We start from the raw sequence: 141,226 nt of genomic DNA, 5'->3' as shown, positions 1-141,226 counted from the left end.
ATGCAATATGAAACACCCATTTCAATTTTACACCCGAAGTGTGTGTATTTTTTTTCTCCCTGTTTTCTTTTATAAAAATACTTACATTTTATCATTATGCTTGCTTTTGTCTACACCTTACTGTTTTTAAAGGCAATTTAATGGCAATAGTAGAACTTACATTTTTTTTGGAGTTTTCTGGGTTTAGCAAATATACGTGTCATGTTTTTGAAATATAGTAAGAAATCTTGTAAAAAAAAAAAAACAAACAAAACAAAACAAAACTCTTTTACAACATTTCCACCCAAAACATTTTGAAAAACAATTGTTTTGAATTTGTGGGAAATTATTTTTTAGCATCCCAGATGGAGGTGTAAATAATAAATTGACACCATGCAGAATCCTGTGTTTTAATTTCAAAGATGTGTGTCCACAAATCCACTTGTGATAGATATTTAGTCTTAACTCTGCTTTCTTTAAAAAAAAACAAATGGTTTGATTATTTGTTTTATTGCCGTGATTATTCTGATTGTAACTCCTCTTTGTTTCATAGACACGATGTGTGTAATTGAATCAAACTTAATATACAGACACACACATACGGAGTACACAGTTCAGCCAAGTGGAGCAGACATGAGTGGTCCATAATGTGAGTGTGAGCGTTATATAAGCGCATGACATCTAAAAATAGAAATGCAGCAACTGTAAACATGGATCTGAACTGTTGGCTTTAAGCTTTCAAAGGAGTCTGAATGAAAGTTAGATTAACCCAGCATCCCGCATGTAAAGTGCCTAAAGTGGTGACCGTGAGTCTGATGGTGAGTACGGCTGGCATGATAGTGAGTGGGTAAAAAGTGAAACTCAAACCTACAGCGCTGATAAATAATCGAGAAATATATCTGACTTTTTTCTTTCATTATTTTTTTTAAGCTCCTGATGAGTAAAATATGTTTATAAGAAGCACACAGACTTCTTTTAATAACGCAATGTGCTGGACCGTAGTAATTTAACACCACATGTTTAGAGACATGTCATTGTGTTTGTTATTTTTGATACAGAAAAGTGTGACAAGATGATGAGATTTGTGTCCGTGCACTCTAAGACACTGACTAGTTTTTGTACAACACACAAACATCGCATTCTTTCATCAACTTTTATATTTTCCTTTTTTTCTTTACAAGGATTTTACAGGAGATCAGTATAGATTTTATTCTGAATCTTTACGTCTGTCAGATTCAGCTTACACATGCACACACACACACACACACACACACACACACTGCAATACGTCATATCTACCGGCTTTTATTATTGTGTAGTTCCATGTGCGTCTTTACAGCAAAGAATCACATTGATGTGTGAATACCTAATTCTTTACAACACGTATCTCCTCAAATCAAACATGCAAACTTAATGAAGACACACGATGCAGGATTTTTCAAGGCTTTTATTAATCATCCATGTTGTTGCATAGAGACTTGAAATAACTTTATTTAAAGACAATAATAATGATAATAATACACACAGTTAATGATGTACCACAAAATTGAAATTCGGTGTATATTAAGGGGAAAGGAGAAAATGAAATCACAGTTGGGAAATCTGTTTAAGTTTTACATATCATTGACTTTTTAAACACCTGAAAGAGAAAACAAGAAAGAAAGAGACTGAGCTGAAATGTAATATTAATTTTGAAAGAAATGAATTACATAGCAAAGCAAAGAATCTTGAAGAAGAAAACAGGATTGTATAGCAAAACACACACACGCACACACCTCAGTAATAACTGGATACAGTTTGTTCACATGCTATGTGTGTCTTATCTTACCTGTTGTTACATTAAGGGAAACAGAAGTCTGTTATCATGGAGAAAATCTACACCTGAGTTAAATGTTATATGTTCAAGGTAACTCGTATTTGAATGCATTTATTAGGGCACCCTTTACAAGGGAGTGTATCTATTTATTGACATATTTTTTGGAAAAGTTCACTTCTCTTATTTTTATTTTAACTTACTCCATGCTAAGTGAGTTTCTCTGCAAACTGTAAAATTGTATAGTTTCTATGTAATTCTTGTTGTGCTTATCTGAAGACTTTCTGCCTGATACACAAACGTAGGTGCAGAACACGTGCATGTAGCTTTCAAGTATTTAGTGACATTTGCATAACAGTGTATATGCAAAATCTCAACAAAGTAATCATATAAATCTCAGGATGCTGTGGGAAACTTTGCACGTTTTCTTCACTGCACGTTTGCACATAATGGCAGTGTCTCGAATCCAGGCATGCAGACATCCACTCTTACGTCTGAAAAGCCAGCACTACAGCACAGACGCACATTAACTCGTAACGAAAATTTCATTCTGCCCGCTGTCGTGAATTAACAGTGATTTTACGTCTAAGCAGGAAAAGCACTGCAAAACAAAAAAGCTGGCATCACTTAATACGTTTACAAACATTATTTCCATGGGATATCTCCTGTGGAGCTTGACGCAGACGTGTTTAACACATTTAAAACTACAAATCAGCTTCTCATTTGCGGTCCCATATGTCAGCAATGACGCATGCAGTACAGCCCTGTAGAAAAAGAGAGGAACACACATACACCACATCGTTAATCTACATTTTTGTATATTTTCCAGTATAAAATTTCAGAATCCCTCTGTTTTCCTTAAATTATTTATTTGTTTGTGAAAGGCTTTTTTTTTTTAGTATAGTGTCCTTCACTGTTGAAAAGACCCTTTTAAGTATTTCTACCTTGTCCCTGTCCTTTCCCCAAACCTCCATCAACACACAATGACAAAAGACTGCCTTCTAACCAGTGTGTGTATATTTCGGAGCTATGATGATTTAAGAGATGTCCTGGAGAGGAGGTGCTGATAGGGAGAGTTGGACATATTCTTCTAAACCAGGAGCTCATGACTTCATGAGATGCTGGAGCTAAGGGAGAGGGGTTTAGGGCATGGTGGTGGGGGCGTGGGGGGTCACTTCCTGCTTCTTTCAGCCTGTGTGTGACCTCAGAATTCGATCCTGATTAAGGCAGATTTAAAAAGTTTACCAAAAATCATGGAACAATCACACAATCATCATAACATTGTGCAATAATCTGAACACTCATATGTGTGGAGATCTGACTGTGTATGCACGGCAGTGTGGGTTGGAAAAAACAGGCACCCTACACAGGACTGTGTATTGGCATGTCATAAACACATTATGAATATTTGATTGTCAACACGTTAAATGTGCCCCTTGTGCCTTTGTTAAATAGTCCAGTATTTAACAAAAAAGAGTAAAAGAAAATTTGCTTAAGCCGAATCAGTTTCCTTCTTGGAATGATCGTAATGCGTTTTGATCCACAATAACAGACGGAGAACAAAAGAAGAAGATGAATGAAAAAGAAGGGCATGCAAGATAAACGCAGCGAGTGTGTCTGTGTACGTGTCGAAGGTGAGGATTACATCCTCACACCATGAGAACATTACCAGCTGATTTTGCAAAATAAAAAATAAAAAATAAATAAAATGAAAGACTTTACTCTTTACTTCCCTTTTACAGATTCCCTCACGTGCTTCCACCTTCTGACCTCATTGTGCTTTGGTCACTGCTGCTGTGTCTCATTGTCCAATGTGTGATGTGACAAACCTGCGAGTACAAAAGGCAAAAAAAAAACCCAAGAACAATGACAAAAAGCGAATTAATGATAATAATAATAATAATAATAATAATAATAATAATAGTATGCCGAGGCAACATTATTGCCATAATAAAGACATTTTCTTTCATTCTTTGTGCCAGAATTGACACAATGGCGTACAGGTGCTTGTGAAGAGTAACGGGGTAAATGTACAGATATATACAGATATAAAGGAGTAGAAGCACACAGGGTGATACTAGTATGAATATCCACGCCCAGTAAGCTGTAATTTTAACAATGAAAATGCATCAGAAGTCAAAACAGGGGAGTGGAAAAAGAAATGGTCAGGAAGTGCCCTGTGATGCAGTTTACAGCAGCCAGTTTATTTCACAGAACCATAAGCAAGGAATAGAGAAAAGATGTTTTAAACAAGCAAACTATTCAACAAAGAAATAAAATGAGAAACAAAGCACACACTGGACATCTTCGCTTTGACATCTATGCGCACACCTCACAACCCTAGACACTTTATTTAAGTTGGCAGATTTACGTGTCTTTTTCCAGCTGCAGAAATGTTGAAAATTTTCTTTCATATATTCATTACTCACAGAATTTTGAGCTCATTTTTACCTCCTTCATCTGGACATGTGTCTGTCCAGTTTTCAGTTTATATACCAGATGCTTATTTGTGGGGGGTTTCTCTTTATGTCTTTATGGAACCCACCGAGTAATACCTCACAGCGCAGGCTGCAATTTTTGAATTTGAATTTAATTTAGTAACTCATATAAGGTTGGATGAGGTTTTACTGCTTTGTGTGCTGTGACCTTTTTTCCCCTCCTGTACATTCATGTCGTGGAACATCCAAACTTAAGGTGCAGGTGTTTTAATGACACTGAGGGTTCATTTGAGGTCCTACAGAGAGCAGCACCAATACTGAATGTGCTTGATCTTATCTTATTTTCTGTAGTCTTTAGAACTGCTTTTCTAGCCTTCGTGTTTATTTACAATTCTATTTCTAATGACATGTGAATGTATTTCACACCAGCACGTTCTTTTTGAGAAGATAGTTCTTTTATAAATAAGCAGAATGCATGTGTTCTTAATAGGAAGGGGTGCCTCTGTAACTCACACTGTAAATCTCATCTTGCTATCTTAAACACAGGACTCCAAGTAAGTTTTGGCAAAGCTGCACACGTTAACCAAAACTCAGAGTGTTTAAAGGAGACACAAAAATGTGTGTGTCTGTGTGTTGTTAGATTAGACCACTTTTGTTTGTCTGGAACTGTCTTTTAAACGAGCGTCAGACATGGCTTTGGAAAACATCAAGATAGAGATTTTGAGCTCACTGGAATTGCTCCAAACTTTTCCAAATATAAGAAGAAAGAAAGAAAGAAAGAAAGAAAGAAAGAAAGAAAGAAAGAAAGAAAGAAAGAAAGAAATGCATTCAGATGGAGATGTAATGTTTATGGAGAATAACTAAATCATTAATTTAAAAAAAAATATTAGTAGAGGATAAATTGTTTATTTATAGCACAACAGAAAAAAAACTGCATAATTATGCTGTGTGAGAGTTTAGATAGGGGTTCTGAGGTGCAAGACAGCACTCCTGATTGTTTTGTTTTCCTTCCCTCTGTTCACTCAGTGCTGCATCAAAGCAAGAGGTGCAAGAGATTCGTGTGTTTAAAAATTAAATCTAAATGAAATGTGTAAAGACACCTTGTTACAACTGATCACTGTGTGTGTGTGTGTGTGTGTGTGTGTGTGTGTGTGTGTGTGTGTGTGTGTGTGTGTGTGTGTGTGTGTGTGTGTGTGTGTGTTGAAAGCATGGGTCACACTTGTACACTTTGTGATCCCAAATCTCATTCTTCCAACACACCACAGAGACTTCTCAGTCTCAACAACACGAACGATGTTTGGATCCTCCACAAATGCTTTTTGGGGTAAGGGCTTCCCAGGTTCATGTATGCACAGCAAGCCCAGACCGCAAAAAGATTCGTGACGGACAACTGCAACAGCTTCAGAAAAAAGAAGAAAGAAAGAAAAAGAAAAAAAAAACTCGAGTCATCGATTCCTCGGGGTCTTCATCCTCAAAGTGTTTTCAGATTTTAGAAAGAAAGAAAAAAATGGAGAAGAAAAGAAACGTTGCTCATTAGGGCGATTTTTGCACATGATCACGAGCTTAGATGACTTCCCAGCGAAGACGTATCTAGCAAAATTGAGCTCGAATCCGCTGGATCGGCATAGCTTCGCAACAGCGCGAATCCTTGTTATTAAAAAAGAGCGGCGACGAAGAGAGGCGGCATCTCATTGCCGTTATAGACTTTAACACGCAGCAGAGGATGGCAGCGAGCTGATTGGACAGGACGAGTCGCCATCGACCAATAGCGACGTAAAGGAAAGGAGCACCTAAGCAGGAGGCCGAAGCACCTGACAGTTTTTCATGACCACCCCCCACCCCACCGCCTCCGAAACACCCCCTCCCAAACAACGTTCACTACGGACATTAGTGTGACACCCAGTCCAAAAATATATATATATATATATATATATATATATATATATATATATATATATATATATATTTTTTTTTTTTTAATCCATCACATCAGCTGAAAGCGCGCGAGAAAACGTCGTGATGTGATTGCACCACTTGTGGATCCCTTTCAGTGATGCTGCAAAAGAAAAAAAAAAAACCACTATCATACCCCCTCCCATTCAGTCCCATTAATAATAAAGTTTTCTTTATTTGCAAACGCTTAATTTGGCTCCAGACCTCCAGCTGCCGAACCAAGGGGCCCTACCCTCGCTTCGTTTTCATTGGGCCGTCCAGCCGTTCATTCGTGGACGCCTCTCCCAGCCGGTCACGATTCCCCCCATCTGTCTCGAGCGCACCGAAGCCAGACGCCACTGACGCAGCACGCGCCTTACTCACTTTCAGCAGTCACGACTCGAGACTCATCGTGCACGGAAGAGGGGGGGAATCTGCAAAGAAGGATCAAATTGTAAAGGTTGCGCTATATTTGAGTATCTGAGGCGGATTGCTGCTTGAGCTGCTCACCCTGCAGCGTAAGCAATGGGAATGGGGGGTTGGAGAAAGAATAGCGAAAATATAATAGAGCTTTCCACTACCAATTAAAGACAAAAAAGAGGAAAAAGCAAGCAGAGAGAAGTAATCACCCTAAAAGCCCACTGTGAAAAACGTAGTGCACCAAGCTACAACTAGAGTGTAAAAAGAAGCAAAAGCCAGTCTTAAAACACTCCAGCACCACCAACACGGGGACAGCTCCCCACTCGCTCTAACAGCCTTCGTCTACCGCGAAAGGCTTGAGATTAACGTCACGAAGTGCCGCTAATAAGAGCAACAATGGCAACATTATTTCGAGCAGACCGACAAAAAGACACATCCACCCCCTTTTTTAAGCATAGCTGAGGGTGATCCCCGCGTAGCTGCAAACGCGGACTGCTTTGATATCCCTTCAAGCATGCGGCAAAAATAGCAGAAATCCACACAAAACACTCGTGACACGGCGTTTTTTGTTTGTTTGTTTTTTCAAACATTTGTGGTTCCCTCGTCTTTTACAGCACTGTGAATAGAAACATTGTAGCAAACGGCTTTCTTTTTTTTGCAAAGCATTTAAAACAGAGAAAAAAAAGATCAGGCAGGTACAGAAAGGTATATAGCCTACAACTCACCATTGTAGCAGCGGAGCCTCCTTTAAAAATACGAAAAGTGGCGTAAAAAGAGGCCCCCCAAATAAAACGCCTCTTTTCTTCTTCTTCTTCTTTTTATTAACCATAAAATGTGCTCCGGCTTTCCGCTTCTTCACTGTACTCTTGAATGGTGTGCCTTTTATAGGAGTGATGCCCCCTATCTATTTCTGGATCACGATCCAACCCCGTTTCTATTTTTAGCTCGCGCGTGATGAAAAAAGAAAAGCTCGCAGAGGTTCCTTGGAGGAATTTCGAGCGCGTGCGGGCTGTTTGAGAACTGGCGCGAGCTCCCGCTTCTCCCTCCTTGTTGCACTGCCACGCGCGCGAGCACGCCCGCATGTCTTCCCTAATATACACTGTGGAGAAAAAAGGAAAGAAAAGAAAAAGAAGACACTGGGGGGATGCGATTTGATTTAAACCGAATGGCGAAAGAAGGCAGAAATAGGCTTTTGATTTTATTTTTTATTAATTCATGGTGTTGCCGCTGGAAGCACGGTTCCTGTAACCCCCCGCGCGCCCCGCCATCCACAACACACACGCGCGGACGCCCCACAGCCTATCAAATGTGACTATAAAATAATGTGGTTAAAAACGCGCTAACCAGGCTTTAGCTTTAGCACAAGAGGTCATTTTTTTATGCAGCCCGCTTTATGTTTAACGCCAATAACAAATTTAGTTATAAAGCAGACTTCCTTCTCCTGTGGGCTGCGTCAGTCACTCGGCATTGACGTCAGGTGGAGAATCTCCTACTTTGAAGGTGGAAGCAGGAGCCTCCATTGCCTACGTTGAGCCTAAAGACCAGCGAAGCTCTGCAAATGTAAAATACCAGCGGGTGATACGGAAAGGCCACGGTCTAATGTAATGTCAGAGCTCTGTGTAGTGTCACTGGGAGTAAAAGCCTGCTGCACGACAATAAAAATGGTGAGTTGCCTAAAACATGAGCTCGGTTGGTCAACTTGAGACAACACCAGCCGTCAGATGTGTCTTGTCGGCTCTTATTTTACAGCACAAGGCCCGTGAAGGTGGTAAAGGTCCTTAAAACGACTGTGGGTTGGTTTTACCCTTTCAGCACAACTACAAGTGGCCCTCGGTGTGATCATGCGGAGCTGGACTACACACACACACACACGGTGCAAGCCTGCTGCCGCGGTCTGAGTCCTGCAGATTCTCACTGCACAGGGCAGAATGCTGAAACGCGTAGTAACGGAGCGGCGCTTGGCCGACCGATGATGCTATTTTTAACTCCCATACTCAACATGCCTGGCGCTGCGGGTTTCTCTGCTCAAGGTAGCTTACTATACTGTATGAGAGGCAAAATATAAACACGGGAAAGAAAAGCGGGCGAGATCTGGTTTCTCTAGTTTGGGGGGGGGGGGGCACTCCTAAGCAAATTATAGGGTTTTTTTTGGATTATCAATTTATCCCTTTATGAATGAAGCACCTTGTTATTCATTAAAGCTGCAACCTGTAGGATTTTATTATATGCAAACTTGATGCATCAGAACAAAAATGCTTTTCTTTTTTGCATAACTAAGGCATCTACAGTTATGTCCATAAATATTTGGACAGAGACAACTTTTTTTTCTAATTTTGGTTCTGTACATTACCACATTGAATTTTAAATGCAACAACTCAGATGCAGTTGACATACAGACTTTCAGCTTTAATTCAGTGGCTTGAACAAAAAGACTGTATAAAAATGTGAGGAATTGAAGCATTTTTTAAACACTATCTTCATTTCAGAGGCTCAAAAGTAATTGGACAAATTAAATAAGTGAAAATGTTAATTTCTAATACTTAGTTGAAAACCCTTTGCTGCCAATGACAGCCTGAAGTCCTTAAGTCATGGACATCACCAGATACTGGGTTTCCTTCTTTTCAATGCTCTGTCAGACCTTTACTGCAGCGACTTTCAGTTGCTGTTTGTTTGTGGGCCTTTCTGTCCGAAGTTTAGTCTTCACCAAGTAAAATGCAAACTCAGCTGCTAAGACCAGGTGGCCAGTAAAGAATATTCCACTTCTTTGCTTTAATAAACTCCTGGGTTACTTTGGCTGTATGTTCTGGATCATTGTCCAGCTGTATTATGAAACACCACCCAATCAATTTGACTGCGTTTAGCTGGATTTGAGCAGACAGTATGCACTGAAAAAAATATGTTGTTGGATTTACTTAATTCAATGGTGGACATTTGTTGCACACAGATGTTTTGCTTTGGCAGCAACTTAAACAATTGAGTTAAATTAACACAATTTATTCATGTTCAATAAACCTGTGCAATTTGTGTTGATAAAATGTGACTTAAACATGTTTTGATGAAGTAATTTGAGCTCTTGGAATATTTTAATCCTTCACAATTTTTTCACTTTATCCCAACACCATTCGATAACTTTTACCCAATACTACTTGGTCACTTAAATACTACATGTTATCTTCAAATTACATTTTGCTATTATATTCTAGTATCAAATACACAATTTTCAAATGGAGGCCTTATAACAGATTGTATTGTTCTCTTCCAAGATGGTTGCTGGCATCCACCAGTAACCTTTAAAAACAAAATGTCTAATTTCACTGCATTGACAGTAGGTAAAGAATTAAACTGACATTACTCCTCCACTGAATCTATATAAATCAACAGTTAAATAATGTCAGTTCTTCCGTGTTCTCTGGAATCAATCACAGCAAAGAAATTAGACTGTTTCTTTTGAAAAATGTTACAGGACAATACAAAACATTCTATTTAAGGCCTCTGACGTCAAGATTCAGTTAAACAACAATTATAACTAAACAATTTGAGGAAATGTTAGTTTCCATTAACATTAAATTAGGTTACTGAATTGGCAAACACCTTCCTATTAACATTACCCATTTTACCCCAATAACTAAAGAAATTAGCACTTGCAGGTCAAAACCTTTATTCAAGAGACGCAAAAATAACATTGATACAGTGACTGTCAAAAATTACAGCACTGATCATACTGTGACATCTTGGTTCAAAACAGCATACTTAGAAATATTCAACGTTCTTTACTTCAACTGAATGAAACTGAAAATACCATTTCACACGACCCATATGGGATATTTAGACTGTATAACTGTTCACGCTACATCTCTTCACTAGTAAAAGAAAGAAAAAATACAAACAGAAATTGAAAAATGCTGCCAAACAGACAAACAGAGAACTTGTACAGAGCAAAAGGAAAAACAAACAACAACAACAAAAACAGCTTGTCCTCATGGCAGTTGCAGAGTATATAAAAATGAACCCTGCGATCTGCTCCTGGAATTGAGCTTCAAAAATGCAGCAGAACAAGTGTGAGATTTAAATGTCCTCTCACCTAGAGCTGATCACCTTGCATGCATAACAGTGAGCTTTCCTTGCAGGAGCAGTTTTGTCTTAGTTGTGAGCTTTTCTTGAGAGCTGAGTTGCATCCAACTCCATTACCACCCATTGAATCACCTCAAAAGTGTAGCAGAGCTGTGATGGGTAACTCATGTTGAAGGAATAAAAAAGGTCCATTCCATTCCATTCCATTTTTATTTATTTCACACTTGGTACTACAATCAAACAAAACAACCACATCTTCTGTCAACAAAACACAACAACCATGTGTGAAAAGGAGCAGGAAGAAGAAAATATTCTTATTAAACCCTGCCCCCTATCTACCATCGAACTTATATCACCGGTGGGCACCAAAAATCAGGAACAAACTAATATTGACATTTCTCTCCGGTCGAATCCCAAACCAACATCACATTCATTCGCATTCTTCATACTGAGTTATCGTTTTAAACATATAACACTTTTTAAAACATTGTAAATTTATACAATTCTTTAAATCATAATGAAGTGAATTCCACAGTCTTATACCCCTAACCGTTGTGCTCATTAATCTTTGTGTAGTCCTGGCTAACTGATGTTTAAAATAAAATTTCCTTCTATTCTCTTCTCCCCTTGAACACATCAAAAATACTCTTTGTAACTTAAAAGGCAAAATATTATTTTTAGCCTTAAACATAATTAATAATGTCCGTAATTTCACTAAATCTCCTAATTTTAATAATTTTGATTCTATAAATAATTTATTTGTATGTTCTCTATATTTAACATTATGAATTATTCGTATAACTTTCTTCTGTAATAGGTTTAAAGGTTTTATGGTATTCTCATATGTATTCCCCCAAACTTCAACACAATAGTTGATATATGAAAAAAACAAAGAAAAATATAAAATACGCATTGTTTTATAATTTAATAAATCTCTTATACTACCCAAAATATAAATACTTTTGACCATTTTCTTTCTAATATGTTCAATATGAGATTTCCATGTCAAATTCTCATCCACTATTACACCCAAAAAACGAAATTCAGTAACTCTTTCAATCAATTCTTCCTCTATAAACATAATGACTTTATCCTCCTTTACACGATTGCCAAATATCATATATTTCGTTTTTGTCAGATTCAAAGATAATTTATTTACATCAAACCATTTTTTTATTCTTAACATCTCAGAAGTCATAATTTCAACCAAGTCTTTCAAATTCTCTCCAGAGCAATAAAAATTTGTGTCATCTGCAAATAAAATCGAATTTAACCTTTTAGATACGTCACAAATATCATTAATATATAAATTAAAGAGTTTAGGTCCCAAAATAGAACCTTGAGGAACACCACATACAATCTTCAGTCTTTCAGAAGTATTGCCAAAATAATAAACATATTGCAACCTATTCTCTAAATAACTCATTAACCAATTCAATGCTACTCCTCTCACTCCATAGTTATACAATTTAGAAATCAAAATAGAATGTTGTATCGTATCAAAAGCTTTTTTTAAATCAACAAATACTCCCACTGTGTATTTATTATTATGTGTTGCAGATGAAATATCTTCAATAAAAGTCAACAACGCTAATGCCGTTGACCTATTTTTACGAAATCCAAATTGGTTTTCATGTATTAGTTGATATTTTTCAATAAAACTATCAAGTCTTTGTGCAAAGAGTTTTTCTAGCAATTTTGAAAACTGTGATAAAAGAGGTCCAAACAGCATGGCTACTGCAAAGGTCACGTTATCCAGATCTTGAAGAACTACTATACCCTCGATGATGATGCCAACATCAGAAAAGTCATTGCCTGGCGCATCTCTGGAGACAGATGTTCATTGTGGTTTTCTCAATCTGTGCAGTGGCCTCAGTCAAGTCCTGGTTAAACACAAAACATTTTTTTAAGATTCCCTTTTAAACTCATCTCTTTTGAATCTACCAGTTCTAATGTTAGAGTAATTTAAACCATAGTAAATAGCTATAGCCAAAGAGTTGCCTGCCATGCTGCCATTCATGGTCTAACAGAGTTTCTAAGAGAGAGTGAAAAACATAATAATTTCAAATGCTTTACATTAGTTTTTGTTAGAAAGATACCGGCCCATCAGAAATCCAGGTTATGTCACTCAGAAGATGTTAGAATTTAGACTTTCAGCCCCACAATTTGGTTAGCTGTTGGTCAGTTGGTCTTTTTTTTTTTTTTTCCAAACAAAAGCTAATGTAAATATTGGGGGGATTTTTCTTTGTTCACTAGAATGACAAATTTAAAGTTTTTTCACACTGATGTGACCCCTAATACAGGGGTAGGGGTGGGGCCTCAAGGGCCGGCGGCCGAGTTCACTACTAGGCCTCATGTGAACTTCAAATTATTAAAGAGGACTACTGGTCCTAACCAGTCCAATGAGGATCAAGTGGATAACTAAATGCATTTTTAAATGTTGCAAAGCCACAATCTACTCATAAAACACTCACCATGAACTCCTGCACCAAGATGTTGCAATTGTCTTTCACACAGATGCGGAGCACTTTGATGAGACTCCCTTTGAGCATTAATGTCATCCTAAAGTATTATAACAAAGAAAACAGAGATTTGTGAACTTTTCAGTAGCACAGAAGAAAATGATCCCAGACAAAAACTTGACTTTTTAAACCAGTCAACATGCAACACCAGCATCTACAAAGCAATATCAAAAATTCCTGTTTGACATCAACTTTATGGATATATAGTTTCCAGAACATATATTTTTAAAAAAAGATAATTTTTTCTCAGTGGGCCAGTAAATGCATGACAAAAAAGAATGGCATCCTTTCAGTGGAATCAGTACTCACAGGTAATAGTTGACTGTTTCAATGGATGCAGCATAAAAATCTTTTACTGACCTAATGCAATACATATACACTTTGTAGTTAAAGAATTTTAAAGTTCTTACTGTCATCATGGCAGCTACATCCTTTAGCTTTGTGCACTGTTCCCCCGATCACTTTGCAAACACTTTCAGCAGACTGTCAGAGAGAAACTCAGCTCCGTCAGAAACCTTGACTGTAAAGGCATGGTTGGGATGCACTGGAATGCTGCATTTTATCTGAAATAACATTTTGAAATTTTGAAATAACAGCAGGCACTGTGCTTGGTTAATCAGTAATGTTTTGTTGAATAAAAACTGTGTTTCCAGATCTTATGGGATTAAAAAAATCCAAAGATGTTTGTTTCTGATTTGCAACCCAAGAACCCACAAGTTACAACCTCATTTTAGTTCAAGTGTGCATTAATGTGAGTCCAGTAATCACCTTTCTGACAATACATACAGGTATAAGTTAAACCTATGGCAGATTTTGGATTTCTCAGTTGTTTTAATAGGGTGGTCTATTTGTGTATGCATGCACCTAATAATTATACAAAACCTATTATAATTAAGTTACAGAAACCTTAAGCGAAAATAGAATATACTTTCTTACCATAACACCTTGAACCCACAATCCATCAGCTGACTCCTGGTGAAATGCAGAATAGATGTGGTCTCTCAATGTGCAGCAAAAAAAACAAAAAGAAAAGGACAGCAGGTGAGGGCAGGAGGGGTAGGGATGTAAGCTAGCATAATGCCGCTAATGATATTAGCTAAAGCTGTTCAATGTCCAAAATCTCACTAACACCACGGTGCAGTAAATACACAATGTAACTGAAGAGTCAGTTGGCAAATCTATTCACACAGAAAACCAAATTATGTTATGAGTGCCTCATAATTAGGTTTAATGTGATATTACGGCTCTTGTGCCAAAGACAAATTCAAATGAAAAAGCGCCAATTCTTTGACAACAGATAAAACAGCAAATAAGCTAATGGCTCTTTTTTAGCATGTTACATGGCAACACTCTAGACGTTTAACTACATTTGGCTGAAATATGGTAAATATTAATTCAAAAAATCAAGACATACCAAAAACGTAGAGTTGGCTGCTCGACTTGACTGAGATGGATGCCTTTTTTGAACCACGATCCAAAGCCCGCGAGATGAAATCACGCGTGGTTTCACGAGATTTAACGTTGCTATCTTATTGACTTACTTCACCTGAACATGATATGAACAATTTAATACACCCTTTCTGCATATCATGTAGTTTTTACACTATATAGTTACATTTATCTTTAAAACATGAGGTAATTGTGTTAAATACATGCAAGATGCTTACATAAATCCAAGAGATGGCCAGTCCCTTTTTTTCAGTGTGTCTCTGAACACCTCAGAATTCATTCAGCTGCTTCCGTCCTGTGTCACATCATTTTTTTAAGTAAAGTCTAGACTAGACTTTCTATTCTTGAGGCTTATGAGTGGTTTGTACCTTGCATTGAACTCAACCAGTCTTCTCTTTATGGTACACTTGGATATTTATGGGCCTACCTCCGTGAGAGTGTTGTTCACTTGGTTGGCTGTTGTGAAAGGGGTTCTCTTCACCATGGAAATGATTCTACAATTATCCACCACTGTTGTCTTCCATGGACATTCAGGTCTTTTTGCATTGATGAGTTCACCACACCTCAGATAAACTCCACGCCTTTAACTGCTTAACTGATAATGACATAACGAAGGAATTGCTCACACCTGCCCATAAAATAGCCTTTGAGTCAACTGTCCAATTACTTTGGCTCCCTTTAAAAAGAGGGTGGCACACGTTAAGAAGCAGGAACTCCTAAACACTTCATCAAATTTGAATGTGGATACCTTCAAATGATAGCTGATCTTACACATTCTGTCCATGTTCACTATATAACTATAATTGGAATATGTTTCAGTAAACAGGTAAAAAAAAAAAAATAAATAAAAAAAAAAAAAAAAATCTCATACCTTTCCAGATAGTTGCCCAACCTAGATATAGTTTTGTTAAAAAAAATGTAACACAATAAAGTTGCTTAACACAGTCCAAATTCAGTTATATTCAGTTCTCACATCACAAAATACACAGAGCTAGCTCTGGCACAGTGGCAATGGGACTAAGCTATTAGTGTAACAGAACAGACAAAAAGTTCAGGATGTTAAATCCAAAACCTAAAGTATAATCTGAAAAACAGTTGCAGAAATCTCTTCTGAGAGAGAAGACAGAAAATAGCTCAGTGTAAATTATTTTGCGTTAATTGTGATTTAAATAAAACACTTGTTTTCTGCTCCTTTTTTGACTACCTCGACGAATAGATCTGTAGGGGAACAGCATGCCAAGGAAAGACTGTGACAAGGTTTCTCAGGAGCTGTCCATGGTATCAAAACAAACAGGGGTGGGAGGTTCAGCTTACAGTCTCTGGTGATGTCAGGTAGTTTTTTTAGGAGTTGGGCTCGGCCTCTTAGGTCCAGTCAAATAATGTCTTTTTTAAAAACATTTTTATCATTTTTTATTAAAAACATTATCCTTTTTCATCTTTATTCGATAGTCACAGTGGAGAGAGGACAGCAAAGTGGGGACAGAGAGGGAGGGAAAACATGAGGCAAAGGGCTGCGGGTGCGACTCAAACCCGGGTGGGCTGCTCTCAGCCGTATGGCATGTGGTCGCCCACTCAACGCACTGAGCTTAACCAGCGCCCATGAAGGATGTCTTGGTATTTGTAATGCTTCAACATGCCAGGACATTTTGTCAATTTTATGCTCCAAACTTTGTGGTAACAATTTTGGGATGGCCCCTTCCAGTTCCAACAAGACTGCGCAAAACAAGGTCCATAAAGACATGGATGAGCGAGTTTCATGCCGAAGAACTTCACTGGCCTGACTTCAACCCGATCAGAGACTAGCAGAGACTCTGACCCATGCCTTCTCCATCCAACATCTGTGTGTGACTTCACAAATACATTTCTGAAGTAATGGTGTTACGGACCTAGCAGGGCCTTCTCCTGAAGTTGCCTATGTGGGCGTGTCCTACCATCTCTCCTGCCCTAGGTGCCACCTTTTTCTTTTGGACAGCTGACTCCCATCAGCAAGCCATGTTGGTGGGTGCAGCTAGTGAGCTGTGTTCGGTGATTGTTTACTCCCACTCTGTGGAGAGGAGTGATTGGTGACTAAACTTTTTTTTACTTACTTTTCAGTTTACTGACCGATGCCTGAGTTTTTGTTTGTTTCTTTAAATGGTGATAGCGGCTTGTCCGTCTCTATTAGTTGAGTTATTAATAAAAACGTTAATAAAACTCCTTAATTTAACCCTTTTGCTTCCCTGTCTCCTTTTTCTGACCCGGACACTTTTTGTTACTTTCCCTCATCGCCTGCCCGCTCATATTAAACCTTATAGACTAAGAATGGGATGTCACTGAAGTTCATATTCATGTGAGGGCAGATGAGTAAATACTTTTGGTTATATTATGTAAACAAATGGAGAAGATCTGCTCAATTCATCATGGAAAGTGCCCTATGATGCAATTTAATTCAATTCAGATTTATTTGTATGGCACTAGAACAGTTGCCTCAAGGTGCTTTATTTTGTAAAGTAAAGACCATACAACTATACAAAGAAAGCAAGGAAAGCCCCAACTATCATATGACAACCCTTCCCAAAGTGCTCTGGCAACAATGGGGAAAAAACTCCCTTTTAACAAGAAGAAATCTCCAGAAGAACCAGGTTCATGGAGGGGCAGCCATCTGCTGCGATCAATTGAGGGTGCACACAGGATTACCTGATCTGGCCCTAATTATAACCTTTATTAAGAAGGAAAATTTTAAGCTCAATCTAAAAATAGCGGAGGTTTTCTCATCTTGAAACCAAACTGAGAGTTGGTTGCACAAGAGAGGGGCCTGATAGATGGATGGATGGTTGTCCCCCTATTCTACTTTCAAAATCTCTGAAAACCTCGAGTAAGCTTGCAGTCTGAGAATAAAGTGCTCTACTGGGATAATATGATTCTATGAAGTTTTTATATATGATGTGGCCTGATATTTCAGGAATTGTATGTGGGAAGAAGGATTTTACAATCAATTAGGATTTTACAGAAAGCTCGTGAAGAGAAGCTAATACAGGAAATATGAGCTCTTTTTCTGGTCTTTGTCAGGACTCTTGCTGCTGCATTTTAGATGAATGCTTTTCAGGGAATTATCTGACAATAGCAAAGACGTACAGTTAGTGGGGATAGGTTAACTGGAAACACTAAATTGCCTGTGGATGTGAGTGCGATTGGTTGTCTCTGTCTATGTGTTAACCCTGCGAGAGACTGGCGACCTGTCCAGGGTCATCTGGTTCATGGATAAATATAGCTGTTTGTCATCTGCATAGCAAAGGAAATGTATGCATCCATCCATGCATTTTATTAACCACTTATTCACATCAGGTTCATGGCGAGGGCTTGAACCAGGTATCATTCAGCAAAGGGCATGGTACACCCTGGAATAATGGCCATTCCAATAAAAGGGATAATGGAAATGTATGCATATCGAATGAGGGAAGCAGTTGACAGCGTTTTAGTAGATACAGGTGAATGGCTTAGAAATGAATTGAGCTGCGGTTTGGGGAAGGCCTCGAAGGGGACTGAAAGCAGCTCCTGGGCCTGGCAGATCCCCATGTACTAAATAGAAGTGAAGAAGTGAAAGAATTGAAAAGGGGAGGGAGGGTGGGGGACGTAAACAAGAATGAACAGCTTGTAGAACTGAGGGAACATATATAGATAAGAACCGGAAGTAACGTGTTTAGAGGCGGGGTCCCGTTCCTGAAATTCAGATACTTTATCTCTAATTGTGTTAGAGACATTCCTCATTTTCAAGGACAAATTGAAATATATAAGATAAATACAACTCAAACCAATGAAGGACATTTTAATACATTTTAATAGTCTTTGCAGTCTCTGGAGAAAAATTCTGCTATTCCCTGTATTAAATCCTGCACAGGTCTAGAAGGAGAAGCACAAAGATGAGTCCATCATCAAGAGGCCATAAGAAGTGTCATGATGCACTCTAAATCCTGGCTGAAACTCTTCAAATAAACCATTCCTCTGTCTGTAAGCAGACTCACAACTGATGTTTGGAGTTTTTTGTGAAATAAAAGGTCAATGGTGTGTACTATGATGTGTGGACTCTATGTGCATAGTGTACCAAAGCAAACTTTGCCCATTCACTTTTATGTGAATGTAATGTACGTATTTATTGGTATTTTTATAATCCAGTTGTGTGGTTCTATTATATTTTTTAAAAACTATTTTAAATGTTGAATATATGAAATAAAAATGACCGTATCTACAGACTTTGTTGGAAATCAGTTCACACACTGGACAACAGCTACAGAGAAGACGTTCAAATAAAACAGCATTCTTCCTCGCGTGTTGAAATCTCCTTCCTCTCGTTATCACTGTGCCTTTAAAACAGTCATCTCCTTTCATGTTCATGTAGGAAACTCACTATTATTATGTAATATCTTACAGCAACATCCATTCACTGTTACTATATTCAGCAGTAGCGAGCTAAATATAACTACATACCATCAGCTGTGATAACAAATTTCAGCGTGGCATCAAAAAGTTTTGCATGAGAACAAATTAGAATCTTAGAACATTGGCCATTTGTTCCACTGTTTCTCAACCTCAAGTGTCTTTTTACATCTATATAGCAGACAATTTTGGCAGAATATAAACAGAGAGTTGCAAAAATTATTCTGAATGTTAATTTTCAAATTTGCATCAGTAGAAATGCAACACAGTGTTGCACAAAATATATATCTCCGTCCCCACTATTAAAAAAACAACAGCAGCTGCATGTTATTACACTTACAAGGTCAGTGTCGATACTGTGAAAAGGCCAAATCAATACCTAACATGGATAAGTGAGCTACAGCTGATTTATAATGCATAAACGTATGCATCAAACAAAGTGCATTATTTAAAGGCCATGGTGCATACAAGTTCATGTTTACCAATCGCAGTAACAAAATTAGCTGCCTCAGCTGCAGCAAACTTGACAAAGGACTCCCAGTGAGTATACTATCACTCTGAAAACACTCAATGGGAACAGAGCATCACACACACCCATTCAATGCAGCGTCTCTGTGGTGTGCCAACTCACATGCCTATTACATAACAGGGCTCCTACTCCCAGGCCTGACGCCCCTGATAAATACACGCACGCTTTGCTGCACATAAACTATTTATATACAGCACCCAAGACAGGGATGGTCAAAAATACCACTCCAGTCAATTATTCATTGAGAAACATTCCAAAACACAGAGGAGAATGAGTTCGTCTGCACAGGCTGGGGGGTGGGTGAGGGGGCTAACAATAAACAACATCCATTAGCAATGCAGCAGCTCATTTGTCCTCAGTGGTGCTGAATCCAAAGGGCAGCAAATGTGCAGCTGCAAATCCCCCCATGTGTTGTGCTTGTATTTATAGGAGTCTGTGCATACACTTCAGCTTCTCTGCAACCATCTTGTTCCTTTCCAGGGTTCTAAAAATAGCAGGCTGCATTGTGTGTGTGTGTGTGTGTGTGTGTGTGTGTGTGTGTGTGTGTGTGTGTGTGTGTGTGTGTGTGTGCCATTTTTAGATCCTGGAAATGAAATGGAAAAAAAAAGAACAAGGCGGCAGAAAAAGATACTGTTGTTTATGTGAATGAACACACCGTTCCATATTTGTTCTAAGGCACTCCATGCTGCACTGGCAACATTGTGTACAAGTAAACAATGCTTAACACAGCCAGGTTTCAATTCATGAGGCCTATATGAATTGTTTCACACGTGTAAAGCTTTAGAAATCCAGTTATTTTCTAGCGTTTCTCACAGTGCATCATCTGTTTCTTCTTTCACTGGAGAAGAAGAAAACTGCATCCAGTGTCACATCTGTGCCCAGAGCGTTCTAGCGCCACCATGGGTCAAGCTAGAGCTGCGTTTTTGCACAAAAAACTTTTGAACCACATACATGACATTTGGCTTCTTGGATTAAGACACATTCAAAGTGAACTGTGATGTCTGCTGCTGCTCTAAAAAGTTTAAGCATTTTCACAGGTCGCCTTTTCCCCTCTCAATCTCAATTAGAATTGGGACAGATGATTGTCAGACCTAGTCTCATGTTATCAGATGGATCATTAGCCAATCGGAGCAAAGCCACCAAACAGGAAGTGAGATCATAGCTACGATGCCTAACAAATGTATTAGAGCATTATAAGGTTTCTGCCACAGCTGACCTAAATTAACAGTATTGGTAATTACCAGAATTATCATTTTTTTAGGTTTCTGTAATGGTTAATCTGTCAGTATGTGCAAGCTCTTTATATTTTTAATGCTAAAATAATATTGTTGTTGTTAGCCATAAATGTTCAAATGTATTGTTTTACAAAAAAGCAGAAAATAATATTCAAACACTTTATTTTGATTAAGGTGAGAGAAAAGTTATTTGCTCTGCAGAAAAATCAGTTTATATATCCTATGCTTGATTCATTGCCGACTTCTCAGAAAAGTCCAGATGAATTTATTTATGGACAGATTTCTGTCCAGACTATTTCCGTTTTCATGACATGTGGTCTAATGAATTTGCTAAGCACCGTACACCAGCAATCCTTGATTGTATTTGCACCAAATGTGGCGTATGGACTCCACTGGGTCAGGCTGAAAATCTGTTGCTTGACCACAGGGGTGCTGTAAGCAGAAGCAGGGTTTTCCTGTCAGTGCATAGAGTACATACAACCACGCTTCTAATGTGACAGCTGTGCTCTGCTGACCTGCTTGGCGTCCTTATCACTGCTGGCAGCTTTAGTCATTTAAGTACTGTTAAAGCCCATATTCACAATCACATCACATAAACAATTGGTGCTTTTCAGTGGGAGCAAACTCAGTTTTGTTTTTGCACTTGTTATACACACACAAAATAATTAAAACACATATATTATTTAAAAAATAACTTATGGTAATATTGATGTGATGTTGTGGCAATCTTAGTTTTGCTATAACACACTCATTGTACAGCTCTGCTGTCCTAATGTGTGAAAATCTGTTATTATCTTCAACTCACACAATGCCAATACAACATCCTTTGAAAGAGGTTCATTCTTCATAGTAGTAGTAAAACAGGTGAATGCTGCATAAAAACCACATTATCTGAACAAGCTGAGGGTGGGTGGGAAGTCTTTGTCAGTCTCTGCTGATAACAGCCTTTGGAATACAAGAGGCATTTAACTTTAACTTATCATTTTTCATGTATTTTCATGTTTTGGTACGATAACCAAGGAACAGGTTTGGGTATTTGAGTAGCAGATCTGGCAATATAGAATAAATGACTGCTAATACAACTTCTTTTTGACTGCAAAATACACTTTTAACTTTGTCTCTCTCTTTGCGAATCCCATTAGGACAATGTTGGGAAATAAAGTTGGTTAAAAAAAAATTCAAACAGCGCCACCACTTGGCAATTTTTTAAGATTACATGAGTGGAAAAAAAAAAAAAAGAATGCTGAGCTTGTCTTTATGATCATAGTTTTCAATCGTGAAATCTCCCCAATGCTTTTATTTTCCAGTGAAACAAAGAAATGACACAGAAACAAAGTGAAATCCACACACTGCCTTTAATACTGTACATTTAATACAGATTCCAGTTTTTTTTATCATTATTTTTTCTTTTTATAGATGGGCAATGAGATATCATTTTTCTGCCAGATGATTTCCATAAGTTAAGAAGCAAATGTAATAGCATAGTTTATTTTCTGTCTTTTGTAGCTTGGCGCAAAAATCTAATCGTTTAGGTCCCATATAAATAGGAATGCTTTAAGAAAAGAAAAAAAAAGTGCAAAAGAACTGAATGTCCCCATCCATTTTAAGAAGCAGAAATAGTGAGGGAATATATTAATCGAGTCAACCTCATTTAAACTCGAGTTGAAAAGCACATTCCATACCGTGTCAGCAAAAGCAAATACTGTATCATCCCCAATTACTTTAGATTAAAATGTACCATTTTCAGGCGGTAGTATCTCATTATCCTTCAGCGTAATAGAGCAATATACTTTTTTTTGTTATAGATCCCACTTCCTCATATTAAACAGCAGTAAAATGTCTTCAAGAAAGACAGTTTAAGCTTTTCTTCAATTTAAATAAAATAATGTAAGAGAATTAGGTGGGTTCTGTGGTCATTAGTTTTGTCCAACTTTTATTGCAAATCATGCAAAAATTGATTTGCAAAAATGAGTCTGAGCCTTTTGATTTTGAGACATAACAAAAATCCTGCAAGTAGTGGGCCATGATTATCTACAGTTTTACTGTATGACAGTTCAAACTTAATTCTTGGTATTGGTTAGACCTTTTAAAAAAAAAAAAATTAAATAAAAACAATCCCCACCCCCACAAAAACAAACAAACCAAAAAACAAAAACAAACAAGGACTCAAGATTCAGCCGATTATAAAGCTCGACACCTCATGTTTGACTTAGTTCATTTTTCCTACACTTTTACTTTGTGCAAGTTTGTTGCAATCTTCTGATGTGTATTCTGTCTGCATGTATGTGTGTGAGTGTTTATCTGATGTGTGCATGGCCAGTGGGTACTACTGGGATTAAACTGGCTGAGTGGTTTAGGGCTGACGACGTTCCCTCTTGGTGAGCAGGTAACACTGAATGGTTCTCAGTCGATCTTTGGCAGGAGCGAACTCTGGCTGCAGCTTCAAAGTAGACTCGTACCAGCGCATGGCTTTCTCAAACTCCTCCTGGTGACGAGGAAAACAAAGACACTTGATGTGGTATGATGCACCTATGATGCTGGTGAGCAGCTCTCAGTAAATATTGATGGATTATTAGAAAAAAGTGTGACTGTGGCTGTTACCATTGCTATATAGACATTGGCAAGGGTAAAGTGGTTCACGACGAAGTGCGGAGCAATTTCTACAGCCATGCGAGCCACTGTAAGCGCGTCCTCCCATAGCCGGGCGTTCTGGAAGATGTTGGCCAGGCTGATAAGTGGCACATCCTGGTTTAAAAGTCACGAGAGGGAGAAAAAAACAAAAAAAACAAAACAACATATAAAGAGATTTATTTTTCATTTTCACAAGAAAACCACTGTTGGGAACAACTTTTGCCTAACTTGCCTTCATATGATGGGGAGCGTAGTTGAGTGCTTGTCGTAGACAGTCGATGGCTCTCTTGCCTTGACCTTTCACTCTCCAGTATAGTGCAGCCATGCTGGATAAAACCCAGGAAGTCTGATTCTGCCGTTTTAGGGATTAGAGAAGAGAAAAACTCAATGAACCGTGTTAGTCGCACTGGAGTTGCATGGTACAGCTATCAAAAGAAGTACAATAATATTCAGAGAAAAACTTTGGAGAGTTTAATCATAAAGCCCGACTGGACAAACAAACCACCAGAAGTGAATAAACCACAGTACCGACTTTCACAGTGGGGTGTTTATATTTGCTAGATTCAGTTTTGACTTAAAGCGAAGGATATTCTGAATAACATGCTGTAGCGCCAAGGAGACGACCAGTGATCAGATGTTTATACAGCTGAATATATTTTTAGACATCTTTCCTTTATTAAAATACTAGTCTAATGGTAATCACAGTAAAACAGTATTCTCCTGATATATGAACATGACTTGCTGTACATTCAAGTCATAACAGGTGGAAAAATCTATTATTCTAAAGCAAAAACTTATTTTTAAATTGCCTTGGAGCATCAGAGAGCCCTTACCTTCTCCAGGACTTTAGCAATGCGGGTGCCCACCTGCTCAAAGGACTGTGGGGAAAACTTATCTTTGCCGAGGTTCTGCAGGACCTTTGGGTTTGGAAAAGAAGAGACATAAATCACACTATGAGCTACTGTAAGAAAGATGGGTTTAAAAAAATCCTGTCAATCAAGTTAAACACAACAAAATTGTGTTTTTATTTCTTAAGAAGGTTCTGAGATTGTTTTTAAATGTTGTGTGTTTTCCCCCACTTAAGGGTAATTTGAAACTTTTAAGTTTAAAAAGAGTGATATACAAGCTTATCAACAATTTGGATGAGAAGACTAGAATGTAGTGACATTAGTTTTGATGTGATTAAGTTCATCTTATTTGCTCTTAGAAAAATCCTTCTGTAAAGGAAACCTTAACATGGAACTTTTTTCCAGTCTTGTGCTGTTTGCATTTATTTTATATGTTGCCTCTTGTTATCTCCGGCTTCTGCCTCAGCATACCTCACGCAGTTGGCTCTCCCCAGTGTAATGGATGGCGGCACGATTGGCTACCCCTGCCAGGTGGTCGAGGGTGTGCATACTAGCAGCTAGGTTGGCGTTGCATAAAGGTTCAACAGCTGGCTCCTGGAGTGGAGTGGCAAAGTCTATGTGCTCTGTGATGCTGATGGGAGGGAGTGGAGAGAAAATAAAAAGAAATTATCCAGCTGTCTATTTCTTATAAATACATTTCTAAGTTCTGTTAAAAATGAAATTGCCACCTGCTTTCACAGTGATATGGTAATAAAACAAATCCTCTTTGAATCTGTTTAGAACTTCATAAATACAGGATAAAAACGTATTCAGGACAGTGAGAGCCTTACTCAATGTTCTTGGCAGAAACAGCCAACCAAGTGCTAGCTACAGTGGTGAGGTCCACCCTCCGTATCCGCTGGCACTCCTCTGGCCCTGGCCAGCCAAGACTTGTGTAGTCTCTCCAACGGCCTGTCCAAAGAATAAAGAAAAAGAAAAATACAGTGACACCTCTCTGAGAGGCTTTTTCTCTGTGCGTGATGTTGTCAGTTAATACTAAAGGTTTATGTGTTACCTGAAGGACCGGGCGATGGGATAGTTGGACCGCTGATCTCCAAAACAGAGTGACCCCCAGGCAGTGAGTCCCCATTCTGGCTGTCATCAGAGGTGGAAACACTTTCTGACCCATCCACTTTAGCCTTTCTGACCCGCTTTACTTGGAAAGTGATCTGAAGTAGTAGTAATACTCAATTAAGGTACTCACAAATATCTGACAGATGTTGGCAAGGATTACTCAAACTCAGTTCTGCCATTTAAAAACCAGTGAACTTCCACACTTACCCACTCTGCTCCCTCGTCATCCTCACAGTTTCCAAAACAGGGCCCACTACCAGGACGAGCACCCATGACGCGGTCGTTCTTTAGCACCCGGATACCTCGCAGGTCACCTCGCTTCCCACCGACATCCAGTGCACCCTCAAAGGCTCCCATCAGATCCTCCTTCAGCTGCCAGTCCTCCTCCTCCTTTTCTCCATCATCTCCAAAAGAAGCGCTCATTTTTGCCGCTGCCGATGCAGAAGGAGAAGCCTGCTGCTGTCCGGCTGCCTCATCTGAGCCGTTACTGTCCACGATGACCTCTGCATGGTGCGGAGAAAGGAATGAATAGGATTACGAAACATTAGCTCAACAGGAAAGAAAGAGCATGTAAACCCCAAAACAAACAAACAAGAAAAAACGATAGGACACCCCAAAGTAGACCATGGGAACCTGAAAGCCAGTAAAATGTAGTAAAGTATTCCACTGCTGTTAAATCTCGCTTGTCTGTGACACTTACACTACACATTTTTGCCACATGCCAAACTGCACAAGACGGAATCTCAAGTTCTGAATTATTTAGACCAAATACATCCTTGCTGAAGTGCCACAGACATAATATCTTGACTGCTTCATTGTGCCAGTGAAGACGCCACATATCAAATTCTTACTCTCAAAGAGCAGAGTGTCTTCCATGGCTGAAATGGCCGGTGCGTCCTGCTTCTCTTCACTGCCCTCCCAGTCTTCCAGTTGCAGGCCGAGGTCCTCCTCAGCCATGCAGGCAGTGCCCTCCGGATCAACTATAAATTACCACAAAAAGCATGCAATTAAAATGAAACTACAAAATGTTTGACAAAAATGGACACAAATGCACAAAAACAAAAAAAAGACTAATTAAACAATGATGAATGGATTATTATGTAAGGGTTTTGCATATTTGCAACTATTTTTTTTATCAATTTAGACATTATACTTTAGTAATTTTAGCTAATACAACTTTTTAAAAAGTATTTTCCCCCACTTAGGTGGAGAACTATGAAATAATTTTGGTTATTTTTTGCTATTCTTTTAACATTTATCCAGAATATCATGTGATAATTGTTCAACCTTAGCTCACAGCCTTACAGATTTTACACTGCAGCTCACTGGAAACAATTTCCTGTTGTACTTACTTCAAACGGTGAAAACACAGCTACTGTGTTTGTTTTTGGGTTTAAAAAAAATAAAATAAAAAAATAATCAGTTCAAAATCTACATATCGACTCCATTTACTGTCGCACTGTCCCCTGAAGAAGCCTACATGTTTCCCCCCACGTTATATGGTTCTCTTTCTTGTACTAGTAGGTCTTTGGCAGCCGTTCGGTAACTACTGTAAACTGACTGATATAATGTTTGGCTATGACTTTTACCTCAAATCTTTCACATAATTCAAATGTTATTTTTTCATTGGGTGCTTAAGTGCATACATGTACACATTGTGCTGGCCTTGCATGGACAACAGCCAGAACAGGGAGCCAGAAGAACCGATGGATCTTATCTATCAGGGACACCAGTTTGAGACCTCAGCTGTTTCTGCACCACTATTTTCTAGCTCACTGTAGTTCTTCCCCTGAAAAGATCTAAATCACAAGGACAGCAGTCATCACCAAACTTTTACTATAAGTCTATTTTTTTTAGTACATTTGATTTTTATTGAAAAATCTAAATGGTAGATATGTGCTTTGTAAGGGCTCAAGCAACCTCAGACATTTGGTGTGCGCTTTATGGACGCAACCTTCAACTTTAGAGCTCAAAATATAGTCCCTTCTAAATTTGGCATCAGCTATTTTCTGCAGCTTAAATTATTGAGTGGAAAAATTTCTTCACTTCAAAGCACTGTTCTCTCCACTCCCACTGATATGAATACAGGAAAGAAACCCAACATACAAGCAGTTTTTCACAGCAACTCTTGCAGCTTCAGGCAGAGCAACACGAGGTGGTTTGTGAGTGTAAGGCCCAAAGCAGATGAGTCCGAGGCTAAATTTCACTTCAGCTCATAGAGATAGAAAAATAAATATTTGTAAAGCTCTAATAAATGCATTTAGACTCACCAACTCTTAATAAATGCTATTACATTTGCTGATTAATTCAAACATTCCCGCATTAAACATTACTGGGAATGTTTAATCCTGTATTCAACCGAATAAAACTAAAACCCTTAAATTAGATGTGACAGATTCTGCTCAAGTGGCTGTTACAGCATTTCAGCGTGCTGTGAACCAACACAGGAAAAAAACAAAAAAAACAAAACAAAAACACAGCCAGTGGGCAGAGAATGAGTTTCTCTGGTCGCCCAATAAAGCTCTGCTTTTAAAAGAGATTACCCAACAGTTCTTCATTTTACAAAACTTCAGATATTTAAGGGTTTCAGCAACTTAAGAACATTATCATTTTGCAACTATTAGTTTCGATTAAATATTTATCTTGTTTTTAGTATGCAAAGATTTCTTTAAAATACTCCCACTTGAATTTTGTCATGCAAAACTTTCAACTAGGTCACTGCTGATCATCTGAATCTGTACTGTAATCCATCATTTTAGACATACTCCGTAACTAAATAGCAAAACAGAAAATTATACTAAAAAACAAAAAAAAAAAACGACCCACAAATAAACAACAAAACCAGGTATTTTTTCCCCACCCCCCAAGTTACTCACTTGAGCAGGACTGTCGGTTTGATAGATTGTAAAGGGAGGGGTAGAACTGAAGACAACGCAGCAGAGGTAGACTGTTGCGGCACTGCTCACAGCCAGAAAAGGACGTGAAGGAAGAGGAGGAAAGGGCCGTGACCAGGATGTGGCGGAACAGGGCCAGGGCACCTGTCACATTGCCCTGGGCCAAGTGTACGCTCACCAGGCTGAGCAGGGTATGAGGCTGAGGGAGGAAAAAAAACAAAAACAAGACAAGACGGGTGAAATTAGATGGTGGATGATGTGCATGATAATGAACATTGTTCCTGTCATCTGTGGAGGATCTGCTTTTCTTATTTTTATTTTTTAAATCATGCATGTAAAACAGCACTTCTGCAGTTTCCAGCTTACATATAACACAATTGACCTGCGGTTCCTGAATTATTATAACATGAGAATTCTCTACACGCATAAACCAGCTTTTACCCGCAAAGCTTGATTTAGAATGATATTGGAAATTTTCCCTATCAAATTTAGTCTGTGGTTTCTCTATGGCATTTTCTTGATTGGGTGTGTCAAAACATAACGCCCAAGGGCCAAAATCAGCTCTGCCAAAGACAAAGACTCCATTCTGGCCCACTGGCAGTTTTGGAAAATACGAATAAGGGCACAAAATATCTGACTTTTAACTGTATTTTCACATTTTTACAGCTTTTCCTTCTAATAAACACCTCCACTGTAACCATTCATACTACACTAAAACAACTAATAGATAAACCATTAAATTACACAAAATTTGTTTTTTCACCATGTGCTAAAAATGCAAGATTTTTGTATTCTTTACTATAAAACCCATCAATTAACAAAAAACTTCAGTTTTTAATTAAATAAGTCTGCGCAATGACCTAACTGAGCTTCTTCTGTTTTTTCATACTGATTTCTTGCAATTTAAGAAATTTAAAGCAGCATTTATTTATCACATATAAAACTCGAGATATATTTTTGAAACTGCATTTTCTTCTTATATATTAAAATATTTTAAGGATTAAATGTGTGATTAAACTTCTTTAGACTATCAGAAAGGAGAGTTTTGCTGGTCCGGCCCACTTAACATCAAAGCGTGCTATATGTGGCCCAGAATGTAAAATGAGTCTAACATCTAGATGCTGCGCATTTTTAGGCAAACACTCAGGTTTTAAATTTTCCTAGGTTCCTCTGCCATGTTGAAATGTGTTGTCCAGTGGTTGGGACATTTGTTCCTGGAACCACCTTGATGAGTGCTCAGACATGGCACAATGACACTACTGATCCCAGTAATTGAAAAGTGGTGCTCTGTGAAGCCATCAAAAATGCAGTTCATCAGAAGTTTGTTGGCTAAGTCGCATTCAGCACAGGCAATAAAAAACAAAAAAACAAAACCAAAAAAACCACTACTGCTGATTTGGGATTTTCAGTCCAGTACAACGCAGCGTGCTGCAAAGACGATAACAGGCGTGTTTTTGTTTCCTTTGACGCAAGGCGATGTGATGAATACCGTTTGTGTTAGCAAATACGTTTCTCCAACACGAAACAAAATATAAAGCACACCTAAACAAACTACTTGTACAGCATACTGAAATAGCATAACCCAGCAGGTTATTTACCTCTGACGCATTAAGTGCCAATGCATACTCCAGCAGTGTTTGTGCGTGGGTGCTTAGGCCGTGGTGTAGCAGCAGGTTTGCAGCATTGGCGAGAGGGAGGTGGCGATGGGAAGGCGAAGTTGAGCTCAAGGCTTGGCGCAGGCACTGCAGGGCACGGCTACCATTGCCTTTGGCTCGCCAAAATAGAGCTGCCTCATTGTGGACCTGCCAGCGGGGTATAGTGGCCTATACATACAAAACAACTTAGGTTAGCTTAAGGTGGCCTCAAACAATTTGAGCTGGGAGCTATTTGGAGTGACTAGAGTTATTCATAATCAGACTTCAGATATAATGGAAACGTCTTGTGAACTCAACAACTTAAGTTGGACTGCAGGAACACTGAGTCAGAAAAGGGTTCATCTAAACTATATTTAAAGAAAAATAAACATACTCTGTAGCACTCTATACAGATTTAGGCTTATACACCAGATGGTAAGATACATAGCAACGATCAGAACCTGTGTGGGTGTGAGGAGCTCCCTTACTTGTTTCATGGCTTGAGCAATTCTATGGCCAATTTGGTCCAGCATCAATCCTCCACTACGTAACTGCAGTATCTATATACACAGACAGAAATATGTGTATATGGATAGTCTTTGCCACAAAAAAAAAAGAATACAAACACACACACAAGAGGACTGTAGTGGTTGTTTTCATATGCAAATGTCCCGCACGTGTACAAATAGACAGACGGATACCTCAGAGGCAAAAGGATCTGGCAGCTCCTTTTCTTCCAGGGGCCACTCTAGTGAGGCAGGCAGAAGGGCTGGGTATGGTTGGGGGACAGGACCACAGTCTGGCAGACCTACTGTCCCAGAAAGACTGCTGGTCCCATAAAGAAGAGTTGCCACTGGGCTGAATAAACATAAGCAGACATATTTCACTCATTATTCTTTTTTTTGCAAAGCTCTTTGAACACATGTGTTTCTTTTGCATTCCTGTAGATCCGTCTGAGAAATGTGAAACTAATACATCTATGCTGCTACCACTAGAAATGTGTCCATCCAGGAATCTGTACTGACCTGATGCCCTGTGATTCAGGTGAAAGGTAGTAGGTTGGCAGCAGGTGAGCTGGGGGGACACTTGGATACTCATGGGCACAGTCAGACCTCTGAGGCCACAACATCCTCTGCAAGTCCTACATCACAAACACACTTCCTGTAACTCTAATTATTCAAAACATGATCACGCTCTAGTTATCCAGTTTATCCAGGCTATATGTGACTATTTTACAAGTCTAATATTTTCTCTTCAGTATTTAAATTTGTCTGCCAAATGTAAACCACCAGTTCCCACACAGTGCTGTAAGTACTATGGTGAGTTTAAGTTCATTTCGAGCAATTTGTTTAAAGTTTGTTTAAGCACTGCAAGAGTTTTATTTAGTTTTATTTATTTATTTTGTTTTTAATTTACAGTCACAGATTTCACCTGTGAAAAACAAGAAAATTAAAAGAAAACAAAAAACAAAAACAAAAAACATGTAATTGGTTTAGCCTGCCTTTGTGTAATCCTGATGGCTGCCCCAGAGGGCGGCAGCGGGATCCTGGCCCCCAGACACGGTGGGGTGGAGCTGGAGGCTGGCTTCCGTCTGGTTTGAGTTGCGCTCTGACACAAGTGCCACACTGGATGCCACTGACACCTCTTCTCCAAACTACGAACAAAGACAGAAACACAAAGCAAAACAAGGTTCTTCATAAATAATGACTCAATAAATAAATGTTTGTTTTATTCTTGTAGAAAGAACACAGCAGTGTCGTTGCATTTAAATTGTTTGTCTATAAAAACACAAACAAAAACCCTGGGCTAAGAAACACTGTCCTTCTGTTTGAACACACATGCTCATTCGTGGATTGTTCATTGGTTTTGATATGCTCTACACTGTAGAAAAATACTGATGACATTCAAACTGTGACATATTTTATGTAGTAAGTGAAAAAATGTTTTAAATGCAAATTATGTTTTGAGTTTTACATGCATTTGCCAGTGTTAGAGTGTTCACATCTACCTGTACGCAAGAGCTCTCTACAGAGTGACTGAAGTAAATTTATCATCGGGGGATGTAGTCGTGTGCAGCTATTACAGTGTGCCGTTAATTTCTGAGACTGAGAACATCTCCTGTACAGCAGAGGTAATTCTTAGTCTTTCCTTTCAGGGGAAATGAGAACCTGAGAGCCAGTTTCATTACTGTTTGATGGTTTTTGTGCCTTAACTTGAAAGAAAAGAAAAACTTTAAAAAAAGGCAGACTGACTGATCCACCAGTTCTTAACATATTAACAGACCATCTTCTCTCTTTGTCACATCTAACAGTCACTTTGGCAAGGACACCAACTACAACTGAATAGAACAATTTTTGTACACTAGAACTGATTTTTCATAGCAAAAAAGCGATATCCCTAAAGTCATTCAGAAAAGAAGAGATTATGCCATTGCTTTTAGACTAGAATAACCTCTCGTGATGAACTTGTTAAACATACTTTCAATAGTGTGCGCATCTGCCAAGAAGGCGGTCAGCGTTTATCATTTTGATGTCTACATTTTCTTATAAACAGTTTTTCCAAAGACTCACTTGGACATACTGAACATGTTCAAACAGATCACCCCGGTGGTAGCGGACAGGCAGGTCAAACGGGCAGTAGAGGCTGTGCTGCTGCTGACCCAGCCGACACATCTGATGGTTCCCTGAAACACACATGATGGAAAAGTCTCAGATGCTATTCTAAACACTCGGAGACTATAAAAGAGGGACTGAGCCACTGGGAAGTGAGTTAGCGTAGTCCCATCTTAGAACCTAAAGCTAAGCATTTTAGTGTGTTGAAGCCAACAATGTCAATAACTGACTCGTAACTAGCAATTTAGAAAATGAACTTATCAGAAAACTATTTATTTGAAGTCACTGTTCAGAGGAGCCTAAGGACTGTTTTAGGGCTGGATGACTATGACCAAAATGCTGTTAAAAATTGAGATCACAATTATTTGTCATGATTATTCATTGATTTTAGAGACAGAAATCTTTTTTGCTGTCAGGTAAACAAAATCCTATTTTCATATTCGTATTGTGTGACACTCTTGCTAATGTACAGACTAAAATAAAACCGGTCTTTCTAATTTGCCAGAATTAAGCGCATCTCTTTGAAGAAAAATAAACATAAAAATTAAACAAACATGGCACTGCTTTCACTTTATACACTGCGTTATATTCCTGTTAATTAGAATATCTGGCTTTTATTCACCTGACCTAACACCTAACCTAGCAAAATCTTTCACTCCATTCATTGTACCTGCATGGTGGGTGTGAATAACACGTAAAATAACTCCAGTAAAACTCGAGTAAAATACTCGACAGCTGTGAGATTCCTCTGTGACATTCTACATAGAACACAGGTTTTGTCACTGTAGAAAGACAACTGTCTGCCTTTATTAATCACCGTGTTTATTGGAAATATACTTTTTGACCAAATGTCTTTATGATCTGGTTGGATACGCTGATGCGCTGCAAGGCTCGCTTTTATTGACATCGGAGTTGATTTTGGAAGATTCACAATTACACAATTTTTTTTGGTCTACATGCATTAATTATACTGCAGGTGGCCGGATAACTCAACATACAGCAAATGACTATGTTGCTTTGTGGTTCACAGACAACTCTAGTGCTCTCTTGGCAAATCGTTTGTTCAGACTGGCACCAATTCCAAAGTATTTCCGAGCAGTGGGATGATGATCAGCTTTAAGGCACAAGCTCTTCAGCTTCTGCAGTGTCAGACATTTTCATGGTGCTTTAAATCTATATTTTAATGTTGTTTAATCTTCTCCTGAATAATCCAGGAAACTTCAAGCCGTCAGCTGCAGTAAACAGCTGTGGCACATGCAGGTAAATGGCAAGACACTGATTTAGCAAGTGTCCAAAGGTTGATTCTGTTCATCTGGACGTAGCGTTTTCAGTGGGAGAAACATTTTGTCACTCATCCAAGTGACTTCTTCAGTCTCAGCTGACTGCAGGTTTTCCCAATCTTATAAACAGTACCTTTGAATAATAGCTGAAACCAGCCCACTGAAAGAACAATGGGCTGGGAGGTCAGTTCCTTCATCATGATTATGCAAATTCTCATGACCATTTATCAAAGACCACTGATCAATGGCCATGAGTACCCTTCACAGAGAGTTGGGGAATGGCTGCAATCACAGCATTGTAGGATGGTGAAAGATGTACCCTTAGGCCCCCTCCTCGATTCAGAGATGGTCTTTCCCTTTTCACGTAAATGGCCTCCTTGACTCCAGTCGACTGAAGTAGTCACTTGGATGAGTGACGAAACGTTTCTCCCACTGAAAACGCTACGTCCAGATGAACAGAATCAACCTTTGGAGATTTACTTACCTGGATGATGGAGAATGCATCAAGACAATTTAGCAAGTGCTTAATTTACTTTTTCTTGGTGTTGTACTGACAGAGAACACACTTTTAATATCGTTCGATCGCATTCAAATGATTGTGTGGAGCCAAAATTGTGATCGAGATAAAGTTTTGTTTAATTTGTTTTCTCGTAGTCTACGTTACAGCCAAACCTGTTTTTGCACCTAACCCCAACTAAACCCTACTTTTGTTTTTTTAAAGGGACCATGTGTAAACCTAGATTAATGTGACTTGACATCTTGCTGAGTTGCTCATATTGTGAATTTGCTTATTCATGCTTGAGTTCATTTATGAGTTTCACAACTTTACAATCATCTCTACTGCACCTTGACAGCTTTACCACTTCTGCTATGTGAAACCAAGTAATAAACTTTGCCCTCCTCAGAACTGATACACATCAGTTTGCAGTAAAACAACTGGCTGAACAAGTCGCTTCTTTTTCACAATTATAAAAAATGCACATTAATTTAGTATGTAACAAGCTAAACCACAGCCAGCCCAGGCTCCTCATATTATCTTTTGACCTGGTAAAGCAATTAGCTTTCTCCAAAGTAGAACGTAATTTGCTGCAAAACTCATTAACTGAACTGTGCGATTACACTACTTTGCAATAATCTCATGACTATCCTAAATGTTCTCTTTCCTGTTCTGTTCTCGTTTAATTCCTGTATGTGGCATCTCACCAAGTTGGGCTTCTTTGGCCATCTGGGTTTCATGGATAATGTTGCGCAGGATTTGTTCTTCCTGCAGCAGCTTGTGTTTGTCCAGCGCCTCCTGCTGGCGAAGGTAGTGATCATGCTGCTTTTGGTACTCCTTCAGCTCATTCAGTGTCCGCTGTAGGGACCTACAAATATGGAAAACAAAGAGGGGAAAAACAGGACAGTTGGTAGACATGGATAAGTGTAAAAATAGTCCATTGGCTGCCAGCTCTGCACTTATTTTAATCACATATTTTGACTTCCCTACAGGTACGTCTATGTGTATTTCTTGTAATCACTGAACAACCTCGACATACAGCAAATGACAATATATTTTCATTGCAAGGCTTTTCTTTGGCATTATCAGTAACAGAAATGTACAGTAAAAACAAAAACACAACCAAAATCACTTAGAGAGTGTGTTAAAATGCTTGTGTACCTGTGCTGGGCTTCCAGGCGTTGCTCCAGTTTTTGCTGACACAACACAGCATGCTTCCTCCTTAGGGCCTGTTCATAGCCTGGCTGGGCCTGCAGTGCCTGCTCGTAACACAGCACCGAGTGGTTGTATTCCCCAAGCATCTAGTCAGACAGCAACATAAAGCACGACAGATACAGCAGAGGTCAGACTTACCTGTTTCATGTAGCGACGCTTTGCGAGCACAACAGAACGATAAACAGACTAAAAATATGTACAGACTAGTACACTGATAGAAAGCCTGGTGGACACAAAGAGAAGTGTTATATAAAAATACATTTTGTAAAATACTGGTACTCCCCGTAAATATGAAAACTGTTTTACAGGCCTTGCTTGTAAATCCACTGATAGTCAGAAATTTTCTAAAATACTAGTCCGTAAGAAAACAGGATTTTGATAGCTGGATTTTGATTCTCTCTGAAACCTAACTACAGTGAAATTCAGGAAATGCTGTGATAAAACATTCACTGTGGCTTGAAGGTTTCCCTTTAACTTACAGCATAAATGTTGCCTAAAGTGTAGTGACTGGTGAAGAGGTCTGAGGTAAGGTCGAGGGCAGCGTGGGCGAGGATAGCAGCATCTGCTGAAAAATGGGCACGATGTAGGATGTTGGCCATGTTAACCAGGGCTATATCCTTGTGCTGCCTACAGGAACAACAAACACACAGATACACCTGTAACCACTCGCACGCAATAAACTAAATATTACCGCAAAACTCATCTGACGAGCCTCACAGTACCTTGGGGAGAAATGCAGAGCGCGCACAACACAGTCCACGGCCTTCTGAGGCTCATTCTTCATACGCCAATAAAATGACGCCATGTTGTACAGCACCCAGGACGACGAATTCTGAAACACACAATCCTAAAGTTATGTGTCTTTTTATGCCTTATGAAATACACAAACTGCCAACTTTTAAGGTTCTACAGAATTTTAGCTTTTCCTCCTCCTTCATATTGTTGCGTTGGACAGTAGAGCTCAGTAACCTTAAGACTCACTGATAATCTGTGCTTCAGAACGTGTCTGACGTTGCACTCAGAATGACTATTGCTTCAATATTTGGGTGTCATAAACCAATCATCTGAACAGAACAAATTTAGATAAGCAGACATGCAAAAATTATATTTGGACCATTTGCCAGTACTTATATCATACTCCTACACCAACTCCAAAGGAAAAAAACAAAAACAGTCACTTTTTTTGTTTTTAAGTATACTGAGTAAATGTTTCACAGAGACCCTTACCCTCAGTAAGCCTTCATGGATGCGATGACCCACCTCATCAGCACTCCGACCCAGCTTAGGAGACAATGAACTAAAAATAGGATCCTCCTTAGAAAGAAGTGGGGAGGTCAGGTTTGCCCTCTCCTGTACACCCTAGAGGAGAGAGAAGGGGAAGACAATTAGATCATATTTTAGCAGGTGATCAAACAAGCAAAAAGGCTGAAGTCTCCTTGGTGCTGTACACCTAGGACTGGGCGATATATCGATTTTTTTTAAAATATTGATATATTTTTATACGAGATATGAGATGTGACTAGGGCTGCACGATTTTGCATAAAATGAGAATCACGATTTTTTTGCTTAGAATTGAGATCACGATTCTCTCACGATTTTCTTTTCCAGTATAAATATTTATTGCACTTATTAACTGCACATCAACTTCGTAACAGTTGAGACTGAACATAAAAACAATAAATAAACATAAAAACAACAAATGTCTTACATTTTGTCGTTGCCGCAAAATGTTGTACTGCTTGAAATTCCGTCTCCACCGTTGCTCGACGCTGCGTGTACAGAGCAGGTAGTGCAACAATAGAAAAATAGTTGCGGGACGGCACTGTGTAGCGTTTGTCTAGGGTGTTCATCATTTTCCTAAATCCCTCGTTTTGCACAGTGTTGATGGGAGCCATATCTTTGGTCAGGTGATAAGTGATAGCCTCCGTAATTTCTTTGTGCCTGCGGGAGTTCGACGTGTATAGGGAAGCGCTGTATATGGTTCCCGTTATTGATGTTTGGGTGGTTGACCGGGACGGATTTTCTCCTGTCACTTTCTCCTCATCCCTGATGTGCTCTCCGTTGTTTTTTCCCTGCCAATTTTAGCAGCCAGCTTCTGTATCACGTGGTATAAGGCTCCGCACTCGTCATTTGTTGAGCAGGAAGAGTGAGCGCTTGTTTTCATGCAGATTACGTCCCGGATCAAAATGCGGTACAATCGTCGTCGTCTTTTCTCTCTCTCTTTTTTTAAAAAATCGTTGTCATTTGGAAATGAGATCGCACATAAGTATGAATTGAGATTGCGATTTTCTAACGATTAATCGTGCAGCCCTAGATGTGACAATATCGTTTATATCGATATAGTCTATGTTACGCTATAATTTTACTTGTGGAGCCGCAAGTTTGCCTCTCTTTCGTCCACTTTTGTCTCTACGCAACGTTACTCGGCCTCTCCTTCACTGAACAAAACTCCCCCTCCCCCATCGCTTCACCTGCAGGCAAAGACAGGATGGACACGGCAGCTATCAAAGAGGAGCTGGTCGGTAAAAAGAAAACATTTGGAGATCACTATTTCAGTGCTGGCACGGTGGTTAGCACTGTTGCCGCACAGCAAGAAGGTCCTGAGTTCAATTCCAACACCAGGCCGAGGTCTTTCTGTGTGGAGTTTGCGTGTTCTCCCCGTGTTTGCGTGGGTTCTCTCCGGGTACTCCGGCTTCCTCCCACCGTCCAAAGACATGCAGCTTGTGGGGATAGGTTAATTGGATAATCCAAATTGTCACTAGGTGTGAATGTGCGAATGAATGTGAGTGTGAATGGTTGTTTGTCCCTGTGTGTTGGCCCTGCGACAGACTGGCGACCTGTCCAGGGTGTACCCTGCCTCTCACCCTATGACAGCTGGGATAGGCTCCAGCGCCCCCCGCGACCCTGAAAAGGATAAACGGAAGCGAATGGATGGATGGGATGGATATTTCAGTGCTGTCAGCGTAATGTTAACGCCATAACTGCAGTAACGTTAACATAAATCTCTGTTAACGAGTTACCGCGGATCGCCCTGTGGGTGGGGCGGGATGGCATTAACGAGCTAACTGGGCTAACGCGTTGACGCCTAAAATCCTTTCATTTTCTCAAAAATTGACAGTGCGCCTTATGTATGAATTCTGGTTGTGCTTACTGACCGCGAACCGATTTTATGTGGTACACAGCGCTCAGAAACCTTTCAAAAAAATGTTTTGGTACGACTTCGGTAAGCTACAAAAGCTGCACTGCTAAGGCTATCGAGGAGCCTCGCAGAGTAGTACGTACTCTGCTTCAACGTAATATTACCGTACTGTGTGTGTATAAGGACCACAAATGGCACCTGTTAAGAGACACGGTTACAAAGAGGATTTCAAACTCAAGGCTGTCAGTCAGTAGAACTTGGGAACAGAGCAGCTGTAAAATCTGTCTTTGTTATTCTGCTCAGCATCTTTTAGTTTACATTTTGACTGCACAATTGTGAGCTTTTTGTTATGCACAAAAACAACATTGTTTTATTTTATTTATGGAGCATTATTATTTAATAAATGCTGATAATTTATTTCTGAGTAATTTTTTCTTGTACATAAGATTAGATAAAACTTTATTAATCCCTTGGGTGGGTTCCTCTGGGAAATCCGGTTTCCAGTACAGAGAAATATATAAATAAAATATACGAAAGGGATAAATGTCCTCCTGTTTCCCCTCCACAGAGGAGTTAAACAGTTTGATGGGAGTTTTTAAGTCTGTTCGTTGTCGTCTTTGGGAGAAGCAACCTGTCACTGAACAGACTCCTCTGGTTGTTTATGGCCATGTGCAGAGGATGCCCAGCATTGCCCATAATGTCCAGCAATTTTTTCTACACAGTATGTTAATAAAAGTGCCCATGTGAGATTTGGGACAAGCTTTGACTAAGAACTCTCTTTTTGTTCTTACTTTATGGATTTAAAAAAAATATCGAGATATATATCGTATATCGCCATCCAGCTAAAGAATATCGAGATATGAATTTTGGGTCATATCGCCCAGTCCTACGTACACCAAACATCAGAGCAGATGAAGTAGAAAATATTGCGTAGGGGTGGGCGGTATAAACGGTATACGGTACAAACTATATAAATTTGGCCAACGGTAGAGATTTTGACTATACCGCTCTACCGCGATAGCGCATGTTGATGGTGTCATCAAGCGGCGCCGGTTTTGGTCGAAAGCATTGCAGCGGCTGCAAACAATATCATCTGCAAATGATGCCGGGTGACAGTAATAGCAAAGAGACGAAGCACTTTTGGAATATGGGGTGTCACTACCCGATCCGTACCAGAAACCCGATCGGTACCACGCATGCGCAAATCTTACGTCACTTCCCCTATTTGCCAACATTGCGATAGTTAATGTATTTTTTTTTTTCATTCAAACCTTTGTTTAAACCTCAGTGCAATACAAAATAGAATTAAACAGTACCATATTAATGGTGTTGTACTTACAAAAAAAATTGCATACCATAGACAAACAAAAGAACAATTTTCAGAACCTACAATATAAATATGCAAGGGGGAAAGTACCTGATCAAGCCAAAGAATAAAGTGATTGAAAGATCTTGATTTTTTTTTCACAAACACCAATAGTTTTTATAGCTTTTGGGTTAGTGGAGTTCTTAATTGAATTAAGATACTGTACAAGTTCAAAGGAGAATACATAAAAAGAGGGATGTCTTCCTAAACATTTGGACTTGTGAATATGAAATTTAGCCATTAAAATTAACAAGTTAATCATATATCTGTTATCAAAGTTGAATTGTCTTTGTTTTTTGTGTAGACCAAATAAAACACATTTCCAAAACAGTACAAATCCTTTAAATAACCGTGGTTATGCTACTGTGAAATAAAGATCTGACAGATTTATTGTTGTTCTTAAAATTGCTTAGAAAAGCAAATCTTGCCAACAAAAGTTTGTATAGGAGATGCCAACAGCCTGTGGAATGAAGTGATATTAGGTTGATTCTTAAACAGCATACAAACCCCTGATGGTATTGAGCCAAATACTTTTGTATAATCATGACGATTTATAGCTAAATTGAAATGTAAACAAAATTCTTCACAGGAGAAAAGCATACCATTTGAATCAAATAATTGGTTGACTAAAACAATGTTATTCCTAAACCAACTATCTAAGAAGAGAGATTTTCTTTTAAATAAAACATCCTTGTTATTCCAGATAATAACTGTGTGGACTAAAGTTATGCTAGTAAATAAGTGTCCATGCTAAAAAGCTTGACAATGAAAAGCAGAGATTTTTATAGGTATTTTATCAATATCAAAATTACAGGTAAGGAAAAATTCAGTGCCACCTAACTTAGAAAACATGAACACAGGTATAGTATTCCAAATGGAAGTAGGATTAGTAATTAGATTCTTTAATCAATTTATTTTGAATGTGTTATTTAAAGTGTTAAAACCTAACACATTAAGTCCTCCATTGACATATGAGTTCATAAGAACTGTTTTTTTAAATGTAGTGTGTCCTATTTTTCCAGATAAAGTTGAAAAGTAACTTATCAACCTCTTTTATGAGTTTATTATCAAGGTGCAATGCCAATGCAGCGTATGTAAGACGAGAGATACCTTCTGCTTTAGTTATTAATACTCTGCCTTTTAACGACAAATCTCTTAGGAGCCACTGATTAAATCTGTGTTTGAGTTTCTCTAGAATAGGATAGAAATTTAGAGTGATTCTATTTTCCTGGTTTTTGGTTATTATGATACCTAAATAACGAACTTATTGTTTTATTGGAATGTTACACAAAGCTGTTTTCGAACATTCTTTTATCGCCATAAGTTCACATTTAGGAATATTCAAGTACAATCCAGAAGCTTTGGAAAATATGGAGATTGTTTCAATAGCAAGAGAGATTTGATATTCATCTTTTAGGAATAATGTAGTGTCATCCGCTAACTGTGTTATGAGTAAATCTTTGCCAATTAGCAATATACCTTTTACATTGCTTGATTTTATATGGTTAGACAATAGTTGGGCAATTAATAAAAACAGGTATGGAGAAATGGGACAGCCTTGTCTTATCCCTCTTTGTATGTTAAATCTGGGTGAAGTGCTGTTTGTTAATTTAATACTGCTGTTACTGTTGTGGTATAATGTTTTAATCGCTGTAGAGAAGTACCAAAACCATACTTATCTAGAGCTTGAAATAAAAATTCATGCGCCACCGTATCGAAGGCCTTGTGGAAGTCTAAAAATAATATGAAACCATTGCAATTTATGAGGTCAGAATAATCAAGAATATCTGAAACCAATCTAATATTGTTAGTTATATGTCTTTTGGGCATAAAGCCAGATTGTGTTTCATCAATAACAGAGTCAAGAACCATCTTAAGTCTGTTAGCTACAATTAGAGCAAATACTTTATAATCATTATTTAGTAAGCTAATTGGTCTCCAATTATCAATCATTAATAGGTCCTTATTAGGCTTCGGAATCAACGTGGTCAAACCTTGATTCATCATAGTGGGAAGTTGTTGGTTTCCTATGCTTTCTGCAAATACCTCAAGAAGAAAGGGAGACAACTCTTCAGAAAAAGTTTTATATAATTCTGCAGTAAGACCATCCGTACCTGGAGATTTATTATTTTTTAATAGCCCAATTGCATTTTTGACTTCTTCTAATGAAATGGGTTGATCACATAATATAGAATCTTCTTGGCTGATAGATTTAACATTCAGCGATTCTAAGAGGTGATCTACAGCTTCCTGAGAAAATGTAGAGCTATAAAGTTCATTATAGAAATGACTACAATGTTTAGAGATTAATCTGTAATCCTCTGTTATAATCCCATTTATCATTAATTTGCTAATATTATTTATGCTTGAGTGTTTCTTTTCTAAACTGAAGAAATAATGGAAATTACGCTCACCTTCTTCAAGCCATTTAGATCTTGATCTGATAAAGGCTCCTTTTGCTTTGGCTGAGTGTAAACAATCTAATTTATCTTGTAATTTAGCAAGGTTCAATTTATCCTCTTCAGTTAAAGTGTCAATTTGTTTATTAGATAACTGTAATTTGAGAGATTATATTTTCTTCCTCTAACCTTTTGGATTTCACATTAAGGCTGCCAACCTTCCTTAAATATTTGCCAATTACAAATTTTAATAATTCCCTAAATTTTCTTGAGCTATAGACCAAAAGTTTGAGATCAGATCTTTAAGATCCTTTTTCACATTGTCTTTCTGTAATAATGAGCTGTTGAGTTTCCAATATGTAAATTTAATAACAGAAGAATTAGAAGGGAAGTTAAACAGAGGGAAGGGCATTAGGGAAGTTAAATTTATTTTATTATATATGGCTTTATGATCTGTTTCTGGAGAAGGCCATGCACCTACATCTATGCTATTGATGTCAAAATTCTCTGAAACTAACCAACAGTCTATCCTTGAATGTCTCGAGTTAGAATTGTTGCACCAAGTAAACATTTTGGACTGAGAATATTTGAATCTCCAAATGTCTGTGTGTTTTAGGTGTACCATAACAGCTTTCAATGTAGTATTAATTCTGTTCGAATGTCCTGGAAGAAATTTATCTAATTCAGCATCCATAATACAGTTAAAGTCTCCACCTAGTAATAATTTTGCATTTGGAAATTTATTTAACCAGCTAGATTTTTTTTTTTTTCCAATCGTCAAAAATAAATGATCATTTTCTAGCTTCGTGTTAAACCCATATATGTTAGTTACAATTAAAACTAAATCATTATATTTTATGACTTGACATATGTAATGACCTGCAGAAGAAATGAGGGTCAGGGAATATTGAAGAGTTTGTGTGAATTTCAGCACCATTTACAAAGCCTCGACCTCCAACAAAGTAAGCAGATTTCCCTTCTTCACATGCTTTCTTTATAATGGGCCACAGCTTCAGTCTGTTTTCTTTGTCCTCTCTCGTCAGGTCTTCAGTGAACCGCAGATGATTATATTGAAGGAAAGTATTGTTCTTGGCAGCTTTCCACACAGCATCACGAATTCTCCTTGAGATGAACTGGATGATGATCCCTCTGGGTCTTGGGTCATTTTGTTTTGGTTTCCCCACTCGATGAGCGATGTCTAAGACCTCTGGAAGCTTTTCCTTTTCTGCTGGCAGAACCGTTTGGCATATCTCAATCACTTTTGCGCACACATCTTCTTTCTCCAACTCCGGTACCCAATACAGTCTCAGGTTCCAACGGCGGTTGTAGCGTTCAATTTCAGAGATGCATTCGTCACATTTCTGTGTAAGCCACTCGTTTTTCTCAATGACCATAATCTTATCACTTGTGTCCTTTCATTCCGTACGAACTGTTCCTACCATTTCTTCAATGGCGTCACTTCTGGTGTTGATCAGATTGATCAAAGTGTTGACCGCATCAGCTTTCAGGGAGTCGCCATCAGAGTGACTGGTAGACAATGTTGGTTTTTTTAGCCACTGGAGGCTTGGAAGGCGTAACTGGTAGTGGTGGAAATTCTTCTTCAACCATCTGCTGACAATCCATTTCTTTCATGTAGCTATGGTCACTAGCTAGCATGCTAGTTGCATGTGGTTTGCCCGAGTTACTCAGCCTTTTCTGAACAGATTTCGACATGTTGTTGTTATTAAATTTGGATTCAGATTTAGCAGGTTTTATTGCGCTGATCTTCAAAAAAGTCTTGGAAGCTAGAAAGACGTCAAATAGGTGCTATAAAACTGCTTTATAACATTCTAGTGCTGAGAGCTCGAAAAAAATACTCCTCTTCACGTCGCCATCTTGCTCAGCCCCCCAGTTAATGTGTTTGAGTGACACGGTTAGCGCCCAGTTAGCTCCTAGCATTTCTCAACAGCTCTGCCTCCTTTTCAACTGCCCGAGACATTTAAACAATGGATAATCCGTTTACAAACAAATTCATGCTTTTCTCCTCAACAGAGAGCGTCCCCCATTTTAACAACAGCGCCGTAAAATAAGAAGAATGGCGCAGAATGTGTCACGTGAAGATTCATCAGCCAGATTAAGTGTTTACTGACAATTGACATCATCATGACTATTCCAACAATCCTCTCCGCACAGAGAAGCATAAACACACTTGACTATCACTAAATCAAATTAAACATGCATTTGTAATGGCGCTACTTCAGTTTACAATACAGTTCATTCACTTAGTCAGCAGGTGGCGGTATCCTCGTACACTGGGGAGTAAACTGCCATTAAATGAAACAGAAGAAGAAGAAAAAGAAAAATCTGCACATGCGCAGTACAGATCGGGTAGACTTTGCACATGTGCAGTAAGGATCGGGGAGTACTGATCCGTAACTATCTTTTTATTTTTCATTTTTGTCTACATTATATTGAAATGTTTCATTATTGCAACCATTTTAAGAGATAATTATTATTGTTAACATCTTAACAGATACTCTGACCCGTAACGGCCGGAAGTAGACACCTTTCGCATATGCGTGGTACCGATCGGGTTTCCGGTACAGATCGGGTAGTGACATGGGGAAAGCCCAAAACTGCACTACCTCCACTTCCGTACCATTGATTCATTAATGCTGAATTCTCTCGCAGCTGCTCTTCACTAGCTTCCGGCGCCCCCCGTGTGCGGCAGCCTGTTACAGCAGCTCTGCTCATTCTGAGTTTCTTTCTTTCTTATCTTTTCTTCTCGTAATTTTTTATAACTAACGTATCAGTAATTAGACTCTGCAACCATGTTCTACCGTTTTGTGCTAGTTCTGGTCGTTTTTCTTAGTTTATTTCTACTTTTTTCACGCGTGTCTGGGGACCCAGAGCAGGGATCCTTTGTTTACAGTAAGGATCAGCTGTTAGCGCTGCGTCCCGCAGCGGTACTGCCGGCGGACAGACCCGACATTCCCAGCGAGCTGAGGAGGAAAAGACGGGGGTGTCGTGCTGGGAAGGAGCGCCGTCGCCCGAGAAGGAGACGTTATCGACCATCTCTTCCTTCTGTAATCATTGGAAACGTAAGATCTTTGCCCAATAAGATGGATGAACTCACGTCGCTAACCTGGTCACAGAGGGAGTACCGGCAATGTAGCATCATGATGCTAACGGAGTCGTGGCTAACACCGCTAACTCCGGACACAAGCGTGACACTACCGGGATTTCAGATGCTGCGAGAGGACAGGACGAGAGACAGCGGTAAGAGGAAAGGAGGGGGACTGGCAGTTTTTGTGAACGACAGATGGTGTAACCCTGGGCACATCACTGTGAAAGAACAACTCTGCAGCAGAGACATTGAGCTGTTAGCCGTTAGCATGCGTCCGTACTATCTGCCCCGGGAATTCTCGCATGTTATCGCAATAACAGCGTATGTCCCCCCCCCCTCGGCCAACGCGGATGCAGCCTGTGACACTCTCCACTCAGTGGTCAGCAGACTGCAAACACAATCTCCGAGAGCCCTTCTCATAATATCAGGGGACTTCAATCATGCCTCTTTGGACTCCACACTGCCCACCTTCACCCAGTATGTGACCTGCTCAACCAGAGACAATAAAACACTGGACTTACTGTATGCCAATGCTGAAGAGGCATACAGTTCATCACCTCTCCCTCCACTGGGCAAATCTGACCACAACCTGGTGCACCTTGTCCCTGTGTATGAGCCCTTAGTGCGCAGGGTGCCACCAGCCACCCGCACAGTGCAGAGATGGTCAGAGGAGAGCGAGGAGGCTCTTAAGGACTGTTTTGAGTCGACTGTGTGGAAGGTGATCTGTGACGACCATGGAGAGGACATCGACAGCCTTACTACATGCATTACTGACTATATAAACTTCTGTGTGGATAACACCGTACCTACCAGGACTGTACGGTGTTTCTCCAACAACAAACCTTGGATTACCCCAGAAATTAAAGCTGTCCTCAAGCAGAAGAGGAGGGCCTTCAAATCCAAAGACAAAGAGGAGTTGAAAAGGGTGCAGAGAGAGTTGAGGGGACTGATAAGGAATGGGAAGGACAGCTACAGGCAGAAGATGGAGAACCAGCTTCAGCAAAACAACGTTGGTGAAGTCTGGAGAGGCCTCAGAACCATCTCAGGCCACAAACAGCAGAACTCTCTGCCTGGGAGGGATGTGAGATGGGCAAATGAACTGAATCATTTCTTCAACAGATTTGATTCAGCCATGAGGCAGTCTGCAACATCGGCTGCAGACTCACCCACCCCCACTGCTGCTGTTCCACCTCAGACACTTCACACCTCCTCTATTCACCCTGCTCACTCCTCCCCACCCCCAACAACAGCATCCAATACACACTCAACACAAGGCTCCAGCCTGTCTCTCTCAACCACCCAGGTTAGGAGGGAACTGAGGAGGATTAATGGCAAGAAGGCAGCGGGCCCAGATGGCATCAGCTCGAGGGTCGTCAGGTCCTGCGCGGACCAACTGTGTGGGGTGATGGAGCACCTCTTCAACCTGAGCCTGAGGTTGGGAAGAGTCCCACAGCTCTGGAAAACCTCCTGTGTTGTACCAGTGCCAAAGACTTCACGCCCCAAGGACCTCAACAGCTACAGGCCGGTGGCTCTGACATCCCACCTGATGAAGACCCTGGAGCTGTTGGTCCTGGCTCAGCTTCGGCGCCTAACAAGCTCATCACTGGACCCACTTCAGTTTGCCTACCAGCCTGGCATTGGAGCGGATGATGCCGTCATTCACCTCCTACATCGTTCCCTCGCTCACCTGGAGACCGCTGGAAGCACTGTGAGAATCATGTTCTTTGATTTCTCCAGTGCCTTCAACACTATTCTTCCCTCGGTTCTGAAGGACAAGCTGGTGAACTCTGGAGTGGACCATCACCTCACTACCTGGATCCTGGACTACCTCACCGACCGACCACAGTATGTGAGGACTCAGGGCTGTGTGTCGGACAGGGTCGTCTGCAGTACGGGGGCCCCACAGGGAACGGTTCTGGCTCCGTTCCTCTTCACCATCTACACTGCAGACACAATTCCACCCAGTGCTTCCTGCAGAAGTTCTCTGATGACTCTGCAATAGTCGGCCTCATCACTGATGGGGACGACAAGGAGTACAGAGGTCTGACCCAAGACTTTGTGGACTGGTGCCAGCTGAACTACCTCCAGATCAACGCCAGTAAAACCAAGGAGCTGGTGGTAGACTTCCGCAGGCACAAGCATTCTCCACTGCAACCACTGAACATCCAGGGTATGGACATTGAGGCTGTGGACAGCTACAGGTACCTTGGTGTTCATCTGAACAACAGACTGGACTGGACTCATAACTCAGACGCCCTCTACAGGAAAGGGCAGAGCAGGTTGTACCTGCTGCGGAGACTCAGGTCGTTTGGGGTGGAGGGCCCACTCCTGAAGACCTTCTATGACTCTGTGGTGGCTTCTGCTATCTTTTATGGTGTGGTCTGCTGGGGCGGCAGCATCTCTGCTGGGGACAGGAAGAGACTGAACAGGGTGATCCGAAGGGCCAGCTCTGTTCTAGGATGCCCTCTGGACCCAGTGGAGGTGGTGAGTGACAGGAGAATGGCGGCTAAGCTGTCATCCCTGTTGGACAACGTCTCCCACCCCATGCAGCAGACTGTGACAGCACTGAGCAGCTCCTTCAGTGGGAGACTGCGGCACCCACGGTGTGGGACGGAGAGATTTCGCAGGTCTTTCCTCCCCACTGCTGTCAGACTCCACAACAAAGACTTTAACTGAACAAACACACACATCCACACATGTGCAATAACACTAAGTGCAATAATCCTTTCTGGCATCGTTGTATTTTTACTCAGTTGTATATAGCATTCGTATTCTATTTTTATCTTATTGTATATTTTTATTCTATTTTATTCTACTGTATATAGTATATTATTTTATTCTATTCTGTACAGCTGTGTACTGTATTTATTCTTATTGTATTCTAATTTTTGCGTCATAACTTTTGCACTGTCCACTTCCTGCTGTGACAAAACAAATTTCCCACGTGTGGGACTAATAAAGGTTATCTTATCTTATCTTCCCACGTTGTTGCAGTATATTAATGACTAACCTCATATTATGGATGGATTATCTCAGTTGTTCTCCTGAGTGAAGTTTGGTCCGTTTACAGCATCCTGCCATGCAATTGCATTTGTCTCTAACCACCAGAAACCCTCACGTTAACTTTTATCGAGTGGAAAAAAGTTAGCGTTCGTCCTTTAGCTTCACTGTGCTAATGTTATGCTAACTTTTGCTAGCAATCACGTAGCACATCATTATATACCAGCTAGTCCGACTTCAGTAACCCTACAAAACGTCACTGCTGTTTAGTTTTCTGTCTTCATTTATGTTGGAAGTGATAGCAGAGCTGTACGTTTTAATTTTTTGAGAAGTCTCTCAGTCAGAACATGCTATATCAACACTGATCATTTTATTAAAGATAAAATAATTTAGACAGTTTTTAACGCTCAGTGATGCCGCAGTGTTTGTTTGACTTTGGGACCTGAAGAGAGGGAGTTTTGGACCCAGATTACTCCGCAGGGCTCCTGAGTATGGCAGCTGTAATGCTCCGGCAATCCATCAAGCAGTGCGCCTTCATAGTCTACCAAAGTCGTACTAAAACATTTTTGAACAGATTTCTGCGCGCCGTGTACCACATAAAATTGATTCGAGGTGAGTAAGCACAACCAGAATTCATACATAAGTAGGGATGGGTATCGTTTAGGTTTTATCCGATACCGGTGCCAAATCGGTACTTTTGAAACTGTGCCAGTGCTCAAACGGTGCTCAAACCGGTGCTTAAAGAATGGAGAACACAAACTTTGTCCAAAAACCTCTCATGTTCAGCTGTTTTTTTTTTGTAAAAAGATAACAATGTTAGCCTTTTCTGCAGCTATGGGGCATATATGGTATCACTCATGGCTGGAAGCAGTGCTTAATCAATGGAAAAAACACAAACTTTGTCCAAAAACCTCTCATGTTTAACTGTTTTCCACTTCTTCTTTGGTCATTTTAGCCTTTTTGGCCAGGGTGAAGAGAGTATCTGCCATCAAACAAGAAGACAGCCGCATGTAGCTATGATGATGTTTGCTAGTTCACCTTACATGCATTAATGTAATAACGTGGTTAGCCTACTCAACGTAAATTACACACGAACAACATTAAGCTACTCACGCAGAGAAGAACGGCTGCTGCTGCCATCAAATACGGCGCATTTCTCGGCTTTTAAAAAAACGCTATGCGTCGCCAGGTGTTTCATGAGATTCGAGGTGTTACCTCCTTTGACAGTATCACAGTATCAGCTTAAAGCACTTGTTGCTGCTGAGTTTGCATATTTTGCTGTGAAGTACAGCCAGACTTTTAACCGCTTCGCCTTGGACATTTTTAATCTGTAGCTCTGCGCTAACAGAACGTACATACCTGGCCCCACCTACTATCCTTGGAAACGTAAAACAATTGGCTAAAAGTGTATCACAGCTCAGGGAAAAAAAGCACCGAAATGTGCGCTGCTTTTCGGTCTGGTTACTACCGTTTATGTCAGAACGACACCAGTACCCATCCCTATACATAAGGCACACTGTCGATTTTTGAGAAAATTAAAGGATTTTATGTGTGCCTTATAGTGTGTAAAATACATGATACAGAAGAAAAGAATTTATCGCGATATATATCGTTACTGCACATGCTTCAAATTATACCGTGATATGGATTTTAGGCCATATCGCCCAGCCCTACTATTGTGACCCCATTTGACAGCAGTCTGCAGTAAAGACTCTCACAATTACCTAAAATGAGACTTGTAAAAACAAATAAAGTGAATAACATAAATACAAGCTTGACACAGTGCAGTGGTTATGACCTTCACATTACAGCAAGAGGGCCCGAATCCGCCAGCCGGATGAGGCCTTTCTGTGTGAAGTTTTCATATTCGGGTACAGGACAGTGGTGATTAACGTGATGTGAATGATTATCAGTCTCCCTGTGATGGACTGGCCAAGCTGTACCCTGTCTTTTGCTCTCTCACAAATGGGATAACCTACATCCACTCCACGACAATGAATTGGAAAAGTAGTTAAGAAAATAGACAGATTGAATATAAATACATGTTTTCCATGTCATTTAAATTGGTCCTGTTGTTTCTTATTCATTTACTACCGTCTCCTTACGCATAAAAAAGGACTCCTAGTCTACTCTTTGCAGTGTGGAATACAGCTTATTAATTTAACACTGGTATCAGTACAAATCCTCTTTTCCAATGTATGGGAATAGTATTGGAACTAGAAAAACGTGGATCGGTGTGTACCTAATTAATGATAAATTTCTTGACATTGGATTCAAAGAGAAATTTAAATTCAAACATCATACAAGTAAGTTTGTAGATAAACTGCAACAAGGGGTTGGTTTAAAACAAACAAACAACAGTGGCATCAGCACCTCCTATAACATAAAAATAAATAATCACCGTTTTCATATTAACAAAATCCAAAACTGTAGGTATGTTATGTTATACTGAACTGTATTAGATGGCACAGTAGTAATTAACAGAAATGCACTTGATGCAATTTTCTTGGCCAATACCAATTTTATTCTAAGCGTGGCCTGCCGAAAACGATTGTTGCTGATTTTGATTTTCTTTCTAAGAACTAAAAGTGGCAGCATATATGAGCAAAAATCAATTATTCTTCAGAAAAATGTTATTATCATAAAAGACATGATTAAACTTTACAATTTCCCCCAAACCAAGTTACAGGATCTTCTCTCAATGACACGAATGAAAGTTGCTCAGTTATTGTAAAGAGGCATAAATGATGAACTTAAACGAGCTGCTATACATCCACTTATACCTGGCAAGCTTGACCTACCCAAACAAAAGCAGCTGCAATAAATATATATAACAAATCTAATGCCATTTAGTTACATTGTTTTCTACTGTGCTTAGAAAATCACCAGGACCTTGAACCTTTTTACTCATCAGCATAGTTTCCCTCATAGCTCCTATGATCTTTTGCTCATACTGAGGCTGCTGCCTTGTGGCTGGCTGGCTCTGAGCTCTCGATGGCTTTAACTTTAGCCTCTTTGCCTTTGTTAGCTTCTTTAAAATGTTTAAGTACAGCTGGGCGAGGGTGTTTTAAGTGTCTAATAAGGTCTGTTGTTTATTTTAGCAAACTCTGCGTCTTCACTCACAGTAAATAAATTCTAGTTAAAGACATGTTAGCACAAGGCTGCAAGTGTGGGCATGACTACCTGCTCACGTTACCCATCTGTGTAACAGACCGGCTCATAATCAGACCCACATGAGACAGACTGGCTGATCTGGGATGAGCATGTCGGAAAACAGCAGATTCCAGTCCCTGGCTGGTCAGTTGGTCCATTTCTAGTAATTAAGTGTAAAATTGGCTTAAAGCCTAATTAAACAAGAACTGCCATGTAATTCCATGCAACTCTGCAATTCAGTTCCAGAGGTTAGGTTCAGGATAACATTTCAAAATATTTGTTGGGAAATAAAAAAGCCATGCAGATAATACTTGTCATCAAGCGGCCCTATATCCTCACAACAGATGATGAGCCTGGTGTCTACTCACCCTGAGGTGCTGGAAAGCATGGATACTATAAGGTAGTTCAAACACTTTTCCACAGTCTGGCTTCTCTAGATCTGGGGGTAGAGCAGACCTGGAATCAATGTAGTCTTCAGGGCTAGAAAGAAAAGAGGAGAAGAAAAGATGACAATTTCATCATAATCACACAGAGGCCGTGAAGTTATTTAGGAGCAGAAACCATAAATGCATATTTAAAAGCAAAATAATGGCACAGACCTGATGTCTTTGCTTTCCAATGAGACATAAGTGCCATCATACAGATCCAGGTCTCCCAGGGGTACCTTAGCCATTACACAGTCTGCATCCTCCTTGTAATGCCTCTGCTCCAAACCCGTATCTCGGTCCTCATTCTCCTCAATATGAATCTTCTGTGCCACTAGCTGCTTCTGCTCAACAATCAGAAAAGAAGGCAGCAGTGAGGCATGACAAACTGGAATTGGATCTTAAATTAAACGACTGAATTTAATTTAATAATGTAGTGACACAAACTACGGCGAATGACCAGCATGAATGAAAGAATAAATGGGTAAACCCACCTCCAGCTTCTTGAGGTAGTTAACGCGGGTTTCTTGCCTCATGAAGATTACAACATCGTGCGGGTGTTTCAGATTTAAAGGGGAGTCCACCTGAAAAGCAAACAGCGCGATCGTGACCGACGTGCTTAGCTTCGCTTACTTAGGCCGAAAAAGACTTGGGCAGTTGATTAATCTCTGATATGACAACATTCAGATAGTGTGGAGTCATTGATTTAACTAGTGCGCCCGATTGTTAATTTCACACACGCACACTCGTCTTGTCAGACGCTCCTAATACACATAAATACGTAATGTCCCTGTCTATAGTCGGCACCAAACACCACTGACGTTCTGGCATATCTGCAAGCGCCTTCCAATTGAGGCATACACACTGTCATAAAAATATAAGTGTTTATCTTGACCCGGTTAACCAAAAGATAAAGGAACTAGTCTGATAAAGCTAAACCACTTGGTCAAACAAGCGGGATTTTAATATCCACGGAACTTTCTTTCTAAATCCACAGTTGCTCAAGCTGACAAATGAGTCGCACCGAGTTAAATTATTATAAGTACTACAGTTACGTTACAGTCGGTGCTATGAAAAATAGTTAGCTTCATAAGCTAGCAGCCAAACGTAAGCGTTAGCAGGTCAATGAGCTGTCATACTTGCTGCTGAATTTTTCCGTCCTCTGTGACAACCCAGTGGGTCGTAGCCCCTCCGGAGTCCACTGCAAGTATACACAGGAGGATGAAAAGCTTTCCATGTAGCGACGTTTTCCGCGAATAGTTGACACGGCAGGGCAAAGACTCCGGGCAGATTTTCCTGAGGTCCGCCATTTTTCTATCTCCCTTTTTCTTTTTCTATTTTTTTCCTGCGGCAACAATAGACTCCCACCAGGAGATGGCGCTCGCGTCTGCAAAGCGCGAAAAAAAATGTAATGACGTTTGGAAAAAGAAAAAAACAGGAAATTCTGTAGATACCAAAAGTTCGAGACGTTTTCAAGGCAAAGGTGGGTGTGCTACGAGAATAAAAACCTGCGTTCACGGACACATTCGGAGCTTATAACGCTTTTGTCACCGATGTGAGGGACGTGATTTCGCTGCCCGTTGTTTTGGTCAGTGGTTTTCTTTTAATACTTTACTTTTGACTGCAACCAGATTCGCATTTGTAGTTCCGTATCCAGGGGCATGGCTGGTTCGTCAAGTGCCAACACTTCCAGTCGTTGTATGCAGACTGTTAGCTAGCTGTAACGTGTTTTATGTAAAAAAGATTTGATACCGAATGTTGGAGTTTAGGCAGAACCTTATCGACTGACTGATGCTGACTAATGAAAAGTAAAAGTTACGCCCCATGTAGAGGAATAGTAGATTCAAGGAGGAGGTTTACGACGCCCATAGCTTGTACATGACTCACTGTACAGGTTGACAGTCTGGTTGGCATGTTTTTATGTACAAAGCTGCATATAGTCAAGGATGATTAGCTTATTTGGTTTGTTAAGCTAGGTGGGATATAAGGAGTAACGATAAATGGTACTAATCTTACAATCTAAATTCAAGACTGAGTCTTTAAGATTAATTCCAGTTGTCACAAAATGTGTTGTTCAGTATTATAGTTTAATAACCAACCAAAGACTACACTGCATATTTCATTAGTTCATACTCGGGTTTGTGAAGATTTCTCTATTTATTTTGGTTTGTTGCAAGAATCCAAGAATCTTCTCTGAAGTGAATTCCCACGTGTGTGTGTGTGTGTGTGTCTGTCTTTGGAGCGGTGTGTTAACTCTTCTGGTATAGGATTTGCTTACAAACCCACAGATTAGATGGGGAAGAGTAAGGGAAGGCCAAATAATGAATTGGTAATGCGATTATGTGAAAAATAAATTGTCTGATTGCTCATTAAGGAAAAAGATCATTAGAAATAACCCTAAAACCTTCCCATAGGGATCCTGTTTTCATGATAAATGAGCTGATTTGCTTTAGGTTTTTTCTAAAAGAAGGGAGGGAGTTGATTGGAGGAAATTATAAAGATGGTTGTAGGAGGATATTTCTTGAACATCATATCATTGTGTAACTCTACAAAACCTTTTTAGCAGCTTCATACAAAAAGAAAATCTCTTTTGTGCGGCTGAAGTAAAAATATCCCCATTTTAAAAGCAGAAAAATGCACGTCTATTTTAAAGTTAATAGAGTTAGAATTTATTTCATGCTTCCTTACCTCTTTCAGACTTTGCCACCTGCTACAAATGGCCTGCTGTGAAAGCAATAAGGGGGGTTTAGAGGAGGACAGCTATGATGGAGCTGTTGGTGGAGTGCTGTCTGACTGTGCTCTGGCTATGCTGGAAAAAGAACAGGAGTCCATTCTTAGCCCTTCAGAGAACCCTAGTGCCTTCATGAGCAGCAGCAGCTTTCAGGCTGCCCCCCTGCAGGGCTACGATGTGGAGTTTGATCCACCGCTGGAGAGTAAATACGAGTGCCCCATTTGTCTCATGGCTTTGAGGAACGCCATTCAAACACGCTGTGGTCACCGCTTCTGCAAGAGCTGCATTGAGAAATCCATCCGGTATGCTATTGTGCATCTTTTTAATCAGCAATGAGCACTTAGGTTTCTATTTCATTTATCATCACAAGTTTCACAGGCCAGTTTTGAATCCTTGTTAGTTCTTTATTAGCATCAAGGCAATCTGGCAAATTACGGAGTAATGATTTAGAAATGAAAGGCTTCCGAATGATCCAAAAATTCACTGGTACTTGTTTTAATAGTGAAGTAGACAAAAGGGACCAACGATTTCTGTTCTTCTTCTTGCAAATCAGTGATACGGGACAGAGGTGCCCAGTGGACAACGAAATGTTGTCAGAAGACCAACTGTTCCCTGATAACTTTGCCAAAAGGGAAATTCTGTCGCTAACTGTTCGCTGTCCAAACTTGGGCTGTGCCGACAAGATGGAGCTCCGGCATTTGGAGGTAAAAAAAACTGTGACAGACATGTTTGATCCAAACACAGAACACTAAGTCAGGGATGTTAACAGGCTGGTGTTTGAAGATGCAGTTGCTTTGCACGTGAACATTTCAAAGACATATTTATGATTGTGATCACTTTGTTTTGGGTTTTTTTTTTTTTTTTTTAAAGCTTTTTGCTTGTCAGTGTGATTATAAACCTCTCACTACTGCTGACTGCCAACTTCATAAAATGGACAGGTGTCAGCGGCTTGTAGACATTTTTGAGATTGCTGTAGAACACGTTTGTCAACACAATAAAATGACTTCAGAGAACACCACCACAACTACACTTTTTTTTTTTTCTTGGCACATAAATAACAGTTCATCCCCCAGTTTGTGTCTTTCTCTGGTGTGGACAGAGGACTTGTTACAGCTTTCCTGACACCACTTTTATTCTGTTTTAGCTATTCTGGTCTTTTATCTCATTGGATGATGTTTGCATGTGTATACGTATACATGTATTTTATGTTCATGTATGTGTGCTGAATGTACATTTTTGTATATGTATGTGCATATTTGCATGTACACATATCTTTACAAACATATGGATGTCTCACAATGTTTTCTGTTTTCATCTTATCTATTTTAATTCTTTTTATTTGATTATATTATCCCTTTGTTTAGCACTTTGGCCGACACTTGATGTCTTTTAAATGTGCTATATGATTAAAGATGAAGACTTTCCTGCTCCAGAAGCAAATTAAATGTTTTTTGTATTTATTTTTTCATTTTATTGTTTTAACTTCCAGGATCATTTGGTGCATTGTGAGTTTGCCACTGTGCCTTGTCCACAGTGCCAGCAGTCTGTGAAAAAGAGCCACCTAGAAGAGCACATAACTGTTCAGTGCCAAAAAAGACCCATGTCATGTCCAGACTGTGTGGCATGCTTTCTTTATGAGGAGAGAGAGGTACCATTGAATCACTTTTCAAGAACAGATCTCATGGCAGAGTTACAGTGATGTTTTGTGTGTCTGTGAGGAAATTTTCCTAATAGTCTCCTTTCATTTGCTCCTTCAGCTTCATCAGCAACAGTGTCCCTTTGCCAGTGTGAAGTGTCAGTACTGTGAGCTGGAGCTCGTCAGAGACCAGGTGAGTCTCTTAAGAGTCTGCCATGAAGAAGAGGCCTCAGGTGAATGAAGGGTTAGGAAGTGGTGATCAAAACAGGAACTACTCTCTTGTTTAAGCAATGGGGAACCATTCCAAACTCGGTCACATCACATGTTACAGTGCAGAAGGACAGTCACCATTTCAGCAGTAGAAAGTGGAACCACTTCTGTTTTAATTGTTGTCTGTTATTCCTGTTCCCTTGTTCCCTTTGTCTGTCATTTTCAGCAATAAGCAATCTCTTTGAAATGCTTAAAAAAACCCAATCTGAATATGACTGAAGCTAATTTACTAATGAATTTTTTTTTCTTTTTCTTTTTTCCCCCCCAGATGGAGTCTCACTGTGACACAGATTGCCCAAAAGCACCTATTGCCTGTAACTTTAGCATCTTTGGATGTAAAGAAAGGGTAGGTGATCAATTTCTAGATTTCCATTCTTTCAGCTCTCATACAGCACATTCTTAATAGGTTAATACAGTGGTTCCCAAACTTTTTTTGCTGGCCCCCCCTTTGTTTTACAAGAAAAATGCCCCCCGCGCGCGCGCACAGGGAGGCATAAACACATCCTCCAACCACACACACCCATATTTTGCTCCGTTGCGGTTTATTTCACACCTCAAACATTTAGTAAACAATTAAGCAAATACAAGTAATCTGCAATAAATTACAGGTAGTAAGGAAATAAACTACTAACTCTTTTACGCTATGCTGCACCTACACCGGTATTTTTTTAAAAAACGCAGCTGTTTGGTCCACACGTAAACGGCGTTTCGAATCACCGAAAACGGAGATTTTTAAAACTCCTTTTTTGCGTTTACGTGTGGACAAGGAATACAGAGTTCATCACGTCAAAGGTATGTGCCTTTTTTCACGTCAGCTGTGCGCCACGTTATTGTTTACATGTGATGAATTGCAGAATGGCAGATAAACAGTATTTTGTCTCTATCTTCAGGTTTTACACGCTTACATATAAACACACAGTTACTGTCCCTCTATTTAGAAAGGCAGAGGCGTCACAGTGTACAGGGAGTGCAGAATTATTAGGCAAGTTGTATTTTTGAGGAATAATTTTATTATTGAACAACAACCATGTTCTCAATGAACCCAAAAAACTCATTAATATCAAAGCTGAATGTTTTTGGAAGTAGTTTTTAGTTTGTTTTTAGTTTTAGCTATTTTAGGGGGATATCTGTGTGTGCAGGTGACTATTACTGTGCATAATTATTAGGCAACTTAACAAAATACAAATATATACCCATTCAATTATTTATTTTTACCAGTGAAACCAATATAACATCTCCACATTCACAAATATACATTTCTGACGTTCAAAAACAAAACAAAAACAAATCGGCGACCAATATAGCCACCTTTCTTTGCAAGGACACTCAAAAGCCTGCCATCCATGGATTCTGTCAGTGTTTTGATCTGTTCACCATCAACATTGCGTGCAGCAGCAACCACAGCCTCCCAGACACTGTTCAGAGAGGTGTACGGTTTTCCCTCCTTGTAAATCTCACATTTGATGATGGAAACTGTGGCAGGATCAGCCTGATATTATTTGTATCCCACTGTAACTTTACTGTATAAAGAGCTAACATCTCCAAAATGTCAGGAGTAGTTAGTCATTACAAGAAGTGTTTGTGAACTAAAAATCAAAAATGTGGGATACTGTTTGTCCGTGATTTAAACAGCCCAGCGCTGCTCCCAACAAGGGAAAACCAATTCTGCAGGGGAGACCTACCTTGGCACTTGTGCAGGTGAAGCCAAAGGGATATTTTCTAGTCTCTGGCTTAGAATGAAGTTGGTTTGGAAACATATTCAGCGATGCTTCATCTCCTGCTTTGCGTTTGTGTGGGTGCCCCGTGCTAGCAGTGTACAAGCGTTTTGTTTTTTTTCCCCCTTTTCATACCGCGCCCCCCCTGCAATGGCACACTTTGGGAAGGTCTGGGTTAATAGGTTTTGTAGTTTGCGACACAAGTTTTAAAGCTGGTTTGACTCTGCAGATGCAGCGCCACAACCTGGCTCAGCACATGCAGGAGTTCACACAGATGCATATGCGCTACATGGCTGAATTTCTGCGTGGCCTTAGCCTCAATGGTACTACACCCAAACCCCTGAGGACTTTAGGACCTTCACTTTCCTCTGAGGATCAAGGAGCTGCACCATCAGTACCGGCCTGTAGTGGGCCCAGAGGGGCTGCAGCTCTGAGCTGCAGTAGCAGTTGTGCTCCAGGTCCGTCTAGTGAAGAGATGCAGCAGAGGCTCCGTGAGATGGATGGACGATTGGTGAAGCAGGATCACCAGCTCCGTGAACTCATCATCTTAAAAGACACCCAAGTAAGTGATATCCAAGTGTATTTTGACCTTTTGGGGTTTTGGTTTGTTTTTGTTCTTTTAGATTAGTTTCTTTTAGATTAGTCTCAAAGCCTCTATTCTTTCATTTTCTCTCAAATATTTTCCCATTTCATTTTCACAGGCAGGCCAGCTAGCAGAGCTCAGGCGTAGAGTGTCCATGCTGGAGGATACAGTAAAAGAGCTGGAGGCCCAACATTGCAATGGTATCTTCATCTGGCGCCTCAAAGGTTTTTCAGTCCACCTGCGGAACCAAGAAGCGGGCCAGCCAGTGGTTGAGCACAGCCCCGGCTTTTACACAGGCCGCCCAGGCTACAAGCTGTGCCTGCGCTTACACCTGCAGACCCCCAATGCCCCTCGCTGCTCCAACTACATCTCCCTATTTGTGCACACCATGCAAGGAGCTTTTGATGGGCAGCTTACCTGGCCATTTCAAGGAACCATCCGGCTCGCCATCCTAGACCAGGGCCCCGAGGGTCAGCATCACATGGAGGCAATGGAGACTAAACCAGATCTACAGGCCTTCCAGAAGCCGACAATTCAGCGCAATCCCAAAGGATTTGGCTATGTCACCTTTATGCACCTGTCTCAGCTGAGTCAGAGAGCTTATGTTAAAGACGACACTCTGCTCATCCGCTGCGAGGTGACGCCGCGTTTTGACAATATCCTTCACCGTGAGGGACCAGCTGTACAGCCAAGAGGACCTGAGGCATTTGCTTCAAGAGACTAAAGTCGCACTCCTTCGTGTGGGATCTTCCACAAGCTGACATTTATGGTACCTCTACCAGTGTTTTAGTAATTCAGTAAAGTTCATTTTTAATTGATGGTGATCAAGTGGAAGAAAAATTGACATTAACAACCTTTTAAAATAGCTAGTATTTATTTTTTTTCAAGATCTCAATGTTTGTTGTAATACATGTACAGCAGAATTCATTTAGATCATTATGAGAGATATGTACTTTAAATCTACGCTGTTAAGACCATGTGAACTGTATCTAATCAGCTCAGCACCACAGGCTCTCTTGCTATTGTTGTAGAACACAGCATGAGGACTTTTTGGTTTTGGGTTTTTATTTTTTACCTCTAGTGTCATTTTTCAATCATTGTTTAAAGAGCAGATGCCTTTTTTGGGGTTTTTTTCCCTTGTCATCTGCAAGTGTGTACAGGATATGTGGATAATGTATTACATATTCTTAACAGCAGAGGATGAAAATGACAGGTTTTTATAAAATGCTCAATTAAGTGAACAGGCTTAAATCCCTAGAATCAGTTGTGGGAATTTGTTGTAACCACAGTCGATCATATGTTATCTAATATTGAATCATGAACCAAAAAAAAGGGTCACTAGGTAACAATGGAAAGTTAAACGCTTATAATTATTAGCATAGACACAATCTTATTTTCATTCCCCTTATGTGTGCTTAGTCTACTGACTCACCTTGGCAAGCCAAACCAATGGAAGCCTAGAGGCCCCCCCCCCCCTCCCCCTCCCTCTCCTCCTCCATCCTTGTATATTCTGGGTAAACAGCATATATTGGAAACACTGGAGGTGCTATTTATCTTAGAATAGATGCAAATGAACCTGAACAGGTGAAACTGAATTCCAAGCAGTGAACTAACCCTGGCCATTTTTCCTTTTAATCAGGAACAATCTCTCTGTTCCACTGTAGGACAAAGGGCATTTGGGGGTGGTAACGTTCAAAATTCCCTTTCAGATGTTTTACAAAGAAAGTGATGCATTTGCCACATTTGGGCACGCCAGGATCTCACACAGAGAATTTTGATGAGAAACACAGCAGTAACACAAAAGCTCCACGGGGGTATCTTGTGAGAAAGGTCATTGTGTGGAACAGAATCAGCAAAAACTTATTGTCCATTCCAAATGCCGCATTTCAAGCGTCACTGCTTCTGCCCATCCTGATTTTTGAGGCATCACTGTGGCACAAACAGCAGAAATGATGGACGGATTACTCAAAGTGCCTTTTACTCAAGCTCCTAACTAATGTAACCTTAAATAATTGAAGTGTAAATGTGAATGCAACTTTGTCACGCTCCATGAAATGCTAATAATTGATTGGATTAATGTTTTAGCTAATGAAAGCTGTCCTCCTAAACACAGTTACCACAGTGGAACATTTAATGTTTTCCTCTAAAGGACCCAATATTTTTATAAATAAAACACCATTTCACTCATTTAAAGTCCATTTTCCCCTTATTGGATTTAAAAAAATATTTTTCATCTCTCTCAATATTCTTCAGCTGTCTGTATGCAGCCATTATCACTTTTATTCATCAATGTAAGGAAATTTTTTGTTGGCCCCATATCCTGGATGTCCCGGTTTTGTTTTTTCTTCTTGCTTCGCTTCATTCGCTGTTTGACTTTGAGATGCATCTGCAGCGGCGCCATCTGTCTTGTCGCCTGCAAGAGACGCTAGAGAATGACATATTATTGCTTGGACTACATCGAAAAGGCACAAAGCACTGTGTTTGAATCTTTTTGCATAATTACTTTTTGACTCACTCGGAACTCTCGGCGCGTCCTTCCCACATTTGAGTGTGCTCTGAGCAAAGCACTCAGCCATCCAGGACAGCACCTCTCCGCAATATCTGACCTGGAGAAAAAAAAGGTCAGAGGTCACTATTTTTAACTTATAAACTACTTCTGCACTAGACTTTAAACTTGAAATAGATTTGGGAAAATGCATCCCTGGATGGTGCTATTGAGCTCAGTATACCGTTTACCTGACTTTCCATGGATGCCAGTCGTCTCTCTTGGTCCTTAAATCCACCGACAGTCTTCAGCAAGCTTTGAACCCTTGATCCCAAACAAAGTCATTTAGAACATTTTAACCTTAAGAGACACAGATTGGTGCTGTGCAGGTACTACAAGAGTTTCTAACTTAATTGCTTTGAGAATAGCATGCAAACTTTTGCAAAAGAATTATGAAGTGACCGTTACTTTGAGGAGGTGCTCTTGAGTCTCTCCTCGCTGCTTTCCCAGTGCTGACGCTCTACTTTGGCCAGGTAATTCTCTTTCTGCACAGTCTCCCATGTTATCAGCCTCTGGTCCAGCCCCGCCGGCAACTCCCTCTCTGGCAACACACAAAAGCAAGGAAGTGAGTAACCAATTAACCTAAAAAAGTTCCACTTGGTGGGTGAGAGACAAAGATAAGCCCGCCATGTGTTTGCCTGTGTTTGATTTGGTTTTTGTTTAGCCACCTAAGCCGCAGAGGACTCTTTCAATGTCTGTTTCAAATAACGGCTTAATAGCCCCTAATGGAAAAGTGTATATAGAGCCTTCATACCAAGACGTTCCTGCTTGGACTCAGGCTGCTTAATTAGGCTGAGGAAGAGCTGAGAGAGGTGGCTGATGATGATGAAGGGTGGGGCCAGTGCTGGACGGCTGTGGTATTCCACGATCAGGTTATATCTTTGGAACTTCCAGAAGATATCTGTGTTGCCTTGCACTACCTGGAATGTGTAGCTGCAAATGGGGGAAGAAGCAAGTAAACCAGTTTGTGTATGTGTGTTTTTCTTTTTAATTTTATAATTTCAATAAGCCACTGGCTCATCTCATGTGATCAGACGGGCAAATGTATGCACGTTTTCCTGGATTCTCATCCCCTGACCTGAACATGGCAATGAGGAGGTTCATCAGCAGGACATTGGTGACGAGGAGGTAGATAACCAGCAGCAGGATGACCAGCCAGTTGGCATAGACGTTGGGACATGGTGGCCGCAGGCCCTCGATAATCTCGTCTGAGTCATCGGTGCAGTTCATTTCAGGCATGCGAGCAGCTGCGCTCCATTAGATGTAAGAACAAGATACGATAAGATTAGAAGGGGGGGAACAAAAAAATCTAGGGCAAACAGATTACAACCCCAATGGCAAGCATAAGCAAAACATTAATTACACATCTTGGCAAAGTATTTTGCATTTTTTCACAAACAGATAAACAGTTAAAGGATGTATCGTACTGTCTATCTCCTCCAAAGGGATCTGGCCAAAAATGTGCAGGTAGGGACGATACAGCGCTCTGCGAAACACCCAGTCAATCCTTTGGTCATTGGGGTGGAGGAGAGCCTGGGTGGCAACTCCGTATGCAATGAGCCAGACACACAAGAAAAACAGGAAGAAGAAGACATCCTTCATCTGTTTAAAAAAAAAAGAGAGAGAGAGCAAAAGATCTCCGTCTTAATCTTCTTTTTAGGCGTCTTCTTCTATTAGCAAGAGCACAACTTAAAGTCATGATTTTGTTTTGGTCACCATTCTTTCCACAATGATGATCTTGGGTCCCAGCTGCTTGTGAATGGCAAAGATATGGATGAGACGCAGAGTAAACACCATGAAATCAATGGCCAGAACTGTCCTTCCCGCCTCGTAGGTGTCATTCACCATCCTGAGAGAAAAAAAATAAATCACACCCTGTAGCAACACTTTTCTTTTTTTGCATTCAGCCATTCATTCATTTAACCACTTGCTTACTTATTTTGATGCTTTAGCCACAATCATCACCACGACACATACTAAAGCCTAAGTGCTCACATTAGATTTAGATTTACCTGCAGGAGACCCCAACAACAAAGAGTGAGATGGCAACCATGTCACACTTGTTCCAGTTGTCCTCCACGTAGAGTTTAAACTTCTTTAAGATGCTCATCTCTTCATCAGTGAAGAAGCTCTGTTGTCATAAAGATTAATAAAGAGATATATCTTTTTTTTTTACATGTGAATATTTTTGTAAAACTGTTCAACAGAAAATCTGAGCCTGTCTTGACTTCTTTCAGATCAAATACTAGAACGACATTCAAACACACCTCCAGGGCCCACAGCTAAAGGTCGATCCCAAAATCAATAGCACTGATACCAACGCTGGTATTGGTATCAGATCGATATTTCACTCTGAAAAGCTGAAAGGTGTGTTTTGTTGTGTTAGCTAATTATTGTGGAAAATACTAATCACAGTGATTTAGTGCTCATTAAAATGTGTTCAGAATTTTCAAATTGATGATGATTCATGTCATAAATCATGATAGACTGCTGTCCCCTACACAGGCTGCCTTTGTAGTTTAAAAGCATTGGTATTTGTATCATTAATAGTGGTCTTTTACCTGGCATCAGCTTGATGCCTAAATGTGTGGCATTGCACAGCAGTCCCCACAGCTCTGCTGCTTTAGAGGGGACCTTCAGTGCAACCAAATGGTGAGTCCTGTCAAATGTCTTTTATACTTAGAGTGTGAGGTTGACTTTTCTCCTGTGACTTGAACAGGTTACCTGAACGTGCCTTAAGAACCACTGCTTGGTCCCTTGATGGCGCAGTTGGTTTGTCAATAAGCTGAGGGCAGCATGTGTGCTTTCACAAAGTCACAGTCTGCTGTGCGAAAGCTTTGAGTGCCATTCGACAGATGTCTACATGACATCCAAATACTTTCAACTGTCCCCAGGTACAAGCTGTAGATTTAAACACTTAAGGTAAACCTAGCTTACACTCAGCAATTAATTATTTTAATAAATCTGCAGTAAAAGATGGTAAAATGAGCAAAATGCACTACTGGCATAACTCTATGAGAGGGAGCAGACTGGGACTACTCGTTTATTAAAAAGCTGGTAGAACTAGGCTGTTGAAGTTTTTTTTTTTTTTTTGTAAAAAAGTATGATAACAAGGCCCCTGTGGCGTTATCTTCATTTAGGAAAAGGCATGCACCTTAGAGCCATCCTTTTGAATGCACAGGGGCCCTGCTGGGCATGGTAGCATGCCAGAGTTGCCTGCAGCAGTGTGGTTCTTATTTTGGAAATCTCTACCATAATTCTGTCTGAATTACACATTGAAAAATAGAGTGGTGAAGGACTTTGTCATCTGGGCATTTTTGTGCCCAAGGGAAGAGAGCTCAGTGGGATCGGTGCAATAAGGGATCATGCTTGTCTGACCTGGCTCACTAAAGAGGCGAAAGGCTTAAAACCCCTGAGACAATGAGCTCACTGTAGCGATTCACATCACCTCCTACTCAGATGTGTCAGAGCCTAACACGTCTAATAGAAATGCCACTGCTTCGAAAAAGGTGTCACGCTGCCTAGAGAGAAAGATGCTGATTCTTGGCATTATATAGGTGCCAGCATGATTAGATGATCACCTGTCGAAGTTCCTCCAGCACCATTGTGAAGACCCAGAAGTAGAGCATTATCTCTGGCGCTCCAGGGCCAAGAGGCGGCGGCGGGCGGAAGTCTAGCAGCAGCACGTAAGTGAAGAGGCAGAGGAAAGCAAAATACATGATGACATTGCCGAGGAACACCGTTACAGGAGCGCTCCAAAAGCGACGCCAGCGACGCAGTAAGAAACGCCACCAAACAGAGGCGCAGCTCTGATCTGCTTGACCTCCAGGTGAAGAGTCCCTGGAAAAAAAAGACACCACATTAATATGTAAAGACAAATCTATATCTAACTATAGATATAATCATGTAAATGGAGATTAACAGCCAGGATTCTAAAATTCAAACATGTTTACTGATGTTATAAGTCTGAGATGGTATGACGGGCATCAGGAAGTGTTTTATTTGCATTATTATTCACACTGCAGCTCATTTGTGTTTATAGGGTTTTAGCACCAAGGTTATTATAGATAACTAAAACTAAACTAAAAACAAAACCACAATTAGATGTGAAAAAACAAACAAACATTGTGAAGCATTGATGGATCTGTGTATCGACACTCTGGATGTCTACAAGTCTGTAAGTCAACAGCATTCAAATAGTTAAGTGCTTTTAATGCAATACCTGTACTGACTTTCCTTAAATTTTGCCTCTGACAAATTACCCTTCATATAGTAAAAATTAAAAAGTGTAGACCTAACGCTTGAAGTAATAAAGATTTTTAAAACAGTAAAAACCAACTGAAACAAGAAAATCCACTCTGGAAACGAACTCAAAGTAAATCGAATTAAAAGCAAATAATCAAAAATGGAAAGAAAACATTAAGTAGCTAATTTGTTGTCACAAAAAACAGTCTTGCTGAATAGAAAATATAAACAACAACTGAAATTACATTTTTAGCTTAATCATTTTGGCAAAAAGCAGATCAGTGTGCACTCACGCTGAAGTCTATGAACTCTAAATTAAACAAGAGAGCAAACTCACAGAGGGTCATCATCATCATCGCTTAGAAGTAAAGCCTTTTCTGTGTCCAGACTGTCCAGCTCCACAAACTGCTTGCCAGCATTACGATTGTCAAGTTCTTCATCACTGAAAAGAAAACCCCAAAACCCAGATAATGCACACAACCGAGTGACACAGAGCTCATCAGCATGGCAAAGACAAAAGGTGGAGTTCATCAACAGACTGATCACCTGAACTTTATGAGGTTGGTCCATATGAGCGGTGCACAGAAGAAAGACGCCACGAGTTTGGAGATGGCTGTGTCTGTTTTCATAGACCCCCACCAAATCTTTGTGAGCAGAGCCTGCAGAACAGAATCAGTTTCTCATACAACATTGGCAAACTAGCAGAGTGTGTAAATTCAGGTTACCACAAGGGGGCACCAGAGGCCTTACAAAATTTCTACTTTGCAGCTTGGAGCCCATATTCACAGAAGAAACATATGTGGAGTTATCTCAGATAGACAGAGAGAAAAAAAAATCAAAATCAAAATGCTTCTCCCCCAGTCGAACCATTTCATTAACCAGCAGCTACTTTGCCTGAGACCAGGGAAACCCACTTTCTCTTGAAACATTACACATGTACTGGATTGTAATTAACGGCATCCCATTAAAAAGGTAATTCCGACTGTGTGCTATGAATAAAATATATCATTCCCATGTGCTAACCTTCCCTACTGACACTGAATACCAATTAACTCTCACTGATGACTTTCTAATAGCAAGGGCATCTGTTGGAGGCATATTTAGACAAAACTGTGCATAAAGTGGCTTCTAAGTATCTAATGGCATACAGTGCAGAGGGAAATGTTTAATAACTGCTATGGAAACCCAGTATATCAGCAGAGATGGTGGCAAAGAACCAGACTTATCTGTCGGCTTCCCAATACTTAATCTGTAGGATGAAACGTATAAATTTTAAAACGGAGCACCGCATGTGTCTTCTTGTCACCTGAACTCCGTCGTGGGCAAAGAAGGATTTGGCATCTGCCTCAGTTGCCAAGTTAAGGACTGTAGATTTGCTCCAGCAGTGTGTTCTCCTCACTAACAAAGCATAAGCCCTGTCTTCACTGTTGGAGTAACACTCTCCAAAGACATCTGCCACAATAAGAACAGTAGTTACACAGTGTCAACCGCTCAGTTAGATTACATCCAGATTTATATTTTAGTCCCTCAAGTGGAATCTGTTTGTGCTTGTGGATAACAAAAAAAAAGCAAAGCAAAACACTGCTGGCTTGAAGTTAGAGGTTTTACCTCTTGCTATGTTTGACCATTGCATTATCAGCTCCTGTCATTAAACAGTTTATGTACTCACCAAGGGCAAACTGCTCATACTTGGCCTCCTTCATGCTACGTGCGGACTCAGCCTCAGATTCCAGTCGTGCCATCTCTTTCAGAATCTTACAACCCGCCAGGGCTGCCGCAACCGCCTCAGGGCCCTGAAAGATTACAAGAGAGCTGTATCCAAGAAATGGGTCTGAAAGGGGCATTTTCAATTTTTGAGAGCTGCATCTTTTGCATCTAAATGCTTCTATTGTGTGCATGGGGCTACTACAGATACAACTTGTAGGTTTTTTCCCCCATGTGATTTCTAAAGCCTGCATTCAAAGGCACTTCCTTACATGTCGTGCGACACCGTCGTTATCGGCCAAAATAACTAGTCAGCCAGTTTGGGTATGATAGCAGGCTCTTGAAGGGCTTTAACCATCTGACCTTGAATGTAAGGCATATTTGAATGGTTGTTTTATTTTCAGTCTCTGTAGTTTGATCTATTGAATAACCCAGAAGTAAGCTGCTTGCTTTAGGTTGTATATGAACTGCATGGATTGTGTAAAGTATAAATAAAGAATGACTGTTTTCACAGTGTGGCTAGATAGTTCCCCTGAATGTTTCATGAACTGAAAGATTCTTTACAACATATCTATATATAGCTGACATTATAAACCTGTCTGTTATACATATAAAAATGGACATTTTCTAACTTCTTACAGGTCTTGGGAAGACAAGGAAAGCAAGTATTACATATAGATAACAGCCAGATTCACTCTTTTCTTAACCACTTATCCAACTAGGGCTCTGATAGCTTGGAGTATAATGGTTGGAAGGCTGGGTAGATGCTGGATGGAACATCAGTCCAGGGTTAACGAAAAAACATATTTATGAGATGTTCAAGAGATATTCATGCTTACAAGCAGATCTATGGTCCGTTTAAAGTCACCAGTAATGCTAATACTCATGCACTGGACTGTGAGGAAGAGCAGCATATTGCAGCAGAGGGCTCTTCCCATTTTTGTTTAAAGGATCAATGATTTGTGTTGATTATGCTGCATTTTCTTCACGCTCCTGGGTCGACATACTGTATATGCACATAATAAATATGTGAGATTTTGCTAGCCTGCAAGAATAATTGTCGCCTTCAACGTGGGAAATACTTCAAACAATCAAATTACGAATGCCAGAGTCCAGGCCAGAGCCTGAGTGCTGAGGCGCTAGAGGTGGGGGATGGGCACACACTGAACGCAATTACCATAATTTCAGATAATGTTTGAAATATAAGACGTTGGAAAAGAGCACATAATGATGACTGCGTGTGAGATTACAACAATTGGTTGCCTCAGTTCAGGGAATGGCAATAAAGAAATGAAAGGTGCTTTGAAAAGACGTTGAAAACAAAGAGCAATTATCATTGATGAGTGTCATTTAAACTATTCGTGGGACATCAATCCCTTGTCGGCCTATATGTCTCATTACCTTCATCAGGACGTTAGACACGCATGCGCTGGCTCACCGCTGGTTGGCTGCCTCAGCAAGCAGCCTGACCTTCATTTGAATAATGTTCTTGGAGATAAGATAGCTTTTTAGTTCACCTCAGTTCTTGATAAATACGCCGTTTGCCGGGCTCTTTTTTTTTTTTTTTTTTAATCTCGAGTGACATTTTCATATGGCAGGACTGACCTACACCTGCACTGGGCTGGCCCGCATCGCTCATCACACCCAAAGCAGAACGCAAACTATCACAGCATAATTCTGCTCACTTCACTTTGCTTTGAGTAGAATTTTCCAAAGCCAGGCACATTTAGTTATTTATCGAGCCGCACAGTGCTGAGATAGTACGAGCTGTAGCTCAACCGACTAAAGAAGCTGACAAGACTGACCATGGCCCAAAAGTAGTTAGCCATCTGCTGCCGGTTCTGAAGGGCCGCCCAGAGGAAGAGATCTCGCCAAGGATGCTCGCAGCGCTCCTCTAACTCAGCCAGATTCTTCTGGGTGTGGAACAGTCGACCCTTTGCTGGCTTCTCCTGGAGCACACAGAGAGAACGCTTAATGTATTTAATATGTATAGTAGATGAGGCAGCCGCACACAGTTTACAGAACAGGCAGTGCTTACATAAGTCAATCTACAACAGTCCTTTTACCGCAAAACCAATTTCCCTCGCTCCGCTGTAAAGAAGTCATAGCTGCTTGGTTGTCAACTGGAATATGTAATGAATTTAGCCAAGCAGACCTTCAGCCAAGAAAACATTTGACTGTGGCTGTGTTTTTCTTTGAGACAACCAGCCTTACAACAGTGAGTAGCACAAAACCTGACAGCATAATTAGAGAAAATATAGGGATTTTTAGAGTGCAGCAGCAGGTGTGATTTTCCACGATGATCCATCTCTTTTTTGCTGCAGTTAGAGAGAAAAAAATGATGATGTGATAGGAGTAACAAAAGGGCTGGCTGCCCTGAAAAGAGCACTTTGGCTTTATTGGGTAGATTTGATGTTTTTTTCTGCTATTAGTGTAGGTAGGATGAGTTGCTATTAAAGTCGCCATTAAAGATTCACTGTCTTCCGGGAAGTCAGTTTACCACAAAGTCTATATATTTTCTGGTTCATTGCATCTTTCAGGCGCTTAAATGTTGCGAATATAGCTGCCTGAGTAGGTTAGAGGTAAACTCTCTCACTCGCTGCTCACATCTCATAGATGAATGCAAACCTTTATGTGGTTTCACAGAGACACTGCTTCATTTTAAGTTGGCAGACCAAAAGGGATGAGAAACCTAACACAGACAACATATTGCTTGTTTGGAACTTTCAAAGAAGAGTACATCACCTACCGTGGGAGTCTTCTGGTAAAAGCCTTTACAAGAGTCGTGGAGAAAGTCTTTCAGCACTTTGGCGACCTCATAGAGGGTGAAGCGGGGTTTTCGGTCTCCTTGCTCGGAAGGATGGTGCCCGGGTGGACCATGTGTCCTGGCAGCTCCGAGCAGAAGCTGCTTCTCCTCGTACTTTTTGAGGAGCAGGTTGTGAAGAAGGCTTTTCTCTGAGACAGACCAGTAAAGCTCCTGAAGACGGCCATAGGTAAGGAACTCTCCCAGGTTCACGCCATTGTCCACGAAAAGGCGTACAAAGTCTGGCTTGTCATTGATCAGTGCATCCATCATCACCTCTTCAAGATCGCAAGCCTGCAAAGATCAGTAGACTTATTACAGTGACTCACTCATGACCTCTCTTCTTCACAGCTGTAAAAATATTCTTTTCTGTTATTATGAAGAGCCTTACCAGTCTTGATTGGTACTCTTATTGTTATTACTATAATACTATTCAATAAATCCCTTTCTTGCAGATTTAATCCAAATGTGAATATTGCAAATTGCACATGCTAAACAGCTTTAAAAACATGCTCTGTAGAGGTCTAAGAGGGTAGCTATTAGGTGGTCTGCTGTGTAATTTTGCACACACATCCATGATCCTCTGAAGGTGAATCCTACTGGCACAGCTGGTGCTTTGAGGTTGGTGTTAATTGCTAACATCTATTAATTAGGCTATGTTAGCAGGCTAATATATCAAAATGATAACAGCCTCTACAAAAAAGGTGGACATAGCCTCTAGGTTTGAATTCCAGCATAGAAGTGTGTCAAAACTTTTTTCTTTGGTTCTTAAATTCTTTCAAATCCTGCCTTCTTCCTAACGGCCAGTAGAGGGCGTGGGCTGGTTGCAAAAAGAGGTCAGATTGTATAAAGATGTATAAAAAACAACCCAACTTTCCACTTTATTTATGATCTCAGTGAACACTATAATGATGATTTCATGGTGTCATTCACTACTTTTAAATCATATCTAGCAGAGAATGGTGCGCAGTTTGTACATTTTGCTTTTATTTAGACAAAAATAGATGACAAAGCAGGGTATAATTCGGACTGTTGCTGCCTGTCTATGTGCAGTTATCATGGGTTTCTCACTCAGTCTCCACTTTTCAGTCATGACATCTCATGTCAGCAAAACATGGCAACTGCCAAAATGTCAGGCTTCAGCCTTCAAAATAGAAGTCCACAAATCAGTGGGCAATGTCACGCTAGCTGCATCCATCTTTTATATACAGACTATGAAACCAGCACATTTGGCTATAATAGTGATAATGAAAAATATTATATCTGATGAAATATATTATTGATATCATTGTGAGCATATTAGAATACTAGCATATTCACAACTGGGCTAGCTTTTGTTTTAATTACCTTAAATAGCCCAGACTCTCACTGATTGTACTCGAAAAATTCCCACTCCCTTTTAATGTTGCTTTAGCAGGCACGCCAGGTTTAACCTCCTAAGACCCGAACTCTTCCACGACATGCATTTTTAATTTCTCTTTGATATTTGGGCATATTGGGGCCCGATGAATGTAAAAACAAAGAATTACCAGATTTTTATTTTTTTTTTACCTCATTTTTGTTTTTAAGAAAAGTGAGAGCCACAAATGAGGATATTCATTTTAAATTTTGATAGAACAGTAGCAGTATAATGTCCTCATAAGTGGATATCAGGCCCATGTAGAGCAGAATTGAGTATTTTGGTCTAAATAACCCAAAATGTGATGTCCACATATGTGGACGGCCGGTCCTAGGAGGTTAATTACCAAAATTTGTCAAACCTTGATCAGATCCTTTTGTCTCACCTTCCACTCCACATCTCCATTAAAAATGTCACTCTTTGCAATGTCCACTCTGTTCCAGGCCACTGCCAGCTTCAGCTCATCCAGAAAGTCTTGGGCTTCTTGACTTTGGCTCTTGCAAGCTGATAAACACACACACACACACACACACGCACGCACGCACGCACGCACGCACGCACGCACGCACGCACGCACACACACACACACACACACACACACACACACACACACACACACACACAAAATGTCAACAGATTTACAATCTATCAAGCGCTCAAAATGTCAAAGCTCTTTCTTATTGCAACTGTCATGTCAGGAAACCTGTAATTGTGCAGCCTTAGGAAATTGCAAGTTTCTTAAACATATCTCTCACAAGAAAAATATTTTACCTTTGACTAGAGCTTTGAGAATGACTGTATCCAGCTCAGAGCTCTCTTGTTCCGGGTCATGGACAGTGAGAAGATGCTCGTGATCAAGTATCTTCTGAATCTGATTGTCAGGGCGACAGTCAGTAATTATGGAAATATCATTTGAGTGATGCAATTTATTAAAGAGAATTTAATGTGTTGTATACAAAGTACCTTTATTATGTGTATCAGCTCAGAAAAAAATATGTTACGAAATTGTTGTCTTGCCTTCCCTCCTTGTGTTCTTAATTAGGTCATCACATACAAATGTTGACGATAATGATGAAAATCCTACATTAGCTTCCTTCACAATCTTCCCCAGTGTGCCCTATTTTTCTGCCAATGTTCAAGTCTTGTGATGTGCATATCTGTATATGTGCCTGCTCCACGCTGTGCACATCGCTCTTACCAGCTTGACCCAGTTACTGATGTCTGTGCTGTGGTGGGCATTTGGAAAGGTGTCCAGCAGCAGCTCATGAACACTGTCCGTATCCCAGCAGCCCCTATTCATCAGTGTGACAAGGATGTCAGCCACACCTCCAGAGCCTGCCAGGATCAGCCATGGTGTCGAATTGCCAATGCCTTTATACATTCTCTGCAAGAAGGGACACAGTGTTCTGATGAATTTTCAGTTGATATGATTTTTTTTTAAAGATGATAACTTCCCAACTAAACATCAACAAGAATTATATTTCTCAGTGTAAGCTGTAGTCTATAATCTCCTCAGTAATGGCTCTATTTATGCAAATGCATTGGTGACTTTGATGGGCTTTTTGGTTGAAGAGATTAGTTTTGTGAAAACAGAAAGAATTTGTTTCTCAGTCTGGCTTTGGCCTGCTGCCTCAGGAGATGGCACCACCAAAATTTGACTCAGGGCCTAATTTTCAAGCCTTAGCCAGCGTTCAAACTGAGAATGTGCACATTTGAATGACAAAACAAATCTGCCTTTCAGAGGGTCTCTTCGTGGTTTCGCCTTTAAAGTTCTTGAGAAGCTAATGTAGCACAATGAAAAAAAAAGCTTACTTTTAGGATCCTGGGTTCTCCGTGGACCAAGAGACACAGAACAGGGATCTCAAAACTTCCTGCACCTAGAAGAATATTCACAGAATGAAATGCAGAAAAAGGAGAAGCTGGGGTGATGGTGGGTTGCAAAGAAGCTTACAGGGGTAGCATTAGTAGCTCTGGGCAGGCTAAAGCAAGTTAAATATAAGAGGTTCACTAACAGGAAGTGTTACCTACATTGGTTGTGCATGCTCTGTGTGTAAAAATATCTCTGTGATGTGTTCCCTTTGTCTCTAAGTTGTGGATAGTTGAACCAAATGTTGTTTTTATTTTTGCTCTGATATTAAATGTGAACAGCTTTGGAAACCCGAAAAGGAAAATGACCTGAAAATGACTGAAACACTATTTATGGAAACAGGCTACTTTTGAATATGCAGTAAAAGTAGTAAGTAAGCAATTAAGTAAAGCTTATTTATATAGTTCTTTTCAAGAACAAAAGTCACAAAATGCTTTACAATTTACAATTACAATGAAATTTTTAATTTACAATTAAAATGGTAAAAATAGACTCCATTAGATTCACTGCTATTGTGCTTGTGAAGTAATTCAAGAATTCATAAACATCATAAAATATGAATATGCTTTTTTTTTCCTTTTTTGTTTTAAAAAAAAAGAAGCTATTTATATATGAAGCAGCCACATGTACTATGTGCAACACCACAATGAAACAATGCCAAAATGCATCCATAATTGAAATCCATAAAAGCTACCATTTGTCACAATGAATTCTCGTAAGTACATTCCAGTGTCATTTTTACATAGGTACATGTAAAGGAACGATATAAACTTTTAATGAAGCAACGTTAACATACGGCATACTGCTTAAGTCAAAGATTGGTTCCCAGCAATGACCTAAAAGATTTTTACCTCCGTAACCTGTGCGCTGAAGAGAGATATGCTTGAGCAGCTTCACCCTCATTTCACTGGTGGCTCCAGGTCTGTTGGGATCTTCCTCAACCAGAACAAAGTGAGAGTGGTGACTGTCCAGGGAATACACTGATCCATGGGGCAGGTCTTGAGGCTTGTATAGTGCGGGTTCATCAACCTTAAGAAAATATGAAGGGATACCCAGCAGGAAAGAGGACAGCGACAACACATTAACACGAGAGATGTAAATATTAGTTCATGGAGGATACTAATATTGGCCTTGTGCTCCCTTTGTGTGAACAGGAACCTTGGCTGTGAGTAGTGCCTCTCGGTTGTGGATCATGTTCCAGGGAGCAATGCCAATGGCCACAACACGAACTTTAGAAGAGGTGCTGGCCAAGGAGTGATCTCGTACCGCCTGGCCTAAGTGCTTGGTGATGCCAAAGCGAAGGCCATTAGTCAAAATCCATGCCCCTAGAGAACAGCAATGCAGTTGTATATGTACATATGAGGTTTTGAACGTTTGATGTCTAATTTTACATGATCTCTCTGCAAAGTTGTAATTCTGATGAGTATCAAACTGGAAAGTTGGATCCAAGATTGCATATTAAACTATTGTAGCTGCCAATATAATCATAAAGCTAGTTATTCTGAAATTAATCATATCATTTATTAATGAAAACCACATAATATCACAGAAAAAAACAACACTTTATATATCAAATAAAAGGCACTCTCTTGCCAGTATAGCAGCCTAAAAAGATTCCATTTCTTTGATTTCAAAAGCCAGGGCCAGTTTGTACCCTTGATTATAACCTGTGCTTTGTGCAGCCTTCACAAGTCCCTTTCTCAGTGTGTCCCTAAGCCAGGGCCTCATCTGAGCCACCTCATCGCCTCCCACTACTGCAACCACCAGGTGTGGAGGAGCAAGACCCCACTCTTCTGTCAGCATCTGGTAGATCAGCACTGGGTCTGTGTTGCTGCACACCCTCACAAACTGATTGAAGGCAAGGGGGAAAGTGATGCGTCAGTATACCGGTTGAACTGCACACTCTTGTTATGTTACTTTCCTTACTCGTTATGACATCCAGTCTCACCTTTCCTCTCGTTTTAGTCGGACCGAGAAAGTCAATGTCACCAACTCTGCCAGCTGCCCAGTGGCTCTTCTCTTTCTTCATTCTGCTGCCGAGTCTTCTGGCTACATTCTCTAGAGTCTCATCTACTGTAGAGCAGCAGGAACAGCCCAGCAGGACACTGACAGCAAAAAAGTGTGAAATTGTTATATGCATCAGTCTTCTGCAGCACAGAAAAGGTATGAAAAAGAATCAGATTCAATTTTTATCTAGACTATCCTGCCCACAAAGCTCCTCATAAACATGCAGCAACACTTTTCTGTGCTGTTGCAATTACAAAAGGACAGTTAATTTCACCTGCCAAGGCTGTTACACTGTTCTCTTTGCTGATTTGGTTTGCTTCTTATTACCGTGTGTGTTTATGTATTTTTTTAATATAAAAAAAAGCTTGTCAAAGTTCAACAAAAACACCTTAACGTTGACATTAAAGCACTATTAAAATTCATATCTAAGATTCATCCAGGTTGCACTGTGTTCAGCCTATTTATATTTATCATTGCTGCCCATTTGTAGTTTGCTGCATTTTGTATAGTTTCTAAAGACTTTCTGCAACTTGTGGTTTTCTTGTGTATATTTGCATATTTATATATATTGCCTATTTCTTTCTTTCTTTTTGTATGCATTCCATGTTTGTATGCACAAACTTTGCCAAATAACAATGATTCCGATTCTGATCAGACATAATATTATATTATGGAAATTCTCCATATGTACCACACTCATTTCTATTTTTTTGTACATTGAATTGATTATTAACGATATTTTAAATATCCCTAACATACACTCTTTTTGTTTTCTTTCCCATATGGTAAATGGACTGGTTCTTATATAGTGCTTTTCTACTCTTCTGAGCACTCAAAGCGCTTTATACAACTTGTGCATTCACCCATTTACACAAGCACATTTGTCTAAGTGCTTTTTTTTTTCTTTAGCTAACATTCACACACATTCATACTCCGATGGATGCATCGGAGAGCAATTTGGGGTTAGTATCTTGCCCAAGGATATTTGGCATGCAGACTAGGGGAAGCCAGGAATCGAACCACCAACCTTCCGAGGTGACCTGCTCTACCACCTGAGCTACAGCCACCCCATAGCATTTTTCCTTTTTTTTTTTTTTTTAACATAAGTGGACTGAAATCAGTAATTAATGCTATTCCATTAACTCTCACTTTAATTTTCACTTGAGTAGAAGCCTAATATTTCCAGACAGGGTTGAAGCTTCCTGCAGTACCATTTTTTTTTAATTTGATCAAGATGCATAGATGGAATAAAAAATTGGGAGGTTATTTCATTAAATGAACTCATTTAGATGATTTAAATGCTTTATGGTTTATCTGCTTCGTCCAGTATTAGCTAAATGAAAAATGTAGCTCTGTGCTTTTCTTCTTATTTAATATCGGAGAAAGCATTCATTTCTCCACAGCCAGGAATGGACCGGCTCTCATGAATAATTTAAAAAGAAAACTGTACTTGGATTTAGTTAATGTTTGTTAGTCCAGTGCAAATGGTTTCATCCTGTGGCACTCTTGCCCGTGAGGCCTCTTAAGCGTTGGCCTTTTCAGCTGCTCTGATGATGACGTCCTCATCACGAATGCTTCTGAACACTCGTTTGAGAAAAAAGCTTCTGTCAGAGCCGATAATTCTACTGTAGAAGAAAAAAAAAGTTTCTCTTGTTTCAGAGTGCTGCACACACAAACACACACACCCATGTTCCTCTGACCACTCCAGCGTGTCCCCACATTGCAGGCATCGCGTCTGTGGTTGCAGCGTCCCCTGTAAACAAATGAATACCCAGATATTAGGTCGCTTTAACGATAAATCCATTATGACTCACTCACCGCTGGCTCTACAGACGGAAAGCTTCTTAGAAGTACATGTGGTCAATGCAAAGCTGGCAGAATTTTCATTCTCGCTTCATATGCAAAGTGCTTCGTGCCCCATGTTTGAACTACAAATGCACAAAACCCTCTTTTTTGCTGGTATGCACGAAGCAGGGAAACAGACATGCATCTGAACCTCTAAATGTAAGCCCCCTTATAAGTTGTGAAATGAGGACATTTGCTAGCCCTGTGCAAAATTTTAGGTGCTTTAGATATTTAGGACTGTGTACATCAGTCAATGCATCAGATCAGACCAGCATTTATTGTGCAGCATTACAACAGCACCAAACATACTTAAAGCCTCATAACAGACTGTTTTGAGCTAGAAGAACAAGGAGTCTTGCGACAGATGGCATGGTAGACACAGAGCCCTGATCTTAGCATCATGGAGTCAGTCTGGGATTATATGAAGAGGAATATGCAACTAAGACAGCATAAATCAGCAGAAAAAATTGTGGCAAATTCTTTAAGGCACCTGGAACAACCTAACCTGGAAAGAACCTTGAGAAAAATGGGGAGGGGATCTGCTTTTGACATCGTGACCTTCTTTATACGGAGCTATTGTTTTACAGTTCAGTTTATCTCGGGATGAGTCTTTTCATAGGAACCAAAATACACTGAGCTCAGAAAGAAGGCTCATTTAATATTGATAAGATTACCCATTTGCCTCAGTAAACAGACACTTTTATCAGCCAGCCTTATTTGCATGGGCGCTTGAGCAGCTTTGTGAAAGACGATTAAAACAAACAAAAAAATAATAGTAGTGCAAATTCCTGTGACCGACAGCAGTAGCCTCCCCATTTACTTTGAGTAAAGAACATGCATTTTAAAGCAACTGTGGTTCAATGGTTAATATACAGGCGGCGAGTCAATTTGTGTTCAGCCATCTGTTTTAATGGGAGAGAGCAGCTTGTTGTGGAGGCTTTTATTTGACTACAGGTCTGGGTCTGGGAGGGAGAAGACTACTGGGCATGCAAACAGGACGATTTACATGCAAAGGTAGAGGAAAGGACAAGCAGCTGTGTGTATGTGTGCTGGAGTGGGTATCTCAAGGACACACACACTCTTCCATGCACACACACACACACACACACACACACACACACACACACACACACACACACACACACACACACACACACACACGCACTTCTAGCTTGAAGTCTAGTATTTAAATGAACTTTGTTAGGGCTCATATGTGGGGCCTCTTTTAAATGCTTATGCATTTGTTGTCATTTAAACTAACAATAATGTTCCATAAGCAATATTTTTAGCACCTTTTTTCCTCACACTTTGCCATTTCACCAAGTTTAGTGATTTGGTGAATGGCTAATAAATATATTCTGTTTTTAAAAAAAAACCTAAAATGTAAAATCTGAAGATTCAAATTTGAGCTATTTTAACTTTTTGTTCTCTGATCTGTTGTTTGACTTTAAAACCTTAATTATCTACTTTATTATTAACTAGTGTATCTTAATGTAGCTTGAGACACACACACAGACACACAATGGTGATCCAGTGGTCATCATTACATGTCTTAACGTGTGTGAGATGATGCTTTTCAGACAAAAAAAGACAACAAAAGGAAGAAGAAGAGAAAAGAAATGAGCTGCAATTTAGATACTCACCAGAGGTGTGTCTTGTCCCTCCTGCATGGCTGAAATAGATGTTCCCCTCTTGTTCCCCTGCAGAACCACACCTGTGAGAGCTCAGCGGGTGTCCTTCCACAAGCCTCAGGTGAACCTCCTGGGCTATTAGGAAGTAGCGCAAAGGTGGGGCCCTCCCTCCAGCCAATCCCAGACACTGGCGTGCACCATCACTTTGCATGTTGGTCAGCCGTTGCACATCACCCTCATCTGGACCACACCTTTACTTGCAAAATGGAACAGCCTTGTGTCTAGTTTCTCTACACTGCAGGGCAATGTTCTTGGACAGCTTAAGAATTATAGGCTTAACATTTCCATATGGAAACTTTCCACATGTTTGACATGGTCAGTGAATGGTGTGTGTTGTATATAAAACGAATGGACACGAAGGTTCAGTGTATTTCCTTCATTTTGGTGCTCTGTATTGTGCTCACTTGCTTCAGTTTATCAGAGGTGTAACTCAAAATGCCTACCGGTCAGTGGCAGACTCAAGTTTAGAGAAGAGGGGCTCAAAGGTCACCAGACTGATCGGGAAAAGTCATATGAGGAGTGCGAATCGTTCCTTCTTTATCATTACTATTCTGATCTTGCAGTGCAAGGTCCATTACCCACAGTTTCTCTAGCAGAGTTCCTGAGTGAACAGGAAATTACATGTGTGGTCCTCTCTTACTGGTCCACTTGAAGTGTATTTGTGAAGATTTCTCACCAAAATACAACTAATGCAATACAACTAACTCAAGTACAGGTTGCATATTAAAAATGAGCATGGGCTCCATTTTCTGAAAAGTAAAGCCAAAACAGAAGTGCCTCCTCAGGCTTCTGAAAGAGGTTCAATGAGGAGAGATCATTCGGAAGAACTGGACATGATTTATTGAGAAAAAGAAATAAATTAACACATTTAGTGATCAGACTCTGATAATCCATCATGGAAGAACAGAATCCCAGTGGTGATAGGATTTAGGACAGGACTCTTCCGAGTCTAGACACTGGTGGTGGTGAAGATGAAGCTGGAAGCTGAAGATTGATGTAGCTCTGACCAACTCGGATGAGGCGGAGACGGGGAGGAGGCAGGCAGTGATGTCAGTACTGGGAAAGTGAAAGTGATGTAAAGAACAGACTAGCTGAACACCCAGGAAAGCAGAATAGATAATGTCCATGAGAAAAGCAGAGCCCCAGGCAGGGGGGTCAAATACAAGGCCTGGGAGCCAGAATGCTGCCCCCAGTTTAGCAAAGACTCTAATCCAGTCCCCTGGACAGCTTCAGAAAATGTGAAGGAGTGCATAGTTTTCAGAAATGTAACTGTATTTGTATAAGTTTTCCAACGTTTCCAATTGATAAAGACTGCCCCTCACTACCCCCCCCCCCCCCCCCCCCAGCCATTCATACTACACTAAAGTAATTAACTATTAGATAAACAATTACATGAGAGAAAAGTTCCTGTTTTTCTAATGTCAGCTAAAGAAATAACAAGATAATGTTCTCTTTTTTGACGAAGGATGGCAGGGTGTAATTCACGGTAGGCCAAGCTTGTTACTAACATGAGGTTTCACTGTCAGATCAACCCCCAACTCATCAGTTCTGCTTTCAAGACATCAAGATACCGACAATAAAACACTCAGCTTGAGGCTGAGTGTTTTATTGTTTTATTGTGTGCTCCTTGTCACCAAACATGTGGCTACCGCCATCTTTTTACATTCAGTCTTAGAATAGGCCTGCAAAAAAGCAAAACCGTACCTGATTTAAATTTAAAATCTCCTTCAAGCTAGTCTCCCAACTTAGCTTCACAGACCACTTAATCACAGCTCGTGGGGACTGAACTGCATTTTGCCATCTGGTGTGACAAACAAAAACATTTTATAAACAGAAATAATTGCAAACAATTTAGTGTTGGTTTGTACTTCTTGACAGTTTGCAGCCATGCATGGGTTATAAATGTGCTTGTGTGCATTCATGCTGGGGCATCCTAGGGTATTTAAAAGTAGAACTTGAGGCAGAGACTTCAGCTTGCCCCCCCTCATTGGAGCCAGCTCCCAGTTTGGATTTGGGAGACAGACACCCTCTCTACTTTTAAGATTAAGCTCTAAGCTTTTCTTCTTTTAATTTTTAATATTTTTTATTTATAAAGCTTATAGATCAGACTGGCTAAGGTGATCCTCAATGTCTTAGTTACACTAAAATAGGTGTAGGCTGCTGGAGACTTCCTGTGATTCACTGAGTGTTTTTCTTCAGTCTCTATGTGTTTATACACCAGTTTGCATTTAATCACTAGTTATTATTAATTTTAAAAAATTTTATTTCACATGTATAAAGGTAGGTAAATCTCACTGAGGCAAGAGGTCTCATATTTTAATAAATTTATTGTTGTTCTCTTCCACAGTATGATCGGTTTCCTGAGCCTGGATCTGCTGCAGGTTTCTTGCTGTTAAAAGGGAGTTTTTCCTGTCACCAAGTGCTTTTTCATAGGGGGTCATCTGATGGTTAGGCTTTTCTCTGTTTTATTGTGAGGTCTTTACCTTAAAATTTAAAGTGCGTTGAGGTAACTTTTGTTGTGATTCAAAATAAATAAAACATAACTGAACTGGATTATGCTGAGTAAGAAGAAATTCTTCTGTGACCACTAGACAGGACAGACTAACAAACACAATCAGGAGCTTTTATCCAGTGTTTCAGCTGAGTTCGTCACACAATGATTGGATCACCACCAGCAACCCCCACACCACAGCTGTCCCTCTCCAACAGCCAATCAGAGGTCTTGTCATTGTGTACAAACAAAAAAGTTTTGCGCCCTGCAGCCTTTAAATCAACCTGCAGTCAAGTATCGAGCAGAGCAGAGTGCACCACCACTATCTCCACCAAAAACTTAACCATTTGAAGGATGGAGCCCACCAGGCGCAGGGAGTCTGTTTGCAGGAGCTTGTTTGGCCCGGTGGACCACAGCCAGCTGCGCCGGGACTTGAAGCTGAAGCTTAAGGAGATCATTGAGCAGGACAGGCGGCGCTGGAATTTTAACTTCGAGTGTGAAACCCCGCTGCCCGGCCGGTTTCAGTGGGAGGAAGCCGCACGGCCGAAGGACGCTGCCCACCGTTCAGGTGGGGACAGGCCGAGCGACGGCGAAGACGGCGCAGGGACCGACCAGGAGAACTGCTCCAACATCACCAACAAGCGCAAGAGTCCCACTGAAGAGATGCTCCACAGGCTCTCCAAACCGGCAGCCAGTCTCAAAGACAATGCACGGATCACAGGTACAGGAAAATGAGTCCCGTTGGCTTTTGTTTGTTGGCTTATCGACAAATGTAATGCCAAGATATTGACCAATCTCGCGCTCCGATTTTCAGATTATTTCGCAAAGAGAAGGAGGACAACAACAAGAGCCAAGAGCATCCCGAATCATTTTCACGTCGGTTCTAATGAAGCAGCTCTGCGCAAGACTTTAAGATGAACATGCAGCTGAAAATGACTATTTGTTTTCATGGACTTGATCCCCACAACAAATTATTTTATTTTATTTTATTGTATGTTGGTGGATTTTATTTATTCTTTTTTTTTCTTTAGCAGTTTTTTTGTTTGTTTTTTTAGATTGCATCTCTTATTAGAATATTTATTCTATTTATGGATGTTATGAATGTTCTTCACTGGCATTTAAAAAAATCTGTTATACACTCGTGCTGCTAATCTAACTTGTTCTAAAAAAAGCACTATTTTGTTAGGTCATTATTGTTATATAAAATGAATATGTAGCACATTTCTGTGCATATTACAGTTTTAATAAACTGTGATTATTGATCATTACATTTTATGCCTGTTGACTTTTTTTTAACACCAGGAAACTTTTCGTGTAAAGTAACAAATTTGTGATAGTTTCATTTTCATCTCCTATATCAAACCTTTTTAATGTGAATTTTATCTCTAAAAACTCTTTCTTTGATAAAATCAGACATAGCCATTCAGAAGCTCATGCATGATTGCCAGTCAATACTTTACAGATCTATACTTGTCTAAGACATACATTGAGAACTGCAGCACATCAATAATACACAATGTAAAAACTACAGATTGGTAATATCCAAAACAATGTCCACCACATTTTGCACTGTGACAGTTTGCTGACACTGAATAGAGCTTAATCTTTTTATCCTCCGGCTGTCAAACGTGTTGTCAGTCTTGTCTTTATATGCAAGACACCGAGACTGCTTTTTCTTACACTAAAATGTTCATCTATTTATAGCCGTGCCCTTTGGTGAACAGATTTCTAAATTATTGGTTTTTCAATATGACTGCAGTCTTATGAGAGAGTACATCTTTAGTGTTTTTTTGCTGTCTTTGCAGCAGACACAGATGAGTAGGTTAATAAGTCTCTCTCTTTCGCTCTCTCTCTGAAGTCATAGAAGAAAAAAAAACTATTCGGGTTGTAAGTTTAGCAATTCAAAGAAGAAAATTGTTTCAGAGTAATTGCATTTTCTGGGTTCTATTATGAGATATTTCATAATCACAATTGTAAGAAATGTGCCGTCAGGCTTTAAATTATATCCATTAATATAAACTGTAATTGCCAAATTAGCCCATTAGAAAAGCCAAATCCCGCATAAGTATGTGCACTCCTGCAGTGTTGGGGTTTCAGCTCTAAAGAACTTCAAGAGGCCATCTGGCCTGAGAGCAGGATAATAGCAACAAAGCAGAGTGTGCCATCTATTTCACCTGCAAATCAGCCTTTGGCACTCCTCGACCCCCCCACCCCCAGGTCTTCCCTCGGCTTTTCTATTTTCACTTAGTCCCTGTTCATAGTCAAAGTTGCTATCATCCTTGACAAGTGCCTGAAGCAATACCACTTACGCTTATTCTTACTTTGCCTTACGATTGCTCAAATGTCACTTTCCCAAAGGCCACCTGTTCATACTTGCTACACAAGAAAGAAAAAAGAAAGACAATAACACTTTTAAAAGGCTCGGTGACGTTGCTAACTGTGTTATTTCTGAATGGGAGACAAATGATCATTCACTTTGTTCCAGTGGATTTATTTTTCAAATAAACGTGTCAAAAATAAATAGCAAACTGTCCCATGGGTCCATAGGTTCCCATAGGATAGAGGATTCCCAGGTTTCCAACTCCAGCAGTAATTACATTCCTGAAAGAGAAGCATTACAAGCATCAGTACATTATCTGTGAATTTAACTGTCACTAACAAGCCTGCAATGATTGTTTCATGCAATTCTAGAGTGATTTTGCTGAGAGAATAAGAACTGTTCCTTCATAATGACCCATAGGTTGATTAAAAAACAAACAAACAAAAAACAAAAAGCATCCTGCAAAGAGTACTGCTTTGTTTTTGGCTGATTGGGATTTCATTAAATTGTCCAAAGTAGAAGAAATTGCAGAAAAGACACGCATTAGGACTTCCACTTGTGTTTGATCACTCAACAAATACAATCTGAGGAAATTGTATCCTTTGATGCGAAGCAAACTGCTGGCAAAATTAGCATGTTAGTGTTTTATTTCTTTTTTCTTTCTGTATGAAATGTGCCTTACAAATTGCCTCACCTAAGCAGATGCTAAAGAAACATGAAAAAAAATCAGTTCATTGTAGCTTTAGGACATAATGACTTTCTGTATTGTTTGATTGTTTATAACGCAGATTACTCCAATATCCCAAACAATCCACGCCCTCCCTGTAATGAAACTCTCCCCTCACCCTCTTCCTGATCGCCACAAAGGCCAAGCACCCTCAGCACACTTTAGGAGGGTGCAGCCCATTGTTGTCCACACCAGAGGCAGATGGTCATTTGGGCCCTTTCTCCACATGGGTACTTGTATGAAGGAATGCCTGGACACCCCACGGATGGTCAGCAGGGAAAAGGTCACCATCTGCCGCTCAAAGGTCAGCTGTCTAAAGAGCATGGTATTAGCCATGCTTTTGACTGTTTCAATAAGCTGGCGAGGACACGACACACAGCTCCACCTCATTGTGTTAAAACATGAGTGATGCAAAATACTTGTGGAAGCAGTGACTTGAACGGTGCTCCAGACATTCAAGACAAGGACTCTTAGTTGGATTATTTGCTTTCATTTTTAGTGTGAAATACTGACTTTTTTTGTTTGCTTTTCCTTCAAAATACCTATTACAAAAGAAAAATGTCTTTCTGTAACTCAAATATTTATCTCACTGGTTTTAGTGAGAGATTGCTCGAGGCCAGCAGACTCAATACATAGACACTCAGTAATAATTAGTTCAATCTTTTATTGCTACGTAAAAGTTGTGCTAAACAACAAATAGTAACTGAAACTGTATAGTAAATAATGGCATATATTTAAGTAAAACCTATTAATGTATAAGAACAATCTCAAAGATGAATGCAGTTTAATGTATTATTTCAAAGAAGGCTTGGTAGTGATGACTTTAAGATATTTTATTTATTCCAGATTTGGGAAGTTTATTTGCATTTTTCTTTCTCAATAATTCGATCTTGCTTTGAAATTTCAGTAATCAATATAGTAATTAAAATAATATAATAATTGATTCTAAAGCAATATATGCACCTTAAGCTTTTACGGATTAAAAAACTAATGCAGATTAAAAAGTCTGTAAAAAGGTCAGCTACAATGTAAATCAGCACTTCCTAAATTTAAGACTCCCATGATCAGTTCAGAAACCTGGATGTTTTCTGTGGCTCACCCAAACCTCTCATTAGAGCTTTGGTCATAATATAAGCCAAAGGTCATGTTTTTCCTTAGTTGCAATTTAGCTCATTGCTTATGACACGTCATAGCCCCTTTCTTTCTACATACTTTCCCCCATTATTATGGATATATAAGGCAAATTCAGGATCAGAAATCAGCCAGAAAAGTAATCATATCATATCATAGCATACAAATTCACTTTCAACAACAGCCCACCTGAAGTACCATTACCATCCACTGGGGGGAAGAGAGACTACTGACATAGTCTAAAGAGCTTGGAAAGAAAAGCGTCTGGACTTCTTCAAGTTGCTTGAAGATGTTTGACCTCTCATTCAAGAAGCTTCTTCAGTTATAAGGTCAAAGGGTGGAGAGCCCCATATTTAAGTCCTAGGGGTGTGTCCCCCAAGGGGGTGAGAACCCCCTGTTGATCCTCTACCTAATCAAATGATTTACTGAAATAAATCATATGCTATTGCAGGATAATGCTTGAGAAAAAAAGTAACTCAGACTGTAACAGGATTGGCTCATAAAAACATGAACCATTGAAAGTTTTTTGCTTCACATCACACAGGCATGATTATGATTACTGCATTATTTTATTGTCAAAAGAGAAAGGAAATCTTCACATTAACAAAAAAGTGAAAAAGTGGAAAACAGTGAAAACAGCCTTTCATTTGGGATTTTCAAGTGATATATAGAAATGTAAGGCCCCTAAGAGTAATAAAGTTACTGCAAATTATTATAATTTCTACATATGCATATGCTAAACAGGAAGAATGGAGGTTGAAGTTGCAGGGTTTTTGGCATTAACCTGAATAAATGTTAAGTACAATACTCAAACCTGGCAATTACAAAGATCTAATAGCAATCTTTAAGAGATATTGCAGTGTTGAATTATTGTTTTTCTCTCACAGATGTCCATATTCCCCATGGTCTGCTGGGACATTCATCATAAATATCTTATATTATACTAAAAGAAGAAAAACTTGGTGTTTGCTTATTGGTTTCATCAGCTCTCATCCTGACTGCCAGTGGTGCTCGGGGGCGGGTTGGGGCAGACCACTGTGCTGGCGGTGTTGGAGGAGGCATACAAAGAGGGTGAAGATAGCTGGTCATAGCTTGGCAGGCTGTCCTGGCTGGGGAGGACTTTACAGGTCGGTCCGAGCCTTGACCCGCCCCCACCGTCGCCACCAGCATCCTTCTGTTCCAGCAGATATGCGAGGGACTCCACAATGCGATTCAAAGTCTGGTCCATGTGTGTTATCTGTAAGAGTTCAATCAAATATTCATTTAAGTGACAGCTATGACACCAACAGTGCCTCTTAGTAATTAAAATTAAATTAGGTTTGTTTACTTGTTAAACGAAGGAGCTACGGTTACGTTGTTCATAAAGTTTTAATTAACCCGTGTGGCACAAACAGCATCTTTAGTTTGGGCCAATTATTTTAATGATTGTAGTTTTCATGGTCAGTTATGAAACACAAACTAAAGTGATGTTTATTACAGGATTATGAGATGAAAATTCTTTAAAAGCTTTAGACGCAGTTTGATCTTTTTTTCATCCAATCACAAATAACAAAGAGAAAAAAATCACAGATGTATATAAAAACTCAGGGAGGGAATTGCACTTTGTGTTCCTTTTTCTTTTCTTTTTTTTTGATGCATCTTTGAAATACATGAAAGCAAACAGTTCCTCTTTTTATGCCACAGAACTGGAACAGGCTCTTAAAGTTTTATATTTGAATCAACAAAAACGAGGCCACATGTGCACACATACATAGTGGCTCATGTTACATTACAGTAAACAAAGGCAGCTCTTGTTGCATTACCCAGAAAACTCCCAAATGCAGTTTATTTTCAAGGGTTCACTGAATTGTAAATTGTCATTGTAAACATCCTCTTGGGATAACCCTTGTGAACGGCTATAAAAGCTCAAATTATAGTGCAAGATAAATGGAGACGGAATTAAATATTTGACTTTTCTCTTGTACAAAGAAAAGAAAGAATCTCAAACTCTACAAGGCTTGTGAGTGTTACTGTATTTTTCCACTGAGGTTGCACAAATCCCACCTTGTCCTCCATCCTGTTGAGTCTGGATCCGATAGAGTTGTTGCCTTTGTCTTTGGCTCGGTCTTCAGAGGCAGACAACAGTCAAGTAAATAACAAGACAGAAGGATTAGGTCTGTGGTTTGTACCATAGCTGCTGTAATGTATTTCGAGAAGTCAGTGGAGTGATTCATTACCTGAACCTGTCTGGAACAAAGTTATCTTCCCTAAAGACTGGTCCAGTCTGGGGGAAACAATGGGAGCCTTAAGTTAGAGGAATATTTACACACTCTCTCTACTTCCCCTTTCATCTTCCTAGATCTTCTCCATTCTTTTTTTTAAAAATTTATCTCTTTGCCTTTGACAGTATTGTACACATATATCCATGCTGTACTCAGGGGATATAATTCACATGAAGCTCATCTTATTTAAACCATTTACCGTCTCTGAAGCTCCTTGATGCGCACCATGAGATTGAGGTGACCCTGGGAGTACTGTTCAATCACATCTCGCACATCATACGGTTTACGAGCTTGCTACAACAGAGAGTTTCAGATTGTTTAATCAAAACGTCATCTCTTTTATTACAAATGTCTTGTCAGGATCAAACCCGTACGAATGTCTTTACATGCCAGAAACTGGATATTCTTTAGAAAATTATTCTGTCAAAGAAACTTATGTAAAAAAAGAAAGGTTTTACTCATGGCATAGAAATAATAAATTAGTTAAGTCAAGTCTCGGGTGAACAACAACACATGACATGACATGTTTGTTATTATTTCTTTAACAAAAACTAAGCCAAAATTCAGGAGACAGTGTGTGAAAATCTAAGTACACACTTACTGCTTTCATAGAAACTAAAAGGGTAACATTAGTGCACTAGTCTTATTGCTCATCAGCAAGTTTGATGACTGCCCTGGAGCATTCAGCAGTGTGTTAATACGAAGCCAGCGAGGAAAGACCATAGCAACGATCTTATCTTAGATAAGTAATTGTTGCTGCTCATTAATCTGGGAAGTGTTACAAGGCCACTTTAAAACAATTTTAAGTCCATCGTTCCACAGGGAGAAAGATTATTCACACATGGACAACATACAAAATAATTTCTAGAGTTACTATGAATGGACATGTCAGCAAATTCACTCCAAGGTCAGGCTGTGCAATGCTCAGAGAAATTGCAGAGAAAAAAAGGGGCCTTAAGAGAGCTGTGCATGAATGAATGCCTGCAAATGTTGTAAAGACGTAAAAAATGCTGTAAAGTTCCCCCACAATGACATGAGAGACTGATAAGTCATGTAGAAAACAATTACTTCAAGTTATTGCTGCTGAAGGTGGTTCTACAGCGTACTGAATCATGAGGTATACTTAGTTTCTCATCCACGGCTTCTTCTTTGGCTTGGTTCTTTGTTAAATAAATAATCATAAAGTTTGGTATGTCACACTTTTCCCCCCTGAAGTTATATTCGAATCATTTAAAGATCTGGTAAGGCCCAGACGATTTTTTTTTTAAATTATGCCCCAAAATGTAAAAGTTTAGAACAGAAAGAGAGTGCTCCTTCTCTTCCACAGATGTTTGGTGAGGTTTAGAAACCAGATATAAAGTAAATCCTGTATACACAGTAATTTTTATTAATTTAATATCATGGAAATGTTATTGTGACTGACTGATAAAGAACAAAGCCTGTACAAAAACAAAAAACAAACAAACCACTGAACAGAGGTTAGCTGGACATAAAGTGAAGTGGAATTAATTTTTTTTATACTTGAAAGCAAAGCAAAAATGCCATAGCTGCCACATTAACTTACAACCGAAACAGAATAAAAAAAATCCTGAGATTGTCTCTTCAGTTTTTGTTCATTAGAAACAATCCAATACAAGCTTTTTCTTGTGGCACAGCTAGCGTTTCATGGCTTGAGCTTTTGATTAGAATTAGAGAAGTCATAAAAGCGTTACTAACATCATCTAAAAGAAAAAAAAACATACAGTATAGGACTCATATCCAGATGTACTCATCTTTTTTCCACATCCAATTCAAAAACCTATTACTATAATGATGCTGCTGATCTGCAAACTCAGCTGAACCACTGCTCATTTGCAAACTCAGCTGAACCACTGCTTGCTGTGACCCTGGAGCAAAGTGTATTATTGTTGCTCCCCAATCTCTTTTGTTGTGTTTGATGTTTGCACAGTGACAGTGTGACAGTAAATAACAGTACAGTACTTAGTTAATAACTACTGAAATGTTAGAAATGAATAAATACTGCTTAGTGAAACCAAGCTGTTAGCAGGTGTTCAGAGTATGCAGATAGGTTACGCAATTTTAAGTAGAGCACATAAACATCAATTATTTCCCAATGTGTGAATATTATTCTTTTTTGCTATTAAAAAAAATTGTAATAATTACCTGGAAATTTCTCTTGGCCACAAAATAACGCATTCTCTGGATCACCCGGATGGCTTTTCGGTGAGACTCTGTGAGTCTGTGAAAAACACATTTGCATCAAGGTTGGTCGACTTCAACCTGTTACACTTGTTTACACCCCTTCTTTCACTGAATTGAATGAACGTGGCAGACATTAACCTTCATACCTGAACTCTTATCAGTATAGGCAAAAATATTAAGTTTCATTATTACTGCTCCATCTACATCAAAAGCCTCTCCTCTATTACTTGTCTTCCTTTGAATGTGATGAAGGTGAGTTACAGAAAGAACAAAGGCGGGTAATTTTCAAGGTCTGCACATTTCTCGAAAAATCATTAGCACAAAGCTTAGAGTGATTGTCGGGCATTTAGCCTCCATTATTATGTTGTGGGAATTATTAAATAGGTATTACTTAACAGGCTCATTACCCTGGAAAAGCAGTGAGCGAGTATGTGAGGTGGGAGCGCAGCGAGTTCTTTGTTAAGTCCGGTGTATAACAAGGTAGGTGAGAGTCTCATAATGGACTTTTCAGAGGCAATGCAATGGGCTGATTTTCACATACAGCTTTCATAACATTTTGTCAAATTAGCACTATGAAACGTCAATAATGTGTTCCTGAACTATTATAGAATCCATTTTACATCATAAAAGGATTATGTGGTAGTGATATAAGCAGAAGCCAGGCAGTGAGACAAATTTCTTTTAGCTCTAATGGCAAATTGTGACTTCTTCAGAAAAAAAGGAAGCATTTGAATATCAAAGATGTTTCTTTAATATTTTCATCTACCATCAATGAACACTGTGATGTGAACATCCTAGGGATCTGTAAGGTTATAATCCTTAAAGAAATTGTTAAATATTTTGGAAATGGAGCTTATTAAACTTAAAAAGAGGAGATCTAAGACTGGAATTAAGAGACAGTTTGTTTTACGTAGCACAAAGAATAAAAAGAGGAGCTTAGCCTTGCTCTATCTAAAGCATCCAAGTCTACCTATTAGCAAGCTTAGTAATTAACTCTGTACAGATTTAAAGGGGATTATGTGCTGGACTACGTATTCTAGGCTTCCTCAGTAGAAACCAAAGTCACTATGATCATTTTATGTTCAACAGAGATCTTAACAAATAGTAAGCTACATTAGTGGTTTGAGACAAACATGACGCTTAACGCACCCAAAGGAAAAAGATTTTTTAAATCCTGTTTGGGGAAAGTCAGCAAACATTTTTTTCATTTCTTTTATCAGATTTAATGGGTGATTTTATAAATGCAGTTTTTAATGTCCTGGTGACATTAGATATTCAGTGCTTCAAAATAAGTACCTGATGTGTTGAGAAGTGAGATTCTACAGGGCTTGAAGGAAGTGAGTAAGCATATTTTTCACTCTCATTTTTTTGTAGTAACAGCCATCAGTGAACTTTATTAATGTTGATCATTATCATGGTCTGAGTACATCAATCATTTAGTCTGCATATATATGTGTGTTGCAGATGCAAAAGTTTTGATCTTTACTCCACTGGAGTCACCAGGCAACATGTTGGGCAGTTTTTTAAGTCAACATCAGAATTCAAATCCACCAGCTGACTGGAGTGTTTCTGTGTGGCGTTTGCATGTTCTCCTCATGCATGTGTAGGTTCTTTCTGAGTACATCACATCTCTCAAAGACGTGTGGTTTAGGTTGATTGGAATTTCTAAATTCCCTATTAGCCATGATTGTGAGAATGAATGATTGTCTGTCTCTCTCTGCGGCAGCCCTGTAGATGGACTGGTGACCTGTCCAGAGTGTACTCTGCCTTTTGCCCTATGATAGCTGGGATAGGCTCCAATCCCACCTGCAACCCTAAATTTGATAAGTGGAATGAAATCCCACGGATTAAAGCCTTAGCAAGATTAGAAGGATGTCTTTGGAGCCGTTAGGGGATACTTGATTGTGCTATTTAATATATACAGTGCTATTTAAATAGCACCTAAATGTGCTATTTAATGCAGTAAAGGCATTTTGATTACTATTAGTGCCATATATTCTTTTAGAATGGTCTACTGAGCAGTGTTTTGTCTTCCATCGGATGCCTCTGAGGAATCAAAAGAACTCGGTAAAGTGTTGATATGAATAATTCATTATTATTAGCTGTCATGCTTTGACAGTTCAAAAAGTTACTCTTACGATCAGTATTGTACCAATGGTTTTATTATCACTATGAGTTATGAGGAGACTTTTCAAATAGGGGCAAACATCCATAAAATTTTTAAGGTGACATGGATTCTGACTGACTGTGTCTCTACATTGAGAATAATTGATAATATAACATATAAGTAAATACAGGTGGGTTACATGCAATAATACATGCAATTCTTTAACTTTGGAAAAACTCATTTTGCTGCTGTCTGCTTCTGCGAGGTATGTAATGAACTCAGAGAGAAGACTTCCAAAAACAGCTGAAATCTACACTTTGTGTATCTTCAAACCCCTGCCTTATATTTATTAGTAGTAGTGATCAATAATGTAGCCCACAGAGTCTGTCTTCATCATAGAAATTTGTGCTTTAAAAAATATGAAACCCAAGCAAATAATGGTTGTTGAACATTCCTCGAGTGCTTTTTGTGGCTTTTTTGAAAGGTCTAAAGGCACATGAACTCCGCTTTTTGTACTGTCGACATTTTTATGCTGAAATGTCGAAAATGACTGATATTAAAACGTTGTTTTTTTTTTTATTCCAATCCATTCTTTATTTGCAGCATTTAAATAACCTTTATCTGATTTGATGGTTTTGTTACAGACTTTAAAAAAGTGGTTTTTCTTTTCTTTTACAAATGTGGGGATTCAATTGTGTTAAAATGTACAAAACAGTGATGTCATGTTTTGTGACGAGGACCCAGGCACAGAGAGACTTGATGAATTTAAGAATCTTATGATTTAATAAAGAAATTTGCAGACTTGCACAGAGATGGTAAAATTATGATGACTGATAACGGAAACAAAGACAACAGAGGACGAGGATAGGGAGGAACAGGGGTTAAATGCACCAAGGAGACAGTCAGAGAGGACTCAGGACAACTGGAGACATTTAAGGATGCAGGGACTGACAGAGACAGGGAAGAAGTCTCATCGTGACGAGTACAGTTTATCTTGCTTGGCTGGGCAGCTCTCTGGGTGCTCAGCACCCCCAAAGCTCTGATCCTAGAATCGCCCCTGTTCCAAATGCTTCATGTGATTGGTATAAACAAAAATGCAATGTGAAAAAGATTTTCAAAAAAGTTTCTATTGAGCTTTACATTTTTGCCTCACACACTTTTTTTCTTTTATTATGACTTTAAAAGCTCCGTCTTCTGGGTAACTGGGTGTGTAATTTTCGTTTGTTTGGGACAAATGTTTGGCAGTTTTGTTGAAAGTCTCAGTACCTCGATTATTATCAATTTGCCAAAACATAGCACTGCAAAGTCAGAACTGGCAGCTGCAGAAATATGACTCCTGGGAAGTATTCCATAGCGAGAATCTATACACCACGATTTGTACCAATGACTAAACTGAGCTATTCTCCGGTCTTATAAATAAAATAAAACTGACAAATTGGTGTTAAATATGTAACAAAGCGTGTAATCAAAGACAAACCTGGTGAAGAGAAACACATTCTTCAAGGGTTTTTTTTCTCTCATATTTTTGGTGTTGTCTCGTCATGGATAACACAAAGAGTAGTATCTTATAATGGCACAATGCAGCATGGGATTTGATGTGGCGCTGCTCTATGAGAACAGCTGGTTACGTATTTTGAAGTCAGCAGAGCACAGAGTGATCTTTGCCAACAACGCTGCTGCATGCATTTCCCACTCTGCATCATTACTCCTCCGTTTAGAAAGAAGTCCCACGGGTCAAAACTGTCGCTCCATTTGTTTCACTTACTGTGCACTCACATTGCACTGCAGTTACTTAACACTCATTTCCTCATATCACTCTCAGTCTCTAGCTGTGCAAGTGCCTCGGCAAATGCAAGTGATTTTTTTTTCCTGATACACACTCATTACACAGTAGAGACACGAGCCCTCTGGGATTTGGCATATTTCAAAGGTTAATTACAAATAGCGGGAAAAAAACAACAACCCTAAAACAAAATGCATAAAAACCTTCCCTGTCATGGTCATTAAAACGAACGTACACATAAACACAGAATCCTATGGTGGTAAACTCACTGTGACACTGAGGAGGCTGGGGCCAGTTCATTCTCTCTCTCTGGCTCCAGCTCCATGTCGTCTGCAAAGCTGCAGTTCCTCTGGAGTGCGCTGGGCGAGTGGACTTCTAAAAGGCCAGGGCTTCTTTTCACTGCACGTTCACCCACAGACACCCAGAAACACACTCATTAGACTTTAGCTATTAATATGTGTCTGCAGTGACACTGCAGATAAAGTTTCGCTGTGTACATCCTGTTCAAACAGGTTTTGCGATTTACACTTACTTACACATTTAAATGTATTCTAATTTCTCTTAATGCACTAATGTTGTGTATGCTGATATAACCAACAACAAAAATATGCCCATATGTTGCATTAAAAGTAACATTATCTGAAGACAGTGGAAAGGGGGGAAAAAGACATTCCTATGGTAGCTTTCAGAATCGCTAGTGATTTAGTGAGGGCTTGTGAACTGTGGGAAAATTAGGCCTCATGTGACCTGGGATCTTGACTCTCCAGAGCTCTGTTTAGGATTATAAAAGTGCTGTATTTAGATGGGAAAAGAGATCTGAATTTACAGCTACAGTCATCTTGCAAAAACAGGGAAGAGAGGAAACAACTCCGTTTGGATAGACACAGATGGGTTTTTTTTTTTTTATGTAGATGTTCTCAAATGCAACATGCCAGCAGGGTGGCACTTTCTGTTCTTTGCCACATAAACTTGGATAAAGAGACTTTGTGTCTTTTAAAATGGTAAAATTTAATTTAAAAAAAATGAAAGACAAAATGTAACCCCTCAATTATCCAAATCTGCCGCTGGAGTGTTTTGAAACTGCACCATTAAGAGACGTATGACACAACAGGTTCATGATTTTGATGTGTGAAATAAAAAAAAATAAAAAAAGGTGTTAAATGGCACTGCTTGAAATGCACTGTAAATCAAATGATCTTAAGTGGTGTTGTCATCTGGTGACAAGACTTGCCCTGACCAGCACACTGATATTTCTCAATAACAGAATGCAGGAAAATGTTTTAACTCCCTGCTGGGCAGCTTTTTAGATGAAATGCCAAACATTACTTTGCATATCATCTAAACACATCAGACCTTTAGTCCTCTTGGCAACAACACTTCAAACTGTATGTAACATCACACATGATGAAACCAAAACTTGTTGCAACTAAAACTGAAAAATGAAGCCAGCACCCCAGTGCCAAAAATCTGCAGTTCCTGGAATGACCACTTGAAGTCGATTTCAAAAGTTCTTAATAGACATCCATGTTCAAATTTCTAACTTTACAACAGAAATATGCATTTTTTTCTTCTGGGAAAAGGCTTCAATCTCTACAGAGGATTCTCAAATGACATCATATGCACACCGTTGGCCTCCTCCATCATAAGGGAACCACAAGGGAAAAATGTGTAATCCAGTTGATGAGTGGTTCCTGGAAGCTGCTTTCATGCCACTGGGTGAAGTTGGTCATAAAGAAGGTGCTGCACCAAAAACCTCCTTGGTGTGGTTGAAGATTGCTGCAGCTTTTACATCAAAGATACTAATTTTTTCTATAAACCTTCGCTTTTATAAGAAAACTTATAAAAGTGCAACACAAACTCGACACAAACTGGAAATTGAGGGCATTTCCCTTCAAAGTAAGAGTTGTGCCTCACTTGTGTCACACTTTTATAGTTTCATCCCCATTTGAAGAGTAGTTGGCAAATGTTTGCAGTCTCAGACAACTTGCCATGTTTCCTACGAACTGTGGGCAACTGGAGTTAGGAACCAAAGCAATCACATACAGGCATCTTCTTTGCGACCTAGCAACAGCTAGGAACCTCCAAGATCTATTTGGTAATACATATTTTTCCCTTGCCAGATTATTGTGCACCGTCTCTAGGGCATCGTGACTGAGGTCTTGCTGAATTGATTATACATAGTCACACATCAAAAATGGTGGACCACTTAACATCACGTGGTTAGCAGTTGTAGGACCACAAAACCTCACTAGCTAATTTTCCTTCTTATGACATTTGTAGAGGGGTTTAAATTGTTAAGGCATTAGCATTATTTGCATTATTAGGGGCCTGGACACTTTGAGAGACAGGAAGGTGCCATGAATCGACTATTCTGTAGGCTGTGTATTTTCTCAGGTGTCCATTTTGTGCACAACCTTTTTTTTTGGTGGTCATAATTAACATCAATCTAACAAGAAAGCAGCAGTAAAGATGGCGAAGGTCAGAATACTAAACTCAAGGCTCCAAAACAATAATCCACAACCTCATGAGTGCCATCTCTTTGGCCATGTGCACTTTTTATATGAACGCCAGACTGTATCTTCAAGGCAAACAAAGTAACATAAAAACAACATTAAGCTCTGAAGTTACCTGGAGGTGGTGAGCTGAACTGAAGAGAGGACAAAGATGTCCAGGACTGCTGGCGATCTGAAGAATACATGATGGAAAACACAAGCATAAATTATTAACTTTAATTATCCTGAAAAATGAATGTGGCACTTGGAATCCTTTTTCATAGTCATTAGTCATTAAGAAAACAACACAACATTTCATTACCTCATGGGTGCCTGACTAAGAAAGCATGCTGTTATAAAACTTGACAATGACAAAAAGTGACTTGATGGGCTGTTAAAAACAAGCATTAGGAGAGGATAGCGAGTGCGCAGAGGACGTGACCAGGATGTGGACACTAACATGCAGCTCACCACATCCTCCCAGAGTGTAGAGTCCTGCTAAATCAGGCATAAACACAAAGAGAAAAAAGACACAAGCAAGGAAGTAGGCAGTTAAGTTGAATGGAAGAAGCACAATGAGAATTAAAAAGAGGCAGAAAGACTTAAAATGTAAAAAGAAATACCACATCTGCAATACACCTGATAGTTCCATTTATTATGAACTGAAAAACACTGATGGAAAATTACTTTCCTTCAGTTTTTCCACTCTTGCAATCAAAATTATAATGACTTGTATCTATTTTATGTAACCACATACCCAGTGAACAGAATTATGAGGAATAAATGCCCACACAGCAGAGATAACCAACAAGGTTAACGCAGGGATGAAATTGTTCAATGCAGAAGACAGGATACGCTTTTAGTGTAAGCTGACAACTCTGTAAGGAGCTAAGCACTTGAGCCAGCATCAGTGCCTGCATCCCCTCACCCCAAGCATACAACAGATGGCAATGTAGCAACTTAGTAAAAAATGGACGTGTTAAAAGCACCATGCTGTAAATGTAAGATGTGCAGTAGACCTGTAGCATCAGAGATCGTGAAGTGCACAGACATGCATAGAACCGTACAATGGTGCAAATTAAATTCTGCCCTTGTACTGAGAAGTGAGTGCAAAGCAAAACCATTGGCACTGTTGTGTTGGTGGTGCTGCAGTCACCCATGTAAGCAGCTTTTCACATTACCAGATTGTGTTAAAGAAAGAGGTTATATAATGAGGGCCTGAAAAGAGTAGCATCCAATTAGATGTTTATATATTATGGATGTGCTAAAACTATCCATATTTATCTTCTTGAAAAAGTAAACAGATGATCCTCTCCTGTGTCTTGGTTGGTCAGTCTAGTAGATCAGGCTATCCATTAATGTCCTTCATACAGCAGTGAGAGGAGTAATAATGATGATCTTTTGAAAAGGTATAAAATAGGCTACTCGGTGAGCAGAACAACATTAGGGAATACACTCTGAGAGAAATGAATGAACATGGAAAATGAACTGACAGGGGGAAAAAAATGAAAGAGGCATTTTCAAAGATGATATTGAATTAGTCAGTATATGTTACTTCAGCAAAAGTTCCACAGCTTGTTTTTTGATGAGAACAGCTCAAATATTCTCAGCCCCAAAAGGCTGCAGCCCCCACTCTCCATGACAGGATGTTGTAAACCAGGAAGTTAGAAAGTGGGGCATATGATATTTTGGAAAAGTAACTCACATTCTGATTTGTTTGTATGTAGGCTTTAAAAGGCCACATAGTCCCTTGAATGAGAAAATCTGTGACTACACTGACCACAAGAATGGGAGCGTTAACATTAAAGGGTTTAAGGTGACTGCTGATTGCTAAAGTTGGCCACAATCTAATTGCATATTAAATTGTGTCTGTGCAATGCTATGCAGTGTGCATGCTCCACATGCTCCACAATACATTTAGTTCAATTTGACTAATGTTAGATGTGTTGAGTAGTTTCAAATGGCTCTTAAATACTAATGCAAGGACAGTGTTTCATTGTACTGTCTAGCTCGTGATTCAGGCTGTTTTCAGGAACATTTCTATCATTTATACATTAAAGTAAAATAATGTAAAAAAGTCATTCAGTGTCAGTGAAAAGGAAAAGGGAAAACTTTGACCTGCTGGTGGCACTACTCCTGAGCTATTAGAAAAGGTTTGATTTGAAGTATTTAAAGTGAACTCATCAAAGTAGTTGGAGTACACAACATAATCTTAAGTGACACTGACAGGATGCAGTATTGATTTGAATACCTTCTTTATTTGACTCCTAGTTCTTCATCATTGAATCAGCAGCACTGTTTGTTGTGCAGATTTTTACAAGTTCAGCAGAGGACCCTTGCAGTTCATACTCATCAATGCAACCTCACGTTATATTCCTGCAATGCGCTCATCTATTTTTAATGTTTGGACTTTGTCCTCTTCACCTGCTGTGGACAGCCTTATATCTGCAGTTTAAATTCAACATTCTCTATTTTCTGTATCATGAAAGAATTTTTGGTTTGACACCTGAGCAGCGCTAATGAAATCTTTACTCATTAAGTGATGCTGTGAGTATTGATTCTGATTTGAAGGAAAGAACAGGCACCACTCCATATATCTACACACTTGCAACAAACATCAGTCTGTTTTCTTCTAGAAACTGTTCTTCACTCTTTCAATAGGTTTTAGTACCTGTGCCAACAGTGCTGTAAACATCTGAACTCATCTCCCTCCCGCTGTCAAACACAGAGTCGAAGGTGATGCTCGGAACTGTGGGGGAAGTTGGACCATTATCCTTGTCACTGCTCTTCAACTTCTTCCTCAACTTCACCTGTTCGAGAAAATGCAAACAGCTCAATGAAGTGTTTGGCTGCAACTTGAGTGACACAAAAAGGTAACCGTGTTCACCATGTGGGAAAAACATTTGGAGTTACATTTTGATTTTGCAGCCAAAGTCTCAACTGTCAAACGGAATTAGATTTAGCAGCCAACAAACCTTCGTAAACATAAAGGCATATCAGTCGCCAAATTACGTGATGTAATGATCTTCATAATCTGCCTACCTTTCTCTACCGCCACTCTCTGTTTTAAAAAGTGTGGAGCTGTCAAGCATTTAAATAATTTATCATTTCTGTTGATGATAATTACATGGAAATACAGTAGGAGGATCAGAGTCACTGATACTGACTGCACATAAGCAACATTTAAAAACAGATGCATTAGTAGATGTATGGTTGGTTGCAAAGATGCTGAATAATCAATATCATTATTAAATTGCCTCTGGCTGTCTTACTTGCTGACTTTTTTCCCCTTGTCAGGCGTTTCTTGTTTGTTTTTATGTGTATCTTTTCAAAATCTGATATCCAGTCTTGTGATTCTGTTATGCTACAGTAATGGATGATTTTCTTAAATCTAACTAGTTGATTAAGCCTGTCTGATAGTAGAGAGTGAGTGAGGGGGTTGAAACCCAATCTGACATTAATTTATGAAATTATTTACAATAATTCTGTTTATTTGTTTCTATTATTTTTTTCTATTATTACTATTATTTGTTAGCCATTACTAGTCGGAAAAGACTGACCTCTCTCATAAGAACTATGGTGTTTCCAGTATTTTTGCATCGATATCAGATATCAGATTTGCATCATTGAGTGCAGTCTAAACATCAGAAACAAGTTGCAGTATAAAGCAACACAATGCAGCACAGCAGACTACAGCCTTGACAGTGAGCACATAATAACTGAAAAACAAAAACAGCCTACATAAACCTTCATGGAAACCTTTGTAAATTTAGGATTTACAGTATTGCAGGGGTGTTGCTTCAGACTACATTAGTTGCACTTTGCCTGTGTCTAATAAACGGGAAACCGGGTGTATGAAGCAGTTACAGAGAAATCTATAAAATGATTACTAACCGATTTCTTGGGCTTGGGGGTGGATAGAGAAGAGGCAGGGATGTTTGATCTTTTTCTCAAAAACATCTTGAATGTGGCAGAATCAAAGTTCTCCACCGCAAAACATCTCCACGATGTCTGGAGGGGCATAAAAATAGCAATACGTTGGTTGGACAGGACAAATTTCATGCCAACATGTCTGCCATATAAGAAAAGAAAGAAAAGGTTACATGAAAGGATGGTCTCCATAATAAGACTGTAGCTCTGAGACAGCATAATCCCCCGGCTGTACTGAGCTACTGTTGGGAGTATTTTCTTGGTCAAATACCTGAATGAGACAGGCAGCTGCAGGGATCTGTCGGTTGAAGTGTTTTTGTCTTTGCTTCTGCTGCACCTTCAGGGCGAAGCCTGAGCCCAAGATTCCCTGTGAAGAACAGCATAGCAGAGTTTTTTCTCATTATTCAGTTTTAACCACACACTTTCAGGCAGCTGCACGATCCGAAAGATAGAGAAAGAAGGAAGAAACAAAGAGAGATCCTTCATGATTCTATTCGGTTGAGAATAATTTATTTTTTCCCATTAACCTTCATAAACACGGAATTAGCAGATTTAAATGGGGAGATTAAGCGTTTTTATTTCTTGAACTAAACGTAAATAATTGGGGCTCTAAGTATTTGAGACATTTCATAAACCTTATTATGAATATTGAACCAAGGGTAATATAAAAAGTGATGAGGAAAACTATACTTGTCTAATCCAATTTTTCACCCAGTTTTACTGGGTTCACTGACTTACTATGTTTCTCAGCAAAGTCACTGCTGTTCTGTAATCCTCACGGCACAACTCAATGATATGGTTAGATGGAAATTTCTCACTGCACTTACTGCAGGCAGGGCAAAGAATGAAATGGCAAAGACTGAGAAACAGGAAGCAATAGTCTTTCCAATCCAGGTTTGTGGCACTTTGTCTCCATAGCCAATAGTTGTCACTGTGACCTAAAGGGAAAAAAAACACAGACAAGATAATGACGACAGTAGCATTTTATAATTAGCGTTCATCAAAATATACAGCTAGGGTATGTGTTTTTAATAAACCAAAGTATAGGACAGCTTAAATAATTACCTGAGGCACTAGATGAAAAGTTAAATGGGAACTACACACCTTCGGAGCGGGAGTCACAAGTTCGATTCCCACCCGGTATCCAGTAAAGGTCCTGGCTAGACCCCCCATGCTAAAAACCAAGTCCTGGAATGGCGCGACTATGTCTGCAGACTGTCTGCAGCTCGGACACAAGAATTTCACTACATGTTGTACTCTGTATAATTGTGTATGTGACAAATAAAGGTTGTTTGTTTGTTTTTGTTTGTTTGTATCACAAACTGCTTTGTGCTATGTTCTGTATTTATATTGGACACACAGCTGGATTTTGGGGTTCATATATTTTGCTTAAGGACACCACTGGTCCCCTGAGACATGGCCGCCATTACTACATATCATCATCACTGGTTGAAAAATCTGGGGATCATCAAAGTCAGTAGTACATCCGTGGTCCCTGCAGATAGGCTAGAGCAGTTGCTGATACCACACTCTTGAGTATCTGCTGACTCAAATACCAATTTGATACCGTCTTTTCCTCGCTCTTCAGTAACTAGGCTGCTAATAATACTTTTTTGGAAACACAGCTGAGCTCCAGATGTCTCTTGTGAAACTGCAATGCTCATATTCCAGTCATTTCAGTGGATAGTATTATAACTTGTATGCACTTTCTGGAGACTTATTATCACTGCATCCCTAATTCTAACCACTACCCTATCATTAAAGGGGACCTATTATGCTTTTCCTTATTTTCTATCACATATATACATAGTGTTATCAAGGCTGGAGTGCTAATATTTAACACTGCTAAAGTTTTAAAGAACAATGTGTAAAGTAACCCTAAAAAGCTTAGGCTACAAACTGCTATAAACACTCTAAACACTACCAATTAGAGTGGATAGCTCAGGCACACAGGCACCAGGGCAACACTTTCTAATCTAATCTAATAAATTCTAATCTTTCTAATCGACCGAGTTACTCATTGCACATCTATTTCCATGCATGTGCTCAGAGCTTACTTTAGCATTAGCATTAGCATTAACTTGATAGTTTGGGCTAATGACTTGGTACTGACAGGGGTTATTAGATTTGTACAGAAAATCATTAAAGTATCCAACACTGACTTGATCCAAAAACAGTAGTAGTCGTTTTAGAGTACAGACATTTTGCTAGTGTGGTTGCAAAAAAACAGTGAAAGTACTGCTAGCAAACAGTTTAAAAACTGTATCATCACATCCACAGCTGAACCCACAATTATCTATTGACTTTACTTGACCAAATACTTTCTCTGCTTTGAGTCTTTAGTGCATTAGACCCTTGATTTCCCAATCCTCCAACTACAACTCTGATCTTTTCACCTCTTGGACTCTTAATAACATCTTCATGTGCTGAAATACCCCAAACTGACTCTCAGCGTGTGTGACAGCAGACCCAAATCAGATTTAAAAAAAAAATAAATCATGGGATCTAATGTGTACAACAACAACTTTCATTTCATACTGAGACAAGTTATTGACTTTGCTGTGTATGTGTGAGAATGTGTGTGTGCGTGCATTTTTTAATATCAGAGTCCCTGAAGTTTCCATGAGGCCGAGTGGGTGGTGACTTATTGTCTGAAAATAAATTTTCATCCCGTGTTTTCTGCACTATTTGTTTTGCTGTTTGTATTAGCAGCCCACTGGATTTGCCCAAGGGGCTTCACACAACTCCTACTGTAACATCAGTAGTACAGATAAAACAGTCTATATTTGACCTTTCACTTGGTAAAAAGCAGCTTACAACAAGTCATGGTTTTCTGCAAAATCTTATTTGTGCCGGGATAGAAATGTCAAATCTCAGAATTCAGAAGACAATCATAATTGAATTGTTTCGGATCATTTCACTTTGACAGTTATTTCTAAGGATAATTTCACTAACATTTTACACGGGTTTCTGTTCTAGTTAAAGGGCGCTGGGCAGTTGCCCAGGACCCCAGGACACCTCAGGTAAGGACAAAATATTTTGTAATTAATTTTAAACATCTAAAGCACACCTTACTTTGAACAAATACTGGTCACTGTGCTCTCAACACCAGCTAGACAGACTGTTGAAAGGCTCTCTACTGGGGCCTGACTCTTGCTGATATAACCTGCCGGCTGCTGCTTTTGCAACCGTGCAGATTATTTGCTCACACGGCTTTGTGTATCAGACATGAGTAAACACGTTCTTTACGTTCTATGCAAACATTACAATTTCATCCTCATTGGGAAAAATCATAATCCGGACAGATAATACTACATGCCCAGATATGTCCTACAGCAGGCCTTTTATGTATCTTTCAGTGACATTGTGGAGTCGAACAAATGTTCTAAAGTGCTGCTGTATTTTAGCTAATTCACAGTTTTATGAGTGTCTATCTAAGTCTTTGGCAGATCTTCTTGTATTTGGGAAATATTATGACATTATATATAATATATATTACATTATAAGGAATACTTTATGTCCTTAATCCTATTCAGTTGTAAAACAGCTAAACTGCATCACTAAATTTGACATAGGGTTGAATATTGAACTGTACGGCATATAATGGGGCAAAGTGAACCATAAAGCAAAGCAGTGACATTCTCATATTAATGACTTCTGTTATAGTTTCTCAGTATAGAACTCATAGAGATAATGTTAGAATCATATAGGGATGTGAACACTCTGGTTATGTTTTATACCACAATCCCAAACATGATTAAAACTGGGATAACTCATAACACAGATCAGCGAAAAGATACTTATTCACAGGTGAATCTGGTAGGTCTCCCCCCCCCCACACACACACATGCACACACAGAGCTGGCTTGAATTAGGTCACAAGCACACTGAGTGTTTGCTTAGGGCTCCATGGACAGCAGAGGGCCCCCAAGAGCGCTTGAAATATTCCATAACATAGCTTCTCCAGTTTTTCTCCAAAAAGAAAGAAAGAAAGAAAAATGTCAGCAAATAACCTTAACATTAAGTTGATGTGCTTGCTTGTAGTGCAAATCCCTCTAGCCTGTCTGTCTTACTAACATAGCTGGACAGAGCATCTCTTGGTATGTCTGTGTGTTGCTTGTTAACCATTTCCATGGCTGGGTTCTTTGTCTTTGTGGCTGACTAAAGTGACAAGGCTTAGAAACTGCAATTCACACTTCACATGTGTTCATATGTGACCATATGGCTTCGTATGCACATTCGTGAAATGAAACATATGCTTTACAGCAGCAGCCTCTGCAAGGGCCAGTCCAGAAAATACAATGTAGGAGTATGATTGCACTCCACAAAAGCACCCTGAACTCGACAGTGATCATGTAAAAAAGGAAACTCTTTGCAAAGCCAGTGACTGACAATTACAATTGATTCAGTATTAGAATATAAATTCTCCTTAGCTGTGCATATGAAATGATAACAAAAACAACAAAACAAAAAGTCATTCGTGCAGCATTTCATTCTCATGTGTCATCTTGAGATTGTAAAGAATATACTGTGTGAAAAAAATCGTGTTTGTTTATCTCATACTTTTCTGTATAAGTATACTCAATTGTAGATGAACAGATTGAGCAAATTGTTTGCACTGTGCTGACAGGTGGGACTGTGTGGCAATCTCACACAGCGTGCATGGCTTATGGGTAAATTAGGAGGGCCCCCTTAGCAGAATTTTCCTCAGAGCCCCAGGCAAACTCTGCTCATGTTTCTGTCATTTTAGAGAACATTTCAACAACTTACTTTCATTTTCTGGAGACTTTCTTCAACCATCATAACTGCTTGCCAAATCCCAAGACTCAACAAAGAGACTATTATAATTTTCCTTTTTTTGTGTGTCATACACTATATTGCCAAAAGTATTCACTCACCCATCTAAATTATTGAATCTAGGTGTTCCAATCACTTGCACGGCCACAGGTGTATAAAATCAAGCAGCAAGACATACAGACTTCTTTTACAAACATTTGTGAGCGAGTGGGTCGCACTCAGGAGCTCAGTGATTTTCAGGATGTTACTGTAATAGTCATAGTCATGAAAATTCCTTGCTACTACAGTCAACAACAACAGCAACTGAGCCACAAAGTGGTAGGCCACGTAAAATCACAGAGCGAGGTCAGTGAACGCGCATAGTGCATAGAGGTCACCAACTTTCTGCAGGCAGTTACTACAGACCTTCTAAACTTCATGTGGACTTCGTTTAGCTCAAGAACGGAGCGTGGAGGGAGCTTCATGGAATGGGTTTCCATGGCTGAGCAGCTGCATCCATGCCTTAGTCTGAGCCTTAGCTTCTAAGTGTCGGATGCAGCGATGTAAAGCACACCACCACTGGAACCTAGAGCAGTGCAGATGTGTTCTCTGGAGTGATGAGTCTGTGCACTTGGCTCAAGTAGGTTTTGTTTTTTAAGAGTTGGGCTCAGCCCCTTAGCTCCAACTGTTAACAAATTTGTGGGAACGGGATGGCCCCTTCCTGTTTCAACATGACTGCTCGCCAGTCTCTCTCTCTCTCCATATATATGCTTTCACAGTTCATTTTTTCAATTGACATTATCATTTCCCTTTTTGTCCCAGGAGTCCCAAAAATGTGTGTACAATGATTTATGGCCATACACTATAAGTAATACAAATGCTTACCACTCCCCACCACAGGGCATCAGCATAGTTCCCAAAACCAGTGGTGCCACTGCTGTCAACAGCATCTTTCTCTGCCAGGTAGACAAAGTACGACGAGAAGATCAGGCTCAAAAAGCCAATGTATAAGGTTGTGATCAGCTCCTGAAATACACATGCACAAAGACATTACATATTTCAAACTCGGACATGTGACCATGTTAGAGAAAATATTAAGTAATATGAGGTGTGAATTTATGTATACTTTCTGGCAAAATGCATCAGCTAGCTTATCAGTCAGCTGCCTGTAGCTCGATGTGGCTGTGTTTGCTAATAACATGACATATGGATGTGAATATTCATGTAAGAGTGCTGGGTAAATATGATGATTAAATTTTTCCATTGGAGCATTTTGCTGCCTGTGCGGGCTTGTGTCATTCAATAACCAAAAGTGAATGCAAAGCTGTTCTTAATCATGCAACCTGTCATTTTGCCGCTAATTTTCGGCACCAGTTCTTTCAATCGAACATCTATTGGATGGGATCTTATTTGAAAACTGCCATCTGAAATTTGATTATGACGCTCTATCTCAACCAAAACTGTGCGACTCTATTCAGAATAAGTGGTTTTTTTTTTTTTGATCAAGTGAAAAGCCATTAAAATGCTCATGGTATTCTTGGCCAGAGCAAACACTAAAATGTCTTGAGTTTTAAAGGGGCCATAAGTGCTAATGAGTTTAAACTGAAAGTAAATTCAGTAATAATCAGTAATCACCGCAGGGGTGTTGATTGAATTCAGATGTGCGGTAAATCATCATAAATTACTTTGAAACCCAGACGTCTGATGTCTTCCAGTGTATTTATCATATATATAAAGCATCGTGTTGCAGATTCAATAAGCACTTTGCTCAGGAGGTCTACTTGGGTTTGGGGCTCTCATCCTGTCTGAGTGTAATTAGACTACTGCTTTGTGAAAAAGCTCTCTAAGTGCACTCACCTACTACGTGATTTTAAACTGGGTTTAACTACTCAAAGTGCCAGAGCGCTACCTGATAAGTGAAAATTTTATTCGTGTCTCAGCCCAAAACTGTCACTCTGAGATTGCGACACAGAGAAGCAGCAGCAGATGTAAGCATCCTAGCCTTACATTGCTCTAAACAAACGGTGCTTACAATCTCCCAGTAGTCCACATTTGCACCTGCATTTCCTCATTTCATCACACATTGTTTTTGGGAATGTTTCTGGGCATCAGACCTTTGCTAGTAAACACCTGACAGAGCCTCTATAACACCTTCAAGTCATCCGTACTGCTAGCAACTTGATTCTTGGAAATAACAGCTTTTAACGCATTCAGGTACATTTTCCTTGAGCTGCTACCTGAGGTTTAGTAGATGTGTTGCTGTCACTGTGACCTGGCAAACACATTCACGAGATGTGTGCCTCCCATCTGCCAGTATCAGCCAGGAGCAACTGTGCAAATTGTGTTTAGAGCCACAGGCACTAGAATGCCACTGTGTGTGTATGTAAATGCCGTTATAACACAAGGATTGGATACTGATTGGAGTGAATGAAACTCCATTGACTTTAAAAACTCCAGCTGTTAACACAGAGGGGGCTGCACTTTCATGCGTTTATGCGAGAGTCTAGCGGAGCAAAATATTCCTGCTCTGTATAACACCAAGAAACTCACAAAGGAACATATATTATATACAATACACCAGAGACCAGCTGGTTGATGGCAACTTGACCCCTACTGCACTGGCTGTTGTGAGAGTACACAATGTATTTCCCTCACGGCTGTTGGAGTTGTGTAGAGCCTTAGCAGAAGATATGAGAACTATACCAACAGTGGCTGCAGTGCGAGGTGAAACAAAAATAAAGCATGGATGTGATGAGTGTGGTTCTCATGGAACAGCTCCCTCTATGTTACACATGATGACTTCTGATGCCTGCAATCAGGACTGAATTTAGCCAGGCCTCTCCTAGAGTCAGTCTCACACTCATCCTCTCCTTTCAGAGTCTATTTAGGAACAGCCCAGCCAGTGTGTGAGTGGAATTGGGCAGTGAAACCCTTAAATGGTCTACATCAGTGAAGGCTTGTCACTCTCAGCTAGCAGGGTTTGGAAAATTGAGAAAACCTGAAATAAGTCCCACATGGTTTTGCATGCTGTAGGTGTATTCTATGCAAATTTGGGGGGTGGGGGAGTTACAAGATGATTAAAAGGATTAAGAAAGACAAAGAAAGCCACGATTTATAGTTAGGTCCACAGTGACACATTTTTTTGTAGTTTTCCCTCTGAACACCATCACACTGGACTTTAAATCAAACAATCAAGATGGGATTCAAGTGCAGTCTTTCAGCTTTAGTTCAGGGGGCATAACAAAACATTTGCATTAACTGTTTAGAAATTACTGTCATTTTTATACACAGTTTTCTATTTTCAGGGCTCAAAACTAATTGGTCAAATGAACATGGGTAATTTTAAATCTCGTGATTGTTTTCAGTACACGGATGAAAATCCTTTGAATGACGGCTTGAAGTCTAAAACCCATGAACATCACTAAATGCTGTTTCCTCCCTTGAGATGCCCTGTCGGGCCTTTACTGCAGCAGTCTTCAGTTCCTATTTGTTTGTGGATCTCTCTGCTTTCAGTTTTGCCTTCAGTAAGTGAAAAGCATGCTGTGTTCGGTCGAGATCAGGTGACTCACCTGTCAGTTGAATTTCTTTGTCTTGAGAAAGTTTTGCAGCTTTCTTTGGGTTGTTGTCTATTTGTAGTCTCACGTGCCATACAATCAATTTGCAGGATTTAGCTGAGTAGAGAACATTTGCAAGCGCTTCTTTCACCAGTTACATCATTGATAAACACTGACTTGGTTCCACTGACAGCCACACATGCCTGTGCAATATTACCTTCACCCATGTTTGACAGATGATGTGATATCTTTCAGATTTGTAATAAGCTTCTGAGCTGTTCACTTATTTCTCAATTTGTTTCTCTTGCCATCATTCTGATACCAGTTAATCTTAGTTTCATCTGTCCAAGGATTTATTTTTCCCCAGATCTTGTCAATTTCCTTTAGAAGTCTAATCTGACTTTCCTTTTTTGGATTGCAACCAGCAGTTTGCACTTTGTTAGAAACTTTTGATATAAAAATGTGCAGTCATGAAGGCATTTTGGCCAGATGTTGTGAAGGTGGAAAGAATACTGTGATCGTCTACTTTAGTCGTCTTCCGTTGTCGTCCTGGCACTTTGTTATTGCTGAGCTGGCCGATGCATTCATTCTTTTAAAGAATGCACCACTTTTGATCCTTGGATCTCTGAATGTTCCTTTTTTATTACTCCTGCACAAAGTAAACATTATTCTAATCACTCTAGCTGCTGGAGAAACTGTGGGGCCCAAGAAATAAAACACTTCCTTGTTTTGGTCTTGCCCATTGATCAACACTTTTTGGGTATCGATTCATTCTGAGTTACAGATTATTTTTAGTATGCAACTTCCTTTTAATTGGGATGAACTTTTGTTTGGATATTTATACTCAGTGAATGTAGATAAAATGTCCAAGCTGTTGTATGGTATTCTGAGTCTGGCTGCCCGTAAGACTATTACCAAGAAATGGCTTAGTGTGAAAATTCCATCACTAAATGACTGGTATGAGATTGTTTATGGGATGTTTAAAATGGAAAGAATTACCTTCATTAATAGACTCCAATATGACATATTTAGTGATATTTGGGATAAATGGAAACATTACATTTTGTCAAGGAGACCCGATTTTGTTTGAATCTCTGTAATTATGTATGCCATATTTTTGAACTGTTATGTGTATATATGTATATGTCAGTATGTATGTGTATAGGCAAATACATATGTATGTAGGTATGTGTATGTACGTGTGTGTGTGGTTATTATATATATATATATATATATATATATATATATATATATATATATATATATATATATATATATATATACACACACTAGATGGTTCACCCGTTTGTTTATTTTTGATTATTTGTTTATTTTGGTTTATTTGTGTTCATATAGGTTGTTTATTAAAAAATAAAATAGCAAAAGCCTCCAAAAAAAAAAAAAAAAAAAAAAAAAATAGGATCTCTGAATGTTCCAGTGGACAGCTGATTTCATCACTTGAAATCAAGTCCAGATCTTTCATCTGCATAATTTGCCATAGAATAATCAGGAAAATATCCTGACTTGACCATGAAACTGCTTGTCTGTTAGGAACTGTTTAGAAATATATATAATTCTGTATACTTGACTTTAATTGCTAGAAGGTTAATGCAACACTTTTGTTAAACCCTTGAAATAAACCAAAAACAATAACATCTTGATTGCATACATTTGAAAACAAACAAACAAACTATCCCATTGTCTCAGTCCCCCTAAGTAACTGTAGATGGACTGCATAAACTATGTTCATTATCTCTGTTAACCTTTTCTTGCTTTGTAAGAAATGTTACTTCCTCAAAATTAGTCAGATGCAGCACAACACTCTTGGGTTGAAGTTTTCACTGCAGATGGTATATTTGTGTGTATATTTGTTTTTATTCAATAGTAATTTAGCTGAGCTAACCATGAGAAGGTGAATATGACCTTTTAAAACAATCGGTTAATTAGGAGCACAGCATGCAACACAAAGGAGGTTTCTAAGGAAACAGAACTTAGCAGATTAACAAGAACTCATCCCCTAGCCATATCAGCTGTGATAGATACTGCAATCTCCTTCAATAACAAGTACATTCCAAACTTCACCATATTTTTTTTTTTACCTTCAAGCTAAAGTGCTTTCTACAGCCAGTCAGAAATCAGATTTGAAAATGCCCCAATATGTCCCTGTGCTGACATTCATAGCAGAGGTCAGTGGCTGATGATAACCAGCTTCAGCTGCAAGCAAAATCAGCCAAGGCCAATACAAGAAAGCATGGTAGGTGGTACTGGATGAGTAACATCCTTGATCCCCTGCTCATCACTCTCTCTTTTTATACTGACACTAAGGACAACTACTGTGACCACTGGGGCTAATCATGTCCACCTCTGTGTCTCAGCTGAATGATACCCTAGAGAAAGACATGGCCCTCTCCAGCAGATGAGCCTATATCCCAAAAACCCAAGCTATTACGCAGTGGCGCTTTTGTTGTGGTTCTCGGCTGAATACTCATTTAACTGTATGAGGTATTCCCATGTGAGGACCTTCTCTTTATACCGCATAGAAAGGAAAAATAAAACATGAAGAGGACAGACTATCCTTGGCATAATCCCCTGACAGAAAGCTGGCAGATAACTAATAATGCTCCGAAGCTCTGGTGGTGGTAATAGTTCTGGACGTAAAATCTAATTTGAAGCCTTTAAAGGAGTGATTGTGTACCTGCCGATGGATGAAGACAACTGAGCCCAGGAGACGCCACGTTCCTCCCTGTCGGTCAACGTGGAGCATACGCAGGATTTGCAGAAAGCGAATCCCTCTGGTCAATTAAAAAAAGGAAAAGGAAAAGAGAAAGTGTTTATATGCAGATATTATTCTGCACAGCAATTGAATGTTAATATTCATGTACACACAATAAGGCTAGAAATATTTGGATACCTAAAGCATGTGTGCATCTTTATCACATATATCATAAATGGTCTCCATTCCTATGTAAAGACTTTCGACGTTTACAAATGTTAGAGCAAACTCGTCTAATTTTCTCCCTTGCAGAGCAGTGAGCAATAGGCCTGGCTTGCAGTTCAGCGATTAATCCCAGAGGTGTAGTGCGTTCTTACAGTCATGGCTACAAACTTTCACCCCAAACTGATGAAATCATTCATTATGGATCTGGCTTTGTGCAGGGGCACATAGTTATGTTATCGAGGCCAGAGGTACAGAAAGCATCTTCATACTTATGGCCACAAAGTTTCTGCTTGTACATACTAGACACAGTCTCTTACCTTACAGCAGAGGTTGCAAAGACCTGGCCTTTGGAGCCCACTGACAGCACAATTATCGAAGCAACAACTACAATCAGATCTGCATTAATAGAGAATGAGGGGTCTTAAGCCTACATATGCCATAACCAATAACGTATATAATGTGAATAATTTTACACTCATGATTATGATGTTAATACAACAAGAAATGAAGAAGTGTTGTTCTCCATATGGGGGTGGGGTGGGACGGTGGGGGTCAAAGAAGAAAGTACAGAAAGTGTTATTTTAGGAAATTATCATCAGTTTTCATTTCAGAATGATTCTATTAATCAATTTAGCTTAGACAGGTTACAAACATTATTAATACTAATTTTCGTTGCAACATATTAAAAAAAACACCTGGAGGCATCAAATTTAAGAATAACAAGCTGAAGGTGGAAGAAATATTGCAGTGACAGTTTTAATTTCATGCTGAATTTGTCTTAAATATCTCATTTTGGGATAAAGCTCAGGGTATATTACAGATATTGTTTAAATTTTGTGCGTGGGTGGGGAGTGATACGTCTTTCAGCATGCATGTGTAAAGATATGTGTGTGTGTGTGTGTGTGTGTGTGTGTGTGTGTGTGTGTGTGTGTGTGTGTGTGTGTGTGTGTGTGTGTGTGTGTGTGCACGGGGGTTGTGTTGCTACCTATAACAGATATTGGCTTCCTGGCAAAGCGTAGTCGGCCCCAGATGCCAACATATTTACTGCGGCAGCCTGCTGACCAAAGGCGGACAAAATATTCCACACCGAAGAACACCACAAGGACAATCTCCTGTCAGACAAATGAGGGAGAGGGAGGGAGGCAGAAAAAAACAAACATCAGATGCTGCTGCAGGATGTTCGGTCCAAAAACGGCTGAACAGCTGCTTTGACTAAAACAATGTTTGTGTTACAAATAATATGGATAAAATTTTATTAATGACCAAGATAAACCTGATAACACTTCCAATTTGTCAAATATTCATTTTCATTCTGTGCATACTCCATTTGCTACTTCCTATTTGTATCACATCATTGATTTGAGTCAGCTGTTAAAATAATTTAATGTACCCGATAAAATAAGGTATGTGTGCTTTCTGACAGGTGGTTCAATAATCTTTATCTCTATTTAGTTGATTTTGAAACTGGATTTTGATTATTTTACGCATCCAAGTTATTAAATCTTGAAGAATATATATGTGAGCAATGTTACATAAAGTCTTTCTATCTCCGGAGAGAGTCGTATAAGATCTGATATATTTCAGAGTGACTTGAGTACTTGAGTCAGCATCAGCTGGGATTTGATGAAAATCTGGAGGTGTACAGTGAGAAAAAAAGTAGGTTATAAGACCTCTGTAGCCCACCCATTACTGCTGATTGTGGCAGCTTGAAGCTACATTAGCTGCTCACATGCAAATGTTACCCAAGGATTAAGGTGGTTTTAAAGAGGAAGGCAAACTATCTATTTTGATATTTTTCTTTTAATAGAACAAAAACTTAAACATTCTAGAAAAGATACTTGATTTTATCTGAAGTTCCACTCATTTTTCTGTACAGTGAAGCTACAGCCAGCAGCTTGTTAGCCTAGCTTAGTTGTCTACAATGACAGTGTAGAGGAGAGAAAACTCATAGCAGCTGGTAGCCCAGTGACAGTTTCTTAGGTTATACTGACTAATTAGCCAATGTGAAAGTTTCGTGAATATAATTTGCAGCTTGCCCCAAATAATTAAATCCAAGCATTGACACAGTTTCAGAGCTAGAAAAATAGCCAATGTGAAAATGCCTTAAAGTCATACTGTATCTGAACACTAACTGAAAACAGCTTTCTGACCGCACTACTGTATACACTTTCCTGTTGAGCTGATGTTCTCAGTCAGTGATTATGGGTGTTACAGAATAACAGGTTCAGTCTGTTTTGTAACTCTCAGTCATACTATGTTTTAAAATGGTGATTAGCTATAGTATGACACTGGCTCACTGGCTAAGGAATTTTCAGTTAGAAGTCCTATCCCACAGTCAGACCTGCGCCTCTTGTCACATTGTGTCAGAAAAATGTTTACTATTGCGTTCTCTTAAGCTAAGTTCCCTCTTTGTGATAATAGCAAAGCAGTTATAGTTTAATAACCCATTTAAAATGTATTATGGCTTAAAGTTATGCTTGTTTAGTGTCCTAGTACCTTTATGTGATAGGTAAGTCCAAATTTCTTTAAGATCTTTGAGTATTAGCCTGTCAATGCACCTTGCTAACCAAATTAGCAGCCAGTGCTACTCTTAGCCACATTTCCTTGTCAAATGTGGTTCACCCAGTTTAAAAAAATCAAGATGCTAAAACGGAAGTTGCAAACTTAAAGGCTTCAAAATGGTGGCGCAAAAAGCAGTGGGGCGTATAACAATGGTAACTTTTTACCATCTATTGTAGGAACTAATCTGGTCTAAAGCTAGCAAAGCCTAAAAGCAGCCTATCAACATATTTAAGATATACTTATCATTAAAAGCTACATTGCTTGTGTAACCCAGCGGTTCTCGGACTATGTGGACGGCACTGATGGGGCAACAATAAACTCCACGTCTCAGGATAGCAGCTGTCTGACAGTAAATCACTAACCTTTCCTTAGTTTTTTTTTTCCTTTTCTTTTTTTTTTGGATGAGCAAATTGTGTTTTAAGGGCGAAATCTCAGAGCTTTTGGAGCTGTTTTCATTATTTGAGCTAAAAATGTAAACCTTGTAAAATGAAAATTGGATTATTAATATGCTAAAGTGTGTTCCTGGAAGCTAATATGTAAAATGTTAAAGTATTTAATTTTGCAGCAAGGATTTCTACATCAAAAGCTCTGGTGTGAATCGTGGAGCTTGAGTTAAAAGTTTTCTTTACCTCGGGTACTGCAGAGCAATTTTTTTTAGTGTTTGTGTCTTGTGTCTGCACGTGACAACAGTGTTATAGACAGCTGATAGATGCACTGAAAAAAATAATCAGTGGGATAAACGTAAAAAAATTATTGTAATCGGTTGCACGAAATTAAGTTATGTTTGGTTAACCTTAGTTTTTTATGTTATACCTGCACACATTTTTCTGGTAACATGAACATGACTTTTTTATGTTGTTGTTATGTTTTTCATTCCGGTCAAATATTTATACAGTAGAAACCACTTGTTTATCAGACATGAACTTTTTGTGTTAATTGTACTGGACTACTATATGTTATATTGACAAGATTATTTTATGGTAAGCTTATTTTATTTTATAACAAATTTCTAATATATAATATATAATCTAATATATAATTGAGTGTTCAATAAATAAAACTAAATTAAGGCTGATCTTACTGTATGTACTGTACACTTTGTCTTCAATCAAAGAAATAAGCAAAACATTTTTGAACAATGACCTGTATTTTTGAAAATACTACACAGTTGTAACAACGGACTTTCAATTCAGGCTTCCAAAATATACATGAGTCATATTTGTACAATGCATCTCTTGAAAAACATTCCACAACATTCCTCAAAGTTATCTTCTGTAAGTTGAATTCAACATTGTGGGGCCTTATGACATCGCGCTTATGTAAAAAATAGTTTTTTAAATGTAAGAGCCATAAGGTAATATGGCAACAGGGGTGTAATTATTAAAATGACACAAAGAAGAGACTTAAAATAACATTATAACCCACAGGCACACAACCAAGAGACCTAAACTGATTAGTATTGGCTTGCTTCTATCACTAAACATCACAATCACTAATACTAGACGATGCAATCTGTTTGTAGTGGTGCACCTTGGGAAAAAAAATTGCAAACTGGTGAAATTGGTGCAAGGCACCATTTCCATTGAGAAAAATGGACATTCAAAGTTTTAATTTTTTTTAAAAGAGCCATGGCTTGAAAAGTGAAAACTGCAGTAATAAAGGCCCCGAGTTGAAAAGTGCCAGAAAAATAAGTTTCACTATGTACTGCAACTTTACTAGTGCTGGCTTAAAAGAAAGGATGGTACATATTCGAAGAGGTAAACATGTTGTTCCCACATCATAACTGGAAAACTGTTCAATCGTACAGTCTGGTCCTGAAAACCTGGGCCTTCTTTGAAAGGCTGTTCCTTTTGAGCTCCATAACCAGTTTCTATAATACCTCGAAGGTATACTTTTCCAGTGGGTAGGTGAGGTTCAAAGTGTACATTAGTCCAAACAGCATTGCAGCTGCTAGGGTATAGTTATCCAAATCCTGCCAGACTCTCTGGCCTTCAAGGACTATCCGGATGTCCTCAGGGCTGCTATTGACATCTCTTGACTTTATGATGTAAATTCCCATGGTTGTTTCCTTATTAGATCGTTGGATAATGGCTTCATCTGTGGCCTAGAAAATGCAGAATTCCAAAATTTAATTAAACAGAACACTGGTCAAAGAACATTATACCAAATCTTATTTTAATCTGTGTCACTATTCCAAAAAATGTTAACATTAACACATTAGGTGAACAAAAATGGATTCATTACAGCATGTGATTTGAGTCCTCAGAATGCTCAAAAAGGTAATGCATTTCTGAAGTGAAATCTCCATGCAAAGAAGCAGAATACTGTCAGAGCATAGAGAGGTGTTCAACTATGAACTCCACACATAGTTCTAATGCAGGTAAAAGAAGAAAAAAAAAACGCACCCATGGTAAATTGTGAAAATCCCAGGTGATTTTCAACATACTCCTGGCATAGAGTGACAAGCAGCATTTTGTTAAAATTATTATTTTCCCTAAAGTGTATACACAAATTAATTTTTTTCTTACCTGGGCCGTGGGCTCCAGAATGTTCTGAAGTCTTCTTCCTATTTGTCCTCCTCGCCTTTTGAAGACCTTTATTAGTTTGTCAGATAGCACATCTATCTGCGAGAGTAATCTGGACTGCAGTGGCATGGTGGTAATGCGCTTAAACTCTGCATTTATCTAAAAAGAGAAGTTGTCACATAAAAATGCTGTCAAAATCTCAAATCTCACAAGGTTACATCCACACAAAGTTGTTATTTTTTGTCATATTACTATTTATTAGCTATGGGTCCCATGTTGCTGAGCAGTTCCATAGTTGCCCTTACTTCCATACCACCCAAAGCCTGTTTGCAACCACAGCAGTTGCCTCCTTCTGGCCATTTTGCAGTTCTGCCAAATGACCCAGAAACTACATCTATTATTGTCATATACACATCAAGGTCTTTCATTAATACTTAGTTAAATTAGTTAATTTGACTTCTCCAGAAAATTTACCTTACAGAATGTGAGATAACATATGCAAATCTTCACTAGTAAATAAAATAATGTTATTAAAACCTTAACTGTAACACCTCTACGTAACAGCGCTAGAGAATTGTTCTGAAGCAACACCAATCTGCCCTTCAGCAGGGATAAGCACCATATATCGATACAGAAAAAATAAATTTAACATATTTCTATCGTCATTATTTTTATCTCTTTAAGCCCTCCTCTCAGTCTCTCTATAAATCAGTTAAAACAATTTGTTGGGTTTTTGTGTGTCTTTAACATGTTATCAGTACATTACATTCACTGCCCCAGAACATGAAATAAAGCCCCACGTCATGCACTTCCTCTCCTAATGAGTACTGCATAGGTGTCATGCCCTAAATAAACCGACTTTAGTGAAGACCCCCCCCCCCCAACACAGCCCACCCCATGGCAAACTAGCTTATTTAACTGTTTAACTAAAACATTTTAGGTACAACCAGTTAACTAAATGGACACGAGTTTGTTAGTCTGTATTCACTGAGAAAAAACAAGCGAATGTGACTGGGCACACACTGAAAAAAAGCTAATGCACATAATATTGTCCCGCAGCTTAAGCTAGCATTATCGTTAGTTAACTTAAGGAATGACTTGTTTTTTACATTATGTTGCTCAACAGCAATTCATGAGAAAAACTTCCCCATCTAATGGATGTTCTCTTCGTTTCCTCTCAAACATGTAGTTTTCAGTTTACCGCGACAAAGTAAAGCTCAGCACCAAACGTAAACTAAGCGAAGACAAAAAATGGCGGACCGCCACAGTGAATTTTCCCTCGCAGAACACACCCTGGGGGGTGGAGTTTCAACAGAAAACATAACTATTTTCTGTTATTTTGATATGACTGGTTTTAAAAGACTGAACATCCTTCTAAAACAAGTGAAAGGCGTGAGACTTAATTATGTTTAGACCAAAAAGATAAATGATTTATGTTGGATATATTTACTGTATTTTTACTAATTTAACAACGTCATCATTGCATTAGTCGCTTTATGCTATAGCATTACGCTTACATTAGCTTGAAGCTCAAGGTCGTCATTTTATTTACTTTCTTTTTCTGGGCTTACAAACAGGACACACAACATTTAGATAACCGTTACACTGAATCTTGGGTCTGTGTTGAGTCTTCCAGCTGCTGACTACAGAAGCTAGATTGACCTTTCAGCATGTTTATAGCGGCTGTGGCTATGTGCTGGTAATGTTACCGTGTGTGAGCAGTCACATTGGCAGCAGACATGTTTCAACAAACTAGTCATATCCCAGCCCTACATTAGCTTGTTTAATGGTTAAGACACTGCAGGTACCACCACTTACTACAGACACCGATGCAAGTTTGTAATAGTCTGTTAATTTAGACTGAAAGAATATACAAACAATATTAACTCACATTATATATGTTAATTACTAATTTGCTTATCGCATAATTTCGGTTACCATTAGCTAACTGGAGCCTAACATTAGCCTTTCATGGTTTTCGATAAACAGCCCACATACCTGTAAAATAACAACACCCCAGTAAAAGTCCACATATATAAAGGGTCTACACTCTTTCTCACTGGTGTGTTAGCTTTAAAATCTTATTTACCTTCAAGTGTAAAACTCCAGATGGTAGTAGATTTTCCAAAGCGAGAGACAAAAATGGCGGACAGTGCAGCCGATTTTTCCTTTCCAGGGGGCGGAGCTTGAGGATAAAACACGACTAACTTGTTTCTTTTCAACATGATTTGTTCTAAAAGAATGAATATTCTTAAAGAATATGTGAAAATTAAAAGACAAAAATATGTTTAGATGTGAAATTTAAATTAGTCATGCTGGATATATGAAGTAATTCTATGCAAATTCAACAACCACCCTATTGCATTTTTTTCAGTGTGCACAGAATACTGACAGTGGTTTTACTCTATTTCACTGACAGGTGACAACATGCCATCAGTCACAGAGTAGATAAGACGTGAGCTAAGACGATGTGGTTTTCGGAATTTAGAGAGAAAAATGATTTTGCAAACAATTATTAGTTAAGATTAGGAATTTATCGTTTTTTGTTTACAAGACCTTAAGGATGCGTCCTTTGGTCAGAAATCGAACCTAAACACAGCTGTCTGTTTTTTATTTAGAAGAAAACAATGCAGCACATTTTGACAAGGAAGCTATTTACAGAAGGGAAAATGGGGAAATGGGGGGGGGGGTGAACAAGCGAAAAAAAGGTGGCAAAGATCAATCCTCATTCTCATCCAGCTTCTCGTGCCTAGCCCCGCTGCTACGCTAGATCTCACTCCTCTCAAATCCCTCACCCCTACAAACCCACCCAACTCTGCTTCTTCCATCCTTTTTGTCTTATTATGAGAACCACAAGGGGGGTGACAACAAATCGAAAACACCTCCTGAAATCATTGTCTCCACGCTGAGGGTCCTTCCCTGAAGTCCTCAATGCAAGATTTCTTTTGACCGAGACAAATCACTGATTCTCATTCCTGCCTCGTTCCCTTATGTTAGACTCTCACTATATCAATCAATCAATCAATCAATCAATCTTTATTTATAAAGCACTTTTCATACAGAAAAAATGTAGCACAAAGTGCTTTACATAGTTAAAAGCAGCCCACCCCACCCTCCAACTCACTCCCCACACTCTCAATACACATATATCCCCCCACCCCCACCCACACACACATACACACACGCGCACACTTAAAGAGTAAAAATTGGGCTGGGCTCGCATGAGCCAAGTGAGGAAACATTATAACAGAGAGCCGTCTGCACCGGGAGCCGGTCACAGACCGCAGCCTCCGGGCTGGGCACACAGCAGGAGGGAGGCCAAGGAGCCCCCCAACCAGGCTGAGATCCCACCCTTTGGTGTCCACCCCCCCCCCCCCCCCCAAATCTATTTAATAGTAATCTACACTGAAGGATGAGTTACTGGTCTCCATTAGTGAAATTCCAGGTCAGCCAGCTTAGATTGCCTGAATTCCTTTGCACTTTGACAGACTCAAAAACAATGCAGCTATACTTTAAATAGGTCACGGTGCTCTGGATCCAAAAAGAAATAAACAAATTCTTTTGAGAATGTGAATCCTTTGGGCAAACCGCCAAGCATCTGGCCAAAAACACTACTACACAGTGCCAGCCAAAGCTCCATCTCCAAGTAAAGAACAGAGAGGTTTCTGTTAACCTTGAGCATACAGGAAGAAAGAAACAAGACAAAGGAGAGGCTTCAGTGGTGGGGGAGGAAAGAATGAAAGAGTAGCAGGGTCAGAGCAAATCTCTAAACTAGAAAGCACAAAGTACAAAACAGTCCCGCAGGATGGAAGAGATGAATGTTTGAGATTTTAGCAGCAAATATTAATTATTCATTATCTGTGTAGAAGAGAAGAATAAGAAGATTAAATATCTCCAGAGGGTGAACCTAAGGCAGAAAAACAGGTTGCAATAAAATGCATGTATATTTGATGATACCATAGTATTTATTAATAAAAGACTTTCAGACTTTTTTGGTTTCTTTTTTAAATTACAAGTCTGACTTTTAAACAGAAGAACACACAGCAGCCCTGTATATGAAGCAGAAAATAAACCTGTAGGATTTGAGATGTGCCGACTCATGACCCACCATGACTATTTTATCCCATTATCCTCAGGCCAAGGTGAACTTGTCACATGTGGCACGCTCCAGTCCTCCTCAAAATCCTTTTTATCCTTTCTTTAGGTTTTCTTTTATCCAAGCTTGAGTGACTCACTCATCACCCAGACAGCTCCTCTGTGCTCAGCTGCTGGTGTCTCGGGGTTAAGTTGATCTCATTTACTATTGATTTTAGAGGAGGCGCTTTTGCCCTCTTAGGCCAGCGGGACACACTGAAATTGTTTGTAGAAAAGTCACTTATATAGTATGAGCAAAACTGTCCCTAAAATGTTTTTTGTTGTTGTTTTTTTTGTAATGCAGCGGTCAGGGCCATCAATAAATGAAATAGATTGTTTTTTTTTTTAAACAGCACACACTGACATTTGGGGTTTCAAAACAAAAAAATGGTCAAAATGAAACATCTGTTTACTCTGACTGTCACGGTGTACAAGGTGGACTCACGCACTGGACTCCAGGGATTGATGCACACAAGAGAATTTATTAATGAGCAATGTCCAATGAGTGTATATACAAAAGGTGTGAGGCAGTGCTATCTACAAAAGGTGAGAGGGGCAGGGCTCCGGGGGAAATCCAGGTGAATACTCTTGTCTCTCTCCAAACATGAATCCACTCGGACACTCGTCACTCAGGGGACACCAGGGAAAACAGTCCAGAGGGTCTGCACACAAAGAAATGCTCGTTAGATCCCAAACACACAACTACATGGAAAAACACTTGCTAGACGCTCGACTTTCACTGACGCGATTCTCACAACGATCCAGCGAAGAACAGCTGTTGCTTCCTGGCTTAAATGCCATCCACACTGATGAGGCACAGGTGTTTCCTCCTCCGAGGGGGTGAACCCATAACGAGTTCCGCCCTGGGGGGGAGAGAATCAGCGACCAGCTGAACCTCCAGGCCGTGACAGTACCCCCCTCCCCCCCAACGGGAGCCTCCCCGCGACCCCCAGGCTTCTCAGGATGAGCGTCATGGAACGCCCGCACCATGTTCCTGTCCAGAAGGGCCGCACGTGGGATCCAAGACCGCTCCTCCATTCCGTAGCCCTCCCAATCCACAAGGTACTGCAAACCACGCCCCCTGCGCTTGACATCTATGATGCGCGAGATGGTGAAGGCCAGATGGCCATCGATGACCCGGGCGGGCCTGGAAGGAGGGCACAGGGGGCTGGAAAGACAGGGCTTCACTTGAGAGACGTGAAAAACATTGTGGATCCGCATGTTTCAGGGCAGCTTAAGATGGACCGACACCGGGTTCACCAGAGAGTCAATCACAAAGGGACCAATAAAGATAGGAGACAGTTTCTTAGACTCAGCTCTAAGCGGAATGAATCTGGTCGACAGCCAAACCTTTTGTCTGGGTGCATAAACTGGTGCCGGGGTCCCATGGCGGTCCGCCAGGCACTTGTTCTGCTCAGCCGTGCGGAGAAGGGCAGCCCGTGTGGTCCTCCAAGCGCGCCAACACCTTTGGATGTGCTGCTGGACAGAAGGTACGAAATGCTCACCCTCTACAGCGGCAAACAGAGGTGGTGGAAACCCAGAGACGCCTCAAAAGGGGACACTCTGGTGGCCGAGGAGGTGAGGCTATTGTGGGCGTACTCAATCCAAAGGAGCTGCTTGCTCCAGGTGGTCTGATGGGTGGAGGCCACGCATCGGAGGGCCGCCTCAAGCTCCTGATTGGCTCGCTCTGTTTGACCCTTAGTCTGCGGGTGAAAGCCAGAGGAAAGACTGACCTGAGCTCCCAGGGAGGAACAGAACTCCTTCCACACACGAGACGTGAATTGCGGACCCCTGTCTGAGATTATATCCACCGGAATTCCATGGAGACGGAAGACGTGGTTCATCAGGAGCTGGGCGGTTTCCAGGGCCGTGGGAAGCTTGGGAGGGGCAACAAAGTGAGCTGCTTTAGAAAAACGATCAATGATAGAATGACAGAGTTACCTGACGAAGGTGGCAATCCCGTGACGAAATCGACAGCGATGTGGGACCAGGGGCGGCTTGGCGTAGGCAGGGGCTGAAGGAGACCAGAGGTTGGCTGATTAACACCTCTCCAGGCTTCTTGAAGGGCACAAAGAGTAGTCCAGGAGGACCAGTTCCTGGGTCTGGTTCTGTTCGTTGGGCCCCCCTAATGGCTGGTTCAACCTCCTACGTCAGGGCCCCAATGACACACGAGGGGGGAATGATGGGAGAGTCTCGAGCAGTCTCCTCAGAGGCAGTGAATTGACGAGAGAGAGCGTCGGGTTTGGTGTTGCGGGAACCTGGCCTGTAGGTTATAGTAAACTGAAATCTTGTGAAATGCTTACAGTTTTCGCTCGTTGCTTGAACACTATAAACCCATGCTTAGACTAAAGTAACACAACTTGAAGCTTTTGTTACCATACCTCAAACACATGTACCCATACCTTAAACAAAAGTGCTGCTTTGCACTCTGGTTGCAATTATGCAACACACTTACTCCTTTATGCAACACACATGGTCCTGCATACTACACTCTATTTCATACATAAGACACTTCGTTCAAAAATGAAATTTCAGGGTGCCATTTGGAAAACACATGTATCCAAAATACAAAACACATCGGGTAATTGCAACCACTCAAATATACACCTGAAGGCACTTACTTGCAAAACTGAACACCAATTAGCCAACCACAAAAAGCCCTCAGTTTAGCCATTTCAAGAACTTTGCAAGCATGGATGGAGGGAGAGCAAGAGGAAGAGGAGGAGGAGGTCAAAGAGGCCATGCACGGACCCATATTTCTGATGATATAAGAGCAACTTTGGTGGACCATGTCATCAACCACGGCCTGACTATGAGGGAAGCTGGGCAGAGAGTCCACCCACATCTAAGCCGCTTCACAGTGGCATCTGTAATAAGAAAATTCCGACTAGAAAACAGGTCTGTCTTCATCTCACTGCCTTCTACTCTACTCAGATGGTTTTCATAGTACTGTTCTACAGTATATCACCATATCAAGTGTACAGGGTATTGCAGGGTGCTAATGCTCCTTTTGCAGCCAAAGTGGTAGTTTCTGTGAAACATACCATGATTACTTATATTGAAGTACAGTGTTGTACAGTGGATGATACAGTATATACAGTAAAGTACTGTAAGAAAAATAAGCAAACCGATGACAATATGTGGTTGTATTTCTCTAGAATGACTCGAAGACCTTCTGGGGGAGGACGCCAACGCCTGTTCACACAACGGCAGGAACTTGCTGTTGTGGACCTAGTGAGGGCAGACAATGCCATCCGTCTCCACCAGCTACGACGGAAAATACTTGCAGACAGGCGAGTGTTCAGCAACATAGACCATGTGAGCATCACCACCATCAGACGCATCTTGGGAAAACACAGCATCACCATGAAGCAGCTCTACAGAGTCCCATTTGAGAGGAACAGTGACGGGGTCAAAGGACTTCGAGCTGAATATGTACCAATATGCCTTCTGAATGAACAATGGAAATCAAAGACTGCAGTGCTTTATATAAAGTAGACTAGTGTGTTCCCCCTGCTCTGTAAGTGTTTGCATATGATGCAAGTATGTGTCATTTTGTCAACAGAGTTACATTTTGACAAAGGAATGTTAGGTTTTGATAGCAGAGTTTAGGTTTTGAGAGTAGAGTTTCAATTTGGTGCAGATGTGAATGGTATATTTCCCAGTGTTGTGTCATGTTTACTTGTGTTTAGGGTTTTGGCACAATGAGCAAAGTTTTGCAAAATGTGTTCAGGCAACGGGCAAAAACTGTAATGCCTGGTGGGCATTAAGCCGCTTCGCTGAACGGATATATTCCAAATTTTTATGGTCTGTCCAAACTACAAACGGCTGGGCAGCGCCCTCCAGCCAGGGACGCCATTCCTCTAGAGCGAGCTTAATGGCTAACAGTTCCCTGTCCCCAACGTCATAATTTTGTTCAGTAGATGAGAGACGGCGAGAGTAGAAGGCACAGGGATGGAGCTTACCCTTCTGTTGCTGGGATAGAATGGCCCCCACCCCTGTGTCCGAGGCATCCACCTCCACGACAAACTGCAGGCCGAGGTCAGGTTGAACCAGGATGGGTGTGGAGGAGAAACGAGCCTTCAGGAGGCTGAAATCCCTTTGTGCTGACTCCTTCCAGCAGAAGGGAACCTTGGGAGATGTGAGACGAGTTAGTGGGAGAGCAAGCTTACTGTAGTCACGGATGAATCGTCTGTAGAAATGAGCAAAACCCAGGAAACTTTGGATTTGCTTGCGGTTTGTCGGGACGGGCCAATTATTGACAGCTTGGACCTTAGCTGGGTCGGGCCTGAGATTACCCTGTTCAATGATGTAGCCCAGGAATGAAACGGTGGTCACATGAAATTCACACTTCTCACCTTTCATGAAGAGACAGTTCTTGAGAAGACGTTGCAAAACCAGCCGGACGTTCATGTTCAGAGACGGAGCGTGAAAAGATGAGAATGTCGTCAAGTTAGATGAACACAAAGTGGTTAAGGACGTCTCGGAGCACGTCGTTGACAAAAGCCTGGAACACAGCTGGGGCATTGGTTAGACCAAACGGCATAACGAGGTACTCAAAATGGCCCAAGTGTGTGTTACAAGCCATCTTCCATTCATCCCCCTCTTGTATCCTAACCAGATGGTACGCGTTACGCAGATCCAGCTTTGTAAAAACTGTGGCCCCTTGGAGCAGTTCATAGGGTGATATCAGTAGTGGTAGTGGGTATTTGTTTTTGGTGGTGATATTGTTGAGGCCTCGATAATCTATGCACAGCCGTAAGCTCTTGTCCTTCTTAGCAACAAAAAAGAACCCCGCCGCAACAGGGGATGATGACGGGCGAATCAGACCTGCGGCGAGCGACTCGTTAATGTACTTTTCCATGCTGTTCCGTTCAGGCTGTGAAAGACTGTATAATCGGCTGGTAGGAAATGGGGCGTCTGGGAGAAGATCAATTCCGCAGTCGTACGGCCGGTGAGGGGAATGAGAACGTGCTCTATCTTTACAAAAAACCTGCTTAAGATCGTGATAGACTGAGGGCACAGATGAGAGATCGGGTGACTCTGATGGTGGGGGGTTACTCTGAGGGTTCGCGGGTGGAGTTGCGGCTTTTAGACAAGACATATGACATTCCTCTCCCCACCCTAGAATGCTTTACTTCCTCCAATCCAGGACTGGGTTGTGTTGACATAACCAGGGGAACCCTAAGACTAGTGGTGACTAGCCTTAAACACAAATAACTGCAACATCTCAGAATGATTACCAGAGAGGGTTAATGATATTGGCTCAGTAATACGGGTGATATCCGGGAGACGCTGCCCACTGAGGGCGGTAACTTGGAGTGAGTGTGGCAGTGGTTTAGTGTTTAGTTTTAATTCTTGAGCGAGGGACTCATCAATGAAATTCTGCTCTGCACCTGAATCAATTAGTGCATGGAGTGGGTGAGAAACAGAACGAACCGTTAGTTTAGCCGCAAGCATCAAGCGAGGAGGAGATTGTGAACAGGAAACTTCGCCCACCCGTACTCTCCCCTCTACTGGCGGGCGCGGTCTTTTGGCTGGTCAGGACAGTAAACGGCCATATGGCCCTTACGGCCGCAGTAGAAGCATTCACCAGCTCTCCAACGCCGTTGTCGCTCTTCCGGCGTTAATCTGGAGCGTCCTATTTGCATGGGTTGCTCACTCTCGTCTTCATAATTCCTGTTCCGTTTTCCCATTCCACTTGCCATACCTCCGCCGGAGGCCAAGGGTGTGAACCCATAATGAGTTCCGCCCTGGCGAGAGAGAGAGAGAGAGAGAGAGAAAGAGAACTAGAGGGAGAGCGAAACAGCTGATCAGCGACCAGCTGAACCGTGACACTGACATTTAGACAGTGCTTTATCCACGTATCACATCGCACAGACAAAATCAAAATATACATCGTAACTCGGTCACTGTTAATTGCACCATCATCATTTTTAAAAACTGATTTAAAGACAGCTGTTTAGCAAAGAACAGAAGCCTTCTGCATCCCAATTGGGCTTGTTTGTGTTACGTAGGCCAACACAAAGAGACAAAACAAAGGTGCCGAGCAGATGATAGAAGTCATATAAAAGATCGGATGAGGAGACTCAAAAGGGAGGACAGGCTGTGAGAAAAAGAGGTGAATCTTGCTTTTGATTTGTATTCTTTTAAACCTCGGTCACACTTCTTCCGTCTTTCAGAAACAAGTGGGTCACAGACTGCTGATCAGGATAATTAAAAATACACAAAACCAGTTTAGATTCAGCATTTCTTGGCAAACGCACCCTGCATATCTTTACAGCCTAACAAGTAAGTCTACAACCTTAAAAAATATATCCATACATTTTTTTAGAACTGTCTTCTTTTCCTTATCTTGTACTCGCACATTGCTACCTTTCGTGGATCACTGCAACCATCAAGCATGAAGATCCCGATACTGTCAGTAATTGCTTGAAAGTGTTGTTGTGACGTGTATTTGGTAGTTTGTCTGGTCATACGGCACAGCAGATTTGACACGAGGACCTTGGAAACTGTCAGTGAATTCAATACAGCAAACAATATATTCATAAAATAATTGCAAACCTGTTTCGTAGCCCCCTGCTTATGATCCCCATGACTCATTTCTGTTGTCAAATGAAATGTGAATTGTGGCCGTGACTGTACCTGTGGATGTGTGTGGTTATTATAGCACAACATGAGGTACGGTAGCAGGACCTCCTGTTCCACAGTGACTCCTTTTTTATTCCTTGTATGCCTACTTGAAGCTTACAGCAGACCATCAGGAACAAAATCAGATTGTTTTTATGTCATAAACTTTGGTACCTCTAGAGAGAGTAGTCCCTCTAGTACTCGCTGGGTCACTGAGCATCTAGCAAACACCTTCTTTATGATTATGTGCAAACAGATCTTTTTTTGGAATCCATAGTATTAATTCTTTCTTCCCCCGTGGTATCTTCAGTCACTGTGTCCTGGTTGGTTTGATTATGTATTAAAAGGTGGTAACTGAGCCTTCAGCACTTCAGAGGAGATTACAGCATGAGAATGCTGCATTATTTATAGGCCTCACTCTAAGCTAAGGTCATGGAATGGCCATGGTTAGATGAAATAAACATTAACTGATAAAAGGGAAAAGAACAGCAAACAACTAATCACCTGCAGAATACAGTATCTGACTCAGTCTGTCTCTATTGTCATAATCACAATGGCTACTAAAGGACCTTTTTTGCTTTTACATAAACAGACACAATATAAAAAAATGTCACGTAATTATGAAAATTTCTTGTCAGTATCACTAAAATTTTATATAATGACAAGGTATATTTAAAGATGTTAATGTCTACACAGTCTACACAGAGATACTTTAACTCATCTACTTGGTAACATTCCTATCCTTGCCTATGGGCATAAGCTGTGAGCTATGACCAAAAAAATAATATCTGAGATACAAGAATCGGATGTCTTGACCATTGCTTGGAGATAGGGTGAGACGCTTGGTCATTTTGGAGGAGCTCAGAGTAAAGCCACTGTTTGTCTAAACAGTTGAGGCGGTTCCAGCATCGGACAGGGGTACCTTCTGGATGAAATATTAAAGCTATTGTAAAATTTGTTGTCCACGCTATGTAAAGCTCTATACACAAGAAAAAACCCAAATAACAACAAACCAGGCACAAACCAATGTTCTTTAAGAAAATCTCAGTTGTTCCTTTTCTTAATTTTAAAATTGAACACTCACCACCCAGAAGAGTGTTGTATGCGCCAGGGCCTGGTACTGCTGAATGGTAGAGAGAACACTGAGGATCAAACAGGCCAAAACTATCAGAAATCTGCAGAGAATGAAAGAGAACATACATTAATCTTGATTAAAAGGTTTTATGAAGTTTTACAATACAGTTCATACATAGCACCATAATTTTTTATAACATCCAATTGCATACTACTAGCCAAATGGATATTCACTATCAATCAGTTTTATTTTCCCTAAGTCAAAAGTTTGCATAAATTGTCAGTCAAGACATGTAACTGCAAAATCCTCACTCCATTTTTCAATACCTCACCTCATATTTATGTTAGCAGTTCACACTTTGATTTAAGCTGCAAAAATTCAGTCAGCTTTGGTGTCTGCTTTGGGTTTAAGCTTCTGAACAACCTTACAAAAAAAAAAGAAGGTTCCAGACAGCATGGCATTATGTTGTATTTTTACCATGAAAAGTATTTGATTGAATCTGAGAAAACATTCAAGGACAGCCCTCTGGAGGAAATAGTAGGAACCTTTTGAACTCAACCATATGAATGCAAAGCACATGATAAACTTGTCAAATAATAGGAACACTGGTTTGCACACAACCCACAAGCAGTATCAACAAACATGAAATTGCTCTTTAACATTCTCCTTATCCCTCTCAAGGTCACAAGCATTTCAAATGCAGAAACAATGAGATGTCTGAAACTCCTCATACTACTTGAGTAATATATATTGTTGATATAAAGCTTTAAACTGCTGTGACACTAAACCAAAAACCTACTACCCATGTGACCTTGAGATTAAATTCTAACAATGTTTTTGTTATTTGAAAGAAAAGAGCAGACTTTATTTAAAAAGTCTACACAGTACCTTGTAACATAACATCAATTTTATTGATTTTTTCCCTCTGCTGTTCATAAAAGTCAAAGGGAAAGGTTTTGTTTAATTTGACGACATTAAAGGAAGGTGGAAAAGCAGGACTAACTGTAATATAAGTGATAAACCATTTTCAAACCCATAACCTTCTCACATGTGCTTCAGTCCAACAAGACAGACGTTCGTGTTTTAAATTTTTATCATTGCAGTACTGCAGTAACCTCAGCTTACAGAGCTCAAGTAATGCTAGTGTTAAGCATTGCAATTCTTTAGCCAATAATTCAACAGCTGCTCATCACATATGATCTACTTTTAAATCACAGGGTGCATTGCTGAGAACCAGAGTTAAACACAGTTTCTAGTCATATCTCTGATCCCATATGACACCACAGTTAAGATAGTATTTTACTGTCCTCTTTCACTTCATTATGATGTCACCAGTGATGCCACGGCCGTGTTACCGAGCAGTGTACTCGCACTTTGGCAGCTTAACAGAACTGTCATGCGATACTTCGCCGAAAAGTTGCCAGGAGGGCCAAGGTTAAAATGATTGGCTTTTCATTTCCGTTACCTTGGGAATGGAATGTTGCTGATAAAGGGCAAAACTTCTGAATGGATTCTTGTTTCAATGTCAGTGTTTTTGCCTGCCGTCAGACAGAAGAAAACTTTGATGACTAACTCAGACACAAATGTATTGCTGTGTCTCTGCAAACATACATGGAAAAACAGAGTTTGTACAATTCTAACAAGCCTGGAAGTCAACAGAGTTATGATTACCTTTAATCTTAAACACAGCCTGAACTCTCTTAAGCAAGTTTTTTTTGCAATTTCTTAGTGTTCAGGAATACCTCTCCAGGCTTCTTGAAGGACATTCAAAGCTATTCTTTGGACGTTGGGTGCCTTTTGTTCCATTCTCTCTCAAGACAACCCAACACTGCTTCAAGTATTGTTTAGCTCTGGGCTCTGAGGAAGCCTATCCATGACTGATAGTGTTCATCCCTCCTTAAGCCCTATTGCCACTGATTTTCAGTCCAGTTTTCGTGTACCTCAGCCTTTTCTCCCTGTTTTCTTTCTTTAAGAATAGCTTCTTGACAGCTGCTTTTCCAATGAGACTATTTCTGATGAGGCTTCAGTAAACAGTAGCTGGATCAAATGAAGGGCCAGATACATCTCTCAGGTCTTGTGTCAGGTCATTGCTAGATTTTTTTTTTCTCAATTTTTCCAAGTACACGACTTTCTTATAATGTTCATCTGTTGCAGATGGTTTCTTTGAGGGCTGCCTCTTCTTTTGTCCTCCACTTGTCCAGTTTCCTTTGATTTTTTGAAGGACACTCTGTACACAATGCTGAGATGTGCCAAGATTTTGGCCAATAGCTCTTTGGGAATCACCCTGTTGGTACAAAAATGCTATTTTATGCCTGTCAAACTGTGCTGTTCTTGGCATTTTATTTATTTATTTATTTATTTTAGATTCAAGGAAAGAATTATATGTGCTTTTGTGACAGGCTGCAAGTAAGAGAGTGCCTAAAGATACATTTTAAAATGGGCTGTCTGCTAACGTGTGTGTAAACTCAAAACTGCTTGATCCAGTGAGTTAGGTTATACCTGAATGAATCATAGGTCAGTGTTAAGTGGCTCACTGATCAAAAAACCCCAATAAAACAAAAAAGCTTTGCACATATCTTTAACATATCTACATTGTACACATGTTAAAGAACACCAGATTATGTGTGATTTTTGTTTCTTTTGGGAAAAGCAGATTTACAAGTGGATATGTGTGTTACTTAACCAAACAGCTACAGAATTATAGTGAATAATTACCCGTTTTTCACACGGAAAGCAACATGAATACAAACAACATCACTTAAAAAATTTACTTTTTATATAACTAAACAGGTGAAATAAAAATCTTTCAAAGATAAAAAGAAAAAGTTTAATTTAATTATTTATTTAAGGCAAACTGCAAATGTAGTAAGTGTTTCTTTCTTTCGGAGGAGGGCTAAGAGTAATGCTGTTTGAAGTTACCACTTGGATGAAAGTGACATATGAGCTACCTAATCTACAAATTAAACCAAAACCGAGACAACCTGCAAACATGCAGCTAGTCCTGTGACATTTAGAGAGATAACATTATCAGGTTATTTGGATGACGTTACTTTCAGCTGATTAACCTTCACATAGCTCCAAGTTCCAGGATTAATTGCAGGACCCCACTGAAATTTCTCTTGTTTACTAAGGAAATATCACTGTATAATGTTACCAACGCTGACCTCGGTGACAACATCTGTGAATAAGTGAGTCTTCTTCTAAATGAGTTGCTGCTCTTCGACATAGAGAACCTTCAGCAGCTATAATGCTGTAGAGTTTGGAAATTACAATGCTAACTACATTTACTGCAGAGAGTCCATCTGTTGTATCACTGCAGTGCACACATAGACACTGTGTATGTGTGTGTACGTATGTGCGAGAAAAACAACACCTCAGTTGTTTCTATACTCCCGGCTATATAAGAATGACAGCTGTAACTAATTTAACTGTACACAAATATGGTGACAGCTGGAGCTGTAAAATGCTTAGATGATTGAAAAATGTAAAATAAAACGACCAACAAAAAAAGAAAGAAAAGGAAAAGAAAAAAAACCCAATTTTATTAGTCTAATCTACTTTAGGTGCCAAAGTTGGCACTAAGTACAATCCAGACTCATATCAGGGACACTGCAGCTTTAGTGGCGAGTGAAACCTGAAGCTACATGAACTCACCCCATCACCTCCAAAGCCACCACAGCCCTAAATATTCATTGTCTTGTTCCAATGTGAAAACACTCCTGTATGGAAACTTTACATGTGGAGAGTTACAGTTTCCAGTCAGTGTTTGCACCACGAAAACCCTTATCGCCACACGCTACAGCTTCAGTTCATTGAAGACTGGCCAGGAATCGAAATAACCCCCTCTGTGTGTGTCTGTGTTTAGCTTAAACACAGACACAGACACACACGCACACACAGGCATGAATGTGCACGCCACACATCAACACAGATAAAAGACTGAGGAGAAACCTGCTCAGGGCTGGTGCATAACACAGCTAAAGCAGCTTGTCTTGTCTGAAAGGACCGAACAAGTAGATAATGCAGCACAGTAAGCTGACTCTTCAAAACGACATCTTCAGACTGCTGCCTGTAAAAATGGAAGTAAATACATCGAGGAAGAGCGAGCCACATTACACAAAAAAGGTCAAAATGTTCACCGGTAAGAACATAGTGTAATTTGTCAGACTTTATGCTAATCTGTGACAGAGGCAGTTAAAGAGAAGATCAAAAGAAACACAGCTGAACATCAAACTTTCCAAACCATACACTCTGTTATGCTAATGGTTGTAATTTGTCAGTGAAGCGCCGCTTAAATTATTTCAGAGCGTTTGAAATCCCTGTAAACATACACACTCGGTATGCTGAGAATACACTTCTGCTTTCTTTATATTCATCGGAGACTATCTAACTTGTCAGTCCCTCTCCACTATAACTGCACCATCATATTTCACTTCCTTGACCTCCAGGCCTATAGATAATACAGGCTCTGTGTTGCTGTCTGGCACCCGTGGGCTTGGTGTAGCAACGGACAAAATAATACATCGGCTAAGCTACATAGGCACCACTGAACTCTAAACAAAAGCTCAAAGCTTTGCTCCTATCTATTATTGATGGACACATTCACTTGCAGTCTGTTGTGCAGCGAGTGTAGAGACAAAGTGGGGGAAAGGATAAGAGTAGCAATGCTGCTGACCATATAACTAGCTCTTTCATTCAGCTGTCACGTACCATGAAACCCCCCGCAATAAAACAGAGATAAATCAATCAAAAGAAAAAGAAAACTATAAAGAAAACTCAGCCAAAACTTTGGCCGATATCGGGTTAGGGTTAATAGTTCAGAGATACCAGCTCCTAGATGATGAGTAGTCTTGTGTATGTGCTTCACTGGGTAACTTAGATCTTAGCTCCATCTAAACTGGAGGGAAAAAAAGTTGCTTAATTGAAAAGAATAACTTGATGTCTCTTCTTATTAAATCTTCTTATCAAGGTTGTCTTTGACTGAACATCCTCTGCTAGTTAGTCTGAAAAAACAAACACTTTTCATTTGATTTTTCTCTTCATTTCCCAGTTGATTGATCCATCACCAGCATGTGGAATGGCTTCATAACACAATGCTGAGTTTACTGTGGGACTCAAGACTCGTTTTAAATGTGGTGCTACAAGAAAAGCAATATGTGGAGCGAGGCTTTCTTTCCAATAGCTAAGTATATTTTATGATCATTTCAAAGGAAATGCATGGGCCCTTTCTTTTTAAACATAATGAAACATTCCTCAGACCCTTAAAGCATGCTATATCACTAAACTGACTTACATATGCATTCACCTGCGCGCACGCGCACACACACACACGCGCTTCTGATAAGGCTTTGGGTCACTCTGGTGTTTGAGTTCTGGGTCAGTGATAAGGCGGTACTTGTTCCTAACTGCCTTTCTCCCACTCAAACATTTGCAAAACAAGGTACTAAGCTGACACTAAAAACCTGCTGCATGGTTACACACTATACTTACAGCAAGCACCTGCTGCTCTCATAGTAGCAATAAAGCTCTGTCTTAAATGCACAACAATACGCCACCATATTAAACCTAATGATCTAATCTAATCTAATCTAATCTAATCTAATCTAATCTAATCTAATCGTTTTGAATATCTTCAAATGTACTCCATTTTTCAAAAAGCTGAATCTGTATGTGCGGCACTAAGAATATTTTTGCCATTAAAGGGTGCCATCGAATTGCCTTTATGTCCTGAAAAAAAGACTCCCTCCATCTCCCAATCGTGGCAGTTTCTCCTTTGTTTACCTTTGACCATGTACACTGCTAACAGGGACACAGTTAGAAAGGTGAAAGTGATTATTCTGCTTGCACATCACTATATTTAGTACAAATTTCAGAATACAAAGTACAGTGTGACTCTCGCAGTGATCCCCAGAGTATTATGATGCCCTGCATTTACTTTTACATCTTTTCTTTTACATGCAAAAAGAAAACCCAGACAACAACAACAAAAAAACCCAACAAATAAGAATTTCTCAATTTGAAAAAAAAATGTCAGGAGAGCGGAAACCTCGTAACCCAGTTTTCCAAAATGATCACCTGCACATGTAACCTAATCTCATCAAACCCCTGTGATTTTGCCTTCTTGAGACACCATTGCAAGATTTTCCTATAATTGTACAGTACTAACTTTACAGTGTCAACTCATTCTCAGTAATGTTTTAACATGTTTGAGTTGCACTGTGTTTGCCTTTGCTCCCTTTGAGCCACTGAGAGTAAGCCGCTCTGACAGGCCGAGTTCCCCTGCATCACCTCCGACACCACAGGGTCACCGGGTGGCACTGCCAGACAGGGCCACTACCTCCTCTAAAGCACACATGCTGCCAAGTTTAGCTGCCTGCTATCAGTGCCAGCAAGTGGGGACAGACAGCACACGGTGGGGTTGTGCTCGGAGATCATATCCCACATTCCTAAACCTGGGCCTGAACTCTCCATCTTGGATATATCAGACTGTGAGTTTACTGGACATGGGTTACACTTAGAAAAATAACGAAAGAAACACAAAGATAGCATGATATCAGTGGTGTACAGTATTTATCCTCAGTAACAACATTTCATTTGCCAAGAAAGACAAAGTATCAGTTTTCTAATTTTCATGACAGTGGTACTTTATCCCATATAACCTGAGCCACACTTGATAAACCCCACTTTTATGTTTTTATAAAAGGTAGTCCTTCATACCGATCATGCTGTCAGGAAGGGAAAACACTGAAACATTTCCTGCTGGGCTGAATTGGTTTTTAAAGTTCTCTTGTCAGAGGCTTGCTGAATACAAAACACCTCTTTGCTGCACACAAACTGTTCTGCAAAATTAAATGCCCACTGGTGCTGAGGAAAATAGTCTCCCAAATGAAAGATCTGTATAATATTCCTATACTCCTCCTGTGAAGGCTTGTTTTGTCCAAGACTCTCTTGTCTGTGATGAATTACATGCATTTTTTAAAAATCTGCCACGGTAAGACTAAAATATCCATATAATGTTCCTAAAGGGACCTCCGGTTGTGCTGCGATATCTGTGTAGCATCTTTATAAAATTCATAGGATTAACAGTTCTTTGTAGTGAGGACTTCCAAGGCTCTACATGAGCAATTAACTCCCTGTTTAATTAGGATCTTAGAGTTGCAATTATGCCCTTGAATACCCAGTGGATCTGGGTGATTAGGAAAATAAAAACACTCACACTGTGAAGTGATACACGAAGCATTTCCAGCCAGACGGCCTTTCCAGAAAATTATACACGCGCCCTTGGATGTAGGTTCGGGTGAGGACTGGACGAACCCCGGTGCTGTACACCGACATCCGCACAGACATCCGGGGATGAGAAAAATAAGGGTGGAGGTGAACGGGAGGTATATCGTTGGGGGTACACCCGTCCTCTGGCATTTTGTCCCTTTCACAAAACGTGTTGTTGCCCACAGGTGTCCCTGTTTCGGGCTCACTAAAAGTAATTTCTGACAGCTCCAGATCCGGTGGTCTTTTTCCACGTGCCAAACCAGAACTCCTCCGTGTGTTCTCCTGACGAGGGTCGGAAGAATTAGACATTATAGCCTCCCGTTAGTCTTCTGTCGCTGGCTTAACTTTTTTTTTCACAGTTATTTTTTTCGGTCACTGACTCAAACGGACAAATGTTCGCCCATGTGCGCTCACCTTCTGTTGCGCGCCCGATCGCACCAAGGCACATAAAACTGTAACATAAACTAAGTTATTAATGCTCCAGATCACCAGCGGGGTTTCTTTAATTTAACTTTACAGCTCTCCGGGTTGTCGAGGATATGGCGAGTCCCAGCCTTCAATGGAAACCCCCCCCCCTCCCTTGCTACTTTCAGGGCACTTATCAGCTTGGAGAGCTGTCGCCAGGCGGTGCGCTGCGAGCCGCCAGCTGTTCAGACTATTTACTGTAATGCAGAACTGCTTAAAACAATCTGAACCTGGCGAACTCCATCACAGTCGCGCGACGAGCTTTGGATTAAACCATCTCTGCAAAACAGTGACACGCATTTCTATTAAAAGTAGAGTTGGCTTTATAACGACGTTAATGAAACTGCCACTGTTCATTTATGCGCGCGTGTCCAGCTGGGCCAGAACTTCTTAACAAAGCACATCAGGACACCTCGCACCTTAAGTTTACATGTTAATGGAGTTTCACTTCTGCATAATAAATCACTTTAAGTAGCAGAGACTGAACAAATGTGTAAACAAAAGGGTGACCACACGATATAAATTAAAAGGAACCCGTTTCATTCAAAGGTCTTTTCATATCGATATTAAATTATTAGACAGCAACTAAAGTTGTTGTTTATATTTCGTTCAATTCAACAGTCGCTTCAAGGCACTTTATATTGTAAGGTAAATACCCTACAATAATACTAAGAAAACCCCAGCAATCATAGAATCATCTGTGAGCATGCACTTGGTGACACTGGGAAGGAAAAATTCCCTTTTGACATAAGAGAACTTCCAGCAAAACCAGGGGAGGGGAGGGGCAGTGATTTGTGACCAGTTGGGGTTGAGGGTAGGAAGCTAGGGCAGGTTAGCACTGTTGCCTCACAGCGAGAAGTTCCTGGGTTTGAATCCATCATCTGGCCGGAGTTCGCATGTTCTCCGCCATATTTAGTGGGTTCTCTCTGCCTTCTTTCCATAGTCCAAAGACATGCACTGAGTGGGGTTAGGTTGGTGATCCTAAACTCTAAACTGGCCATAGGTGTTAGTGTGAATGCAAATGGTTGTCTGTCTCTTTGAGTTAGCTCTGTGACCTGTCCAGGGTGTACCTTGTTTTTTTTGCCTGGGATAGCTTCCAGCCGCCCAATGACCTTGAATTGGATAAGCCGCAGAATAGATAGATGGGTATGTGATGGCTTCTTCTTTTTTGCAGATTCCCTAAATGTCTCTATCGACAGCAGGTGAGCATTCAGTATCATATAAAGGCCAGAGGTCTCATTCAGCGCTAATCATTTCATATTGTCAGTATATGATGCGACTGCTATATTGGCAGGTTAGGATGTGACCTCAGTAACCTGTTTTATTACACATACACACAGACGCCTACTGGAACAAATGTGTAATGAGCAGTGTGTGCGAAACGTGTCTCCAACCCCTTTTCTGCAAAGAAACCACTTGATTGGCTGAATTAATGTGTTAAGAAGTGCGTAGAATTTCCTTCCATTGTTTGAAGAGGCATTCAGCCTCAGTCATTTTCCATCATTAAACTGCCAGTTTGAAGTTTAACATTAGCAGTCATTGTGTGAAAGTCATTGGTGTTTGGGAGCTATACAGAGCTCTCCTCTGCACACCTGTTCCCCACACCACCATTGAAACTACTAAACATCGCTGCACTGTGTGCACCAGTGTGTGTTTTTATTAGGTTTTTCACCTTTTGATATCCTCTTCTTATCTCTTTCTTTCATCCACTCAGACCAGAGTGCACAAAATATGAAATAGCTTTTAACAACTGACAAGAGAGACCGTATTACTATTATCACCTTCTTAAACTGGAATAATACGATCTACTGCAGCTTAAAATTTCTATGAACATGTGGATGTTACTTGCTTTACATGAGCTAAAATAACACTGGTGTTAGGCTAATTGAAAACTCTTATACATGGAGCTTAGTTTGACAAAGTTAGCCTGTTACTCATTCATTTTTAGCTGTGACCTTGACTAAGAAAGTGCAAGGAGGAAGAAACAAGTCCCCCACTGCAGATTTTAATAGGAGTCCAGTGGCATCCACGTGATGACAGGATCTGTTGACAGGTAGATATTAAAACAATTCTAACTGGGTCTTGCTGTTAGATGCCACTGCTACATTTGAGATTTTGTTCATAATAAAAAAGGGCAATTATTCTAAATGTCATCATTCCAATGTGCATTTTATTGTGCGGAGGAAATAAAATATTGAATTTCTATTTAAAAGCAAAAATGGCAACACTTAGAGATGCTTAGTCATTGCAAAAGTAATGAGATCTGGATTATCAATTAGTCAGCAAAATCATTTTTTAAGCGAAAAAGACAAAAGATTTTGCTGCATTAAAAAAATATAACACCTACTTGCATTTTTGAATGTAAATAACAACCTGAATTCAACATGATCAACAGAGGACACTCCAACTCCACATCACCTAATGCAGTCATGTTGCATAATTTCTTTTAATTTTTATTTCTTTTTTGTACTCTTGTGAGCAAATAATATTAAAATTTTGGTTATTGTTACTCATGTTCAACAACCAATTTGGAAGACTGAATCCCCTCAAAGAAAAGACACCCTCCTCCTACTGAAGTTGACACCAGAGGGCAGTCAGAAAGCTATTGTTATTCACTCAGGCATATCCAGATTAGAAAAGGGGATTCTTTTTTTGTTGTTGTCCCAGGCACCCAGCTGAGAAAACAGCAACTCGTAATTTAGTTTGCAGTGAGAAGACAAGAAATAATATTGCACTGTAACCAACTAATGATCACAAATACACACACACAAAAAAGTGTGTGTGTGTGTGTGTGTGTGTGGGGGGGGGGGGGGGGGGAGCGAGAACAGAGAGAACATTTAAAAAGATTACCAGTGGAATACAAACAGTTTCCAGTAGACTCATCTTCCTGGTCATAAATATGTTGAACTTAGAAGTAGTTACATAAGGTTGAAATGTCTCCGCAGGGTACTCCACAGATAGTCTTTCCAAACAGTCTGTCCAAGCGTTCAGCCCAGTCAGTTGAAATTAGTCATGGGATCTCAGACTTTATTGTCCTCCATATTTATGAGTAATATAAACACATAAAGAAAATGGGCTCCATCCCTCGATGGCTTTATAAACAAATGATCAGTGACAAAGCCCATTCATGTAAAGACCTTAGTAATGAAGCCACAACATATAATGCGTGAAGACGTGTTCGTGTTGTACGTTTTATGATGTAACCCAATTAATAATGTCTACACCGCGTGCGTCACTGTGCACTGATGCTCTCGTACACATGCTGTCTGTGGCCCCATTCAGGGCTGCATCCTTTGAAGTCTGTGTTTCTTTACCAGATATGACAAGGCTGTCCCCTTCCAAAGGCTCTCCTGAATGCAGCCTGAGAAATGCTTGTCGCTTTTGCCTGCAATTGAAGAACAAAAGTTGGTGTATCCCTCGCAGTGTGCATACGCCAGTGAGGGAACAGCACTGGAACACATAAAAAAAATTAAACTATTATGTATGTAAGACCCACCAACCGGAAGTTATCACATTTGTACAGACTGCCACCCCCACCACACAAGAGGAAGTGGGTTGCGTGTGATTTGCATGCAGGCACTAATAATGATGAGATCAAGGACTCTGGCAAACAACAATGGGGTGACAAGATCAAACAGTCAAAGCACTAAAGGGTACGGGAATGACTCGAAACATTACCTGATTAGCTTTAGTTACTGTCGTCACATGCGGTAAAATTATAACAAGAGAAGCTACATTGCTCTTCCTCGAGTGCATCTATGAACATTATTCCGGTGTTTGCTGTATAATTAGAACTCATGTTTAAAATACTTGATTTAAGCACACATATGAAGGCAGATGGAGCGACTGCGGGGTAATTTGCATGGCTGTGATCTTTTCTGTTGTTTTTTCCTCGCACTGTTTGCGTTTGTTGTTCCTGGTTTAGTTTTGCGTTTAGTCACTGTTTGGATAGGTTTAATCTCACTATTGCTGTGACACAGGCAAAGCAGGACCAATGCCAAAGAGCACTGAGGTGTCCAAGTGGCCAAAGAGGCAGCCTGGCAAAAAAAAAAAGAGAGAAAAGAAAAAACAAATCAATGTTATAATTTTCTTAGTTGCAGACATTCTACATTTAGTAAAGTACCATACCAAGCTACAACAACAAAAGTAAAAACAGCTCCATTTAACCAACTTTCTGCAGGAATGGTCTAAATTTGATGTTCAATCTTTAACAATAAAAGTGACAAACTGATTGTAACCGATCTGCCATCGTTTCAGAGGGCTGTTATTATTTAAGATTGCAGAGGACCCGCAGATCATGAAGGGTCTGCGCTTCGATCTCAAGATCAAAAAAAGACAAAGAAAGAGAGAGAAAAGAAAGTAACAGGGGTTAATCAGACTTAACTGTGAGCAGAGCCAGACACGGCATCACGGTCACAAATATAATTCTTCCATTGTTATTCCCACAGTTCATCAGAACACCATGTTTTAGTTCTGCCTCATCTTCTCTCATTCTTACACACAGACACAAAACTTCCCACATATACAGACCCATACATCTCCCCATTATCAGGCTCTCTAGGCTCTCTGCGACGTGATGAACTGCATCCCAGCTCTGGAGATACTGTATCTCCCCATGTTCCCCATGTCTCTGTCGTAAATCTGTGTGCATGCCAGGAAGTGAACAAAATTCTGCTGTGCAAAACATCTCAGTACAGCTTA

The 141,226-nt window shown here is 39.9% G+C and overlaps 6 protein-coding genes and 1 long non-coding RNA gene across 11 annotated transcripts; 2 read left to right on the top strand and 5 right to left on the bottom strand.

Moving 5' to 3' along the window:
• Positions 1-12,380: 12,380 nt before the first annotated feature.
• LOC146679044 (uncharacterized) lies at positions 12,381-14,497 on the bottom strand. Its single transcript, XR_014911804.1, has 4 exons — positions 14,112-14,497; positions 13,586-13,738; positions 13,128-13,215; positions 12,381-12,536 (listed from the first exon to the last, which is right to left on the bottom strand). It is a non-coding gene; the product is annotated as an uncharacterized LOC146679044 (long non-coding RNA).
• Positions 14,498-22,865: 8,368 nt separating this feature from the next.
• ttc17 (tetratricopeptide repeat domain 17) lies at positions 22,866-53,465 on the bottom strand. The gene is made up of 25 exons (XM_085407496.1): positions 53,252-53,465; positions 52,607-52,696; positions 52,287-52,456; positions 52,056-52,167; positions 36,752-36,883; positions 36,247-36,356; positions 36,004-36,151; positions 35,471-35,610; positions 35,017-35,177; positions 32,492-32,604; positions 31,423-31,575; positions 30,947-31,062; positions 30,623-30,779; positions 30,410-30,481; positions 29,886-30,110; positions 28,270-28,486; positions 26,245-26,373; positions 25,601-25,896; positions 25,335-25,488; positions 25,111-25,231; positions 24,752-24,911; positions 24,266-24,349; positions 23,665-23,784; positions 23,403-23,546; positions 22,866-23,286 (listed from the first exon to the last, which is right to left on the bottom strand). Exons 1-25 carry the CDS (start codon positions 53,420-53,422, stop codon positions 23,155-23,157), a joined length of 3,627 nt encoding a protein of 1,208 aa, XP_085263622.1. The 5' UTR covers positions 53,423-53,465; the 3' UTR covers positions 22,866-23,154.
• Positions 53,466-53,482: 17 nt separating this feature from the next.
• traf6 (TNF receptor-associated factor 6) lies at positions 53,483-61,240 on the top strand. Of its 2 annotated transcripts, none has more exons than XM_085407516.1 (8): positions 53,483-53,595; positions 54,810-55,145; positions 55,397-55,547; positions 56,333-56,491; positions 56,601-56,672; positions 57,018-57,095; positions 58,694-59,026; positions 59,166-61,240. In XM_085407516.1, the coding sequence occupies exons 2-8, from the start codon at positions 54,829-54,831 to the stop codon at positions 59,769-59,771; spliced, it is 1,716 nt and encodes a 571-aa protein (XP_085263642.1). In that variant the 5' UTR covers positions 53,483-53,595; positions 54,810-54,828; the 3' UTR covers positions 59,772-61,240. The 2 variants fall into 2 exon arrangements, with proteins under 2 accessions (XP_085263642.1, XP_085263635.1); XM_085407509.1 differs by having other exon boundaries at positions 53,547-53,700.
• A 72-nt stretch (positions 61,241-61,312) lies between these two features.
• Positions 61,313-75,698, bottom strand: trpm5 (transient receptor potential cation channel, subfamily M, member 5). Of its 2 annotated transcripts, XM_085407537.1 has the most exons (24): positions 75,559-75,698; positions 75,278-75,458; positions 74,769-74,935; positions 74,462-74,639; positions 73,556-73,620; positions 72,942-73,127; positions 72,515-72,614; positions 72,129-72,247; positions 70,291-70,638; positions 69,347-69,490; positions 67,507-67,630; positions 67,144-67,289; positions 66,384-66,496; positions 66,175-66,279; positions 65,174-65,432; positions 63,605-63,723; positions 63,309-63,441; positions 63,020-63,194; positions 62,671-62,839; positions 62,347-62,525; positions 62,001-62,133; positions 61,784-61,856; positions 61,563-61,653; positions 61,313-61,472 (listed from the first exon to the last, which is right to left on the bottom strand). In XM_085407537.1, exons 1-24 carry the CDS (start codon positions 75,637-75,639, stop codon positions 61,327-61,329), a joined length of 3,534 nt encoding a protein of 1,177 aa, XP_085263663.1. In that variant the 5' UTR covers positions 75,640-75,698; the 3' UTR covers positions 61,313-61,326. The 2 variants fall into 2 exon arrangements, with proteins under 2 accessions (XP_085263663.1, XP_085263654.1); XM_085407528.1 differs by having other exon boundaries at positions 61,313-61,653.
• A 6,226-nt stretch (positions 75,699-81,924) lies between these two features.
• cdkn1ca (cyclin dependent kinase inhibitor 1Ca) lies at positions 81,925-82,909 on the top strand. Its single transcript, XM_085412053.1, has 2 exons — positions 81,925-82,365; positions 82,459-82,909. Exons 1-2 carry the CDS (start codon positions 81,999-82,001, stop codon positions 82,560-82,562), a joined length of 471 nt encoding a protein of 156 aa, XP_085268179.1. The 5' UTR covers positions 81,925-81,998; the 3' UTR covers positions 82,563-82,909.
• A 3,273-nt stretch (positions 82,910-86,182) lies between these two features.
• kcnq1.1 (potassium voltage-gated channel, KQT-like subfamily, member 1.1) lies at positions 86,183-136,627 on the bottom strand. Of its 3 annotated transcripts, XM_085407467.1 has the most exons (18): positions 136,008-136,627; positions 128,801-128,891; positions 112,851-112,977; positions 112,183-112,261; positions 111,623-111,719; positions 106,259-106,399; positions 101,425-101,535; positions 100,869-100,964; positions 100,562-100,678; positions 99,339-99,477; positions 97,139-97,165; positions 96,804-96,860; positions 94,445-94,574; positions 90,247-90,322; positions 88,283-88,377; positions 88,039-88,085; positions 87,866-87,927; positions 86,183-87,059 (listed from the first exon to the last, which is right to left on the bottom strand). In XM_085407467.1, exons 1-18 carry the CDS (start codon positions 136,367-136,369, stop codon positions 86,805-86,807), a joined length of 2,109 nt encoding a protein of 702 aa, XP_085263593.1. In that variant the 5' UTR covers positions 136,370-136,627; the 3' UTR covers positions 86,183-86,804. The 3 variants fall into 3 exon arrangements, with proteins under 3 accessions (XP_085263593.1, XP_085263609.1, XP_085263600.1); XM_085407483.1 differs by lacking the exon at positions 100,562-100,678; XM_085407474.1 differs by lacking the exon at positions 97,139-97,165 and having other exon boundaries at positions 86,185-87,059.
• Positions 115,611-120,032, bottom strand: LOC146679039 (uncharacterized). Its single transcript, XM_085412039.1, has 4 exons — positions 119,042-120,032; positions 118,096-118,103; positions 116,956-117,099; positions 115,611-116,531 (listed from the first exon to the last, which is right to left on the bottom strand). Exons 1-4 carry the CDS (start codon positions 119,175-119,177, stop codon positions 116,298-116,300), a joined length of 522 nt encoding a protein of 173 aa, XP_085268165.1. The 5' UTR covers positions 119,178-120,032; the 3' UTR covers positions 115,611-116,297.
• Positions 136,628-141,226: the final 4,599 nt, after the last annotated feature.

Source organism: Rhamphochromis longiceps, linkage group LG1, assembly GCF_057381845.1.
Source record: "Rhamphochromis longiceps isolate RC_006_pf linkage group LG1, R_longiceps_female_GT1.1, whole genome shotgun sequence".
Lineage (NCBI taxonomy): Eukaryota > Metazoa > Chordata > Actinopteri > Cichliformes > Cichlidae > Rhamphochromis > Rhamphochromis longiceps.
Note: the sequence above shows the minus strand (reverse complement) of the source record. Positions and strands in the feature narration are given on the sequence as shown.

Excerpts from the sequence above, each read along its gene's own strand:
- traf6 (XM_085407516.1), top strand. The coding sequence starts at position 54,829 with ATGGCCTGCTGTGAAAGCAATAAGGGGGGTTTAGAGGAGGACAGCTAT. Across the intron at positions 57,096-58,693 it reads TCTTTGGATGTAAAGAAAGG|ATGCAGCGCCACAACCTGGC; the intron begins GTAGGTGATCAA and ends TTGACTCTGCAG. Across the intron at positions 59,027-59,165 it reads TCATCTTAAAAGACACCCAA|GCAGGCCAGCTAGCAGAGCT; the intron begins GTAAGTGATATC and ends TCATTTTCACAG.
- LOC146679039 (XM_085412039.1), bottom strand. The coding sequence starts at position 119,177 with ATGTTGAAAAGAAACAAGTTAGTCGTGTTTTATCCTCAAGCTCCGCCC. Across the intron at positions 116,532-116,955 it reads TTCTGGAGCCCACGGCCCAG|GCCACAGATGAAGCCATTAT; the intron begins GTAAGAAAAAAA and ends TGCATTTTCTAG.
- cdkn1ca (XM_085412053.1), top strand. The coding sequence starts at position 81,999 with ATGGAGCCCACCAGGCGCAGGGAGTCTGTTTGCAGGAGCTTGTTTGGC. Across the intron at positions 82,366-82,458 it reads AGACAATGCACGGATCACAG|ATTATTTCGCAAAGAGAAGG; the intron begins GTACAGGAAAAT and ends TCCGATTTTCAG.
- trpm5 (XM_085407528.1), bottom strand. The coding sequence starts at position 75,639 with ATGAAGAAAGAGAAGAGCCACTGGGCAGCTGGCAGAGTTGGTGACATT. Across the intron at positions 67,290-67,506 it reads GTATGAGCAGTTTGCCCTTG|ATGTCTTTGGAGAGTGTTAC; the intron begins GTGAGTACATAA and ends TTATTGTGGCAG. Across the intron at positions 65,433-66,174 it reads GATGATGATGATGACCCTCT|GGACTCTTCACCTGGAGGTC; the intron begins GTGAGTTTGCTC and ends TTTTTTTTCCAG.
- ttc17 (XM_085407496.1), bottom strand. The coding sequence starts at position 53,422 with ATGGCGGACCTCAGGAAAATCTGCCCGGAGTCTTTGCCCTGCCGTGTC. Across the intron at positions 28,487-29,885 it reads TGGCACTTAATGCGTCAGAG|CCTCATACCCTGCTCAGCCT; the intron begins GTAAATAACCTG and ends TTCCTCCCTCAG. Across the intron at positions 25,232-25,334 it reads CCCATCGCCCGGTCCTTCAG|GCCGTTGGAGAGACTACACA; the intron begins GTAACACATAAA and ends TTCTTTGGACAG.
- kcnq1.1 (XM_085407467.1), bottom strand. The coding sequence starts at position 136,369 with ATGTCTAATTCTTCCGACCCTCGTCAGGAGAACACACGGAGGAGTTCT. Across the intron at positions 97,166-99,338 it reads TTACAGCACTGTTGGCACAG|CAGGACTCTACACTCTGGGA; the intron begins GTACTAAAACCT and ends TGCCTGATTTAG. Across the intron at positions 88,086-88,282 it reads ATCAAGGAGCTTCAGAGACG|ACTGGACCAGTCTTTAGGGA; the intron begins GTAAATGGTTTA and ends TGTTTCCCCCAG.